The sequence below is a fragment of the Manihot esculenta genome, chromosome 6 (genome assembly GCF_001659605.2).
Source record: "Manihot esculenta cultivar AM560-2 chromosome 6, M.esculenta_v8, whole genome shotgun sequence".
NCBI lineage: Eukaryota > Viridiplantae > Streptophyta > Magnoliopsida > Malpighiales > Euphorbiaceae > Manihot > Manihot esculenta.
This window is the reverse complement of record NC_035166.2, coordinates 1,488,593-1,632,771: the sequence shown is the minus strand read 5'-3', so window position 1 is coordinate 1,632,771 and position 144,179 is coordinate 1,488,593. Positions and strand designations below refer to the sequence as shown.

General features: G+C 31.8%; 11 protein-coding genes, 1 long non-coding RNA gene and 3 other non-coding genes across 22 annotated transcripts; 9 read left to right on the top strand and 6 right to left on the bottom strand.

The window, feature by feature from the left end:
* Positions 1-15,990: 15,990 nt before the first annotated feature.
* On the bottom strand, positions 15,991-18,991 carry LOC122723815. The gene is made up of 3 exons (XM_043957461.1): positions 18,290-18,991; positions 16,271-16,620; positions 15,991-16,078 (listed from the first exon to the last, which is right to left on the bottom strand). The coding sequence occupies exons 1-3, from the start codon at positions 18,989-18,991 to the stop codon at positions 15,991-15,993; spliced, it is 1,140 nt and encodes a 379-aa protein (XP_043813396.1).
* Positions 18,992-22,446: 3,455 nt separating this feature from the next.
* On the top strand, positions 22,447-41,852 carry LOC110617556 (protein LNK1). Of its 2 annotated transcripts, XM_021760423.2 has the most exons (8): positions 22,447-22,621; positions 24,414-24,526; positions 29,479-30,056; positions 30,565-30,916; positions 31,422-32,132; positions 35,206-35,354; positions 41,224-41,359; positions 41,438-41,852. In XM_021760423.2, exons 2-8 carry the CDS (start codon positions 24,503-24,505, stop codon positions 41,546-41,548), a joined length of 2,061 nt encoding a protein of 686 aa, XP_021616115.1. In that variant the 5' UTR covers positions 22,447-22,621; positions 24,414-24,502; the 3' UTR covers positions 41,549-41,852. The 2 variants fall into 2 exon arrangements, with proteins under 2 accessions (XP_021616115.1, XP_043813325.1); XM_043957390.1 differs by lacking the exon at positions 24,414-24,526.
* A 9,411-nt stretch (positions 41,853-51,263) lies between these two features.
* Positions 51,264-51,335, bottom strand: TRNAW-CCA. Its single transcript has one exon. It is a non-coding gene; the product is annotated as a tRNA-Trp (tRNA).
* Positions 51,336-53,054: 1,719 nt separating this feature from the next.
* On the top strand, positions 53,055-53,126 carry TRNAW-CCA. Its single transcript has one exon. It is a non-coding gene; the product is annotated as a tRNA-Trp (tRNA).
* Positions 53,127-54,715: 1,589 nt separating this feature from the next.
* Positions 54,716-54,787, top strand: TRNAW-CCA. The gene has a single exon. It is a non-coding gene; the product is annotated as a tRNA-Trp (tRNA).
* Positions 54,788-57,441: 2,654 nt separating this feature from the next.
* LOC110616587 (endoplasmic reticulum-Golgi intermediate compartment protein 3) lies at positions 57,442-64,628 on the top strand. Its single transcript, XM_021759011.2, has 13 exons — positions 57,442-57,823; positions 60,070-60,143; positions 60,291-60,374; positions 60,520-60,600; positions 61,388-61,468; positions 62,009-62,101; positions 62,574-62,753; positions 62,887-62,954; positions 63,200-63,251; positions 63,400-63,453; positions 63,545-63,634; positions 63,787-63,853; positions 64,016-64,628. Exons 1-13 carry the CDS (start codon positions 57,682-57,684, stop codon positions 64,105-64,107), a joined length of 1,158 nt encoding a protein of 385 aa, XP_021614703.1. The 5' UTR covers positions 57,442-57,681; the 3' UTR covers positions 64,108-64,628.
* Positions 64,629-65,600: 972 nt separating this feature from the next.
* On the bottom strand, positions 65,601-70,045 carry LOC110618098 (5'-3' exoribonuclease). 2 transcript variants are annotated; one of them, XM_021761145.2, is made up of 5 exons: positions 69,493-70,045; positions 68,539-68,663; positions 67,506-67,820; positions 67,238-67,407; positions 65,601-66,121 (listed from the first exon to the last, which is right to left on the bottom strand). In XM_021761145.2, the coding sequence occupies exons 1-5, from the start codon at positions 69,826-69,828 to the stop codon at positions 65,718-65,720; spliced, it is 1,350 nt and encodes a 449-aa protein (XP_021616837.1). In that variant the 5' UTR covers positions 69,829-70,045; the 3' UTR covers positions 65,601-65,717. The 2 variants fall into 2 exon arrangements, with proteins under 2 accessions (XP_021616837.1, XP_021616838.1); XM_021761146.2 differs by having other exon boundaries at positions 67,506-67,817; positions 69,493-70,043.
* Positions 70,046-71,865: 1,820 nt separating this feature from the next.
* LOC110616540 (probable inactive receptor kinase At2g26730) lies at positions 71,866-73,583 on the bottom strand. Its single transcript, XM_021758933.2, has 2 exons — positions 72,785-73,583; positions 71,866-72,682 (listed from the first exon to the last, which is right to left on the bottom strand). Exons 1-2 carry the CDS (start codon positions 73,362-73,364, stop codon positions 72,012-72,014), a joined length of 1,251 nt encoding a protein of 416 aa, XP_021614625.1. The 5' UTR covers positions 73,365-73,583; the 3' UTR covers positions 71,866-72,011.
* Positions 73,584-78,267: 4,684 nt separating this feature from the next.
* On the bottom strand, positions 78,268-80,563 carry LOC110616559 (non-specific lipid transfer protein GPI-anchored 31). Its single transcript, XM_021758959.2, has 3 exons — positions 80,108-80,563; positions 79,950-79,976; positions 78,268-78,664 (listed from the first exon to the last, which is right to left on the bottom strand). The coding sequence occupies exons 1-3, from the start codon at positions 80,547-80,549 to the stop codon at positions 78,495-78,497; spliced, it is 639 nt and encodes a 212-aa protein (XP_021614651.1). The 5' UTR covers positions 80,550-80,563; the 3' UTR covers positions 78,268-78,494.
* Positions 80,564-92,210: 11,647 nt separating this feature from the next.
* Positions 92,211-95,913, bottom strand: LOC110616737. Of its 2 annotated transcripts, none has more exons than XR_002488251.2 (4): positions 95,774-95,913; positions 95,535-95,689; positions 95,235-95,363; positions 92,211-92,496 (listed from the first exon to the last, which is right to left on the bottom strand). It is a non-coding gene; the product is annotated as an uncharacterized LOC110616737 (long non-coding RNA). The 2 variants fall into 2 exon arrangements; XR_002488252.2 differs by having other exon boundaries at positions 95,535-95,700; positions 95,774-95,907.
* A 5,618-nt stretch (positions 95,914-101,531) lies between these two features.
* On the top strand, positions 101,532-103,135 carry LOC110616802. The gene has a single exon (XM_021759293.2). The coding sequence runs from the start codon at positions 101,577-101,579 to the stop codon at positions 102,849-102,851; it is 1,275 nt and encodes a 424-aa protein (XP_021614985.1). The 5' UTR covers positions 101,532-101,576; the 3' UTR covers positions 102,852-103,135.
* Positions 103,136-108,295: 5,160 nt separating this feature from the next.
* On the top strand, positions 108,296-109,849 carry LOC110616836 (60S ribosomal protein L44). Its single transcript, XM_021759333.2, has 4 exons — positions 108,296-108,451; positions 109,141-109,320; positions 109,436-109,510; positions 109,606-109,849. The coding sequence occupies exons 1-4, from the start codon at positions 108,449-108,451 to the stop codon at positions 109,663-109,665; spliced, it is 318 nt and encodes a 105-aa protein (XP_021615025.1). The 5' UTR covers positions 108,296-108,448; the 3' UTR covers positions 109,666-109,849.
* Positions 109,850-114,666: 4,817 nt separating this feature from the next.
* Positions 114,667-118,528, top strand: LOC110617079 (protein SODIUM POTASSIUM ROOT DEFECTIVE 1). The gene is made up of 3 exons (XM_021759682.2): positions 114,667-115,266; positions 116,856-116,931; positions 118,362-118,528. The coding sequence occupies exons 1-3, from the start codon at positions 114,889-114,891 to the stop codon at positions 118,484-118,486; spliced, it is 579 nt and encodes a 192-aa protein (XP_021615374.1). The 5' UTR covers positions 114,667-114,888; the 3' UTR covers positions 118,487-118,528.
* Positions 118,529-121,438: 2,910 nt separating this feature from the next.
* On the top strand, positions 121,439-124,032 carry LOC110616585 (F-box/kelch-repeat protein At1g22040). 2 transcript variants are annotated; one of them, XM_021759007.2, is made up of 2 exons: positions 121,439-121,573; positions 122,195-124,032. In XM_021759007.2, exon 2 carries the CDS (start codon positions 122,276-122,278, stop codon positions 123,707-123,709), a length of 1,434 nt encoding a protein of 477 aa, XP_021614699.1. In that variant the 5' UTR covers positions 121,439-121,573; positions 122,195-122,275; the 3' UTR covers positions 123,710-124,032. The 2 variants fall into 2 exon arrangements, with proteins under 2 accessions (XP_021614699.1, XP_021614700.1); XM_021759008.2 differs by having other exon boundaries at positions 121,447-121,573; positions 122,190-124,032.
* Positions 124,033-137,866: 13,834 nt separating this feature from the next.
* On the top strand, positions 137,867-143,317 carry LOC110617491 (probable apyrase 7). Of its 4 annotated transcripts, none has more exons than XM_021760309.2 (4): positions 137,868-138,121; positions 138,848-140,955; positions 142,087-142,411; positions 142,634-143,317. In XM_021760309.2, the coding sequence occupies exons 2-3, from the start codon at positions 139,011-139,013 to the stop codon at positions 142,386-142,388; spliced, it is 2,247 nt and encodes a 748-aa protein (XP_021616001.1). In that variant the 5' UTR covers positions 137,868-138,121; positions 138,848-139,010; the 3' UTR covers positions 142,389-142,411; positions 142,634-143,317. The 4 variants fall into 4 exon arrangements, with proteins under 4 accessions (XP_021616000.1, XP_021616001.1, XP_021615999.1 ...); XM_021760307.2 differs by having other exon boundaries at positions 142,621-143,317; XM_021760308.2 differs by having other exon boundaries at positions 137,867-138,128; positions 142,087-143,317.
* The last annotated feature ends 862 nt before the right edge of the window (positions 143,318-144,179 follow it).

Below are 144,179 nucleotides of genomic sequence, written 5' to 3'. Positions count from 1 at the left end.
ATAAGGAGCTTAAGATCGGCTCTTACCTCTTGAAGATCGAGAGGGAGACGACCTAAACTTGGAGATCCACGAAATGAGCTCCTGAGTTCCCCAAAGCTCCAAAACTTGGTTTAAATGCTCAAAACTTGCAATGTGAGTTTAAAACTCAAGAAAAATGGAAGAGATTTGGAGGAAGAACACAAGAGTTGCAAAGGGAAGGTCGGAAGCTTGCTGTGGCCGAAAATGAGAGAAAACTCGCCCATTTCGGCTAAGTGCCCCTTTTATAGGTGGCTGGCTAGGCCACGTTCGGGGGCCGAATGCGCTTCCGCATCCATGCAATGTTCGGCGGCCGAACTTGACTTTCGGCGGCCGAAACTGGACTTCTCTAACTCATGCTTTCGGGGGCCTAACGTGCCTCCAAAACGCATGCATGTTCGGCGGCCGAATCTTGACTTTCGGCGGCCGAACCTGAGTTTTCCTCCAAAGACTTTTCATGCAAAAACTCATTTAATTTCATACTTAAAATCATAAAACAAATTAAAACATTTTTATAAAACATGATTCTACCCTTCTAGAGGTCTCCGACATCCGAGATTCCACCGGACGGTAGGAATTCCGGTACCGGAGTCTAGCCAGGTATTACAAATATATCCAAAATTTTGTATTTTTCAGGAGCTTCTCACCAAAAAGATTATTGGTCATGGTACTAAAAGAAAAGAATTATAATATATAGACGATTTTAGTCTAGGACAAGCCAATACTATTCTTGGAAACAACAATATAAGGAAAGACAAATTTGGCTATGGCACTACTGGCTAGGATACTCGTCTTTCTCATCTTTAAAATTTCTTTTTCCCTGGTTATTTTCAAATTCACATGGATCTTCTTTTACTTGTGAAACTTGCATTATAGCTAAAAGTCATCGGGTCCCATATCCTATTAGTTTTAAAAGATGTGAGAAACCTTTCATGATACCTGTATTAGATGGTTTGTTATTTTTATGGATGATTACACTCGTATGACTTGGTTCTATTTGATGAAAAATAAAAATGAAGTCTTTCCTATCTTTTGATCTTTTCATAGTATGATTAAGACTCAATTAATTCTCAACCAATATTCAGATTCTTCGATTTGATAATACTGAATTGAGAAAAAAATTTCAGAACAATGGCTTATATCATGAAATGTCTTACTCTCATACTCCACAACAGAACAATGTTGTGTAAAGAAAGAACAGACACATCTTCGAAACCACTCGAGCTCTCTTACATTCATAAAATAAATCAGACTAAACTCGATCCTTATGCAGTCCAATGCATATCTCTATGGATGTTACCTTTATAGAATCTAAAATGTTTTCCCAAATCTAATTATCATTCTTCTCTTCAGGGGGAGCTATCCAATGAGGAAAAGAATGCATGGAAAAAGTGGCCATTTTTTGGAGCAACAAGTAATAAAGATACAGCTCCTAAAAACAATATCACCGCAAAAGAAAAAGTTGAAGTTGAATCACAAAAGGAAATGAGGACTCAATTAAATCAAAATACCGATGATAGTGCAAATTTGAGTCACCAAGAACAATCCACCAAATATGAACATAGACAGCAGGTGAAATCCACTGAAGAAGGGGCTGTAACACCTGACGAATATGAGGAACAGGTTCAAACCTCTTGTCTTGACAAGACTTCTAATGAAGCTATAGCTATAAATTACCTTTTAGGCACAATCGTGGCAAAACACCAAATCGATACTCCCCAGAGCATGAAGAAAAGAGCACTAAGTACTCTATTGCTAATCATGTTAGTACACAATATCTAGCTCAACCGCTCAAAGCCTTTGTGCAGAAGCTATCCTTGGAACACACTCCAAACACAATATAAGAGGCCTTTGGTGACCTAAAGTGGATGAAAGTAATAAATGAATAAATGAGAGCTTTGGAAAATATGAACACATGGAAGCTAATGCCTCTGTTAGAAGGAAAGAAAGTTGTGGAATGTAAATGGATTTTTTCTATTAAATATAAGGCGGATGGAACGGTAGATCAATACAAAGCATGACGCGTAGCAAAAGGATACACCCAACCTTATGGTATTGACTATATAGAGACATTCTCTCCAGTAGCAAAAGTGAACACAGTCAGGGTGCTAATATCTCTTGCGGCCAACCTGGTGTAACGCCCCGAAAATCCGGACCGCTACCGGCGCTAGGATTCAGGTCGGCTTAAGGCCGCCGGAACCCGTAGCAAGCCTACATACATCCTGTTTACCTGTTTAATCCCATACATGATCAACAAACATACATAAGAATTAAAAACTTTTCTTTTTTCTTCATTCACCAAACTCAACCTGTGCATGCACTATATTCATCATATACATAGACATTAATCCCTCTGTGGGATTTCATCAAAGCCTCAATGGGCAATATATCTCCTGTGTTGAGTTGGTTCATATATACATCATAAAATAAGATCATGTACATACCAAGGGATTAACATATACTATGGTCAAGCACAACTCTATCCTCAATAACATAATTACATAAACATAACTGTTCAAAACTTTACACTACATTCTTATCATTTGTCATGTCCACATATTCTAGCTATTACATACATATGACTTTTCTCTTCTTTTCTTCTCTATCAATCCCGTACCTGCAAACCTGGGGTTAGGGGAGAGGGGTGAGCTAAAAGCCCAGTGAGCAGAAACTAAAAACATTATATTAAAATTCATGTTTTCATGAAATGCATCATATCACAGACAATTCACATCAAGGGTGAACCTGTCACCAATTAGTCCCAACATAGTCTCGTGCCAGGCCGTAGCATGGGGTCCTGGTCTTCCTGTCATAACATACATAAAGTCTCGTGCCAGGCCGTAGCATAGGGTCCTGGTCTTCCTGTCATATCATATATAAAGCCTCGTGCCAGGCCGTAGCATGGGGTCCTGGTCTTCCTGTCATAACATACATAAAGTCTCGTGCCAGGCCGTAGCATGGGGTCCTGGTCTTCCTGTCATAACATACATATAGTCTCGTGGACTAATTGGATCATACAGCATTCACCCACAACCACAAAATAAAATGCAATGCGACATATTCGTGAACTAATGCAATCAGCCTATTACATGTCATCATGATGCATGAAACATGCTCAAAACATTTAATTGCTTGCTTTAGAACATTAAGCTTGTTTCCACTCACCTCTGGCTAGCTCTGACCAGACACTGAAGCAGCTCACTCACTGCTGGGGTCCTCGGTTCCTCGGGTCCGAACCTACACAGGTGGACTCCAATGAGGGACCAAACATATATAAACATAACTCTAATATATCCCCCAAAAACCCCCTAAAACATCATGAAAACATCACAGAAAATATGCATGAAATGGCTGAACAGGGCACCTTCGGCGGCACCTTCGGCGGCCGAAAGTCCTGGACAGAGACGAAACTCAGCTAGGTTCGGCGGCACCTTCGGCGGCCGAAAGTGCCAGACAGAGACGAAAGTCTCTCTTCGGGGGCACCTTCGGCAGCCGAAAGCTGCCTTCACAAGAGGGGTTCGGCGGCCGAAACTCCCTTCGGCTGCCTAACCTGGTTTCTGCCAAACGGCAGAAACTTGGTTCAAATGAACCTCCTGCCTCCCAAAACCATAGATCATGCATATTTCTCAACCAAAACACACATACAAGTTCCTAGGGGTCTCAAACATGCATATACCCCATCTACAACACTTCATTCACACACAATCAAGCTACATTGTTCATAAAGTCATCAAAAACCCATAGGTTCAACATAAACCCTAACATGCATTCTACCCATAGATCTTACTTAAAACTTGTTTAAAACATAAAAAGGGTTCAAGATCGACCCTTACCTCTTGAAGAAACGAGAGGAAAGCGATCCTAGCTTGGAGATGGAGAGATTAAGCTCTTTGAACCTCCAAGCACTCAAAACTTGCTCAAAGCTCACAATTCTTCAAAACAAAGTTATAAACTTGTTAAAACCATGAAAGATTTAGAGGAAACACTCGAGATCGAGGGAGGAACGGTGGAGACTCACCTTGGCCGACAATGGGAGAGAAAAAAGCTCGCCCGTGCGGACCAAAGGGACCCTTTTATAGTGGCTGGCCAGGCCACGTTCGGGGGCCGAATGTGCCTCCGCATCCATGCAATGTTCGGCGGCCGAACATAAGGTTCGGCGGCCGAACCTGCACTTCCCTCACTTAGACTTTCGGGGGCCTAACGTGCCTCCCAAAGTCCATGCATGTTCGGCGGCCGAAAGTGAGTTTCGGCGGCCGAACCTGAGTTTTTCCTTAAAGAATTTTCATGCAAAAATTTATTTAAAATCATACTTAAAACATTAAAATACATGAAAACATTTTATAAAAACATGCTTTTACCCTTCTAGAGGTATCCGACACCCAAATTCCACCGGACGGTAGGAATTCCGATACCGGAGTCTAGCCGGGTATTACATTCTCCCCCCCTTAAGAACATTCGTCCCCGAATGTTCCTCAACTAGTACATGCATAGCGAAACAAACATAACATACACACATATAGCACATGGAACACATCTCAACTAACCTTAGAAGAGGTGGGGGTACTGCTGGAGCATGGACTCCCGGGTCTCCCAAGTGCATTCTTCCAAATTGTGGTGGTTCCAAAGGACTTTCACCATCGGGATTTCCTTGTTCCTCAACTTCCTGATCTGAGTGTCAAGAATCCGCACTGGCTGTTCAACATAAGCGAGATCCTCTTGGATCTCCACATCAGGCTCGCTAAGAACCTTGCCCGGATCTGACACGAACTTCCTCAACATGGAAACATGGAAAACCGGATGGATTCTCTCCATAGAAGCAGGCAAGTCCAGCTTGTACGATACATTCCCAATCCTTTGCAGGACTTCAAAGGGTCCAATGTACCGCGGAGCTAGCTTACCCTTCTTACCAAATCGAACCACCCCTTTCATCGGAGACACCTTGAGCAATACTAGATCCCCCTCCTGAAACTCTACCTGTTTCCTGCGGATGTCTGCATAACTTTTCTGCCTGCTGGTGGCAGTCTTTATCCTTTCTCTGATAATGGGCACCGCCCTGCTGGTGATCTCAACAAGCTCAGGCCCTGCTAAGGACCTCTCTCCAACCTCTTCCCAGCAAACGGGTGACCTGCACTTCCTCCCATACAAAGCTTCATATGGAGCCATCCCTATGCTAGCATGATAGCTGTTATTGTAGGCAAACTCCACCAAAGGTAGATGTTGCTTCCAAGAACCGCCAAAATCTAGCACACACATTCTGAGCATATCTTCTATGGTCTGGATGGTCCTCTCTGACTGTCCGTCTGTCTGTGGATGGAAGGCAGTGCTAAAATCCAACCTAGTACCCATAGCACTCTGCAGACTCCGCCAAAACCTGGAGGTAAACTGGGGCCCTCTATCTGACACTATAGATACCGGGACCCCATGTAGTCTGACAATCTCCTCAACATACACCTGCGCTAATTTATCCACAGAGTAGTTGCTCCTAACTGGAATGAAGTGAGCAGATTTGGTGAGTCTGTCCACAATCACCCATATGGAGTCTAGTCTGTTGGATGTTGCCGGTAATCCCACTACAAAATCCATAGCTATGTTCTCCCATTTCCACTCTGGAATCGGCAGTGGGTTAAGCATTCCAGCCGGCTTCTGATGTTCCAGCTTCACCCTCTGACATATTTCGCAGGCTGACACGAACTGTGCCACTTCCCTCTTCATAGCTGGCCACCAATACACCCTCTTCAGATCTTGATACATCTTGGTGGCTCCAGGGTGAACACTGTATCTTGCATTATGAGCCTCTCTCATAATGTCTCCTTTAAGCCCGATGTCATCTGGTACACATAGTCTGTTCCCATAGCGGAGGATCCCCTTATTATCGAATCTAAACTCACTATCTTTGCCTGACTGAACAGTCCTGGCAATCTTCACTAACTCTGGGTCCTCGTGCTGTTTCTGAGCCACCTGCTCCAGAAACACGGGGGTTACTTTCATCTGTGCAATCAAAGCACCTGTACCAGACAACTCCATCTGTAGACCCTCCTCAATGAGCTTATAAAATTCCTTCACCACCGGTCTCCTCTCTGCCGTGATGTGGGATAGACTGCCAAGTGATTTCCGGCTTAAGGCATCAGCTACTACATTAGCCTTACCCGGATGGTACTGTATCTTACAATCATAGTCACTGAGCAGTTCTACCCATCTCCTCTGCCTCAAGTTCAAATCCCTCTGACTCAAGATGTGCTGCAGGCTCTTATGATCTGTGAAGATCTCACATTTTACCCCATAGAGGTAATGCCTCCACATCTTGAGGGCAAAGATAACTGCTGCCATCTCCAGATCGTGTGTGGGGTAATTCATCTCATGCCTCTTTAGCTGTCTAGAAGCATAAGCGATCACCCTACCATTCTGCATCAACACACAACCCAAGCCTACTCTGGATGCATCACAGAATACTGTGAAGTCCTCATTGCTGGTTGGCAGAGCTAACACTGGTGCTGAAGTCAACCTCTTCTTGAGCTCCTCAAAGCTTTCTTCACATCGATCGGTCCACTCGAACCTCTGATTCTTTCTGGTCAATCTGGTTAAAGGAGCTGCAATTTTGGAGAAGTCCTGTACGAACCTCCTGTAATAACCAGCCAAACCCAAGAAACTTCTGATCTCTGTCACTGAGGTGGGTCTGGGCCAGTTAGTCACAGCCTCTACTTTCTTGGGGTCTACCTCTATTCCATTCTCTGACACTATATGCCCCAAGAATGAGATGCTCCTCAACCAGAACTCACACTTGGAGAACTTGGCGTACAAGCCATGTTCCCTCAAGGTCTGCAGAACTATCCTCAGATGATGGGCATGCTCCTCTGCATTCCTGGAATACACTAGGATATCATCTATGAAGACAATAACGAAGTGATCCAGGTATGGTCTGAATATTCTGTTCATGAGGTCCATGAATGCTGCAGGGGCGTTGGTTAACCCAAACGGCATTACAAGGAACTCATAGTGCCCATATCTGGTCCTGAAGGCCGTCTTTGGCACGTCCTCCTCTCTGATTCTCAACTGATGGTACCCGGATCTCAGATCTATTTTGGAGAAACAACCCGCTCCTGCTAGCTGGTCGAATAGATCGTCGATCCTTGGCAATGGGTACTTATTCTTGATGGTGACTTTGTTCAACTGCCTGTAGTCGATACAAAGCCTGAGGGATCCATCCTTTTTCTTCACGAAGAGTACTGGAGCACCCCAAGGTGAGGTACTCGGTCGGATGAAACCCTTGTCCACCAGTTCTTGCAACTGTTCCTTCAACTCTTTCATCTCGGCTGGTGCCATCCTGTAGGGAGGGATAGAGATCGGTCTGGTACTAGGCATTAACTCAATTTCGAACTCTATCTCCCTAGCAGGTGGTAACCCTGGCAGCTCGTCTGGGAAAACATCTAAGAACTCACTCACCACAGGCACTGAGGCGGGCTCTCTAACATGACTATCCAACTCCCTCACATGAGCTAGAAACCCCTGACATCCCCTCCTAAGCAACCTACGAGCCTGAAGAGCTGAAATTAGACCTCTAGGTGTACCCCTCTTGTCTCCTCTGAAGACGACCTCTGACCCATCCTGACATCTGAACTTAACTACTTTGTCCCTGCAGTCCAAGGTAGCACCATGGGTAGATAGCCAATCCATCCCTAGAATGACGTCAAAGTCTGTCAAATCTAGAACCACAAGGTCGGCGGACAAGCATCTTCCCTCTATAAAAACTGGACTACACTGGCAGACTGACTCTGCAACTGACGGGTCACACTTGGGTCCACTGACCCATAGGGGACACTCTAACCCAGAGACCATCAATCCTATCCTCTGAACGGCTCTCGGTGCAATAAAAGAGTGAGATGCACCCGGGTCCATTAATGCATACACATCAGAACACCCAATGATGAGATTACCTGACACCACGGTGTTGGATGTGTTAGCCTCCTGCTGTGTCATGGTGAAGATCCTGGTTGGAGCTGATGGACCTTCACCTCTGAATCCTGCTGAGGAAGAAGCTGACCCTCTCCCTCTGCCTCTGCCACTGGCCTGTGTAGCAGCTAGAGCTACTGGCTGTGCCACACTTCCTGAAGCTGTCTGCTGTGTCTGTGCCGTAGGAACTGCTTTAGGGCATTGCCATGACATATGCCCCTCTTGCCCACATCTGTAGCAGGTCGTTGTCCCATACCGGCATAAACCCCTGTGTGGCCTACCACACTTCGCACAAGCTGCATTATCTGCCCCAGAACTAGAACCACTGCCAAACCCCAGACTAGACTTGACCTTGTTCCAGAACTTATTCTTCTTACCCTTGGGCTTACCCCATCTCTTACTGCCTGAAGCTGCTGCACTCAAGGTAGAGGGATCTAACCTTCCCCCTCCCGGAGTTTTAGAACCAGAAGCTTGTGCCACTGTCTGTTTGACTGTCCCCTGAACGATGGCACTAGCCTCCATTCTCCTAGCCATGTCTACTATGGCGTGAAAACTCTCTCTATCTGCTGACTGTACCAAGGAGGAATACCTGGGATGGAGCTTCATGATATACCTCCTCGACTTCTTCTGGTCTGTGCTAAGGTCTTGCCCAGCAAAAGGCAGCAACTCCATAAACCTGTCAGTATACTCGTCTACACTCATGTCATCGGTTTGCCTCAACTGCTCGAATTCTATCATCTTCAATTCCCTTGAACTATCAGGGAAAGCCCATCCTGCAAATTCATTAGCGAACTCCTCCCACGATAGGCTATCCACCCTTGGCTTCACATAGTTTTTGAACCACTCACGGGCCTTTTTGCATTTCAAGGTGAAACCAGCCATCTGAATGGCTCTACTATCATCAGCTCCGATCTCCTCTGTGATCATCTTGACCTTCTCCAAATACACGAACGGGTCATCACCTGACTCAAACTGGGGAGCACCCAACTTCATGTAATCTGTCATTTTAGCCTTACTTCCCCCAGATGAGCTAGGCTGAGGTATCTGGGTATCTGGGCATGTAGGTGCTGGTGGTGGTGGAGGTACAGCATCCCCCGGAGTGGGGTTTGCTGGATTTGGATAGTATGGTGGAGGTGGGTACACTGGATACTGTGGATATGGTGGGTAGTATGGTGGGTATGGCATCTGTGTGGAATAAGGGTTAAAACTAGGGTAATCCGATGTACCTCCCATCGAATACCCGGGATTTTGGGTGTAGGGCGGATAGTGAGGTGACTGAACAAATCCCGAGGCCTGAGTGCCTCCTTGGGATTCCCCCATACCCTCTTCTGACATACTGACGCCCAAACTGCCATCCCTCCTTTGATCAACATCCATCTGATCCCCCATATCTTCTGACATACCTCCCTGCACTGTTCCTCTGACTGATCTGCTTCTTCCCAGATCTAAAGACCTTCTAGGGTCTCTCACTGCTCGGTCCCTGTTGGACCTACTTGACATTGCCCTAGGCAATGTTGAAGGACGGGCATCAATGCCCTCGTCCTGAGGTGGTATTCCAGTCAATCGTGCAGATCGACGGGTTCCTCTCATCCTGTTTTCTGAGAAACAGTAAACATCACATAAACATTAGCATTAAATGGTTCATGTCGGCAAGCATGAACCTCACAGCTACATTACACACATAGCATATCATCATGGCATATCATACAATCATAGCAAGACAGGACTCTACATCCTATCCTAGTGGACATGATTTTTGCCTATTGTGCTTGACCTTCTATAACATCTATGAGCCCGACACTCTAGGTCCGACCATATGAACCTAGTGCTCTGATACCACTCTGTAACGCCCCGAAAATCCGGACCGCTACCGGCGCTAGGATTCAGGTCGGCTTAAGGCCGCCGGAACCCGTAGCAAGCCTACATACATCCTGTTTACCTGTTTAATCCCATACATGATCAACAAACATACATAAGAATTAAAAACTTTTCTTTTTTCTTCATTCACCAAACTCAACCTGTGCATGCACTATATTCATCATATACATAGACATTAATCCCTCTGTGGGATTTCATCAAAGCCTCAATGGGCAATATATCTCCTGTGTTGAGTTGGTTCATATATACATCATAAAATAAGATCATGTACATACCAAGGGATTAACATATACTATGGTCAAGCACAACTCTATCCTCAATAACATAATTACATAAACATAACTGTTCAAAACTTTACACTACATTCTTATCATTTGTCATGTCCACATATTCTAGCTATTACATACATATGACTTTTCTCTTCTTTTCTTCTCTATCAATCCCGTACCTGCAAACCTGGGGTTAGGGGAGAGGGGTGAGCTAAAAGCCCAGTGAGCAGAAACTAAAAACATTATATTAAAATTCATGTTTTCATGAAATGCATCATATCACAGACAATTCACATCAAGGGTGAACCTGTCACCAATTAGTCCCAACATAGTCTCGTGCCAGGCCGTAGCATGGGGTCCTGGTCTTCCTGTCATAACATACATAAAGTCTCGTGCCAGGCCGTAGCATAGGGTCCTGGTCTTCCTGTCATATCATATATAAAGCCTCGTGCCAGGCCGTAGCATGGGGTCCTGGTCTTCCTGTCATAACATACATAAAGTCTCGTGCCAGGCCGTAGCATGGGGTCCTGGTCTTCCTGTCATAACATACATATAGTCTCGTGGACTAATTGGATCATACAGCATTCACCCACAACCACAAAATAAAATGCAATGCGACATATTCGTGAACTAATGCAATCAGCCTATTACATGTCATCATGATGCATGAAACATGCTCAAAACATTTAATTGCTTGCTTTAGAACATTAAGCTTGTTTCCACTCACCTCTGGCTAGCTCTGACCAGACACTGAAGCAGCTCACTCACTGCTGGGGTCCTCGGTTCCTCGGGTCCGAACCTACACAGGTGGACTCCAATGAGGGACCAAACATATATAAACATAACTCTAATATATCCCCCAAAAACCCCCTAAAACATCATGAAAACATCACAGAAAATATGCATGAAATGGCTGAACAGGGCACCTTCGGCGGCACCTTCGGCGGCCGAAAGTCCTGGACAGAGACGAAGCTCAGCTAGGTTTGGCGGCACCTTCGGCGGCCGAAAGTGCCAGACAGAGACGAAAGTCTCTCTTCGGGGGCACCTTCGGCAGCCGAAAGCTGCCTTCACAAGAGGGGTTCGGCGGCCGAAACTCCCTTCGGCTGCCGAACCTGGTTTCTGCCAAACGGCAGAAACTTGGTTCAAATGAACCTCCTGCCTCCCAAAACCATAGATCATGCATATTTCTCAACCAAAACACACATACAAGTTCCTAGGGGTCTCAAACATGCATATACCCCATCTACAACACTTCATTCACACACAATCAAGCTACATTGTTCATAAAGTCATCAAAAACCCATAGGTTCAACATAAACCCTAACATGCATTCTACCCATAGATCTTACTTAAAACTTGTTTAAAACATAAAAAGGGTTCAAGATCGACCCTTACCTCTTGAAGAAACGAGAGGAAAGCGATCCTAGCTTGGAGATGGAGAGATTAAGCTCTTTGAACCTCCAAGCACTCAAAACTTGCTCAAAGCTCACAATTCTTCAAAACAAAGTTATAAACTTGTTAAAACCATGAAAGATTTAGAGGAAACACTCGAGATCGAGGGAGGAACGGTGGAGACTCACCTTGGCCGACAATGGGAGAGAAAAAAGCTCGCCCGTGCGGACCAAAGGGACCCTTTTATAGTGGCTGGCCAGGCCACGTTCGGGGGCCGAATGTGCCTCCGCATCCATGCAATGTTCGGCGGCCGAACATAAGGTTCGGCGGCCGAACCTGCACTTCCCTCACTTAGACTTTCGGGGGCCTAACGTGCCTCCCAAAGTCCATGCATGTTCGGCGGCCGAAAGTGAGTTTCGGCGGCCGAACCTGAGTTTTTCCTTAAAGAATTTTCATGCAAAAATTTATTTAAAATCATACTTAAAACATTAAAATACATGAAAACATTTTATAAAAACATGCTTTTACCCTTCTAGAGGTATCCGACACCCAAATTCCACCGGACGGTAGGAATTCCGATACCGGAGTCTAGCCGGGTATTACACCTGGACTGGCCATTACACCAATTTGATGTGAAGATCGCCTTTCTTCACGATGACCTTGAAGAATACATGGACATTCCAGCAGGATTCATTGGCTCAGTTGGATCTGTATGCAAGCTCAAAAAGGCTTTTTATGGCTTAAAACAATCACCAAGATCCTAGTTCGGACGATTTAGCTCAGCCATGAAAAAATATGGGTTCAAACATAGCAATGTTGATCATACATTATTCCTAAAACATTAAAGAGGGACGTTGACAGCCTTAATAATTTATGTTGATGATAAGATAATCACAGGAAATGACAAAGAGGAAATTAGAAACTTGCAGGAGCACTTGGCAACAGAGTTCGAAATGAAGAATTTGGGAGGTCTCAAATATTTTCTAGGTTTAGAAGTAAGTCGATCTAGCCAAGGTATTTTTCTCTCTCAACGGAAGTACATTCTTGATTTGTTAGCAGAAACTAGAATGCTTGAATGTAAACCAGTTGACACCCCTAAACTTCAAAACCATGGATTGAGAGAACATCCTCATCAAATTCTTACAAATAGAGAAAGGTATCTATTTATCTCATACAAGGCCAAATATTGTGTATGCTATAAATCTAGTCAGTCAATTCAAGCATAACCCTGGTGAAAATCACATGAGTGCAGTAACTCCAATCTCGCAATATTTAAAGGCATCTCCAGGAAAATAACTCATGTTCAGAAAACACAATCACCTAAATATATCGTGCTATATAGATGCCGACTAGACTAGGAGTATTACAGGCAGAAAATCTACATCAGGATATTTTATTTTTGTTCGAGGCAATCTAGTCACTTGGAGGAGCAAGAAGAACAAGGTTGTTTCTTTATCTAGTATGGAGGCTGAATTTAGAGGTATGGCAAAGTGATTATATAAACTATTGTGGCTAAAAAAACTACTAACAGAAATTTGTTATTCACCCAACTCAACTATTAACATGTTTTGTGATAACAAATCAGCCATGGAAATTGCACAAAAAATCTTATCCAACATGATCGCACAAAGCACGTAGATCAACATTTTATCAAAGAAAATCTTCAAGCGAGAATAATACATTTCTCATTTATAAGATCAAACATCCTAATTCTCTTGACAAATTGGGTATTGGAGATATCTATGCACCAATTTGAGGGAAGCGTTGACTTGCTTTGATCATAAGATATGATTAAGGGGAGTGTTTATTTGTGATCAAAAGCGTTGGATAGATGAAAGCATGGAGACAAGAACAAATGCCACAAGACGAGTAACTGCCAGGCAAGCTACAAGGCAGGAATCCGCTAAGCACGTTTCCTAATAAATAGGCCAGAAGGTGGAAAGCCACCAGGCATATGACTGGGTGTTAGTCCTGATAAACAGAAGTTTCAATGCCACAAGGCGGGAATCCGCCAGACACGTGACCGGGTGTTATTCTCGATAACTAGAAGTTTCAAGGCCACAAAGCGGAATCTGCCAGGCGAGAATAATACGTTTCTCATTTATAAGATCAAACATCCTAATTCTCTTGATAAATTGGGTATTGGATATATCTATGCACCAATTTGAGGGGAGCGTTGACTTGCTTTGATCATAAGATATGATTAAGGGGAGTGTTTATTTGTGATCAGAAGCATTGGATGGATGAAAGCATGGAGAGAAGAACAAAGGCCACAAGACGAGTAACTGCCAGGCAAGCTACAAGGCAGGAATCTGCTAAGCACGTTTCCTGATAAATAGGCTAGAAGGTGGAAAGCCGCCAGACATATGACTGGGTGTTAGTCCCGATAAATAAAAGTTTTAAGACCACAAGGAGGCAAGGCGGGTATCCACTAGGTACATGACCGAGTGTTAGTCCAGATAAATAAAATTTTCAAGGCCGCTAGACGAAAATCCACTAAGCACATAACGGGGTATTAGTCCCAATAAATAAAAGTTTCAAGGCCATAGGCGGGAATTCGCCAGGCACATGACGAGTGTTAGTTCCGATAAACAAAAATTTCAATGGCACAAGGCAGGAATCTGCAGACACATGACCAGGTATTAGTCCTAATAAACAAAAGTTTCTAATGCATTTCATGCCAGGCCATAAGGAGGGTATCTGTCAAGCCCCTAATCTGGACGTTAGTCACGCTAAACAAGACATTTTATGCTACGGCTACGAGGCAGGTATTTGCCGAGCCAGACAATTGTATGTTAACCCATTTTCTAAGGCATTTTATACCACAACCACAAGACGGGTATCCGCCAGGCCATGCAACCTGTCGTTAATCTCGTTTTTAAGGCATTTTATGCTACAGCAACAAGACGGATATTCGCCGGGCAATGCAACCGGGTGTTAATCCCATTTTTCAAGGTATTTTATGTCACGACAAGGTAGATATCTGTCAAGCCATGCAACCGAGTGTAATTCCATTTTTTAATGCATTTTATTGCATATCCACAAGGCAAGTATCCATTAGATCACACAACTGGGTGTTAACCCCATTTTCTAAAGGTATTTTATGCTATGGTCACTAGGTGGGTGTCTGCTAGGTCACGCAACTGGGTTTTAATCTTGTTTTCTGAGGCATTTTATGCCACAGTCACAAAGCTGGTATCCGCTAGCCCATGCGACCAGGTGTTAAACCTATTTTCTAAGGTATTTTATGCTACGGACACAAGGTGGGTATCTGCCAGGTCATAACCGGGTGTTAACCCCATTTTCTAAAGGCATTTTATGACATGGCCACAATGCAGGTATCCGCCAAGTCACACAACTAGGTATTAGTCCTATATAAAAATTTATAAGGCAGTACTGATCCTAATATACTTGGCGAGAAATAAGGTAATCATCATTTATGACCAGACGAAGCAATGCGAGCATGAAGAGCCAATCCAGATATGCCACGTGTCCAAGATTTTGAAGACAATTGTAACTTTTGAATCTGAAGAATCAAAAACCACCGGAGGACCTCTGATGTGACATAACAATTGCCCAAAATAAGCTATAAGTTGTCACTATAAGACAGTGCCACGTGGAAATGGTCTAACAAGCCGATACGCAGTTCCACCCATGAAAAGAAAAACCCACACTATAGCACCCGGTTCTTCATCAAGACTTGCACTCTCCTGAAGTGGTCGAGTGCTCACATAAAGTTACTGATAGTGGATACAACGCCAACAGATTCTCATTATACTTATAATTACGGAATCCTCTATCAATTAGTCGAAACCAACCAAATTTTCAGAAAATGTGATAATTAACTCTATTTTCTTACGGTATAAAAGTTAATGATCGCTGAGATAAAAATACACAATTCTTACATAACTACTCATAACTACTCTTAAATTCTAAGTAATTTATTACATTCACCCTTTTTTTAATTTACTTACTTGAACGTCGGAATACCTGCCGTAGGCGTCAATCACTTAACTTTCTCTTTTTTATATATTAATCAGTCGCAGTACAGTTTCGTTTCAGTTACATCAATATGTAATATTTTGTATAATATGATTTGTAATAAATATTTATAATATATTTAATATTACATATAATAAATATAAGATATATTTAATTTTAATATAAAATTTAAATTAAAAAATTATATACTTATTAATAATATAAAATTTTAAAAGCTATATTATAATTTGTTATTAACCTTTCTAAATTCAATTTAGTTTTATTAAATATAATTGTAGTGAATTGGAAAATTTTGATTTTATCATTAAGATTTAATCTGTTGAATATAAATATAAATTATAATAAATGTTTAGTTTTTTTTTTTCAATATTTTTATTTTATTATATTAAAAACAAAATAATAATAAAATTTCAAATCGGCACCCATATTTTGTTTGCTTCTACATTTTCAGATTTTTTTATGGTGGGATGTTTGGTATACGTCTATGTCAAAAACTCGCAGCAATAATCAATCCTGTGGCGGAAACTTCTAAGCTTTCAATTCCTTTGTCCGGTGCGGATCCACCCATTACTAAGCTGAAACCATGAAACTAACGAAGACAAAGGGAAAAAAATTTATTGGGAGAAAAAAATTAACACAAATTTATTTAGCTTTTTAATTATAATTTAAAGGTAAATTTAAACCAAAAAATTAAATTTAATATTTTTAAAACTGTTATACATTCTTTTTTAATCATGAAATCAACAATTCTCCAATATCCGTTATACCTAACACATTCTTGAACATGCATAAATAAGAAGAGTGGAGGTTGTAATGCTTTAGTTTGTTTATTTAGAAATGGATAGCAATTCCCTTCGTTATCCAGCTGATGATCAGAATCATCAGGCTCAGACCCAGCCAATCCCCAGACACAGAGTTGATCATGATCATTAATTATTACAAAAAAGCTAACAAATGGACTTCTAGTAATGGCATCAATTGTTATAACAGTCACCTTCCAGATTGCTGTTGCACCACCAGGCGGCTTCTGGCAAGACACTGAATCATCCCCCAGCTCCAGCTCCAGCTCCAGCTCCAACGCAACTGCTGTTGGCCATGTTGCTGGGATCAGTATCCTCTATGATGAAGTTCCTAATATTTATGAGATATTAATCACTGTTAACAGTCAAGCCTTTTTAGCATCTGTAAGTCTCATAATCCTTTTGATTTTTCCAAGTAATGGTAGGCTGAAATTGAAATCTGTTGGGTTTTTGGCCTTGTATTTAGTCGTCATGCTTGTGATTTTATATTTCCTTGTAGTGGCCTGTTCGACAAAGGGTGAAATCTTTAAGAGTCATTGCCTGCTGGTGTCCTCTTATGTTTGGGTTTTTATTCTTCTCCCATTGCTTCTCATTTCTAAATAGTGAAGCAAGAGGACACTGATAAAATTTTATCTGGATTTATCTATTATGAATTTATAAAAAAAAATATTTATTTAAATTTTTCGATATAAAAATTATGTAAAATCTACTCGTTTATCTTGTGAATTTTACATAATTTGTTTAATGTAATTATGAGATATTCATATGAATGGTTAGGTGGTTGGATTCAAATCCGAATTGAATTGAGTAAACTGAAAAATTAAAATTTTAATATTTATAAAAATCAAATCGATTTTTATTAGAAATCGAATCGAATTGGTCTGATTCAGTTCGATTTGATTTAATCAGTTTAAATTTTTAATAAATTTTTTATTTTTTACACTTTATTTTTAATATTTTAAAATTTAATTAAAATATTTTAATTTTAATATAATTTAATTTCTCTATATTATTAAAAATAATATATTATTACTACTAATCAATTCGGTTTGATTTTTTTATTTTTTCTAAATTAAATTGAAATAACTAAAATTTTAAAATTAAAAATTAAACCAAATCGAAATGAATAAAAAATCAAACTGAATTTTCAAATTAATTCAGTACAGTTAATTATTTTAATTTGAACCAAATAGTATTTACTCGGAATACAACCATATTTATACACTTTTGAATTAAAAGAAGAACACTTTTCCACCTAATATAAGATTTGATAATAGGGTTTATGATGACCTAGACTTATATATAAGTTTTTTTTTAAAAAAAAATCTATTTAATTCATATATTGTAAAAAAAAAATTATATTAATTAGTTGCTTAATTTTAAAAAATACATTAAAATATTTTTAATATTTTAAAAAGTCTATTAATAAATATTTTTATTAATTATATCTGTTAAATATTATTAAAAAATTTAATTTAATAAATTTTTATAAAATTAAAAAATTAATTAATAATTTTTTTAAATTAAATAGATTAAATAATAAAATATTTTTTTTGAAATAACAAGAAAACTTCATTAATTCAAAGAGAACAAAGAAACAATATGAGGAGGAGGGATATCAATCCAAACTCATTGATCTGACTCAGAATGAGCCGATATTGCTAGAACATGAGCGACATCATTCGCAGATCTATGAACAAAAACACACTTTGCTTTCTCATAACTAGATAGAAGCAGTTTACAATCTTGAACCAAAAAGCCAAAAGACGATAAATCATCTAACAAAACACAATTAACTGACATCACAAGTACCTGAGCATCCAATTCGAAAAAAACTCGATCCCATCCACACTCTTTAATCCAGCTCAATGCTTCCCGGAATGCTATAGCTTCAGCACACTTTGCATCCATCTGGCTATAAAAAGAGCCTGCTCTAGCAGCCACAAAACTCCCATCATCCTTCCGGATTACACAACCGAAACCTACCGAACCTCGTTGCAAGCTTAAAGAGGCGTCAATATTCGCCTTGATCCAACCGTGTGGCGGAGGAGACCAGATCGGGCGAACCGGGTCGACAATGGTGCTTACTGAGGACACAACCCGGGCTGCTTTCCATTGCTGCAAAAAATTCAGAGCCATGCAAAACACACCACTCGCAGTCTGACCCTGGCCCTTCCATACAACATTGTTCCTATTTTGCCACAAAGCCCATAAGATCATTAGCATAAGGGAGGCATTTTCCACAGAAGTAGAAGAGAAGGCTAAAGAAAACCACTCATTTAAAGAAGATGCAGAAGGCGCAGGCCAACCCAACGGCGAGCTTAACCAGCAGCTGCGGGCAAAAAGGCACTGAATCAGAATATGCAAGACATTCTCAGGGGCTACATGACACAACGGGCATGAAGGATCAACTGGGACTCTCTTGGACTGAAGTGACGAGAGGCAAGGGACAACATTAACTAGAGCCCGCCAGCAGAAATTGAGCACTTTTGGGGGAACTTTAGCTTTCCAGAACCTTTTCCATATCTCGCTCCCTTCCCTATGTTGAAAGCCATCAACCAGGAACCTATATGCACTCTTAATCGAATAGTGACCTTTGGACTCGAATTTCCAGCACCATGTATCAGAACACGATGAAAGACTAAGAGGGATGTTCAAAATACAACTTCTATCTCTTTCGTTGAACATCTGTGCAATTAAACTCTCGTTCCATCTGTGGTTAATTATGAGATCTGAAACAACAACTCTAGCACAGTTCAAAGGAGGGGTTGTGGAAACTAGGGACTCAGGCAGCTCTCTCAACCAGGGTTGCCCCCAGACTGAAACTGACTGACCATTCCCAATCCTCCAGTAAGCCCCAGCTCGAATCAGACCCCGAGTTTCCCATATGTTGTGCCACAAAAAACTAGGGTTACTTCCCAAAGGAGCTTCAAAGAAAGATTGTGTCGAAAAATAGCGGGCCTTAAGGACACGAGCCACTAAGGACTGAGGCCTGTTGATAATGTGTCAGCCCTGCTTCCCAAGCATGGCCAAGTTAAACTTATGAAGAATTTTGAAACCTAGCCCGCCATCAGATTTGTGCTTTGCCATTGCCAACCCAGCCAATGAATACCCCGATTTTGATCCGCCCCCTTACTCCACCAATATCTGCTTGAGACAGTGCCCGATGCTTCTAAGAATTCAGCCTTTTCCACAATCTATCCTTAACAAAACTGAACACTTCCCTCTTATTATTCCCAACATGAGAAGGAAGGCCTAAATAATTTCCAAAATCTGGTTTCTCCTCAACCTGAAGTACTGAGCATACAAAGTCCCGAAGAGCCACAGGAGTGTACCTACTAAAGGAGATAGATGATTTCTGAAGGTTTATCACCTGTCCAGATGCATTTTCATACATGTGAAGGATACGCTTGAGTTCCAAAGCCTCCTGAACACTTGCTATCATGCAGGATCCAATAACGAACAGTGGAGATACAAGAGAACAGCAAAGCAACCCATTGTTGCGCAAAACCCAGCCGAAGAAGCATATCCCGAATGATTAATAATTAAAATTAATAGAAAAATTAATTAATAAATTTTTTAAAATGTAAAAAATATTATAATATATTTTTCATAATTAAAAAGTTAATTAATAAATTTTTCATAATTAAAAATTAAATGATAAAAATTTTTTTCCCTCTTTTTCTATTTAAATCTAGGCACAAAGCCCTTTGAGCAATTGTGAACCATGGTCAACTACACCGAACTTGTACATTACAACCAACAAAGAGGTCCATTTTCGCATCACGTTAACGTTCTGTTGAGAGCTTAATATAGAAGAAAAAGGGCCGAATAAATTTTTTAAGCTCTTCGATTAACTAAATTTTAAATTAATATAATATTATTCTTTTAATAATAAAATATATTTTATAATAAAATTTTATTTTTATAATTTTAAAAATTATTTATTATTTTATACATTTTTAATGTTTATATTAATTAAATTACTAAATTTTTTATATTTTAAATTATAAAAAATAATATTCTATTATATTATCATTATTTATTTAGACTTTAAGTAAAATAGCTTGAATTTCATTGGCTAAAAAAATTAAATTGAACTGACTTAATTTGTATATATAATATTTTAAAAGAATGCAATAATAGTTAATTTTAATTTATTTTAGTTCAGTATTGAAGCTATACATAACTCACCTGTAAAATTAATTTCGATATCTACTCCCCTTAGTCCTGCTGAAAAAATATAATAATTTTTCTGTTTTTTTTTAAATGAGATTTGGAGAGTAAAATCTAAAATTTCTCAAATTTATTGAAATACACTTACTATCAGGTTAAGTCTGTGAGTGTAATAATACTCCAACTTTATTTAAAATTAAAATTTATTAGATAAAAACATTGAATATTTATTATTTTTCACATTTATATTTTAATTTTTAAATTTTAAATATAAAGTTAATTTTTTAAAATTATAATCAATTTTAATCTAAAAAATTTAATTTATATGTCATGCAACAATGAAAAATTATTCTTTGAAAAATTTATTAAATAAAAAAATTATATATTTATATTAATTCATATTTATATTTAAAACTTTAAATTTTAAATAATAAAACTAAATTTTTTTTGGTTTAGTCTCAATTATAACTGAGAATACTAAATTCAATCAGAAAAGTTATTGAAAAAAATTATAATATAGTCCTTAAATTTTTATTTGACTAATAAAATAATTTTTAAAATATATATTTTTATTTTAATAATGTCCTTTTTTATTAATCTCATTATTTATTTTTTGTTTTTATATTGTAGTTTAATAAAAATTTAAAATGTAAAAAAATTATAATATAAAATACATAATATTTTATTTTATTTAATATTACTGATATAAAATACATAATATTTTTTGTATTGAGTCTATATAAATCTGGATTTATAAGAATTTTTCTTACCAAAATACAAATATTACTTTTAATAACTTTTAACATTTAAATAAAAAAAATATAAAAATATATTATATGATTTTATTTTATAGTTTATAATTCAATTTATATTAAAATAATATTTATAATATTGTATTATTACTAAATAGCAACAATAATTTATTTTCTGACACCTTCAAAAAAATATTTATATAATATGTAAAATATAATTATTAATTGAAAAGAAAAAATAAAAAAATAGCGTGATATTACTATTTTTATTTTAAAATATATAATTTAATTTATATTAAATTAATAGATCATAATATAATTTTTATATTAACATGATGTTATTTTATTATTTTAATATAAATTAAAATTTAAAATTTAAAATAAAAAATTGATAAAGTTACATATTTTTTTTTTATATTTTCTCATAAAACAACTATCACATATAATTTATCCAATAAATTTGAAAAAATAATTTATCCAATATATTTTTTAATTAGCCGCAAATCTATCTATGGCATGTGAAGTGTTATTTTAAATTAAAAAAATTATTATTTAATCTATTTATTATAAAAAAAATTATTAATTAATCATTAATTTTAAAAATACATTAAATTTCTTAAATTTATTTAATCAATTTTTTCTATTAATTTTAATAATTAATTATTAAAAAATCTAAAATAATCTTAATATAAAAAATTAATTAATAAAATATTTTAAATTTTAAAAATATTTTAATATATTTTTTAAAATTAAAAATTAAATATCAATTAATTTTTTTATATTACAAAAACTAATCAGTAAATATTTACTGTGTAAAATTATTAAAATAATTAATTAATTTCAAAATCAAATAACTAATTAATTTTTTTATATTTAAAGAGTGAATAATAATTTTTCAATTTAAATTTTATAAAACCATTATTTATTTATATATGTATTTAATCTAAAAAAAAAGTCTAAAGTTGCCAGTGCTGACGCCCTTGCACGAGGCCACGTGCACGCCATAAAATTCCCCAACAAGTGGAAGGGACACGTGTCTATTATATAGAGCCTATGTACGACGTGGACCAATCACATCGAGGAAAGTGATCGGATCTCAACACTCTTTCTCGTCCACGAATTCTGATATCTACGCTTGCTTGTTCTGATCTCTTCTCCACGTGTCACTTTATGCTCGACCCTCTAAAAATACTGGTAAAATAATAAAATAATTAAAAAATTTTTGAGAGGAGAGAGAGAGAGAGGAATCGCTGATTAGGGCAAAGTTACCCTCTGATTTGCTGGTATTTTGCTCTCTGCTGAGACTCTGAAGCTTGATTTTCCGGGAAAATTTGGGATTTTCTAGGGAAGTTTTCAGTTTTTCTTTTGCCATAAAGGTTTTGGATTCCAGGTGAGTTTATAATGTGAGATCCTTGACAGTTGATTATTTGGCTGAAAATTATGTGATTGTAGAGAACTTTTTCCCCTTTTATTTCATTTTTTTCTTTATGCTTGATTGTCTGTTTGGCTGTTGAGAAATCTTATAGAAATGGAGAGGATTTTGAGGTTGAGTGGGAAGAAAAAGGAAATCTGAAAACTTTGGTTACTCTGCTTAGTTGAATAATTGTTTTATGCTCTTAAAATCATGTGCTGTTTGGTTGCTGAGAAATTACTGGAAAGTGGAAACGGAAAGGTTATAGTTCTAGTTTTTAGTTATTTTACATAAAATCTTAGTACTCAAACTGTATGTAGAGCGACTGAGGTGCAGCTTCATTTATTATTGTGCGGTTTCTTTTTCTCCAATTTCTTCTTTGTTTATCTGATCTAGTGCTAGGAACAATGTATTTGTTGTTTTTCTGAAAAAAGGAGATATTTTTCTCATGAAGACGGAGAGTAAGGTATAGAAAACAATTGCTTCAATAGATTCTCATGTTTTTCTTGTTTGGCTTACTTGGAAGTTGGTTCATTTTTATCCTCTCTGATTCTCTGCAGCGAGAAATTGGAATTCTATCTTTGGGAATTAAGAAAAGAGGTTAGATGACGCAGGAAAAGTTGTAGGTTTGGCTATTTAGGATTGGGCATGGGCCTTGAAATTCAAATTCGGATTTTTCTTTACCCAATATGATTTGGAAGCTAAACAGCAGGAGGAACAGTTTTTGAGGTAACAAGTACAGGTCTGGCACAGTGAACACAAGTCATGAACAGTAAAGTAGAAGGGTTTAGAATTCATATCTAAACTAGAAACAATCCTGTTCCTTATATTCTAACATCTATATGGAAACCAGTTAGCTTGCTTGAATTGTACCCACATTACTGCGTTGTTTCTTTGATTCAAATTTAGATCCAGTAGTTGCATCTTTCTTGAACCTAACGAACAACTTGAGCTTGAAGTTGAAAAAAATATTGAAGAAGAACAACCTGACAATTGGGCTGAATGGAAGAAGTACCATAGAAATCTGATTTTGAAGAATCAACCAAAGCTTGCATCGATGAGTCTTTACCTAGCCCATTCTGAAGGAAGAAGCTGATGAATTTACTCAAGCCATGGAAACTTCAATAGAGATTGAAGAATTTGAAGCTCTTCCTAATAATTTGCAGAGCAATTTGACCTTCATTGTGATTGATTTTATAGGTTCAGATGTTTTCATGAATGCAAAGGAAAATGCAAAATTCTTCATTTTCAATTTTGATGATGTCTTTCCGAAAAACAAGATTACGTACTCTCGACACTAGGTTTTTGCTACTTCTGAACTTCAAAACTTGTGGTTGAGTTTTAACCGGGGGAGAATAATGCAGTAGGGGAAGATCAGGATCCTAATACAATTTAGGAATCTTATTATTACAGGAAATCTAGGTTTAATTATTTAGGAAGTTTATTATTTTTAGCTGCCTCTACTACTACTAGTACTATTATTATTATTTTTACCTAGTCTCAGTTATTTAATGTACCTCACTGGTTAGGTTTTCTATCCCAATTTGATTAGGTTTCTAAGCTCTATAAATAGAGCTAATTTTCCTTTTCTCTTGGTAGCTTTTGGATTATGATAATTATTTGAAAATGACTTGTGAGAATTAGTTCTCTTTTACTTAAAAGGATTTGTTCCTTGTTTTCCTTTGTTCTTCCTTGTTCTACCTCATATTTCTTTTGGGTTTTTCTGCCTGAATGCATATAAAGTGACAATATTTCTTATTTCTGCACTCAGAAAGCATAGTTGAGGGCAGGTTTTCCACTTTAGCCATGATAGTTTATCAAAAAACTGTTTGCATTCCCAGTGATGGATAGAAGTTTCTAATGTCAGACTTGCGTATGTATGAGGTAAGAGATTCATTTCATTTTAAGAATTATTTTTTTAATTCAAGTTACTTCCCTTTCTGTCTGCTGTGATGCTATAAAACTTTAATAGATATTTCTCCCTGTTGTTTCAGCATGGGATTCTATTACTATCAACTGTTTATTGCTTTAGCTTAACTGAACAGAATTTTTTTTCATCTCCTTTTCTGGATTTTTTTTTGCCTATTTCTGGTATGTCTTGTCTAGATGGATTACAATACAGCATTGAGTGGAATTCAAAAGTATTAAAAATAATAGAATCTACTAGTTTATTACGAGAGCATGCATTGCTATATTCAAGCACAACATGAATTCTTACTATTAGCTTACTTTGTGTAGTTGAGTATGCAGAGTTTAACAGGAGCAGTGAACTTCGTCTCAAAGTCTCTGGTTTATTTTCTCTTATTAGTTTAGTTTTCTGGAACATCTTTTTTGGTGTGAACTATTGAGTGGTTAAGTGGACAAACTATTTGGGAGAACTCTGAACTGTGCACTTGTTTTGGCTGTCAGATATCTAGTTCTCATCATTTATTTTTTCCTTTTTGAGATAAATGTGATATAATTTTTTTAGATGAGAATTACAAAGTAAAATAATTTGGAATAACTAAGCAATCAAGCTAAAGATTATTTCACTGATTTGTTATTAAGACACTTAAGTTTTTATTATTATGGGTAGGTTCCATTCAAGATAATTGCATCCCTTAATTGTAATCCTTTGATATGAAGGAAAATCTTTAATTGCGAGGTTTTATGCTTTAGAATTTTTTAAGACCTTAGCAATTTAGGTTGGTTGTGAAAATTGAAGGTTGGAGCTACATTTGGTGGGTATGGGTGAAAGTTGAAAGTTGAAACAGCCAAGCTGATTTAACCTTTATAGGGATCAAATCTTTCACAGTTTAAAAGAAAGACTATTATTTTAGTTAGCCTTTTTAGGTTAATTAGATTATCTCTGATAGAAAATTTATTTTAACATCGTGAATAACTAATGTAGTATGACTTTGTGTTAACAATTTAGAAGTTTGTCAATTTTTGAGCTGATTTGATTCACTGAGTTGAGAAAATATTTGGAGTTGTTTTTCATTTGGGTCTGAACTTTTGAGTTGAAGTTCTTTTTGTATCCAACTGGCAGAGTCACTCAATCATAGTTCCTCTATTTTAATTGACCTGGTTAATTTTAGAACTTTATCAGTCTTTAGAGACTCATTATTTAATGTAATCTATTGATTAATGTTTGGACTTAAAGAATCTATGAGAGAGTTATTATTTATTTACTGCACTTGATTTAGGATTTAATTCATCGACATCTTTCTTGATTTAATGACAAGAGTTGTCATTCAAAGATTTATCTAATTTTCATTGTCAAAGATAAAACAATTTTACTTAGTGTTTTTTTTGTTTGTTAGTGGTAAAGTGCTTAATTTCGATGATGAGGCGACGTAATGATTGTTTGAACGGTCACAACAGAATTTGTGCTGGCTGATATGTGCTTTCCTAATATGTTGCTGTGAATTTTAGAATCATGGCTATATTGTTTGAAACATAATGCTGTTGATAAAACATCCAATACTTAAGTGATGGAACAATATGCAATGGATTTTTTGTCCAAAAAACCAAAGAAAGGGGGTGGGTTTAAATCATGGTTGTGTCCGCGGCCACATTTTCAGTTATACGATTGTAGGCATGGATATTGGGAACAGGCTTATGACGACTGAAATATAATTGTAGTTGCTTGTCGCTGCACAAATTCTTTGTAAAAAATTAGTAAAGTCTATGAAATGAATAAATATTTAAATATATAATTAAAAACAAGATATAAAGCCAAACGATAAGCTTAAATATATAAATGAAGATATTAAATTCATCATTCTTATATATATTATTTGTATTAATCAATTCAATATCAACGTAACCATGAATATTATTACCAGCAAAATGAGGATCTATTGATTATCTTGTCTCTGATCCTAGGACTAGGAAAGGAGCTTTGATCATCAGATAACATTGTGGTAGATTGTTTTACATTTTTTTAATTATAGAAAATATATATTTTTTTTATTTATGCATTATCTAATGCAAGTGTTTGAGCAACTAAGCATTTATTTTAAAATTATGTTTTAGATTGCTATTGAATTTATGAAATTAATTCCAAAGGTCTTTCATGATTATTTATTTTATGAAAAATTGTTTTTTTGTCTTTGAGATATAGCATAATTAACGGATTTATCTCTTTTTTTTTATGACCCAACACTTTAGTCCTAATGTTTAATCCTCTCAAAATTAGAGATCCCTCCATTAAAAATCCCGCTATTGAATGGAGAAATGACTAAATTATCCTTATTCTTCTTTCTCTTTACTTTCAATACATTCTCTCTCTATGTTGTTCAAAACCCCATTCACAATCAAAATTGACAATTGAAATCTCAACTTTAATCTCCACAACCTAAATAAATAATTCAACATATTCAAGATTCAAACTCAATAGATCTAATAAAAATCAAAATAGATAAAATCCAAATTATGAAAAATCAAAGCTCAAAAAACTCAATAAAGGTCCTCCTTGTTGCTTGCACCCTTGCTCACTGTCAACCTCCGCTTGGCTTGCCCGTCGATCATCCTTGCCCATAGCTTGCATCACCTGTCGATCGTCCTTGCCTGCTGTCACATCTTCGCTTGCCATCATGCTGCTCGTGTCAATCGTCCTCTTCAACCATGCTTGCTGGCGGCCACTGCTCACTGATTGACATCGCTCTCTACTCCTCTGACTCCTTTAACCAAGCATGAATAATGAAGATGAATTGAGAATGAATTGAGAATTTGAAGAGGATGAATATGATTAGGGTTTTGAGGAGGGTTAAACAGGATTTGGGAATTTGAAGGGTAGAAGTAATTTTTATTATTGCTAAGGGTATTTTTGGAACTATATTTTAATCTCTTTCTTTTTACTAGGTTTAAATCATTAACTTAATAAAATTATTGGATGGAAGGACTTTGGTTTTTGACAGAATTAAACCAAACATCAGGGATTAAAGTGGTGGTCCTAAAAATAGAGGGACAAATCTGTTAATTATACTATATTTCAGAGACTAAAAAGTAATTTTCTCTTTATTTTTCTTAAATTTTTATCACCTAATTAATAAATAGCAAACCATATTTATTTTATTGTTTTAAAAAATTACAGCATTTTTTTAAAAAAATTAATTTACACTTGCCTGTATCCATTAAATTGAATTGTTTATGCATTAGAGGTAATAATTATAGTTAAAAAAGAAAAACCTAAGCATTTAGTTTTTTCTTTTTGAAAGAAACATTAAATATATTAAACAAGAACCAAATCAGGAACAAAGCATCACAAGGGTAGAAGGAGGCCGAAAGCTTCATAATCTGAACTTGATACAAAAACAAGCAACTTCTCTTGCTAGAAGATGAACACATTGATTTGCAGATTTCTTAGCAAAAACAGTAGAGGCATTAGGAACCTCATTAACAAGCGTTTAATATCTTGAATAAGAAGATCAAAATAAGATAAATCATGCTCATTACTAGAAACTGCACGAACAAGCTGCAAACTATCACTTTCAAATATCACTCCATGCAACCATGCAAAATTACCCGATGAAGAGCCTCATGCATTGCCATAGGCGTTTAATTTAAAAGTAAGGTTTGAAACTAACTTACTATCTAATTTATGAATTTTAATTGCAAGAGTTAATTTCATGCTTATTTATTTTTCTCAAATTTTATCTTGCCAAAACCGTAAATTTGCACTTGTGGATATTATTAAAGCCTTTTTCATATTATTCTATATTTATTTATATATTTACCCAAAAAAATGATTTAAAATAGCTAAAATTTAGAAAAAGTAAACAATTGCTCACCTCCTTTCATTTTAAACTACCTTGTCTGTTTGATAATCTATGTGCTTGAGCTCAGAATTTATAGAGAAATGAAGGATTTCCCTTGAGTTGATTATGGAGAAAATTGAGAGGAAATGAGGAGGAGCTAATAAATAAGTGAAGATAATTTTCTGCCCAAAAAAGGTTCTCTCTGCTACCTTTCACATGAAAGATGTAAAAACAGCCGTAGATTCTCAACTGGAAAAGTGGCAATCTTTAAATAACGGTTGATAATGGCCATTACCTTTACTGAACTGCTGTAACAGCCTTAAGGGTTGCAAGTTTAAAATATTTTAAGTAATGGTGATAACAAGCCAAAATTATCAGTCAGCTGTTACTCAAAACCTTTTGTTTTTGTTGTGGGGGGAGGACAAGGAGGGGCAGAATCGTGTGACATGAGTTTTTCTTTTTCCTTCTCTTATTTGTGTTTCTCTGTAAGATCACACCAGCTGCATATATTTAAAAGTTATATTCGCCAACTTTAGGCCCATCTGTATGAAAAGGCAAATTTTCTTTTATCAATGATTTCCAATGGTACTTTTTTGAAATTCTAGCTTAATTATCGGTAAATGCAAGTGAAATCTTCGATATTGCTTTCACAATTAGGTGTTTGGAGTTTGGACATAGAAGTACATAGTTCTTTTGCTCTAGGAATAGTTGCTGTTACTGAGGATTGCTAGGATATCTTTTTATAATCCCCAGTGAATGCAAATATAGCATATTTCCCGAGCTTCATTTGTTCCTTTGTCTCTAACACAAGTCCTCTCATTATATTGGGATTTTTGAGGGATGGTTTCAAACACCTTCCATGCATGTTTTGCTTTTTCTGACTTCCCACTTTAGAATTAAGTTATTTTGTTGCCAATAGTTTACAAGTCATTAAACTGATTAAATTAGTAGATGCCATTCCTAATGTTCTACTGTTATCTGCCTTAAATTGTTTAGTAACTTTCCTGTGCTACAAACATTGAAACTTTCACAACTGCATATTTAAGAAGATATTGACCACCCTTTTGTTAACTAATTTATTGTCTTTTGTTGCAGTTTGAAGATAATGTGTGGGATGCATTTAGAGAGAGCGATGACCATATAGTACCTCATCCTGCTAAGGAATGTGGAGATCAATTTAGAGTTTGCAGTGATATTCATAAGAAACCATGGCACAAAGTAGTTGGCACTGTGAGTGATGCTAGTGATGCTGCTGGATACACTCAGAGAAAAGAAAAAACTAGCTTGCTTACTCTGACCAAGAAAGATAGAATGCTAGATAAGGGTTCATGGTCTCATGCACTGGATGGTGTTTTTCCTGCTTGTAATAGCGGCTCAGTCAAAGAAGTTGCAAGTATAGCGTCTGAAGAAACAAGAGCATCCAATGGTATTTTGAAAGTTGGAAATACTGATTCAGTTGGCAGTGAGTTGTGTTCTGATGATCCTGCCCTGGACGAAAAGAGTGCTGCAGATGATACTGACACATATCTTTTTCCACTCGGTCAAATATCTGAGACAGATAATGATCTTAACTTTTTTGATAATGATCATGAAGACAAAGATGACAGCAATCTATTATACTATGGATGGCCAGACGACATAGGCAATTTTGAGGATGTTGACAGGATGTTTAGGTAGTTAATAATTGCCCCTTTATGTTACAATTTCCTTTTATTTATCCAGTTTAGAAAGCTCTACTTGTTTTAAAATGAGACTTAATACTCCCCTTTTGCCAATCATGCGCACTAAATTTTAAATTTTTCCCAGTAACATTGTTATGTGTCAGTTCGTGTTCGTATCAAGTAAATAGTTTTGTATTTTATTTGAAAGTTTTCACATGCATCATACACCAATAAACATATGTACATATTCTTATTTTCCATCATAAATCAAAGTTATGAAATAACAGAAAACCTAGACCTAGTTATAGAGTTTTGTGATCCTATTACATTCGAATTAGGAATCCTAATTGAATTCTAATTAGGAATGTAATACTAAGTAAACTTCCTAAACAAACTTAAAAACCTGAAGTAATAATAAATCTAATAATAATAAAATTCCTGAATAATAGAACATGTTTATGCGTATATGTTTTTATACATTTGCTTTTAGATTGTAATTTATATTGCTTTCATCCTGCAGAAGCTGTGATTCAACATTTGGTCTGGAGAGTCTCAGTAATGAGGATGACTTGTGCTGGTTTTCGTTATCTCATGCTACAGAAGGATCTCAAGATGCATTGAAGTCGGGTTCTAAGTTTTCTAGTTCTGAGGCAAGTGCATTGAATTACACATCGGACCATCATGATGCTTCTAGGCTAAACAATGTCGATTCCTCAGTCAATGATTCCAATAAGGAAACTCTACTAACAGGTGATAAAATAAGTTCCAATACTGCTGGAGCTACTGACATTTCAGCGTTTGGTCAATTGCAATTCCCAAATAGATCTGTTGCAAACTCCACAAGTAAGGATGAGACAATGCTTCACGAGCAGGTTTGTAAAACCATCATGTTTTCAAATTATTGCTTATATCACCGTTTTGCATTTGTTGGGCTTGAATATTTGATTTGCCTTTAGGAGCTTCCAATGGCCTCGCATAACTTTCACAGGCACTTTGATTTTAATGGTCATTCTAAGTTTTAAGTATTGCTCATTTTCAATTTCAAAATGGCTGCAAATTAAAAAGACTAGAGGATTGGCTCCAAAAAGGGTACATTTTATTGTAGTACTCCGAAGAGAGAAATATATATATATATATATATATATATAGTGTGTGTGTGTGTGTGTGCTTGATAAAGTGTTTGCCTTTCAGTTTGTCCTGACCAATTGATATTTAATACTGATGTGGTATAACTTTTTATGAATGCATGCTATGTAATTTTTTCTGATAACTTCCAAGCTTAAAATGTTAGTAACTTAGTATTAATCTTGAAAGCTTCACTCCTGTAAACTAAGAGTAAATTTGCTATTCTATTGACATGTGGTGTTTGCATGACAGATAAATAGCAATAGAAGTAAGGTAAGGCACCAAAACCACTCAGAAGGAAAGAGAAAAGAACGGGACCTGGATAATGGTGGTTCTTTCCATCATAATGGTAACTTAAAGCAATTTGCAGATGCAAAGTGTTCACTTGGGAATGTGCCCCATCAAGTTCTTTCTCCTCTAGGTGTTCAGCAACATAAACAAAACACAGTTTCAGATTCCTTGAATCACATGCAGACACATTTGTCATATATGCATGTGGACTATGGTCGTCCATCAAATCAAACTTTAGTCTGTCCAAATCAATCAAGAATCAAATCTGAAAGTAATGGCATCCTTTCTCCTCCTCCAAAGGAGACATCATTTGAATCAAACCAAGTGCTTTTTATGGAAAGTTCTCATGGTCCCTCATCAGAGGCTCCCGCTGTAACAACTGAGAAGAGGGAAAGGCTATATTGTAACCAGGATTTAGAAGTCCCATATGCCAGGAATTTGAAAAATCCAAATATTGCAAGTGTGAAATCATTTTATGATTCAGTTCAGAATCAAGCCCGTCAATCCGGATGCGATATTGAAGGTCACAGCGAAATTGGAGGAGTTAGCATTGCAATTGCAGGAGAACTAGATTCTTCAAATGCACAGGAAAGCTCCTGCATGAGCTCTGTGTCGGATGAAATCTCGCTAGAAGCAACTAGTTTTTGCCAGCTTCAACAAGTCATGGAACAGGTACGGTAATTTATACAACTTTGTAAATCACTTAAAAATTGAAAACCATTTTTTAATATTCATAGATACTGCTAGAATTTACAAACATTTGCATGCATGTAAATAAGTTGTATGGTTCCGATAATCTCTTATTTAATGCTATCTTTGGAAAATTCCCATTGTATTTCTTTTACTATCTATTAATTTTTAAAGCACACATGTCTATATTATTTTTAGTTATTTTTTAAAATTTTATAATTGCAACTTTTTAAATTTTTATGATTAGAAAATAGTAATGCTTGTCTTTAGTTACAAATTCAATCTATTTAATCTTAGTTTATTTATGCTAAATGGAAATGTATGCTTTTTTTTTGGGGGGTAGAAAAGAGCGAGAGGGAGAGAAGCGGTATTAAGGCAGGCTTATGAAAACTTGTCAAAATAAGCATTTAGCCTTTAGAAAAAAAGAGAGAAATTTATGATATGAGCATAGGACAAATTTTAAGGCTCTAAACATAATTGCATCAACCATATAAAATTTGACCTTAAAATCATGAAATATTACAAAATTCTCAAGATAATTGTAAAAATATTAAGATGGGATTTTACATTAAAAAAAGTAGTTATGAATAAAATTTCATTTCATTATATCAATTATTATTGTTTATAGGATCAGTTTATTTCTTTTTATTAACTTTTACAATATATTTCCTCTTCATTTGAATATTTATCTTATCCTTTATATTTTATAAATGTTAAACATCATCAGTTTATATTTTTCTTTTACATTTTTTTAGGAGAAATTTCATAAATACCATATTCAGTAAATTGTGCTAACCTAAATTTTTCAGAGGGAAAAACCAACTTTATTCCCTTTAACCTCCTGCTTTCCACATGAGCCTTAAAGAAAAAAGTAGCTCAATCTCCAAGAAAGGGACTGGTGCTTGCAAAAACTTAATGGCTTTGTTTGAGCCAAAGTTGTCTGTAGTGTGTTCTACATATTAATTAATTTTAAACTTTTATTTGGTATTTCTCTAAAAAATTGATTTTGTTATTCTTTAAATTATTATTGACATTAACTGGAGCTTAGAATTTTATTGGTAATAGGATTATTATTAATGTAAATAACATTCAGAATAAAGGATATTTATATCAGTTTGCAAGTTCACCTGCTCATTCATACTTTTGTATGTGTTATATATTATAGATATAATAGGTATACTCGAGAATAATATGTATAAAATAGTGGCTATTAAAAAAGAAAATCCTAATCTATTCTCTTCCCCACCCCTTGCTCTTGCTCGTGCCCCTGCAGCCATCCTACCACAAAAGTGTTTATTAAATTCGGGCTAGACCTAACTCACCCAAAAGCTAGCTCAAGCTCAAAAGGAGGAGTGCTTAAAACCCTTATACACATTATCTCTATCCCAAACTGATGTGGAATTCAATACACCCCTCACGCCTCCACACCTAGGACTATACTGAAGCGTGAAACATTTATGGAAAACATTTACGGAAAGCCCAACATCGATGGGAAGGCACTGATACCATATTAAATTTGGGTTATGTCTAACTCCCCCTAAAAGGTAGCTCAGGAAAGAGTGTGTAAGGCCCTTATAAGGATTAAGGAGCACGTTACCCTGTCCCAAAGTGGGATTCAACAGTGTTCATCCCCTCATAGCTTGCAAAACCATGAGAATTGAAATTTACAAGAACATGAATGTGACTTGATTTGGAAGGTGGGCCCCTCTGGACCTAGAGACCAACTGGTGGCGCTTTGCAATGTCCTGCCCATCATGAAGCTCCTCCTTAGATGTGTTTTTGAAATGCATGTTTTATATGTTTTATAAGATGATGCTTTTTCCGGTTCTTAGGAACGGTTCTTATCATCTGAGTTAGCAATTCTTCTTTTTCCATTTCAGATGTTCAAGTTAGAACCAAATCAATGCTGGCACCCAAAAGGAGTTACTTATAAAAATGTTTGATAAGTATAAGAGCATAAACTTCAAATGAAGTGGTGTAAATTTAGGCTTTTTCAAACCACTTGGCATTTCCCTTAAAATAAACTAACATATACCTGAATTTCAGAAACAACATCAAATTGGGAAAATAAGCAGCAAATGTTCTTGATTTATGTTCATATATGTGACTAATAATTAGGACATATTCCAGTTCACGTTCAAGTATTACATCTACATCTGCATACTCACATGGAAGGGAAAGGAAATTGTTAATATGATGGAACTTTTAGAAAATTATTTTTTATAAAGGAAATAGAATCTTCTTGATTACTGTGTTGCATCCTTCATAAGAGAATTATAATGATATGATTGCTTATGCATATAATCATAACATCCACCATAAATGCAGCATTCAACATTATGGAAAAGGCTTCTTGATAAGGAATTTCTGTTATGAAAAATTTTTTGTGCTTTCAAAATATCCTTTTGTAAGTTTTTGCAATAATCTTTTCTCATTTAAACTCTTCTAACAAAACAAATATTTGCAGTCCACATGCATACTAGGCAGATGAAACTTTATGAATCCTTGTGGAGCAATATTAATAATAGACAGTTTTTTGGAATCATGACTTTTTACCATGAACTATCCATGACAGTGTTGTGTTTAAATTATGGGTTATTTTATATGAACATATACTATATTCTGGATACTGAGTATTGAATACCATCTGTACATCTTCTGTAGTTAATATCACATAATATAAGCTATGCAGTTCATTATGGATGATTACAAAAAGATTTGTTGATTTATTTTATTATGGTGTTGGGGAAAGAGAGAAATAAAAGGAGGAACAAGGGAAAGATAAAATATCTTTTGATAGAACAGACCTTTGACAGAAGAGAGAGATTTTTTCATAGAAAGCCATGTGACATTAAGAAAAAAAGTCAAATTGAGAAGAATCTTAAAAAGATGAACAGAACTTATACATATTGTAGCAAAATGGTTGAGAACTCGATTTTGTAATTTTATTACAGGTTCTACATTGATAAAGTTCTGCTCATTTTGTTATTATCTTTTATTTTTCTATATGTTCATATTAATGGGTTTTTAATGTATGAACTCTTCTTTAATTCAGTTGGATATTAGGACAAAACTGTGCATAAGAGATAGTCTGTATCGCTTGGCAAGGAGTGCTGAACAAAGGCATAATTGTGTGAATGCGGATGTTGGTACAAGAGATGATAGAGACACAAGCTGTCCATTGATGGATCAAGAAACAAACAAGTATGTTCACAATTCTATCTATTTTTTTCCTTTTTTGTTTAATGTTGATTTTGCTATTATCATACCTTGAGTAATTATCCATTTCCTGCGTCTTGCTCAAGAATATGGATAATTTTATGCATTGTTTATTCTTGAACTACCCAGTCATTTAGCATGCCGTGCCATGATTGATAATGCTGGCAGCAATTGTATTTATTATAAAAAGGTCACTAAAATTTGTTAAAGATATGCCCTCACTTGAGTTGATATGCCACACCATATACTTTAATCTCCAAATTTCAATCATTTTTCCTTTTTCATTATTGGGCTCAAATGTTTAGCAGTTGAAATTTATTAATTATCAAGGCCATGGTTATAAATTGCAATCACAATTACAAGTAACGGAACCAAGCCTATAACAACCATAACACGACTATAAAGTTTGCAAGTTTATAAAATGACTAGATACGGGTAAACACAACTAACACTAATAATAAGTGTAGACACTTCAAATATAGATATGATACAGATATGCTACTATATGGTAGGCATAAATATACAAATAAGTTACATCAAAAAATAAAAGAAATTGAAAAAAAAGAAGGAAAATAGCTCAGTTTTTGCAAGAACTAGTGGAAATTAGAGATATTTATAATGATCTAAGCTTAAATGGAGAGACTTGTAGAGAAATTGGGGTGAAATTTTGAGAGAGATAGAAATAGTAAGTTTGGAAGGCTGGGACATGCAGAGAATCAAAAGAAATGAAGAGAGCACGGCTTTTATGTGTTTTGTTGAAGTTGCATTATTAGAGTAACCGTATGTTACCATTAAGTGTTAGGTGGTAATGGTTTTTACCATACAACTTAGAGGATGCCTATAAATAATGGGGTAACAGTTTAATGGCGCCTTGAAAAATTGATAGTCATCATTTAAAACCATATTCAAGGCTATGTTTGGCAGGGCGTAATTAAAGGCATACAAAGTGCAATGGTGTTGTATTTTTCTATTACTTCATTAGGTACTTTAGTTGCATAATAAAAATTTGATGTCTAAGGCATGACCATCACATTATGTTCATGGTTTGTTGGGATCAGACAAGTTGATTTAACTAGGAAACAAACCATCGATCAATCTAGTTTAAATGTAAAATCCTTTTTCTTTTGAAAATTTGGATTGATATGGCACCTTAGTTGATTAATCTCTTTGGTTCAAACCTTAAGTTAGGCCAACTCCTTTGCTAAAATAATAAGCACATATACATTAAATATAGACGACAAACTAAATTAAAGGTTGTTGGAGAGAGGGCTCAAACTTTTAACCTACCAATGAATTTTGAAAATTGTTGCCAATTTGAACTACATAATGCCTATATATATATGTATATGTATTGCGACTACAAAGAAATGAAAGTTTATTCATTTTATGTTCAACTTGTTAAACTTGTTACTCTTGTTACTTGAATAATTAATTTTATTTATTATTTATTTTATTGGTGTAATATAAAATTTTCTCTTATTATGCTATAAAATTTTAATATATCGAAATTATTTTTTTATTGATATAAAGGTTACCCTTATGAAAATTTTATTCTGAATATTTGTTTTATCATATATTATTATTATTGTTTTTGTTATTATTGTTATTGTTATTTAAATTAAAAATTATCAATTAAATATTTGTATTTTAAAATTATTATGTACTAAAAATTAATTATATTTATTTTAATAATTAGTAATAAAAATATATTCATTTACTAATTGTAACAAGACACTATTATTGTTTTTAAGAGTGAATATTTTGTGATACAACATTATTTTATATTTAATATATTTATTAGTATATTGATTGTCCAAATTTGAACCTAGTTAAATTTTAAACTTTTAACCTTTTTGCTTCATCCTTTGTTGAATGTATAATTTGGTCTCTGACCTTTACAAAAAAAAATCAACTGGCACCCTGATTCCTGATAAAGGTCCTTTTGCTCTTGAGAAACCAAGTAGAGCAAAAAGCGTGGTCTCCTCTTGGATTTTCAATGTGCTTCATCTGCAAAAGATCTGTGGCAAGAAATTTAAAAGATATTTGGTGAGAGAAATGGTCCTCTGCTATACCAGTTAAAACAGGAGAAGTAATCTTAGTCAATTTGACACTTATTTGATGTTCTTTTTTACTAGACTTTATAAACTTTGGGATGAGTCGGCATATCTACAATCCTTACTTGTGTGCGAATGTGGAACAACAAAGTTAATTGATGAAATTAACAATGAGGGTAAGCTAATTCAATTTCTGATAGGGCTAAGTGATACATATGATCAGGTTAAGAACCAAATTTTGTTAATGGAGCTATTACCAAGAGTCAATAGGGCATTATTCAATGGTGCTAATAGTTGAGAAACAAAGGAAGTTCCCAGTGGCACTACTAATAAAAATTATTGCCATGACTGTCTTGAATTTCAAAAGGATACAAACACAAGTAACAAATCACAAGACAAGAAAAAAAGAAAACAGATGCGCTCCTATTGCACAGCCAATGGGCTCTCCTAAGATATTTGTTTCAAACTTCATGGGCATCCAAAATGGTTCAAAAGAAAAAGCAAAGCAAAATAGTAATACTGCAGCAAATGTCACAGAGAAGCAAATTGCAATGCCCAAAGAATTGATGCAAGTGACGTGGAATAGTTGCACTTGATCTAGTAGGAAATAATGAAATACATGAAAGGGCATTAGCCAACTATTAATGAAGCAAGTTTTGTGGATTTCACTAGCTTTGCAGGTAATGTACTTGTTAGAATTGATGAGATTCTTCTTAAATTAAGAAGAATATTTCTCCTTAATTTAGGGATTAAGTATCTTCCTATTTCAAGGGATACATCTTTGTGAATTTAACAATCTATATCTTGATAGTTTTCATTATAAGTTTATAACTATAGGTTATGTATCATGTAAGAATATAGATATCGACAACCCTTTGTGGTTTTGCCTCTTCCTAGTTCCTCCTTTTTCTTATCTTCTCTCTTACTAAATACTTTAGAGCACTTAATTACTACTCTTTTAGCAAAAATGATAAAGGATAAAGGCACATGGATGGTAGAACAAGTGGCACATCTCATATGTGTCATGACTTTAGCCTTCTTCACAATCCATACAAACTAAAAAAAATAATTACACTACTAGATGGCTCAACCAAACCTGTCCTGTATAGTGGAGATGTGATTTTAATCCATGCATTACATTTAAAATTAGTCTTTTACGCTCTTAGTTTTAAACATATCCTACTATCATTATGTCCTGCTGGACCTAATGACCGACAAAGTGCTAGCTACTGATGAAATAAAGGCAGGCTTAGACCTATCAAACAATAACACGCATATTGCTTGTATTACAGTATCAAAATGTACCAATGTTTCTCAATTTACTCCTACTTATACTACAGTCGAACCAAGTATATCATGAAACGATTACAACCCTTTAAAGTCTGCAGGACTGTGGTCCTTTCTGCTTCACCTAAACTTTTGACTCCTTTTCATTTTAATTATGATCACATATATTTCATGGCTAATGTACCTACTGCTATTGAGCCAAAATCTTGTCATTGAGCTAAATGGGATATTAAATGGGATAGTAAATGGGTACATGTCATGCAGAATGAATTGGTGGCATCGGAAAAGAATAATGTTTAGTTTCTCACTGAATTGCCAGAAGGTAAGAACTAAGAAGGCAATGGTCAGCAAATGGGTGTACAACGCTAAAGACAAGCTAGTTGGCAACATAGATACACACAGGGATAGGCTGGTTGCAAAAGGATAGAACCAATTGCCTAGAATAGACTACAATGACAGTTTTTTACTTCTTAAGAAAATGAGCCAGGATCACTTACTCTCAAAAGCTAGCTTGATGGAAGAGAAGAGCCTAACACTTTATAAGGGGCACATTATCCTTATTCCAAAACAATGTGAGAATTTAATACATTCCCCTCATGTCAGGGCCAAACACTTAGAGCGTGAAAGACTTGTGGGAGGCCCGATATTGGATGCTCTAATACTAATACCATCTTAAGAAATGAGTTGGGCCTAACTTAGCCTTAAAGATAGCTCAGGAAGGGGGGAAGAGTGCCCAAAACTTTGCAAGGACCAGATTCCCTATCTCAAACCAATATGGGAGTTTAACAACACTTGTGGCTGAAACTGTTTACTGTTAAAATTTTCTTAGCTATTGGAACCAAGTTCCAATGGCCTATTCATAAATTTAATATCGACAATGCTTATTTGCATGGCTACTTTGATGAAGACATCTTTAGGCTACCTTTAGAGGGCTATACTAAAGCATTAAAAGGTCAAGTTTGTAGGCTCACTAGAAGTCTTTAAGATTTTAAATAAGCTGATAGAGAATGGAACAAGGAGCTGATATGAAGTTATAGCAATATAGCTTTCACCAATCTGTCTTTGATCACTACCTTTTGGCCGAAGGAGCTTGGTTCATTTTTTGGTTCTAATAATATATGTTGCTGATATTCTTGCTACTGGGGCTACTGAAACTATTATCTTGGCAATGAAAGAGCTTCTGGACAAGCCATTTACAAGAAAAGATTTTGGTTATGTTAAGTACTTTCTAGGCCTTAAGACTGCAAGATCTCCTTCTAGCATGTTTTAAACCAAAGGAAGTATGTTACTGCTATAATATAGGATGATAGATTACTGATGCTAAACCTGCAACATTTGCACTACTTAAAGTGTTAAAAGTTGGATAATGAAGTTGGGGGGAGTTGTTCCAGGATCTAGATAAATATAGAAGACTCGTTGGAGTTGGACAACACATCTACCTAGGTCTCACCAAGCATGGTATTTACTGTCCTACTCACGTACTTAATCAATTCATGCAAGCCCCTCACAAAACTTGCTGGGATGTTGCCTTGCATATATTGAGATACCACAACGGTTGTCCTTCTAAGAGTCTATTTTATCCTACTCAGAATTATTTCCAGCTCAGGCCTTTGTCATGCAAATTGGCGTCTTCCCCAATGTCCAAGAAGACCATAACGGGATAGTGTTTTCCTGGATTCATCACTCATTTCATGGAAGGCTCGGAAACAGAGCAGTTGGCACATTTTTTTTAGAAGCAGAATACTGCAGCACAGCTACCACGATTTGTGAAATACAGTCCAAAACTGTTTCATGCTCGAGAAAGCTTACCTGTGTTCTTGCGTTGTGACAATAAAGCAATGGAACATATAGCGGCTAATTCTGCATTCCATGAATGCACCAAGCACCTTGTTCACAAAAGCTTTCAAGGGTTTATTTCTATGGTACATGTTTCCTCCCAGAACCAGCTAGCAAATTTATTTCTCCCCAATTTCATGGCCAGCTGTCAAAAATGGGAGTCCTTGAGGTTCTCTCTCCATCTTGCCTGGTGTGGTGTTAAGTTGTGAGGATACAGTAGCTGAATGTGCGATCAAAGAGAAGGGAGGATGGGTGCTGATGGACTAAACAGTGCACATCATTAAAACGAGCAAAACAGTACTTATCATCAAAGAATGTCCTTCCCTCTACTCTCAAACGAAGCCAGGACTATCGAAACTTAGCTGTGCAAAACTGGAGTTTGTTAGTGAAGTTATAATTATATTCTTGTTGATCATAGATTGTAAATAAATTTCTGGAACATCCATTAGTTGTATCTACGTCACTCAATACATCAATGAAAAACACAAAATTGACATTTCAATCAATTAACTCCATAATTTTACGCAATAGAAATACTTGCTTTAGATTTTATGCATTTCTATTTTACAAAGAAATATGAGAAAGGAATGACAATTACATCATTTGTATCTTACTAAACATGGTCCGAGTTCATTTGCCTAGAAACTTCTCTCACTGTGATTATGGGTCTAATGCAGGAGCAATGGATTCCTTGATGTGGAAACGGATACAAATCCCATAGATCGGTCTATAGCACATTTGCTGTTTCACAGGCCCTCAGATCCATCTGCGATGCCCGTAAATGATGGTTTATCTCTAAAGTCTCATGCCATGGTAAGCTTTTTGTCCTTTGTTTATGTTCAATATTTCACAAGAAGCTACTCGTGTTACCTTATGGAATAAAATTGGCAGGTTCAAGGATCTGTAACAAGTACACCTATGATGGCTAAGGAACAAGTTTGCCAGGACGAAACTGCCAGTGCGACAGACAAAAGTTTGTTAATGAGTGGCGAGAAACAGTAAGTGTTAACATGGCTCGCTCACTGTAGAATATGTATAATTTTTTGGATTACAGCACATTATGAGATACAATGGCTTTTCATGTGGCTCCAACATAGATATTATTTCAATTCTATGTTTGGATCTCATCAATTCTCAGATTTTTGTAATCAACCTTGATGTTGCCTTTGTAATGATTAGCTTGATAACATACTCATCTGCTCAACTGTCCTTGTAATGATTAAATTGATAACATACTCATCTGCTCAACTGTCCTTGTAATGATTAACTTGATAACATACTCAATCTGCTCAACTATCATTTTTGCCAGAGATTTTTGTTCTTGCTCTGATCATGTTGAACTATCATTCATTGCTGTTGGGAGTTTATCACAATTGTATACGTCTTTGCCTTCTTTCAGTTTTGATTGGTAACTGCAGAATCTTGGATTAGAACCATCTCCACCCTATCCCTTCCTGTAGGACCCACATTTAGGTCTAGAGGAAATAGAGCTTTTCCAGTCCTGTCCATCGTGTCAAAAGGTATCTCATTTTGCTGTATTTGTTGTATGCTAGGTCACTCACAGTTTCAGATTCCTTGAATCTTTTTGTAAAAAAACTATTAAAATATTTGAAATATTTATTATTTAATTTATATAATTTTAATTATATGTATCATTTAGTTATAGACTATTTTGTTTTTATTATAATTAACAATTTAGTTAACAAATAAATTAAATAATATAAATTTTTTAAAAATCTAAGAACTTTATAGTAATTTTTCTATAAATAAAATCTCAATTCTATTACTATTTTTATTGTAATCACCTTTAATTTATATATCCCTCTCCTTTATTTTTTTATTATTTCATAAAAAAAATTTTAATTTTTAAAATTTTAACTATATATATTCTACTCGATTTTTTTTAAAAAAATATTCAGAAAATAAATTACTAAATCATCATTTAATTATTTATATTTATTGTTAAAATGTGATAGTTATTTTTTGTTATCTCTATATTGAAGTTATATATTTTAGATTGTTTAAATATAGAAAATAAATTTTAAATAAAAAAGACTTTTATGAGTAATAGTTTTATATACTATGACATCTAGCAAAAAATAAATTTTAAATTTAATAGGTAACATTTAAAAAATTAAAGATCTTACATAATAAAATAAATAATATTTTTTATATAATAGTTTAAATTACTTATTATAAAAAAAAATTAAAAACTCGTATTTTATATTTTATATGAAAATATTAATTTTTATAAAAATTTGATGTATATAAATTTTCTTTCGGTATTTTATCTGAATTTGATTTTCAACTTAACCTTTTATATGTATATAAACAATAATTTTTTCTGAAGTTGGTGAAATTTCAAATTTTACTAACAAAATAAAATTGAATTTATTTAACTTTAATTTTTATATCCGTCACTGCGAAAATATGTTTTAGGAGGCAATAGCTATTAAGAATTACACAAAATTACTATTCAATCTTTATAATATAAAAAAAAAAATTTTAATTAATTTTTTAATTTTAAAAAATTTATTTATTATTTTTTATTAATTTTAATCATTAAATATTTTATTATTTAATTTTTATAATATAGTTTTAATAAACTAATTAATTGATTTTTTATATTTCTAAAAAGTCTAAATTTTTTAAAAATTAAGACGAGAGGTAAAATTTAGAGTTCCTTTTATTAGTTAGCCACTGCAAAATAGAAATCTTCTCGACCGTTAAGTGACGGTTAAATTATACTATTTATCTCTCAACTTTAAAGATAATTTTATTTTGAAAAAATTTTTAATTTTAATTTCGTTTTAACAAAATTCACTCTTCCATTGTAATAGTAGGTTTCAAGGTAAAGACAATGAAATTACTCCTCTTTCTTTTTATTTTCTCTATCTTATTTATATAATTAAATTAATAAAATATTATATTACATTATATTTACCTAAAAAATTAATTTTTATTTTTATTTTCAAATTATTAAGATTCACGAAATATTGTAAATGTTCTTAATATTTTAAATAAAATTATTAAAATATTACGTAAATAAATAAATATTATAAAAGTAAGAGAAATAAAAGAAAAATACAAGTAAAGAGAATAAAAAGGTAATTTAGGGTGCGTTGGCTAATGCCGTTAAATATCTGTTTTTTATTTTTTAAAAACTAAAAATAATTTTTAATTTTTGTTAATTATTTCTTAAAATCTGTTTTCATAAAAATACATTTATAAGTTTTTATATAAAAATAAATAATAAAATATATATTTTTTTTAAAATATAACATTTAAAAATAAAATAAGAATACAAATAATTTTATAAAGATTGTACATAAAAATAATAATAAATTACTTTTATAAAGTAAATAAATTATTAATAGATCTCTCTAATATAAAAAATTTTTTTAATTAATTTTTTAATTTTAAAAAATATATTAAAATATTTTTAAAATTTTAATAAATTTATTAATCACACTATTATTTTTAACCGTTAAATATTATAAAAATAAAAATTATTATTTATTCTCTATAATATATAAAATCACAGTAATTAGTCAATTAAATTTTTAAAAAAAATTAAAATATTCTTGAATTTTTTATAAAATATATTGATTAATATCTCCATTTATTAAATATTAAAAAATTTAAAATATTTTCAATAAAAAAATTAATTAGTAAATATATTATAAAATTATATATATATTTTTAATAAAAACGTAAACTTTATTAAATTTCAAGAACGATCAACTCAGAAATACAATCAGGAGATGAGAAAAAGACCTCAACCAGGTTCGGAATACTATGACTAGCTCGAATGAGCGCATGAGTTATTCTATTAGCAGACCTACGAATAAAATTAATAGAAATAAAAATCATTTTCCAGATAAGAGATTTACAATGAAAAACAAGACTACCAAATGATGATAAATCTTAATAATTAGGATCAGTTATACCTTGAACCAAAAGTTGAGCGTCTGACTCCATAATAACTGAGAACCAACCACCATCCTTGAACCAGCTTAAAACTTCTCTAAAAACTATGGTCTCAGCCGTAGAAATATCAAAATTACCAAGAATTTGTTGTTGACGTGCTGTAATAAACTCACCATTCCCTCCCCTTAAGACACAACCCACTCCTATAGCCTGATGGAATAATGCAGTATCAACATTTAGTTTAAAACTTCCAATAGGTAGCTTTTTCCATTGGACGCAAACCGGAACATTAACAACCAACTCCCTACAACTTTTAGCCGCCTTCCAATCTTGAAGAAGAGATTTTGCACGCCTAATCACAACATGAGGTGGACACCTTTTCTACTTTCATACCACAACGTTTCTATTTTCCCATAAAGCCTAAATTACCATAACATGTGTAAAGTAGAAACAGAAACTGAATTGCATATCTGAACAAACCAATCACTAAACGACTGCATGTGGGGGAAGAGCCAACCAGATTCAGTCATCATCCAACAATCACGGGCAAAAGGACAAGTAACCAGAGCATCTATTATCGTTTCACTTTGACTATAGCAAACAGGACAAGACTCACTGACTTGGACATTCCTACGAATTAAATTAACCAAGCATGGAATAGCATTAAGGCAAGCCCACCATACCAGATTCAAAACCTTCGGTGGAGCCCGAATATGCCAGAGTTTTTTCCACATTAATCTAACCGCAACTGAGCAACTCAAATGAGTAGTCTATGTCAAGAATCTATAAGCACTTCGAATCGAGTAGAATCCACGTTTCTCAAATTTCCATACTCAATTATCTGCTTGTCCAGTGATGCTCAAAGGGATAGACAATATATTATGAGCATCAACCTGATTAAATATAGACAGAACCAAATCCATTTTCCAGCATCCCTGTTGAATGAGATCAAAAATCAAAAATACATCACAATCTGTCTGTTGAGGAATAGAAACTTTACCATTCAAATTTAATGGCACCCATGGATCCTCCCAAATCGAAATGCTTCTACCATGTCCAACTCTTTTGAGAGAACCTGATGCAATCATCTTCTTACTCTCTAACAAACTTCTCCACAAGTAGCTTGGATTACTCCCAATCTTCGAATCTAAAAAAGAGCCAAACAAAAAATACTTGGCCTTGAGAGTTCTTGCCACCAGTGAATTATCTCTAGTGAAAATTGCCCATGCGTGCTTCCCTAACATAGATAAATTAAACTCATGCAATTTTTTAAATCCCAACCCACTATCAAACTTCGATTTCGCCATCCGTTCTCAGCTTACCCAATGCATACCTCATTCATGAGTATAACGACCCGGAATCCGGACCGCTACCAGCGCTAGGATCCATATCGGCATAAGGCCGCCGGGATCCGTAGCAAGCCTAACATACAACCTGTACACCTGTTTAATCCCATACATGATCAATACATACATAAAAATTTTGAACTTTTATTTTCATTCATTCACCAAACTCAACCTGTGCATGCACTATTCATAAATATAATCATAAACATTAACCCCTCCTTGGAGTTCTCATCAATGCTCCATTGGGGTGACATAATATGTATTAGGTTTGGTTTACATAAGCATCATTAAAATCATGTACTCAAAGGGATTAACAACATACTAGGGTCAAGCACAATTCTATCCTCAATAACATCATTATATTACATAACTGATTAATACTATTCATTACATGACTATACTAAACATTACATTTCAACATTTATCATGTCCACCACTAGCTATTACATAACCAAGACTTTATTCTAGCTGACCTCCTGATCTACCCTGTACCTGCAAATCTGGGGGTTAAGGGAGAGGGGTGAGCTAAAAAGCCCAGTGAGCAGAATAATAAAACATTATATTAAAAGTTCATGCTTTCATGAAATGCATCACATCACAACAAATCACATCAAGGATGAATTTGTCACCAATAGCCCTCTACATTTCCATTAGTGCCAGAACGTAGAATGGGTCCTGGTCTTTCTCTTACATAACATAACATAACATTCCAAGATGCCAGGGACGTAGAATGGGTCTTCCTGGACTTTCTCTTACATAGTGCCAGAGACGTAGAATGGGTCTTTCTGGACTTCCATACCGTATCATCATCATATCATGACATAACATACGAGGGCTAATGGATCACTCAACATTCATCCACATCAACAACATAATATGCAATGCAACATATTCGTGAATATTAATGCAAACATCCTAACATATCACATGGTATCCATAATGCGTGAATCATGCTAAAATATTCATTATTTACTTTAAAACATAAAGAGTTATTCCACTCACCTCTGGCTAGCTCTGACCAGACACTGGAGCAGCTGACTCACTGCTGGGGTCATCGGTTCCTCGGGTCCGAACCTACACAGGTGGACTCAAATGAGGGACTAAACATACAAGACCATGACTCTAAAATACTCCCCAAAAACCCCCTAAAACACCTCAAAACAATCATAGAAAACATGCAAAGGAGGGCTGCACAGGGCACTTTCGGTGGCAGGTTCGGCGGCCGAAAGGCCCTCCAGAGCCAAAAGTCATGCACCTTTGGCGACACTTTCGGCAGCCGAAGGTTCCCTCCAGAGACGAAACTCATCCATGTTCGGCGGCACCTTCGGAGGCCGAAACTCCCTTCCAGAGCCGAAAGTCCACTTTCGGGGGCAGGGTTCGGCAGCCAAAAGTTGGCCTCCACAGGCAGGTTCGGCGGCCGAAAGTCCCTTCGGCTGCCGAACCTGAGTTCTTCCAAAGGCAGAACTCAGCCTCCACACATGCACAAATGCCTCCCAAACTTCACAACTCAACCAAAACATGCATAAACACATGCAATAGCTCCTAGGGCTTCAAACTATCCTAAACCCCAACTACAACACATCAAACATACATATTCAACATACATTACTCAAAAACTCAACATAAAAACTCATAAACTCAAAATAACCTAAACATGCACTTCTACCCCACAGATCTTCATAAAACTTGTTTAAAACATATAAGGGAGGTCGGATCTAAGCTTACCTCTTGGAGATCGAGAGGACAGACGATCCTAGCTTGGAGATGGGGAGAAATCACCTTTTTGGGTCTCCAAGTTCCAAACTTGCTCTTTTGTTCAAATATCTTCAAAACAAAGGTGAAAACTCGTAAAAATCGTGAAAACTCGTAAAAATCATGAAAACTCGAAGGAAGAAGCTCAAAAACAACAAGGGACGGCGGAGAGCTCACCTTGGCCGAAAATGGGGAGAAAAGTTCACCCGTTTCGGATAAGGGACCCCTTTATAGGTGGCTGGCCAGGCCACTTTCGGGGGCGTAACGTGCCTCCGTATGCATACCATGTTCGGGCGGCCGAACCTGGACTTCCCTCACTTATGCCTTCGGAGGCCTAAAGTACTCCCGAAGCGCATGCACGTTCGGCGGCCGAACCTGAATCTTCCTCCAAGGCTATTTTCATTCAAAACTTAATTTCTTTCTTGCTTAAAACCATAAAATACATTAAAACATTTTATAAAAATATGATTTTACCCTTCTAGAGGTTTTCGACATCCGAGATTCCACCGGACGGTAGGAATTCCGATACCGGAGTCTAGCCGGGTATTACAATGAGAGCTCCCTCTCCCCTACCAAAATCAAGCCATAAGTCGCTGCAATTCATAACAAATTGTTTGCGGCACCAAAAATAAATTCATAGCATATGTTGGAAGTGCCTGGAGAATAGTCTTCCCCGCCCTAGATAGACATCTCTGCTTCCAATAGTTGAGTTTCTGCCACATTCTATCCTTCATAAATCGAAATACCTCACACTTATTAATCCCTATTCGCTTCGGCAAACCCAAATATGCCTCCCAAGTCTTTTTGTTTCATCACCCCCAATATAGAACACACGTCCTGTCACACATCAAGAGGTGTATTATGTGAGAAGCACAAAGAAGACTTGGAATAATTAATTAATTGTCCCGACGCCTCAGCATACCCATCCATAATCTCCTTCACCACACGTGCCTCTCTGCCACTTGCTTGGAAAGTAACTAAACTGTCATCTGAAAAAAATAAATGTGAAATAATAGGAGCTCTTCTCGTAATAGACCATCCTGTAATCAAACCCTGATTTACCTTAGCTGAAATCATACGAGACAAACTGTAATACTCGGTTAGACTCTGGTATCGGAATTCCTACCGTCCGGTGGAATCTCGAATGTCAGAGACCTCTAGAAGGGTAAAATCATGTTTTCATAAAATGTTTTAATGTATTTTATAGTTTTAAGTAAGAAAGAAATGAGTTTTTCCATAAAAATAACCTTGGAGGAAGATTCAGGTTCGGCCACCGAACCTCAAGTTCGGCTGCCGAACATGCATGCGCTTCGGGAGTGCTTTAGGCCCCCGAAGGCATAAGTGAGGGAAGTCCAGGTTCGGCCGCCGAACATGGCATGCATGCGGAGGCACGTTAGGCCCCCGAAAGTGGCCTGGCCAGCCACCTATAAAGGGATCCCTTGTCCGAAACGGACGAGCTTTTCTCCCCATTTTCGGCCAAGGTGAGCTCTCCGCCATCCCTTGTTGATTTTGAGCTTCTTCCTTCGAGTTTTCATGATTTCTTATGAGTTTTGACTTGGTTTGAAGATTTTTGAGCAAAAAAGCAAGTTTTGGAGCTTGGAGACCAAAGGAGCGAGATCTCTCCCATCTCCGAGTTAGATCGCCTCTCCTTTCGATCTTCAAGAGGTAAGAGTAGATCTTTAGCTCATTTTATGTTTTAATCAAGTTCTATGAAGATTTATGGGGTAGAAATGCATGTTTAGGTTATTTTTGAGTTTATGGGTTTATGTTGAATTTTTGGGCAATGTATGATGTTTATGTATGTTTTGATGCCTTATACAATCGACAGCTACAAAGTCATCCTAACCCAAATGAGTCTTTATTTTAGAAATTTTAGAAGACAAACAAAAAGTTACTATTAAAAAAATAAAAGTTGGTCTCCTATCTCTCACATAGAATTCCAACAATTGCAGTGCCCGTGGATTGCCCAACCCACGGCAGTTCCAACTAAGCGTACTCATTTTCTCTAGCGGGTCTGATTAACTAGACCGGTCGATGAAGTTTTCCTTGGATCATTAGACATGCTTGTTGAAGAAGCAAAATCTTGGGCCCCACTTAGTTGATCCTGACCCAAACACTTTCTTTTAGTCTCTAAAACCACAAGTCCATCATTCCCAACAACCTGCACCCCATCAGCATTTAGGACATGCACCCCCTCTTCATCCACTGTACCCGTCACATTATTCCTAATATCAGGCTCTTGATTTTTAAGTAAAGGATTAAAAAATCCACCAATCTCTCTGTGATTCCAGTTGCCATTATCCCCATCATTGGTACTTTATCCATGTGAATTCCTCAGCCAACGTGCACCAATGCTATTTGCATTTCGCCTAGATTGAGCACGTAACTCAGGGCCAAAAGATCGAACTGCTTGTCCGGGAGGAAAATTAATTAGGCAAGAGCATAACCTTTCAGTATGTTCAATCAGCCAACAAATAAAGCAAAAGTTTGGGAGTCTCTCATATTTGAAATGAACCGTAAATCAGTCCCCTATCGATGCTTTCAACCGAAAGTCCTTTTTCAAAGCATTTCTAATATCAAATCTGATGCGAACTCTCACATAAGAATCCCACTTCCAAGAAAAATTGTTGAGGTCAATTAGGACAACTTTTCTCACCTTGCTAGCCACATCCCGCACAATCCTCTCTGATTTAAAGCCAGGCTCAAGATTATGAATCTGGAGCCACAACAGAATAGAAAACAAAGGAACATCCATTGGACTCCGTTGCCCATCCATGCGTTCCAATAAGAGTGGTTGATTATCAAATGTCCATGGACACATCTCTAAAACTCGGTGCACATCAACTTCATAAAAGAGACAAAATATGTAAATACCTCCATTGAGTTCCACCACCTGCATACCCATAATCGGACGCCACAAAGCCGCCATCATCTGAGACATAGCCTTATAATTAATCGTTCGATCAATTACAAAACGATCAACAAAACAAAGACTATAATTCTTCCCCTCAATTAACTCATCCTCTTCATAAACAAAGCCTTCCTCCTCCTCCTCTCTATGCGCACCATCCCCTCCTTCTTCAAATAGGTTCATCATCTCCTCAGAGACAATATCATCATCTATGCGAGCGCTCATGGCGAACAATGCTGGAAAAAAGCCAAGAAAACGGCTAAAAAAAACCTAGAAAGAATAAGGATAAAAAAAATTTTCAAAGCGAGAAAACAAAAAGACAAACTGTTTTTCCTTCTATAAAATTATATATAAAAGATAATAAATCAATCCTCATAGTAAGAAATACAGCTACGATTCTTTTACTCATGTATAATTTAATTTCCATATTTTCATACATTCAAATAATTAATACTTATAGTTTGAATAAATATATAATATATTTATTTATATATATAACAAATTATATATTCCTTATATAAAGAATACAACAACTAATATGTATTTCTTATTATAGGAATTAATTTATTATTTTTTAAACTATAATGACTAATATATAAATTTTATTAAATTATAGTAATTAAATCATTGTTTATTTAAAATTTTTAAGTGGAATTTATTTATAATATTAAAGAGTTGGAGGCGTGAAGCCAAAGAACAGGGACCGCGACATAAATAAAATAAAGTCTGTGGGCTTATTTGAAAAAGAAAGAAAATATTGACAAATGAAAACGGGAATTGAACCCGACGTGAATCGAACACGCAACCTTCTGATCTGGAGTCAGACGCGCTACCATTGCGCCACGGATCCACCTGTTTCTAATTCTTCATTAGATAATTTTACAATAAACTAAAGAGTCTATAAAATAAATATATTTTAAAAAAATAAATAGATAAAAATTTTATACATGAATAATATTTGACGATTAAATAATTATTTATTTTAAATTTTAATTAATGAAAATATATTCAGAAAATAAAAAAAATCTAAAAGAATTAAAATTTAAGAATTTTATTTTATTTTTCTTTTCTATTACTGCTTTTTCATCAAATTTTATTGGTATGGTTATTTTTAGTCTATAAGGAGTCTTGAAGGTTAGATTCAAAAAAAAAAAGAGCCTTGAAGGTTCACTGGTTATTTATTTTACTTTCATAAATTTATTAACTTTTCAATTATATATATTTTAAATATATTAATTTTTATTAAATATTAAAATATATTTTAAATATTCATTTAAAAAATAATATTTAATGAGAAATTATTTTCAAAATGAGATAAAATTAAATAAAATTATAATAATCTATTTATATATTATTATAATGTAAAAAAGTAAGTGGATAATAATTTTAAGATAATAAAAAAATGAATAAAAAAAATTTTCCTCTCTTTTTCTAAATACAAGAGAGGAAAATAAAAAATAAAAAATAAAAAATAAAAATATTTAAACTTTTTTTCTATTTTCCTTTCTTTCTCCTATAAAATATCCAAACAAACTATTAATAATAACTTAAGAGTAAATTTAGATAAAAAATGAAATTTGATATTTTTTTTATTATCAAATAGTAAAATATTTTAATGTATTTTTCAAAATTAAAAATTTAATTAATGAATTTCAGAGATTAAATAATAAAATTTTCTTATGATATTAAAATAAAAAATATATTTTATAAATTAATTGAATGAATATATATTTTGAAAATAAATTTAATAGATGAAAATAAATTTTTAAAATTATTAATGATAATTTAGTAAAAGTTATAAAGAAAAATAATAATTTAATAAAATTTACAATAAGAAATCAATATTTTGTAACTTTTGATTTTTGATTTTTTAATTTAAAAAGCATTGTCTAATAAGTAGTAAAAATAAAAATATATTATGCGACCTATTAAATTTTTTAAATTATAATTATATAAAATTATAGTATAATTTATAATTTTTTTTATTATTTAAATTTATTACGTCAAAAATAATTGATACTCTTCCTTTCATAATTTTTATTATTTTAAAATTATTATCTACTCTTTTTTATAGTATAATAATATATAAATAAATTATTATAATTTTATTTTATTTTCAAAATAATTTCTCATTAAATATTATTTTTAAATGAATATTTAAAATATATTTTAATATCCGTTTCAAAAAAAAATATTTTAATATTTAATAAAAATTAATATATTTAAAATATATATAATTAAAAAGTTAATAAATTTACGAAAGTAAAATAAATAACCAGTGAACCTTCAAGACTCCTTATAGACTAGAAATAACTATACCAATAAAATTTGATGAAACAGCAGTAATAAAAAAGAAAAAATAAAATAAAATCCTTAAATTTTAATTCTATTAGATATTTTTTATTTTCTGAATATATTTTCATTAATGAAAATTTAAAATAAATAATTATTTAATCGTCAAATATTATTAATGTATAAAATTTTTATCTATTTATTTTTTTAAAATATATTTATTTTATATACACTTCAGTTTATTCTGAAATTATCTAATGAAGAATTAGAAACAGGTGGATCCGTGGCGCAATGGTAGCGCGTCTGACTCCAGATCAGAAGGTTGCGTGTTCGATTCACGTCGGGTTCAATTCCCTCTTTTTATTTTTCATATTTTCTTTCTTTTTTCAAATAAGCTCACAGACTTTATATTATTTATGTCGCGGTCCCTGTTCTTTGGCTTCACGCCTCCAACTCTTTAATATTATAAATAAATTCCACTTAAAAATTTTAAATAAACAATGATTTAATTACTATAATTTAATAAAATTTACATATTAGTCATTACAGTTTAAAAAATAATAAATTAATTCCTACATTAAGAAATACATATTAGTTGTTGTATTCTTTATATAAGGAATATATATTTTGTTATATATATAAATAAATATATTATTTATATATTTATTTAAATTATTATTTTTTTTTTATAATATAGAGATTAGATTATAATTATAATTAAAATTAAAATACTTTTAAAATGTATAAAAAAATAAAATAAAATTCATTAAAAAGCTGCAATAGACTAAATCAAATTAAAACGAACTTGATCGATTCGATTCAAATTAATTTTTATTTAAAATTAATTTAATTTAATTTTTTTAAATTATAAAAATTTAATTTTTAATTTATTTAATTCAATTCAATTTTAAATTCAACTCGCGACATTTTGAATCAGACTCCCTACCATCACTTTTGCAGGGCTACTGTAAATATTCGTTGAATATTTCAACATAAGCTGCTAAGCTTTAATGTTTTATGTAATTTATGTCATTTCTTATAGGTTAAATTTAAGAAAAGGAGAGATTCTTTTGGCTCCAAACTTAGTAAAAAAGCGAGTTTCACAACTATACCCTTTAATTTTACTTATAAAAATATCTTCAGATATTATCATTATCAACAAATTTATATTTAAAAAATCTTTTAATTTTTGAATTATTTTTTATTAATTAAATTTTACATACCACCCCGATATAAGGGTTAGTCCATGATAGCGACTCTGATCTAAAGGTTATAGGGTCTCTTCAACGAGCCGACCTGGACTGTCCAGCCTTGAGGTCGGGCCTCTCGTGGGTCTCAGTTCTTTCACACCAAACTTGACCCTGAAACATGACAGAAAAAAAGACGGCAGGCCCAGTCACTTCGCAGCCCTGTCTAAATGCGTGCCGGAAGAAATTAAATGACTGCCTGACGTAAAGAGGACGTTTGACGCTTTCGTACGTATGGATCCATATAATAGAGACATGTGACACTGTAACTGAGAAACCGTTAAGCGTCGTTAATGGACAAAAGAAAAGGAATAAAGGGAACAAAGTACCTTCCCCTCACCTAAGTTTATCCAAACATTATAAATCATATTCTCTTTGAATATCATGTCATCAAATATTATTATTAATTTATTTTTAAAAATAAATTAGAATATCTTTCGTGTAAAGTAACTTTTTAGTTTTTACATGAACTAATGAAAATCATTTTAAAAAAAAGTAATAATGAATATGTTTAATGAAATAAAAAATCATAAACTTTTTAATGAATTTTCAAATTAGAAGAATTAACTGATTAATAAAAACATTACTCTTTTTTTTTTTTTTTTTTGTAATTCAGCAAAAAATCGATTATGAAATTTTCATAAATTGGAAAAAAAATATATATTTAACCCATGAGAGGAGAACATCAGGTGGATCCGTGGCGCAATGGTAGCGCGTCTGACTCCAGATCAGAAGGTTGCGTGTTCGATTCACGTCGGGTTCAATTCCCTCTTTTTAGTTTTTCAATATTTTCTTTCTTTTAGGATTAATGTATTATTTTATTTAAAAAATTATATAAATATATGGATTAATATATAAGTTTTTACTAAATTATATAGATAAAATTTTAATTTATTTAAAATTTTTAATTCTCAACTAAACTTTTAAGTTTCTTTAATTTATTTTTCAAAGTTTTCATAATTTTTAAACAATTTGCACAACTACTAAAAATTGGAAACTTCTTTTTTGTTTTTTAAAAAAAAAACTTCAGGAATATTTGTAATACTTTTTTAAAATTCAGTATTTAAATATTTACGTTTGCTTTTTTTTTTTAAAAAAAAAAAAAAAAAACCCCTTTCTCAACTATTTTCTCCTCCTTTCTCTTTTTTTACATTTTAACCATCTATTTTATAGCAACTGATATTATTTTAAGAGAGTTTCTAAGTTATTCTATTTCGACTCTTAGCCACGAGTTTGTGCGGCTATAAGAGATTTTTAAAAGATATATTTTTGCATCAATGTAATAGAATTTTCTATAATATGGCACCAAATTTCCTAAATAGTTTGTTTGGATGGATGGAAAATCATAAGGAAATAAAAGTAAAAGAGTTAAAATAAGTTTGATATAATGGAGGAAAAAAAATTTATTTGGATAAATTATATTTTAATTTTGAGTTTTAATATAATTAATAGATTGGTAACTATATTTTTAAAATCTAACACTTAAATCTTCATATAATTATTTTATTCAAATTGGAAATTATTCCATCTATAATTTCATTAGTTACATTCTTTTTAATATACGTAAAATTTTATAATGTGTAAATTACACTTTAATCTCTAAATTTTAATATAATTGACAGATCAGTTTTTATATTTTTAAAATTAAATTTTTAAATTTTTTTATATTTAATCCTTCTAACATTATAGTTCTTCCATCCATTATAGAAAGTGCAATTTCTTCTTAAAATACTCTTTATAAATATTTATGATCTATTTAATGGTTATTTGATAACACTTAAAAATAGCTGAAATTATAAGTATTTTATAAAAATTTTAAAATTATAAGTATTGAAATGTTTTAATAAATAAAATTTAAAAAATAAAAAGTGTTAAAAATTAATTAAATGATATATTATAAATAAAAATTAATAAGAGTTTAAGTATTTTTTTAAAATAAAAAATTAAAATATTTAAATTATAATTTTAAAAATACAGATGACGATTCATTAATTATATTAAAATTTAAAAATTCAAGTATAATTTATCTATTAAAAAAATAATAAAAATATTTTTATATTTTTAATAATAAAAATGGATCGACTCTAATTTAGATAGATTGATTATAGAGAAATATACATGTTTCATTTTAAAAATATAAAAATTTATTTATTAATTATCTAAAATTTAAAAATTAAAATATAATTTATTAATTTTATTTTTATTGTTTGAGTTTTAAAAAATTTTATTAATTTATTTTTATTTTAAAATTATTAAATTAAAACCTCACTGTATTTTGGAAACTCAAATTCTTTTAACTTTTTTTATTAAAAAAATCATTATAATCAATTTATTTTAATTTTTATAAATTATATAAATATTCAAAATTATAAAAACTAAATAATATAAACAATTAATGATTTTTTTAATATAATAACTATAAAATTAAATTTTATAAAAATATAAAATAAATAAATTAATTCATAAAATTTTTAAAAATTTAATAGTTATTCAGCCAATAAAAAAAAAAGGGAATTGAATATGAATTTAAACGGAGAATCTCATGAATTATTTTAATGGATATTTGCTTTTTAATTTTTTAAATTATATTAATTTCATTTTCTTAAATATGTTATGTCTAATGTTATTATTAAAATCAAATGATTTATGTAAAGTAAATTATTATTTAATCTTCAAGCTTAAAGCAGCATATTTAATTTGTTTAATAATAAAAAAATAATTGAATTTTTTTATTCTAATTTGAATATAATTAATTCAAAAGACTAAATGATAACTCTTAAATTTAAAAAAAAATAAAAAATTTTATAATTAATTATTTTATTAATTTTAACCGAATATAAAAAACTCTCATTGATAAAAAATATATTAAAAATTTTTTAATTTGTTAAAAATTATTAATTAATTATTTCATACTAAAAATATTTTAAATTATTTTTTAATATTTAATAATTAAAATTAACACATAAATCAATTAATAAACTGGTTAAAATTTTAATAACATTTTAATTTTTTTTTAAATGAAAGAATTAAATTTCTATATAATAGATATACTAAATAATAATTTTTTTCATGAATTTTAAGATTTGTAACCTTTTAATTTAATATAATTTTAAAAAAAGAAATAATATTAATATTAATATTAATATTATTATTAGTTACCACTCATATTATCATTTTTTTTTAGATTTATATTAGGATTCCTTGCTGCTTATAGAATTTTGGTATCATTACATTCTATTTTTAGAAAAATTCCAGAAAAAGTAAAAAAAAAATTCAAAAAATTTATTATTATTATTATTTATTAAGGCAAAATGATTTAAGACAAAAAAAAAAAAAAAAAAAAAAAAAAAAGAGGAAAAAAAAAAGGAAAAAAACGTGACGAGAATAGAAGATTTAGGTGATTTATATGAATGGATTGATAACTGTGTCGGGAGAGGACACCCAATTGGACCCATTGATCAAAAAACCATAAATAAAGGTTTCTCCTTCCTCTTCTCTCCGTCTCTCTTTTGACCCATTATCCGGCAGACCACTCACCGTATTTCTCGTAAGTGCCGCCTCTATTCAGGCCTCTGCTATATAGATTGTTGTTTTGTTTCAAGTTTTTCAAGGAGTTAGCCTTTCTGGGTATTCGTTGATTGGAACTTTTAGCTGAAAATGGAAAGCATGATTCATAAATTAAAGAAGCTCGATGCTTATCCAAAAATCAATGAGGATTTTTATAGGAGGACTTTTTCTGGTGGCCTCATTACCCTCGTCTCTTTTCTTATCATGCTCTTCCTCTTCTTCTCTGAGTTCAGTATGTCTCTCTCTCTTTCTCGTTCTGTTTTTGAATTGCTTCTTACCGTTATATATATATATATATGTATCGGTTGTTGAAGATGATGTCTTTTGAATTTTGATACCCAATAAATTGTGTGCAAAGAATTGAATTGCTATATAGGATGTTTGAGAATTTAGATATTTTCAATGTTAGCATTGGAATTATACATGAGAGATGCTTAGATAGATGCAAATGAGAGAACCCATTTGTTGTTTTATGGGGTTGAATCTATAATTTTTAGAAAAAAAAGGGTTCATTTGTTTGTTTGTTTGTTTTTCTTCTTTCATTGATTGTTTTGTTGGTTCCATGTTTGCCTTCCTGGTGAATTTCCTTGTGGTTTCCAAAGACAAAGCCAAGTTCGGATCAAGAGGCGACAATCCTTTTTTTTTGGATAAAAAGTAGCTCTTTGATCATGTAACCATAATTAGGTTGCAGAGAAAATAAGAGAATATTGGAAAGAGAGAACTAAGCAATCAAAGATCAGCAAAAAGTGTTGAATTTTTGGTTGGACAACCAGGAAAGACTAACAGTAAAAAGCTCTTCTATTCTTAGTTTTCTTTCCCTGTAAAATTGGAAATTCGTATCCCATTTATAGTATAAAATTCTGATGGAAGAAGTTCTTGGACATAAATCCTAATTAAGGCTTAGAGCATAAATATTAATATAATAAGGTCTTGAAAACTAGTTGTGTTCAACTATGTCAATTCTTTTCCTCTATTTAAGGTTTAACTTGAAAAACAAACCAAACATTAAAAATATTTTGATACTACTTCTCTCCATGTTATTTTAGGTCTTCTCTTTCCTTCTCGCTTATTCCATCACTTACTATTCATTTGTATTGAGGCATTTGAATTTTGATGCTCTATGTCGAACACGATCAAACCATCTTAGTTGATTTTTTCTCATTTTATTTCCAATGTGTGCTACATGCAACCTTTAGTCATTTATCTATGGTTATGTATTATCAAAGTAAATTATATTAGATTATTGAAAAAAAAAAACTTCTTTATGCATTTTTTTTCTTTGGAAAATATATTTTAGATTAATTTTAATCATTATTACCTATTGATAAAATATTACTAAAAAAAATTTACCAAATTATAGATTATAAAAAAAAGATTTAACATATTGTTTATTATTGAATACTTTTTTTTAATATTTGCAATAGCATATTGTTATCTAATTATATATCTTAGGTATTTTATATTAAATGATTACAATTATGAAAAATATTTAATATTTTATAAAGTATATAGTTATTTAATTATGAATAATTTAATATAGCATTTGGATGTGGGGACTATTTTGTTGATAAAAAAACTTTGGGACTAAATTATTTCAAATTGAAGAGTGTAACAAAATCAACGATCAATTTAATAGCAGGGATTAATTTTTTAATGGACCTCAAGGACTAAATCTTTTCTCGCAAAAAATGCAAGGATTGATATGTGGTTTAACATACCTTGAGAATAATTTCTATGCATTATGTATTTGAGATTGATTATTTTCTTCTCTAACATCAACCAAAGCTCTTTCCTTGATACTTTTTATCATTTGCTTTTTTTATACCAATGAATACCATTTACAATCCTTTTCTCTCCCCATAATTTCTATTAATCCAATTGCTTATTGTGGTTTTCCTAACCAATCAATGGGAAATCTTCAATATGGATTCTTCTTTGTGAACTTTCGTGTCACGAATTTCTTCGAGCATCTAATGTAGGGATGGCTTTGTGCATCAGTAGACACTTTGTATTTGGATAAATGACATAATGCTTTGTTGATCTTTTCGTTTCTATCCTCATTTTTGTGGATTTTATATTGAAAATATCTCAATTTGATATGCCTGTTTATATTGGTCACGTGGTGATTCTTGGGCAACGCCCAAGTTATCATATTTAAGAGTTTCATCTGCTTTAGATAATGATATTAGATAGAAACTTCTTTATAATGACCACCACAGGTCAGCACCTTTGCTGCCAAAAAAATAAAAAAAGAGAAGGATTTATGGTTGATGATTGGATTTTATCATATCTGGCCTTATTGTTGTAATATTTTATATTCCTTCTCATGTTATGAACTGATCCTGTTGAGTGGTTATTTTATAGCATTCTTTATATTCTATATTATTCTTCCAAAAGATTTAATGAGTTACTGGATATGGTCTCAAATCAATAGTTCTTAAAGTTGTTTTGGGTATTGATGATTGTCTTTCTTTGAAGGATTATACCTGCACACTGTTACCGAGACACAGCTCATAGTGGATACTTCAAGAGGGGAAACTCTAAGGATTAATGTACTCTTCTTTCTTCCTTCCTGTTAATTGATTCAATGCTCCCAAATTTTATATGTAAACGCAGTTTATCCATTGGTATTCTGGAGTTGGTCGCTGTTAATTGATGCTGATATTTCGGTTCATCCTCGTTTTTGTTTGAATGTGCAGTTTGATGTCACTTTTCCTGCCATTCCATGTATATTGCTCAGTCTTGATGCCATGGATATCATGGGGGAGCAGCATTTTGATATAGTATGTACACAAAACATAGCTTCCTGTTGGCCAATTTACATTAGCACATTCTTTGGCTGCTTAGTCAATTCATTTGATTGCTTGACTAGTATTTGTTGAAAGTTGTGTTTGTTTGCTGCTTATAGTTTACCTTTTTCATGTACAGAAACATAATATAACTAAGAAGAGGATTGATGCTAATGGTGATGTAATTGCAGTCAAGCGTGATGGGATTGGTGCACCAAAGGTCAGTTAGAAATGTTTCCCTTTCCCTGTTTGAGCAAGCAATTCTTAGAAATTCAACTGATAACATCCAATTATTTAGATTTAGCTATGATCATGCAGATGCACTCTGTTCCACTTCTTTTGCTGAGCTTATTGTTGTTAAACATAGAAACACCCACACTCGTATGTATAAGTCTCAAATTGGTCAATATGCCTCGCAAAGTAGATGTACTCCTATGGGGTTGAATTTTGACTTATAACTCGGGGAATAAGGTATTAGAAACTGTAGAAGCATATAAATTACCTATTCACTCAACACAGGGATACGTCTATGCTAGCTTTTCTTTAATAAGTTCAATAACATCATTTATAAAAGCTCAAACTATCTATCCATCGTCTCAATTACACCCAAAAGAAGCTTCATTATAAATTTCTCATAATAAGTATATTAGTTATTTTCATTCTTCTATAGACATAACCCGATGTGTACTTCTGTTTTGAGTGTTAGCCTAGTCAATCCTAATTCAATTATTAATCCGTATCAAGTTAGGAATAAAACTACAATAGAAGTGACTCTATATAGGAAATATTCCGCGTTGCTATTGAGGAATATTTCTCCCACCTTAATTAGGAAGAAGTCGCTCCAAATCTTGTTAGGATTATGGGTTAGATCCTTATTTCCACCCAATGTGCAATATATTTCCTCATAGATTTTTGTTTTTTTTCGTGGCCTAATTTTTTGAGTATTTGTTGTGCTTAATTTTCTTTTTACAGCTGTCCTTTTTAATATTTTTCTTTTCCTCGTGTAGATTGAAAATCCTTTGCAAAGGCATGGTGGTAGACTTCAATACAATGAAGTTTATTGTGGCTCTTGTTATGGCGCAGAACTGGTACATCTAATCTCAGGCATCCATTTGTTGCTACATTATTTATGGAAATTTGAAGCATGCAACTTGAAATATATATTAGATAGCATAGTGAATTGCTGATATGATAATAAAATGGCTGGAACCTTAAGTTGCATATTGAAGTCTCACATGATGAACTATGTCTAAAGCTAATTATTGGGCTACTTGCATCCCAAATTATGCTAATAAAAAGAGCTTTTTGCTTGTTTTGGGACATTGATCTTGTAATGAGTATCCTAAATTTGGATTTTTTGATGGTCATGAACAATGTATTTTGTTTGTTGACCTTGCTGGGTAAAAAGCTTAAGCTTTTCATGAGAAAGGCTTGTGCTAAATGTTTGCTCTGTACTTCTTCAACACTCTTTTAATTTAGCTTTCTTTTTGCTTTGCTCTAAATATGCCTCCTGCATTATTCACATCTAACTAATGCTCAATATTGCTTTCATGAGATTGAGTTGAATGATGATATTATATTGTTTATTAATCTCTCTCTCTCTCTCTCTCTGGCTGTTGCTTATGTAGTCTGATCATGATTGTTGCAACTCATGTGACCAAGTTCATGAAGCATACAGGAGAAAAGGGTGGGGAATGGCAGATTTGGATTTGATTGACCAGGTTAGTTTACGAGTAAAATTTCAGTACATCTTGTAGTATTATATATGGTAATTTTTAAGGGGCCACAAAAGCGACTACTTATTATTGTAATTATATACTCCATTCTCTGCTCCAATGTAGCTATGCTAGTATCTTCTTTCAGGATTAACTTAGCAATAATCATTGTTACAATTCTCCATTAGCCCTTTGTCCCAATTATTGTTAATTTGTTATTCTGGACTCTTAGAAGGTTTGGGACCCACACTATGCTGTAAAGGAGTATATTAGAGTTCTCTTATTTTTTGTAGGTCCTAGAGAGTGCCACATTAACAATAGTTTTGATATCCATAAACTGAAATAATGGTTTAAACATTAGAAAGAATCATATATGCTGCAAATTAAATGCATGTCTTCATTGTGAAAATTTTTTGCTATGTTTTAAGGTCATATAGTCTGAGCCTTTCTGAGTTTTTCGTGCCCCTTCCGGTTTCAGTGCCTGCGGGAAGGGTTTTTCGAGAGGGTTGCAGATGAACATGGTGAAGGATGCAACATACATGGATCTCTGGAAGTAAATAAAGTGGCTGGAAATTTTCATTTTGCAACTGGGAAAAGCCTGCATCATTCAAATGTCAAAGTGCATGATTTGCTTTCTGTTAAATCATATAGTTATAATGTAAGACGTTTTTCTGTACCCGAAGTAGTTCAAATATAACTAAAAAGTTCTTTTTGGAATTTTTAAAATTTGATGCAATTGGAATTTTAACATCCACTTTTTGGCCTTTTATGATGCATGAATCATGATCCAGATAAGTCACAGGATCAATATACTAGCTTTTGGCGACTACTTTCCTGGCGTGGTAAATCCTCTGGATGGGTAAGTTATTATTTGTTTTGGCATCTTCATTATAGTAAGCAAAATCTATATTATCTTGTACATGCTTGTACAAGTACTATACGATCTATATACACCAGCAAGTATGCATGTGTTTATACGGGACTCGTATTTTCAACTTTCCTGTATTCCTACAAGCTTCCTTCATACTTGAGAGTTACTGCTAATTGATTTCATCATTGCCTTTATTTGGTACAACTTTGATAAACTTTACGTCAATCTTTTAGGGTACATTGGGAGCATGAAAAGCCAAATGGCATTCATCAATATTTCCTCAAGGTTAGTATATCAAAGCTTTGAGTTTCCGACTCTCAGGTAAAACTGACACTGTTGCAAGTGTGGGCTTTACAAGTCAGCATCTGCAGTGTGAACACCATCAAGTTTTGATGTCGCTGTTGAATGTTTACTAAATATTTTGATTTTGCAGGTAGTTCCGACAATATACACCGATATTAGCGGCCACATTGTTAGTTCAAACCAGGTAGTCACACACCCTAAAGATGACTTTCTATTTTTTTTTATTTTTTTATGGGATCATATGCTAAGAGACACTAGCATTGGTATTTATACAGTACTCTGTAACTGAGCATTTCAAGATATCGAAACCGGGTGAAACTGACAGTGTTGGAGTTTTCTTCCACTATGACTTCTCTCCAATTAAGGTTTGTTTTCTTTGGTTGACATCTAATATGCTTGTTGAATTGAATTCCTTATTTGGAGTTCTTCATGATAGATATACGATTATGGTAAAAATGATTTTGTCGTTCTTTGTTTGGCCGCCTGGTGTCACTTATCATTTGGTTTTATATTGCAGGTGACTTTCAAAGAGGAGCATATTTCATTTTTGCACTTCATGACTAATATTTGTGCAGTCTTTGGAGGTAATCTTTCTTGATAATTCTCCTTGAATCCATGAAAACAATTTTTCTACAATTTAAACTCGAGCATTTTTCGCCAAAGGATTCTCATTCTATTGTTATTTTCAAATTTTTTGTATTGTTCTCTTTTGATTGTTGCAACTAAGAGTTTGTAACTCTTTTCAGGTATTTTCACAATGGCTGGCATAGTTGATTCATTCGTGTATCATAGTAACAGAGCAATAAGGAAAAAACAAGAAATAGGCAAGTACAGATGATGATATTCTTGCTCGACATGTCCGGTCTGGAGGAGGATGGAAATCATTGAAAAACCGTTTCTTCTCAAGAATCGCCGGATCTCTTCACCTGATTCGTTCTTGTTTCTGGTCAGTTTAAAGGTTGTAGGCAGTAGATGTCAGAATATGAACTGATCTCCTGTTCATTCATTCTGCTTCGATGTCCAGTCCGCCTGTTAAATGTCTGTATCTTATTTATTTATTGTTATTTATTTACAAGTAATGTCTGAAAATCTCTCAGAATATCTGAAGTTCTGAGGATATATTTCATAGAAATGGGTTTTTGTGTATAAGCTCCATGGTCACAGTGAAGAGAAGATTCATTGTGAAGATGAAGTTTGGGAGATGGCTAAGTCAAATTTTGAGTAAGCTAACAGTTAACTAGTCAAGTTCTTCTGTGCTTTATTTTCTTCCAGCCCTTCTTGAGCTGTGGTCAGAGCATTTTGAAGTATTGTCTGTATCTTTTTTTAACTATTTCTTTATAAAAATTCATATTTCCTTCATTTGGAATCATAAGGAGTTGTCATGTGAGTTCTATTCAGTTTTTTTTTTTAACAATTTCTTTAGAATGAAAGAATTCAATTCTTTTTTTACAATATTATATAATTTTAAAATATAAATAAATGTGTACTAATAAAAATTCATTTTAAAAGGAATATAAATCATGTATGTTGCAAAAATTCATTTCGATTCTGTTCTTATGAATCTAAACAAAGCATTGAAGTCAGAAAGATTTGTATGCAAACCTCAATCAGTTCAAAGAAAACTACGAGAAAGTTATCAGAACAATACTCTCTCTTAATTTGATCTATAGAGACTTTGATTCAATTAGGGATAAGCAATGAATCATATATTTTCGTATCGGATTATTCAATCAAATTTAATAAGATGATTAAATGAATTTGAATAATTATAATCAATATGGACAAGTTTAAATAGTTGTAATCGAGTTTAAGACGGATTTAGATTTAAAAAATAATTGCGAGTTCGGATTCTGTTTATATAAATTATTAATTTAATATAAAAAATAATTTATTATAATTTTTATATATTTTTATTTAAAAAATAAAATTTAAATATTTTTTAAAAATATTAAATTTTTTAAATAAAAATTATTAATAAAAAATATTTTTATATAAATTATTAATTAAAATATATAAGACTAAATGAATTCAAATTTTATTTAGATAATAATAATCGGATTTAAAACAGATTCTTAGATTTAATTTTTAATCGAGTTCGGAACGGATTCGAATAATAATAATCGAATTTGGAACAGAATTTTTAAATTTAATTTTTAATCGAGTTAGTAATGGATTCAAATATTGTTAATATAAATCGGATTCAGATTATTTAATTTTAGATGCCTAAATTCAATAGAAAACTTGATAGTATTACATTGCATTAAAGTCTGTCAAACATACCTTAAGATTCTGATTTCTAACAGAATCAAACTGAAAGAAATGCTTAAGAGATTCAATGAAAGAAATGCTTAAGAGATTCAATGAAAAAAGTGTAGCTACTCTTGTTAAAGTTTCCAAGTGATAGCACAAACACCAAAAAGAATCAATAAAAAGAAGTATGAAAAACTCTCATGAAGATTGAAGCTCTCCTTGATTAATTGAAATCTGGGAAAGCTTCAGCTTAATGGCATCAAATTCAGAATTTTGTCTCTCTTCATTTGTTAACCACAACGACAGGCAACGATCGATCAAACTCGTGCCATAACTCGAGGGAGAAATTCCCTTTAAAATTTTTGTTCTTCCATACCTTGTTATCCTTTCTAGATTAGCATCAGAGGGCTCCTCAGCATATTTCTCGAGAATGTTCCTTATGGCACTGCACCAGATTGGACGCGCTACCTTAAGGAACTCGTGCAATGCCAGCACTGGGAGATTGACGCTTCCCAGTTCAGACTCACTGTTTCGAACCCGTCCATGAAAATCTGACCCTCCAAGCTTTAGAAGGTCGTATACGTCTGCAAGGTCACTATATACTGTTCGAAGAAATCAAAATCAGTAAGTGTAAGTTAACCTAGATCAATCATACAGTTATGTCCTGTTAAAAACTAAAAGGAAATTTACTACTCAGCTCCTATATTATGGAAAAATTCATTAATTGGTTATTTTATTTTGAAAAATAGTCTATTAATTTGTCTATTCCGTTAATTTTAACGGTTAAGTATTGAAAAAAAGTTTAAAATACCCCATACAGAAGGATTAATTTGTAGACTTTTTACAATCACAAAAACTAAATAATAAAACACTTAACGGAGAGATTAACCAGTAGATTTTTTAAAATGTCAATGATGTTTTAATGTATTTTTCAAAATTGAGAGATCAACTAATGAGTTCCCATAATAAAAAGTCTACCAATTAATCCTTGGTAATAGTGAAATATGATTTCAGAGAATAGTGGTTGATAACAAAAAGTAAAACCTCTGAAAAAGTCTTCACAATGTTGAAATTGGTTTCAACTTGAAATTATAAGAAATTTATTGAATTTACCATAACTCATTAGATTTTGAATTTCAAATTTGGGAAGCACATACTTCATGATGCACATGAAATAGTAGGTTCACCGAAGTTTAACCTACACAAGAACTCATAGATCACATGGTTACATCAGGCATTTCATCAAATATAAGGCAACAATTCTAATTCCAAGTTCATCTGTTCTAATTAACATTTTGATTACTACTGTTTGGTTTGTAAAGGAAAAAAATAACTGAAAACACTGGAGTGGATTTTCTTACAGCTCTCTAAATGCAGGCGTAATCATTCTGTATCTAATACACATCCTATGTAATCCAGTCAACATTTCATATCTAAAGTGGAAGGATGAATTGAGGAACAATTACAATTCACCTCCATCAATGAAATTCAGCTTAGCATACCATGGTGTCACTATTTTTCCCCTTTAACTAATGTTTGCCAATATCAAATGTATTTAAAGTTCAAAAAGATGCATTGTTCAATAAAAATGTTCAAGAAGATATAATGTTAGTCCATAGCATTTAGTATATAAAAACAAATTAAAAAAAAACCTTAAAAAGAAGATAAAGATATGGAAAATGAGAGGAAGGGAGGGTTGAAGTACAGAAACCACATGCCTGCCAGTTTTCCATCGCTTCTATAAACTTCCAATCCATGAAGACCTGCATCTTTCAGTCTTCTGATAACTGCAACAGGATTCTTCAATGCCCATGGATGAGCCAGCACTGCAAGTCCCCCTGTTTGACATATCAGTTGTACTGCTTCCTCTGCAAGAGGCTCACTTCCCCTGATGCAGAACAGACAAAAACTTCCATCTATCAGTTTTCAGTTTCCTAAATAGGAATAAACTAAAATTGGTTAATAACAAAAACACTGGATTGTTACCTGGAATAAGCAGGACCACCATCATATAGATATTTGGCAAAAGCTTGTTTCAGATTCTCAACATGGCCTGCTTCAACCATAGCCTGAGCCACGTGCACTCTACCAGGAGCAACTCCTTTGCCAGCAATCCTGGCAACATGTTCCCACTTAAGAGGCAAGTTGAGTTTGTTAAGTTTCAAGATCATATCTTTTGCACGAAGGTAACGACCATCTCTTATGTTAGCCAATAACTTCTCCAGATCTTCAGAGTTTGCCGGCCCACAGCTACTGTAATATGCAAGAATGTGCACTGGCTCCTCTGCTTCAGTATTTCTGCTTTATAAATCGAAGGACCAAAGTGCAAACATCAGAGGTATGGATAAGTCATGGGGAGAAAAAAAGGAGGGGGATTCTCTGAAATAAGCTCTTTTAGTATCTTTATTAGCTCTCTTCTCCAAGCAATGTGTTCATAAAACATAATTATTCAAATAACGCACATAAACTGTGATGTGAGCTTGAATTTCCTGAATAACACCCAGAATATTTTTTGTAGGTTTACCTATTGGTGCTCTTCTCCTAGCAGTGCGTTCATATGGTTGCAAAACATTGCACATTGAATATGAGGCTATGAGCTTGAAGTTTCCTCAACTCCCAGAACTTTTTTTTTTGGTAGTGTATCCAACTATCCATCCCATACTGCCTCTATTTCATTGTAGTCCATCCATATCAATTATAATCATTTATATGATGAAATTGACATATGGGATGCCATTTCTAGCCTCTCTCTCTCTATATATGTGCGTGTGTGTGTGTGTGTGTGTATGTGTAAAGGTCATCATATAATAATCAAGAAAATGAAATGTAAAAGGAAAATGGAGGTTCGTATAATTTTTAAATTTTTATGCTAGGTAATCTCATCATGGACAAAGACAATCAGTTATGTTGTTCTGTCTGGACTTTAGTTATAAGAAAAATAAAATGATGCTAGAATGAAATTAGTAGCTGATAGCTAGATACGGAACTGCACATAATGATTGCATTAATTAGAGAATACCTAGGAGAATATATACAGCTGATCTCCACACCCGGTATTATCTTGATGCCAAATCTCTGAGCTGCTTCCATAGCTTCAGGAATACCAGCCATTGTGTCATGATCTGTCAAAGCAAGAACTTTCACCTGTTCTGAACAGAGAGTACTGATTAAATCTTAATAAACACAAGAACGTAATAATTGTTGAAGCACCGGCAGATGCATTTAAAGACCAACATTTCCAAAAAAAGGAACCAATCTCGAGAGGGAACCCATCTAAGTCATCCCAACTGTAAATCATTATAACTCCTCTTTTCAGTTTATAAATCAAATTCAACTTCCCATCTTTGTCTTTAAGCCATAGTTATAAGCAGCAACAGCTCCATCTCAAAAAAATTCTCAAGAATATTTTTGTGTCGATGATTAGTCTTTTATATATATAATGCCAACTATTCTAGGTTTTTGAAACAGGGAAACAAGCCAAAAAAAATGTACAACCAAGGGTACTTAAAAAGGCATAAATCCAGCCAAGGGTTTCATTTTCTTGAGTTAAAAAAAGAATCAAGCAAAACCAAATTGAATTAAAAATTGGAAAATTCCACTTAGTTAGATTGTACACATGCTTGAAGATATCTCAAGATACACTTCTTCTCCAACCATATCCAAAACCCTAACATCTATGTTTTCCAAATTACAGAATCATATTTATCAAGTAAAAAAATAATAATTTCAACCATTCAATAAACGTCCCCCAAAATCAAATTATAGAATCAACCCATTTCACTTGTCACTCTAATAGCATTAAATCATTGAATAAATGACTTATCTATAAACTAAAACCCATTTCAGTTGTCCATTCAAAAAAGCAATAAAACAAAACCAGCAGAAACAAAAATCATCCCAGTTCAGCATTTGTATTCACAATAGAAAATTCACAAGGAATAAAAAGAAAAGAAATCAATCCAAAAGTACTCACTCCATTCCCATGAGCTCTTTCCACAAGCTTGGAAGGAAACAAGAACCCATCACTGCATTTGGAATGAGAATGCAAATCAAATATAACCTTCTCTCCTCCTCTGCCCATAGTCTTCTGCACCCCAAAATCATCAACAACACAAGCAGAAGCAGAGGATACTGAAGGAGGAGAAGACTGCTGATCCAAATACACCCATTCAGTGACTGCCTTGAAAGCCAGAGTCTGCTCAGCTGTCATCTTCTTCTTCGAACTTCCACCCTTCTTCTTCTTATTCTTCTTCTTTTTATCTTTTGCTTTCTTTGGGTTCTCTTTGCTTGCAAAAGCATCATCCACCATGGCTTTTCGAGTAGCAGATATCCCAGAAGAAGAAGAAAGCTAACGAGTGATTTTCAGCGGTGGTTTGGGGATTTCTAGGCTAGAACGATACTGAAACAGGGTACAGACGGAGCAAGAAACGTGGATAGATCGGATCAAAACTGTGAAGGGAGCAGAGAGGTGAGTGTCGTTTCTCAATCGGCGAACCTTAAAGGGAGAATTACTACTATATCCCTAAAATTTTAGAAAAGTCACCAGTAAAAATCCACCAGAAGAAGGTTCCTTGAGAAAATAGTGCAATCACTATATGCATTATCATTTTAATTATATCTAGAAATTCATTTTACTTTTAAAGTTTTTTAAAATGTCTTACCATTTTGTATATAAATTAAATAATTAATTATTTTAATATAATGAGAAATAAAAAAATATCAATTAATTTAGATAATATTTTATTTTATAATACTTGATATACTTCTAATTTTTATATATCCGCAGGTGTGTTATGTCGAATTTTTTTATTAAAAAATCCATAAACTTGATATTTTACGTTCATTTTATCAAATACTATTTCGTGATTTAGTTCTTCCCGTATGGTTTCAGTATTGAACCGTAAAATAAAATTTCTTAGAGACTTACCTTTTACTTGGCAAATATTCCACAAGTTAGAAGAAAGTTTGTTAGAAGTATACACATAATAAATTTGAATTTAAATAACATAGCAAACTGTGTAAAGTTTTGGATCAAACCTGAGCTTAGATGTTGGTATTATTTTTTAGCCAAATTTATGAGTGTTAATGAAAACACTCGACATAATACAAAGTCGTTGACATCCAAAAGTTGCATGGTTGTCCAGAAGATTGCCAGGTAGCTTCTGGGATATGTCATCCCGTCATATTTATTTAAGTTAGGCAGTCTGAACCTGGTTAGGAAGGTTTATGTTAAATCTCTTCTGAAAGAGGTAAGACATCATCTAAACCAAAATCTTCCTCTTGTTCCTTATAGTATCTTTGCACGGCCCGTATTAACTTCCAATCGATACCTTTCGGAGCTGCGTCTGACTCATCTTCAGACTTAGCCTTTCATTTAGATCGTCTTTTGTCTGCTTCTATCCGAGCTCTTAGGGTGTCTACAGAGGCTTCCTCCCTTCTTTCAGGAGCCATGTGTGATGCCTCCTCCCGAGTCTTGTATTATCCAATAGTAGCCTGCAACTTTTGGATGTACTGGAACATCTGCTCATTATTTAAATTATTGAGGTCCGCTTCATTGACTATTGATGGCATATTTTTCCCATTATTCGGGTGAAAGAAACGATGACACTCTCGTGGGTGGCGATATTAGCAGCAGCTCGTGAATTTTCGACCATTTTGATAGTGAAAGGAGAGAGATATTCTTTTATGAGAAAAAGAGCAGGAGACCGATCATAATCCAAATGAATAGTAGATTCAAATGATTTTTCAGCAACGGAGCCAAATGATATTGTAGAGATTAGATTGACAACATGAGCGGAATAGAGCTGTGTTGTGATTGATTGGAACATGCAAAAAAGAGAATGTGAGATGGTGGTGGGTTTTCCAACCCTCAAGTCAGAATATTGTAGAAGAGAGCAAATATAATGAATTGCTTGAAACTTTTATGTGAGAGAATAACATACATTTACCTCTGTGATTCTTCTCTTTTATACTATAAGAGGGTAGAGACAATTATAGTATTTTCCGATGAAATAATTCTAAATCCTAGAATGTATTTAAATTTTAATTTCATAATATATAAAAACGAGACCAGTTAAATATTTTTATATATTATGGATTAAATTTTAATAATTTAAATTTAAATAATATATAATTAAATTTAAAATAAATTTAAATTTAAATTTAAAAATAATACCTGTAATAGATTTGAGTTTTATATTTTTCTTACCAATTATTCAAATCTATTTATATAAATAATTAATTTAATACATATTATATTTATAAATTTTTTATAAATTTTATTTAAAAATTAGAATTTAAATATTTTTTTAAAATATTAAATTCACACTTTCATATAAGACTTGACTTTATTAAAGAAAGTTGGCTAAGAGCCATCTACACTACTACATCTTTTATTATTTTTTTCACAATAAAAAAAAAATAAATATGTTAAGAAATTCGAACTCAAGATCTCCCAACAATGATTGGAGTAAACCTATTTTCCAAATTATCTCATCTTTCATCACCCATTATTCCTGATGCACTTGTTGAAAGAGATTCATCAGTTAAAGACTGATCCAAAGACAAATCTTCATCATCTTCAGATTCAACAAGCTTTATATTTTCAACTTCCCTCACCACCTCTGTCATTTCAGGACGATTCTCAGGAGACTTATCACAGCAACGCATAGCAATCTGCAGTAGTTTCAGCATTCCAGGAGTTGAACTTCTCTGCACAGATATCTCAATATCAAATATCTCAGCTGTCCACTCTTCTCTCACAGCTCTATGAACCCAACTGCAAAGATCAACTCCTTTGGTTCCTGGTGGAGCTGTGTGAGCCTGAACTCTCCCTGTCAAGAGTTCTAATATGAGACCCCCATAGCTCCAGACATCTGACTTCTTGTATACCCTTTTGGATGCCTGATATTCTGGAGACTTGTAAGAAGCCAAGCGATTAGCAGCAATGGGAAGTGCTAGCAGTGAAGACATGCCATAGTCTGAAACAAGAACCATGTCGTTGTCGTCGAGGAGAACATTGGTTGATTTGAGGTTGCCGTGTGGGACTATGGTTTGTGATTTGTTTTTCAGATGAAGATATTCAAGGGCTCGTGCCACTCCTCGAGCAACTGATAGTCTTGCTCCCCAACGAAATGGGATCCTGTCCTTGTTGCCTTTTCCTCCTGTATTTTCATTTAAATTAAATTATAGTTAAATATCCACAGTTTTAAAAATTTTTGTAATCAGTCACTCCTTAGAATAGTAAGAAGCAGGACATGACTCACCATGAATGCGATTGAAGAGGTTTCCTTTTTCAGCAAATTTGTACAAAAGCAACTTCTCCTCCTTAGAATAGTAATAAGCAACAAGAGGCAGCAAATTTGGATGCTTCATCTCAGAAATTACACTCAACTGCTTCCTGAATTCTTCATAACTCAATGGTTTCAAATCTCTTAAACGTTTCACAACAATGGCTGATCTTCCTTCCATCATTGCCTTATAACTATTTCCAAATATCCCTTTCCCTAAACCCTCAGCAGAAGCTTTCAGAAGATCATCAAGTTCAAAGCTTGCTGCTTCTTCTTCTTCCATGAATATCAGACCACCACCTTTCTCTTCTCTTACAGCTTCTTCCTTGCTCTGCAACTCTATTCTGTTCATATTCTTTGTCTCCTCCTCCAAGTAGTTGTCGTCGTCGTTGTCGTCGTCGTCAACCACTCCTGACCCTTTTCCTTCTTCTGGGTTATTCTTTTTCAACATTTTCTTGAGCTTTCTTGACTTGTTGAAGTAAAGAATGAAGAGCAAAATCACTGCAAGTAGACCAGCAACGTCAAAAAGCAAGAAGATGGTTGCAAAGTTAGACATGGAAGATCTTGTCTGAAGTTCAGAAAATAATATGCAGACAGTTGAGGACTGTTAGAATGTGAATCAGAAACAAATTTTTGAAGAGTTTGAGTTTCTGGGATTTCACCATAAAGATTGTTGTTAGAGTTAGAGTTTTCAATTTTTATCAAATGAAAATAAACTAGATAAACTCTATGAAGTTGCAGAGATATTCTCATGGAAAATGCTTGTTACAGCTAGTGTTCTTTGTTGATGATAAAAACAAGACAAGTATTAACTGTTTTCTGAAAGTTTCTTTCTTGTTCTGAGAATCCTATGTAGGATATTTGACTTGGTTTTCATTGAAAATTATGTCAAAGCTGATTTCTAATGATTATCTATACAAACCTTGGCTCAAAATTCTTTGGTGTTTAAATTTTTAGCCTTCTGTTTGATTTTTAATGATTATCTATATTATTGGATTTTTTTCTTATCAAAAAATTTAATTAAAAATCGATTCAGTTCGATTTAAACTATTAAATTTCTTTTATCAGAATCGGAGCAATTTGATGAAATCGAAGGGTTTGATTACACTGATAAATCAAATAATTTAAATTCAATTTTCTAAACCAAAACATTCTCCTTAACCGAAATGAAATTTTGCTTTTAATAGAAACTGAACCCACAATCATAATTTCCTTAACGGGTTAAAGTAATTCTTTCAAAATGATAAACTTTTACTTAAAATTTTTACTTAAAATATATATTATACAATGTGTTTTATTAAATTACATTAAAATAAAATAATTATTAAGTAATTAATTGGTACATGAAAAATGTAAGAAATTATAATTTAAATAATTAATATTATTAATAATATATTTTATTAATTAAATTAAATTAAATTATTAGTTTACTTTAATTTTTTTTATTAGAAAGTACATAAAAGTTCATTATTTATATAAATATAATAATATTTATTTTCATTTGTTATTATAAATTTTTAATTTAAAGTAAATATTTTATTTAAAGTTTAAAACTATTTTCTAAAATATTTAAATTTTAAATATAATTAATTTTTTTCATGCATTGCGGGAATTACTTATTTTCTTTGAATAACATATTTAACATGCAATTTTATATTTTTATGTTTTCATAATTATATTGCGATTTTCATTATTGATAAAAATTTTAATTAATTATGGTTTTATTTCAAGAATAATTAATAAAATAAATAAGTTAATTAATTTCTAGATTATTTTTTATTATTTTTAATTAAGGGAGATTTACAATGTAGTCCCTGAGTATTGTCATTATTAACAAGTCAGCCCCTGTATTTTTAGAAACCTATTAAAACGTCCTTATCTTTTCTCTCCGTCAACAAAATAGTCCTTCCATCTATTTTTGCCGTTAAAAATATAGTAAAAGACTAAATTACCCCATTATTTTCTTCCTCCTCCTCCTCCTTCATTTTTTTCTTCATCAATTCTTCCTCCTTCTGCTTCTTCTTTTACTTCTTCTTCTTCTTCTACTTCTTCTTCTTCTTCTTCTTCTTCTTCTTCTTCTTCTTCTTTTGCTTCTTTTTCTTCTTTCTCTTCTTCTTCTTCTCCTTCTTCTCCTTCTTCTTCTTCTTCTTCTTCTTCTTCTTCTTCTTCTTCTTCTCCTTCTTCTTTTTCTTCTTTCTCTTCTTCTCCTTCTCCTTCTTCTTCTTCTTCTTCTTCTTCTTCTTTTTCTTCTTTTTCTTCTTTTTCTTCTTTTTCGGAGGAGGAGGAGGAGGAGAAAAGAAAAGATAGGGACTATTTCGTTGACAAAAAGAAACTATAAGGACGTTTTAATAGATGTGAGAAAAGATAGGGACTATTTTGTTGACAAAAAGAAACGATAATGACGTTTTAATAGATTTCTCAAAATATAGGGAGGGACGATTTCGTTGACGGAAAGAAATAATGAGGAAGGACTATTTCTTTGACGGAAAGAAATGATAAGAACGTTTTAATAGATATGAAAAAAGATAAAAACATTTTAATAGATTTTTGAAAATGTAAGGACTAACTTGTTAATAATAACAATATCCAAGGACTAAATAAAAGATTTTATTTGAGGGTAAAATTGAATTTTAAAAATTTTCTCTCTCCTCCTTTATCTAATTTTAACGGAAAAAAGGACGAAAGGACTATTTCGTTGACGGAAAGAAAACATAAGGACGTTTTAATAGGTTTTTAAAAATATAGGGACTGACTTGTTAATATTAATAATACCCAGAGACTAAATTGTAAATCTCCCTTTAATTAATTGACACACATTAATAAAAACGACAAACAAGATTTATGTGAAAAAATTAAAGAAAATTAACTATTTAGTCTCTGTGGTATGGTAAAACTCATGAAAAATGTATTAAAATATTTCTGATATTTTAAAAAGTATATTAATTACTCTCTCCGTTAATTTTAGTCATTAAATATTTTAAAAATATTTAAAATGTCTTTGATATGGAGCAACTAATTAGTATACTTTTAAAAAATTTAAGAGACTATGATAAATTTTTAAAAATCATTGAGACTAAACAGTAAAATGTTTAACGGGTAAAAGTAATGGAGGGACTAATTAATAAATTTTTTAAAGTGTCAAGGAGAGTTTAATATATTTTTTAAACAGAATGACTACTTAGTGAATTTTTTTGTATTACAGAGACTAAATAATAATTTTTTTAAAAAAATAATGTGTGGGCCCAAGAATAATTTTAAAGTTTCATTATTAAGTTCTTACTCTTCAACTCCGAAAAGTGTTCACTCGATCTATAAGATATTGATGAGTGTCTAGTCGATCCAGGTTCCATCTAACTAATTTTTTTTTTCTCTAGCAATCTCTTCATAGTACTTTATCAATTTGTAAGTCTGAATCATGTCTATCAATACATATCCAATCTATCAAGAGCAGCATGTGACTTTGGAGATATATTCTTTTAGTATCTCTATACTCGATTGGTATGGTTTTGTTAGTCCTTACAGATATCGTCATCCATTGGAAGTTTTTTCAGTGTGGTGAGAGACTTTACTTCTTAATTCTAGTTATAGTGTGAATAGCTCATTTCTTCAGTCATTTATTGTGCTTATGTTGTGGCATGTCTGAAAAAAGAGGAATTCATGTGTTTTTGATAAACTTGCACCTAATTCATTTGCTACATCTGATCATATTTCTAGCGATTTTCGATTTTTACAGTAGAGTGATGTTTTTCTGATTCTTCTCAAGTTAGGGCTCAAGTGTCTCCGATCATTTTTTATTGGTATCTTTCTCCTAGTGATTAGGGGTGAGCATTCGGTCGGTTCGGTTCAAAATCGAACCGAACCGAATAAACCAAAAACCGAAATTTAAGTGTTTATGAAAACTGAACCGAACCGATTTTGGTCAGAAACCGAATCGAACCGAACCGGTTTGATTCGGTTCGGTTTGATCGGTTTCGATTTTTAATAATTTTTTTATTTTTACACTTTATTTTTAATATTTAAAATTTAATTAAAATATTTTAATTTTAATATGATTTAATTTCTATATATTATTGAAAAAATATATTATTATTACTAATCGGTTCGGTTTAGTTTTTTCGGTTTTTTTCTAATCAAAATCGAACCGAACTGAAATAACCGAAATTTTTAAAATTAAAAATCGAACCGAACCGAACCGAAATATATAAAAAATCGAATCAAATTTTTAAATCAATTCGATTCGATCGATTTTTTCGATTTGAACCGAATACTGCTGACCGTGATATCATTAAACTTAACTATGATGTTATTTGGAAGGACTAGTTCTCACTGGTTGCATTGCTATAGTTGCTATAGTTGCACTTGCATATAAAAAAAAAATTCTTACACTTTAAATATATTTTTAAAATAACTTTTTAAAAGTATAATTTTTAAATATATATATATATATAAAATAAAGAAAAAGTATTGATTTTTAAAGATATAAAATATGATCAACAGAGTTTTATAATATCTGAAATTGTAATCGAAATATAATAAACAGGGTTTTATAATATCTAAAATTTTTAAAAATATAAAATATAAAAAATAAAAATATTTTAATAAATTTTTAAAAATAAAAAAATTAACTTATTAATAATGATAATATTTAAAAATTAAATAGTGGCCTGCTTTCTTAGCTGTAATGAAATAATATCCAATAATTCACCTTCATTTAAAGAAAAAAAGTCTTTTTAAAGAAAATAAGAAAAAAAGTTGAGAGAAATTTTGCAAACAATAATTTATACACAGATAATATATATTAAGAAAATTATTTTAAAAATTCATTATTTTGTTATAATACCAAAAAATAAACGAACGAAAAATGACTTTTCAATCAAATTTTCAAAATTTAAAAATAATAAATACGTTACTTTTATTATAAAAAAATTATTACTGTAAATTTTTAAATTGATGAAATTTTTATATTTGAATTCAAAATCGATACCAAAACAGCTTCTTGAAAATAAATAAATAAAATAATTGTGGCCCATAATTTGCTTGACTGTTTCTGAATTGTCTTTTTCCTTTGAAAAAGATAAAAAAATAAAAAAAATCTCCAGTTTCAATGTAGACAAATCTGAAAGCGGCAGAAAAGCACAAACAGCTACTGTCGATTCACATCATGGCAATTATTTTTGGGATAATGTCATTTTTAAATTTGATTTTTTCATTTTTAAGTTAATTTTAAATATTATAAAATTTTAATTTAATTATTTTTTTTACAAAATTCTTATAAAATACATACAAATAAAATATAAATTACTTTATAAAAATTTATTTAAATTTTTTCCTTGCAAAATTACCACAAAGATAAACTTACTCTCGTATTTCAATTTAGTATACTTAAAATTCAATTTGAATCTTTTAAAACCATTTCAAACTCTCCACAAACATCATATCCTAAGCATCACAAATCAAAATAGAAACAAGCATTAACATTATATACCGAAAAGATATTCAACCCACAAAAACAAGTTTTGGCTAAGCCACAATGAATCCATATCTGCTGCACTCACACAAATGCAGAAAAAAAGAGGATCACTACAAGTACTCAAAATACCAAATCCATGCTAAACATCAAATTAGTTCCTCATATGATATATAAACTCCTCTGCGCTCCGGCTCAAAATGGTATCGAATTCACTACTCAAAAACTAGAGAAGGCTGCAAGTACAAAGCCAATGAATAGAGATCCCATTGAGATAGATAACCCATGAGAACTTGAGCTCCCTGAGGATCCTGGAGATGGTGCTGGTGCTTGGACGTTCAATCCGGAGTCCGTAGTAGGTGCAGCAGCGATAGAGGGTGGAGATACACCTAAGACAGCAATTGAGCAATTTGATAAAAGTAATCAACTTGACAAGTGAAAATGACATGTCAAAATGCAAAATTGCAAACATGTAACTATCCTTAACCCCACCCACCCACCCCACAAAACAAAATAGATCAATACAAAAACAAGTGAACTTTTCTCACTTTCCTTTCCACATTCTAGATTTATGAACTGAATCCATTTGAAAACAACCAGCATGCTTGGATACAGCACATAAAGACAGTAAATGTTCAAAAAAAAAAGGACAAATACATTATTAGGCCCCTAAACTTCATATAAAAAGTTGGCAGCTTGACCTTTGACCCTTTTGTTGTTAACTTTTGACAACTAATCTTTACAAAAGTGCAACTGTTTAACTCTTAAAAATTTGAAGTGCATGTAAACCGTGTAAGACTATATAGGAGTTAAATCAAGTGTGTACCAATTGACTTTTTGGGTAAAGATGAGAAGCTAAAAAAAATTATATATCCAACCAAAAGAAAAAAGAAAATTCTCCATCAAGCATGTGGGGTTGGGGAGATGGGGGGTGGGTTTCATCTTCTCCATTTACTCATTATGCTAACTAAATGATAAAGCTAGATAACATATTAAAAGTATTAAGAAAGGCATTATTTCCCTGTCATCTAGCATAACTCACAGATTGAATTGCAATCAGGCACATTACCCATGTGTTCCACTTCATTATATATCAGTGCAGAGGAAAATCACACAAATTCAGTACTTTGATAATTTGGAATATAGATCTTAAACAAAAGCAGAATCAGCATCTTATTTTCATAAGAAATGTGTTTTTGCAAGGTAAAGTAAAAAAAAAAAAAAATTAAAAAAAGAAATTTGCATTTCTATGAGAAGAGAAAATTCAACTAGAAAATTGTTTCAATTTGTTCTTGAATGCCAAATTGAAGAGTATCAGATCCTCAATAGGCCAGAATATACCATAGATTTTCTCTATCTTTTTCATACACACCAACAAAGCATAATTAGCACATTTCAGAGATATCATCACTTGATTGCAACTACAAAAATAAAAACTAAATAAATTAAATTATTAGGGAAAAGGGTGTGAAAGATATCTAATAGATGAGACCAAATCAGAGCAGAGAATGTCTGCTACAAATAAATAAAATAGCCTTCTGGATTGAATGAAGATAGATTGCATGTAATTATTATTAAAATAAAAAACCCAACATAATCAGAAATTAAAAAGAGATTTGAAAAATAAAATAATCAAGATGCAGAGTATTATCAATTAAGAAGATCAGAACATACCAGGCGCACCAGCAGGAGCCAAAGATACTGCAAAAGCAAACACCCAACAAAATCAATCACCACAAAATCAAAATCCCCAAACTCATCCAAGCCAAAAAAAAAAACCCAGAAAGGAAAACAACAGAAAATGAAGAAAAACATAAACAAAAGAGACTCACATCCACAATTAGAGACAGGAGGAGCATGGAGTTTGCATGCATCAGGAAGAGTAAGAGCTTTAGTGACATTCAACACAACACCCAACTGAGAACTACTCTTGAAAGCTTCACAGAGGCACTCTGGATCAGATTTCAACACAGTTTTCAATCCAGAGCAACAAGTACCCTCTGGCTTGGCTGTTGTACTGCCGTTCGAAACATAAGACAAACAGTCTGCCATGTTCAATACCAAGCTGGAGCAGTCGACGGAAGGCGCCGGAGCGGCGGCGCCGCGGTGGGAGGCAGCATGAGTGGCAGAGATGGAGAAGAGGAAGAAAATGCAAAGGATGAGCGAGAAATTCGAAGCCATTTTGAGAGAGAATGAAAGTGAGTTGAGTAGTGAAGAAGTGGGTTTTGATGTTGGAGATAAATAAGGAGAAATAGGCGTTAAAAAGCAGCTCATCGGAGAGAGAGAACAGTGGAAAGCAAGTCGGTGCAATGAAGAGGGGTGGGACACGTGGCATACGGTCCCTGCCCCTTACTTTATTGAGATGTAGTTTTATATTTACTTTTTTATAAAAAAATATATATTATTGAAATTTTATTAATAATAAAATCTCCTTTATTCTATAATTGAAAAATGTTTTAAGTATTTTTTTAAATGTCAATTATTTACAACTTAAATTATTAGAAAATTACAAGAAATTTAAAAAAATGAAAAAAAAACTAAGTTTTATTTATTTAAATATAGTAATAATTTTTTTAATTAATTATATTTTGAAATAGCATTTAACCATTAAGATAAATTAACGATGAGGAAAGATCAATCTCGAAATCTTGAAATCGATAAAAATACAATATAAATAAAAAAACACAAGATAAGAACAAGCCCAAAAAAAACTTAATTAGTATATTGAAAACGAAGTTTCATCTCTATTACTTGATGTAATAACTTTAGACCCTATATCGATATCTTCTAATTTATTAAGGAGTTCTTCAAGTCGTTTTCTTGCCATTTCATTTTATTAATATAAATTTTTTTAGTTAAAAAAATCATTTTCAGAACTAAAATATTTTAAATTTAAATCCAATCAAAGCTATTTATTAAAAAAAAAATCATCTTCATAACTTACATAACCTATCAAAATTACTTTTTATCGAAAACGTTTATGAAAAAGTATTCTCTATATATTAAGAAATAAGCTCTATACTGATAAGTTTATATTTAAAATTTAAATTTTATTTTGATAAGATAAATGTAATATTATCTTAATATCCTCTCAATGTATGTGTGGTGAACAAAGAGATTATTTCGAAATAACTGAATTCCTTATACACAAAGTCCTTTAATAAAGACATTCAAAAAGTTTTCCTTATAACTTTTTCTCTAACAAAGTGAATATTCAATTCAGTATTCTTGGTTCTAGCATTATACCTTGTGCTAATATTATTACATAAAATCAAAGAGGATCTTGCAACGGCACACACAATGCTTGGAGTAAATTTTGAATCCAATGCAACTCAGCGACAGTGCTTGTAATTCCTCGGTATTCTGCTTCGGCACTTGAACGCAAAATCATAGCTTGTTTCTTAGCAGACCATGAAATTAAATTCTTTCTAAAAAACACACAAAAACCAATTGCTGAGTGATGTTTGTCGCGACAACCAGCTCAATCAGCATCTGAATAAGCTAGGAGAGATGTTGTAGACGATTTAAAGCGGAGTATCTGCTTAACCGCCTTAAAATGAACCTCACGAGGAGAATGTATAAACTGACAAACTTGATTTACTGCGAAAGCAATATCTGGCCGTGTGAAGGTTAAGTATTGAAGAGCACCAACTAAACTCCGATAAAGTTTTGGATCATCAATCAATGGACTATTCTCAGTAATAACTGAAGGAGTAAGTATGAGTTTTATAAATTCCAAACCTACTCACACAAGCAAATCCCAACATACTTTGCTTGATACAAAAATAATCCACTCTTGTTCTTAACCAGGTGAATTCCAAGAAAATAGTGCATGGAACCCGCAAATTCAGACTTCAGTTGAGACATAATATGTCATCAATGTACAATAACAAGATAGCAATATTAGAACCTTAGCGCAAAACAAACATTGATGAATCAGCTCTACTACACCAAAATTCCATTACCTTTAGAAAAGCAATAAACCTCCTGAACCAAGCCCTTGGAGCCTATTTTAAATCATATAGTGTCTTAGTCAATTTACAAAAGTAATTCGGATAACTTGGATGAATAAAACCCTTTGGTTGAGTCATATAAACATCTTTCATTAAGAAACCGTGCAAAATTGCTTTTTTAACATCTAATTGATGAATGTGTGAATCATTTGAAGTAGTCAAAGAGAGCACAGTTTGAATTGTAGTTTGAATTATAGTTGGCTTGACAACCGGACTGTATGTTTCATCATAGTCAATTCCAGCAGCTTGAGCAAAACCTTGGGCAACTAGACGAGCTTTATACCGCTCTAAAGTACCATCAAACCTTGATTTCACTCTATAAACCCATCTTGAACCAATTACACTTTTATCAATTGTTCTTGGTACCTTCAAGTTTCATGGGTATAAGTGTATTATACTTCTGAAACATGACTTGGCACCACTCAATATGTTTTTCAGCTTCCTTAAAAGAACATGGTTCGGGTATTATCGAAGAAGTAGAGGTATGAATTGCAGACAAGGAAAGAGGGTATTTGGGTTTACTGTGACCTATTTTAGAACGAGTAAGCATAGGATGGGTATTAGGAATAGGATGAGAAGTAGTATTATCGATATTTTGAGGATCTGGAATGATTTGAAGAGGAATGGGATCTAAAGTATTAGAATGAGAATCGACTATAGGAGAGAGAATTGGAGGAGATACTATTGTAGTAGATAAGGCAGTAACGTTTAGAAAAGAATTAAAAATACAAGAATTAGGGATTGAGCTTCAATTTTGAAGATTGGTAACATGTTGAGGAAAAGGAGGGAGTGTAGTGAACAAATTTGGCTTAGGGTTGGAGTCTTGCAAAATAGATAAAGAAGTATAAGGGAACTCAAATTCATTAAACACAACATGTCTAGAAATATAAACCTTTCTTGTAATAGGTTCATAACAATGGTAAGCCTTATAATTTGTTGAGTAATCTAAGAAAATGCAATGAATTGAACGAGGAGCAAGGAGGCTATTTTGTAACATTTTGTAAGGACAAACTGAAAATAATGTTGGAGTGGGCAAAATATTATAGATATGCACAAAAGTATGGATGCTGTAACAGCCCGGAAACCGAACTGCCACCGGCACTAGGATCCAGATCGACTTAAGGTCGCCGGGACCCGTAGTAAGCCTGTTATCCTGTCTGTATACCTGTGAAAGCCCATACATGATCATACATTTTCTGTAAAAAAAAAACATAAGACTTTTCTTCATTCCAAGGCTTAACCTGTGCATGCACTCTCTCTCTTCTCTACTAATCCCTACTAGAGCTCCTCATGGCTCTAGGCGGATCAAACTCATAATGTTAAGCCTGATTTTGCTCAGAAACATACAACAATAAAGAAACATACATAAACTGATCATGTGACTCCACAAAGGGATTACAATTCTTATAAGTCAAGCACCATTCTATACACTGTACATATACACTATCTCTTTACATTTACATGTCCACACTAGCTATTACACTACTCTGTACTCTTCCTGTACCCTGCTGAGTTCTCTCTGACCTCTGAACCTGCACAACTGGAGTTAGGGGAGAGGGATGAGCTACTATAGCCCAGTGAGTAGAATAGTAATAAAATCACAGGTGTTAAAACATGCTCTCATGGAATGCAACACATAATCACATCACCTCGGCCGGACGGATCAAAACTCCCTCTATCTCATTTGGGGTACCGGAGTACCATGTGCTTGGTCCCCGTAGGGCTGTTCCAGGTCTTTGTGCCTGGTCCCCGTAGGGCTGTTCCAGGTCTTTCCTCTGAGGGCTAATGAATCCTCACGAAGTCCGTGCCGTCTCATAGAAACAATGTACAAGGAGCAGTGCCAAGTACAAGGATTAATGCAATGCGTCATATTCGTGTATACTAATGCACTCACCCTATAGCATATTCATGATGCATGAAGCATGATAAAATATTCAGTTCTCATCTTAAAACATTAAGTTAAGTTCCACTCACCTTTAGTTATCTCTGAACTGACTCTGCAGGTTCTGACACTGGACTCACTGCTGACTTCCCTGATTCCTCTGGTCCGTACCTACACAGGTGGACTCAAATGAGGGACCAAACTCACTCAAGAACCTCGCTAAGAAACTTCCCAAAACCCCTCTAAACAATTCTAAACCCAGCACATAAAACATGCAAAAGAAAGCTGGACAGGGCACTTTCGGCGGCAGGTTCGGCGGCCGAAACCCCACTCCAGAGACGAAACTCATGCATGTTCGGCGGCACCTTCGGCGGCCGAAGGTCTCGTCCAGAGACGAAACTCACACACTTTCGGCGGCCGAACTCCCTCTTTCGGCGGCCGAAAGTCCCTTTCTAAACCGAAAGCCTAGCTTTCGGGGGCAACCTCCGAAAGTCCCTTTCTAAACCGAAAGCCTAGCTTTCGGGGGCAACCTTTGGCAGCCGAAACTGCCTCCACAAGGGGTTCGGCGGCCGAACCTTCCTTCGGCGGCCGAACCTTCCTTCGGCGGCCGAACCTTCCTTCGGCGGCCGAACCTGGTTTTGCCCGAAGGGCAGAACCCTGCTCTGTTTCATGCAAACTTTGCCCAAAAACCTACAAACATGTATAGCAACTACTCCCAACTAGCATATACACATAGAGATGCACAAAGGGGTCTAAACTACCCTAAAACCCCAAACAAACATAGCACATAACACTTAAACATGCTTGAACACCACAAATCACCAAAAACCTCACCTAAACCTAAACATGCCTACTACCCACACAAACTTCATAAAACCTTTCAAAATCATCAAAGAAGCTCAGGATCTTCACTTACCTCTTAAACAACTTGAGGATGAAGGATCCTAACGTGGAGATATGAAGAAAAGCTCTTCCAAAGCTCCAATCTTCAAAACGTGGTTCTTTTGCTCAAAACCTTCAAAAGTCACCAAAACTCTTAAAACTCTTGAAAGATTTGATGAAAATCATGGAAAACATGAAAGTCAACGTGGGAGAGGCTGGAACTCACCTCTGGCTGCAAGTGGAGGAGAAATAACCTCCTTCCACCGACCCTTGGCCCTTTTATAGGTGGCTGGCCAGACCACCTTCGGCAGCCGAACGTGAAGCCGAAACCATGCAATGTTCGGCGGCCGAAAGTGACCTTCGGCGGCCGAACCGTTGCATTTCTCCCTTGTTGCTTTTCTTTCAAAACTCAATGCTTTTAACACTTCACAACATGAAAATAAGGGAAAATACCTTAGAAAACATATGTATTACCCTTCTCGAGGGTTCCGACACCCAAGATTCCACCGGACTACAGGAATGCCGATGCCGGACTCGAGCCGGGTATTACAGATGCCCTCAACCCAAAACTCATTAGGTAACTTTGATTGAACCAGCAAAATGCGAACCATAATAACAAGGGTACAGTTCAATCTTTCAGCAACTCCGTTTTGTTGTTGAGTATTGGGACAATATTACTGTAACTTAATACCTTTTTTGGAAGCAAAATTCTGAAAATCTTTTCTTGTATACTGACCACCAACATCACATTGCAAAGTTTTAACCGAGTAATTAAACTGATTGATAACAAAATTATAAAATTTCTCAAAATTATAAAAAAAATCTCACTCTTTTGTTTAAGTGGAAACAATCACATAAAATCAGGTCGTCAATCTAATCATTAAGTGACATCATATTGTCAGCTCATCAGGTCATTTGGTTATCGATTTGGCCATCTGGTGATATTAGGTCGGCTACTAGATCAGTCATCAGGACATCAGGCCAATCTCAAGTCGTCAAGCCATCTGGTTGTTCATTAGATAAGCAAGTCGTCTCATTTGGTCGTCTGATCATCCGCCAAATTGGCGAATCATCTCGTCTGGTCATTTAGTCATTCACCTCTAATAGTTTGCTAGGTCGTTTTGTCTAATTCTTTCCTTTTATATCGTCTTACCCGCTCATATCTTTCTATATTTTCTAATAAAATTTATGAAATTATTGACTTAATTTAATAATAAAAAAATTATTTAAAAATGAATGTGAAAATTAAATTGTTATTAATATAATTTTTATTTCTGATAAAAAATTATTGAGAAAATAAAAAAATTTTCAGGTTGACATAATTTTTGAAATTTGAACAATTGAAATATTTTGATAAGCTAGAAGATTCTACAAGGGAAACTAGAAAACAATGGCATGTGATCATCAAATGAGGTGATGATGGGAAGTGGCAAATAAACCAAGGACCACTCACTTTCACTTTTTCATTTATACTCTTTAGAGAAAATAAAATTCGTGGACAAGGAAAAAAAAATTCATCTTCCTCTTTTATTTTTTTTAAATTTTATTTATGACTTAATAAATATTTAAATTTAAAAAATATATATATTTTCAAAAATATAAATTCAAAAAAGGGCAAACAAAATCAAAAAAGAGATTCAAATATTTTATTTTTTTAATAAGAAAAAAGAATACGAAGATGATGAAGAGATCACATGAAATGGTTAATTTGACTTGATTTGACAAGCTTTTGGATTTGAAATTTCAAAAAGTAAAAGAGTTTTTTTTTTTCTTTTCTACCCTAAACCAGCGGCGAAAAAGCCTAATCTGCAAATGATTATGAGTCTATGACAACTCCTTTTAGCATCTTCTTCTTCTTGTTTTTCTTTTTCTACACCTTTAGAGGCATGCATGAATTGGCCCTAAATATTTATCAGTTAAAAAAAAGTGAAAAATAAATAAAACAGAACAGGAAAAAATATAAATTAAAAATAAGGTGATTGAAATTCAAAATAAAATTTATATTTTTTTTTAGATTTTCTGCTATTTTAAATTTTATTTCATCAAAATTCAAGTAATTTTAAATATTTAAATTTTTTTTTATTTTTATATGTTAAAAGACCGGTCACATCGATCTCTGAAAATAAAATTTAACTCATTCACATTTTATATATTAAAACACATCAGTTTAATTATTTTTTATTTCTATCTTTCGGCCATAACATATTTTTACTACCATCACAGGTAAAAAGAAAGAAAGAGGAGTTATATTTTTAAACATAAAAGATATTATGCAAAGAAAAATATTTTTTATTAAGTTTGACCAATCATTTATTTTTTAACTAACATAAAAATAAATTGAAAGATAAAAGAATTTAAGTGTTTAGTTTAAAAAAAATATAAAAATTGATATGTTAATTATTATATAACTCAAAAATTAAAATGTAATTTATTTAAATTTAAAAGATTTGTTTAATTTTTATACCTAGATTGAAAAAAAACTTTAAAGGCTTATTTAAAGCCAAATTTTAAAAAATTAAATAGTTAATTTATAATTTAATTATTATAAAGTTTTTTCCCATGTTAAATTGAATTTTGAATGAATTAATAATGGCAGTAATGGGAGAAGACACAAATCATTAATTTTAGTCAAAATGTGAACAATAGGTAATTATAAGGATCTAAAAGTTGCATGTTTGGTGCATTAATTGGGGATGCATGTTTGGTGCTTTAATTGGGGATACATTATGTTGAGGATTCAGTCGGTTTAATTTAAAATTAAATCAAATCGAATAAAATAAAAATTAAAATTTTAATATTTATAAAAATCGAATCGAATTAATTTTGATAAAAAATTGAATCAAATTCAATTGATTCGATTCGATTACATTCAGTTCAATTTGATCGGTTTTAATTTTTAATAAATTTTTTATTTTTTATACTTTATTTTTAATATTTTAAAATTTAATTTTAATATTATCTAATTTTTTTATATTATTAAAAATAATATATTATTATTTATAATCGATTCAGTTTGATTTTTTCGGTTTTTTTAATTAAAATCGAATTGAATTGAGATAATTAAAATTTTTAAAATTAAAAATTGAATCGAATCGAAATAAATAAAAAATTAAATTAAAATTTTAAATTAATTTTTTCAATTTAATACTGTTGACGTTAAATGCAATGCTGTTTGCTTTTAATTATTTTTTTATAATTAATTTTTAGATATTTTATTTTATTTATTTATTTATTGAGGTTTTGGCAATGATGGAAGAGAGAGAGATGTAAGCTTTTATTGAGTTTGTGGCATACCAGCTATGATTCCACATGCTGATTCACCATGTTCTCTAGTGGGACCCCTTTCCCATTCTAAAAGTTTGCTTTCTTTAGGTGGAAACTATTTCTTTTTTAAAAAATAAAGTAATATAACGGTAACCTTTCTCTCTTAATCTGTAATTTTAATTTCAATTTTTAAAAATATTTTTAAAATTTAAAAGAAAATATTTTTTTATAATAAATTTGTTTAGTATGAATTCGAATTATTTGAATATGTAATTTTTAGATAATGAATTATTCAGCCAGAGAAAAAAAAATTGACATATAAAATATTAAAAATTAACTTATAATTGAAGTTTTTTTTATTTTTAATAGATAAATTTTAACTATTTTTTAATAAATATATTCTATATTTTAACCAGTAATTTATTTTTACTATATGGTTATTAACAACATTAATTTTTATAATTATAAAAAAAAATACAAAACTCAAGTTTTTTATTAGTAAAAGAAAATATTATTATTTAATCTTTATATTATAAAAAAATTTATTAGTAAATTTTTAATTTTAAAAATATATTAAAATATTATTAATATTTAAAATAATTTATTATTTTTAATCTTTAAATATTTTAAAAAAATAAAAAATTCTCCTCATACTTTAATATTAATTACACTAATAGAATAAATTAAATTTAAAAGTTAATAGATAAATAATTAAAGAATTATAGAAATTATTTTTTAATTAACCTTTCAATTATTTTTAGCTTTTAAATATTTAAAAAATTAAAAATTCTCGTTATATTTTAATATTGATTACATCAATAGGGTAAATTGAATTTAAAAAGTTAATAGATAAATAATTAAAGAATTGTAGAAATTAGGTTTAGCAGAAAAATAATTTGTATTTAAAAAATATTTTTTATAGAAAATATTTTTTTAAAAAATTATTTTTATTATTTAATTTTAATTTAAAAAATAAAATATATAAACAAATGTATATATAGATTTATTATTTTTTTTACCATTAATTTTATTTTTACTTAAAATAAAGAGAGATGGGAGATTGTGATACTAAACATAATTAAAAATAATTAATTTTATTAAACTATAAAAACTAAATAATAATTTTTCTTATTAACATCATATCTAAGCATATGTACTTTCAACATCATCTAATACTAGTGATGTTCACAATCTCCTCTTGAAAAGTATAGTATTTCAAAATTTCTAATTTAAGAATTAATTTTGCTGCAATGTCTCAAATTTATGATTTAGAAAATAAATTAAATTTTATAATTATTAAATTAAAGTACGAAAGTCCTTCAAGATGCAAGACCTAAATCTCAGCTATTAAATATTTTAATTTTCTTTTACTTTATAAAATAAATTTTCACAAAATAATATAAAATTTCAATTTATTTTAAAATAAAATAATTAAATTTTTTCATATTAAAAAAATTAATTGAGTTAATTTTTTGCAAAATTCTTAATTATGAAAAGAGGGTATAAGAATATTTTAGTAAAAAATAGAAATTCGATGAGCCTTTATTTATAATTGATATTTCTCGGTCCACTAAATCAAATTAAATTTTATTTACATCCGCAGTAAAAACTAGTGTATTATGTGTATATAATATACAGGAGTGATAATATTCGATTTAAATTAAAAAAATTAATTAAATTAAATTAATTTAAAATTTTGATTTAATTTTTTATTTATTTATATTCGATTTAATTTTTAATTTTAAAAAATTTCAGTTATTTCAGTTTAATTTGATTTTGATTATAAAAAATACAAAAAATCGAATCGAACCGATTAGTAATAATATTATATTATTTTCAATAATGCAGAGAGATTAGATCATATTAAAATTAAAATATTTTAATTAAATTTTAAAATACTAAAATAAGTGTAAAAATAAAAAATTTATTAAAAATTTAAATTAATAAAATCAAATTGAATTTAATTGAATTAGACCGATTCGGTTCAATTTAGTTTATAACCAAAATCAATTCGGTTCGATTTTCATAAAAATCAAAATATTAATTTTCAGTTTATTCAATTCAATTCATTTTTGAACCAAACTGACTAAATGCTAACCCATAATAATATATACTTATATAATTTAAAATTAAATATTTATAATATAATATAATATAATATAACAATATAAATATATTGCACCCAATAATTATAATTAAGACCATAAATCACATACTTAACCAAATACAACTAATTTTATGTAAAAAGAACTCTATCATCAATCAAATACCGAGTTTCATCTCAAACTTCATGTCACATTCAAAAAGTAATTTACATTAACAAAAATAAATGAGTTTCATAAATCATAAGAGCACTCGTTGGTGGTTAAGATTTTCTCTCTCTTTCTTTTAAAGAGGCGGTTACTTTAATTTATTAGTTTTTTTAAGAGTTACTGTCAGGGTTGAGTACTATTTAATTTAAATTAAAAAATTTAATTGAATTAATTTAATTTAATAATATAATTTAATTTATATAATAAATTGATTTTATTCAATTTTAATTTTTAAAATTTTTAATTTAATCGATTCGATTCAATTTTAAAAAATAAAATTTTGATAGAATCGAATGGATCATATATATAGTTTTGAAGCTAAAATCAAACATAACCTTCAAATTGTATCTTGATGGTAATAACTTTTTTATGGATTAAATTCTGGTGTCCACAATGAGTTTTTTTTTTTTTATTCTAACTTTAAATTCTAACCATTCATTTTTAATAAATCTAGACCGTTAAATTATATATATATATTTATCATTTTAGAATAAAAATCCTAGCCCTTCGGAGTAGCAACTATAGATGACCCACATCGCCGACGTCACAGCTACAAGCAACCTCCATGTTGCTGCTCCAGGCGACCTCTCACGTTGCAGCATCACGATAATAGAAGACCTAACCTGTATAATATCCAGGTTTCACTGATATTTGGAGCATGTAGACCAATTTTTTAATGCGCACAGGACCTTATTAGAATCATAATTGTACATGTGATAGGATTGACAACAGACTTAACATATGCAATGAATAAAAACTAAGCAGCTTAATATTTATTAACTGTCTGTCCGCTATTAAAAAATCACCTAACATATCTATCTACCACAACACTTCACCGTCCTATACGAGAGAACCAGAATATACATATTTCTAAACCAACCACGTTAAAAGACAGGTTTTATACAAAAAACTCACAGTCTCTCCTTCAAACCTCGACCATTGATATAAGGAACTCTATCTCTCCTTTAATAAAAAGATGTCAACCCTATTAACTCTCATTCCACCCAATTATATTCAAACTCTCATTCCACCCAATTATATTCATTAACTTTCCGTGACTCAAGCTTTATACTCTAATATTTTTTGTTTACCCCGATCGCACTTTTTGTGACTTGAAGTGATGCCGGTGATATCTTCCTCCTGCACTCAATAAGGAGTTAGCCATTTTTGGGTCCAGCGATGAGATCATTACCCCTCCTCTAATTATATTTCTGTCGATTCCCTTGTGTTGCTGAGTGCAATTGTGAGAAATTTGGTGTTGCAAGCTTTTCGTGTTATCAATTGTATTTACCTTTATGGCAGGACCAAATTATTTACAAAAGTAAATGTCAGCCAATTAAAAAATTGTTAGGCTGAAACTGAAGAGGTTTTTACTAATTTACCCAAAAAAAAAACTTACAAGGGGAAAAGCAGCTATCTTGGCAAACATAAGGAGAACTTAATTTCTGGAAGTTCAATATGAAGTATATTAAGGATCAAAAGGAAATATCGAATATAATTTCATAGCTCAGGCATATAGGTCAATTGGCAATTCATGAAAGTAAATCTATTGCAAAAGGAGTAAAGATCAGACACTCGAACAAAACAGAAAACCCATATTTAAAACAAAAAAGGAAAATATCACTAAGGATCCAAGGTACATGAAAAGAAATTAATATGCAACTAACGTTACAATATAAATCTTGCTAAGATCAAAAGAAGCAAGTTCATATTCATAACCTAAATCAAAACTTGTCAATAAAATTGGTCTATAATTGCAAAATATAAAAGCAGCCTATCCTGAAGATACCACCCTACACCTTAATAGCATGCTTTCTCATGGGAAAGTACATTTCTCTCTTCTTCTCACGTTCAGTCTTTCATGATTGCTGCACAACAACAGATTAAAATCTTATCTAAGAAGCAAATTCATACATGACAAGAAAAATAATGTGCCACAACCCACAAACAACTGAAATCAAATACAACTTCACACATAATGTTGTCACCAGGGGGTCCAGCAAGGTAAATATAGAGGTTCCAAATGGGAAAGAATGAAAAAAAATTAAGAATTGCATATCGCAATAGTATTTGAAGTAAAACTTTGACTAGAGAAAATGCACAAAACAAGCCACAAAGAAACAAAAGAAGAGTTTGGAGGCCAGAAAAGTGTTTTTCGATAAAAAGCACCATTAGACCGCTGCTGAAAAACGCAGTGTGGAAAAAGTTTTTTTATATCAAATGACTAAATTATGTCAAAAATAATTTTAAATTATTTTTTAATTATCTTCTAAATAGGATTTTTAAGATCGTGTTTTTCTCAACAACTGTAATGCCGAATAGGCTCAGTATACATGTGATCATAAGCCAGAAAACAAACACTCCTTGCAAAAGTAGTAAGCAATCTCATGGTGCACACCAGCAGAAATAGACCAGCTCATGGGATATCAGCAAGACTAGATATATGCAAGAAATCAAGAATGTTCATCAACTCCTTTTCACAAATGAAAAATCCAAATGAACATTTTCCTCAACAATTTTCCTGTATTTGTGATATATCCATGCACAATGTCTACTCTACAGTTCTAGAGTTGTTATACATCTTGCAGTTGTTTCAGATTCCACAATAAGACAGTGTAGAAATTTAGGTTAACATCATCTTGCTTTCAAACTTTATTGCCATTTAGGTTCTTTTTATTTTGTAGAAATTAACTTAGTACATGAAATATGTTTTCAAAAAAATTATTATCCAAAAAGTAATTTATTTTACATTATTTGATTCTAATATTAAAAAAAATGTCCATAAGATTTTGGTAAAAAATTCAATGGTGCAAGTAAAATGTTTAAGTATAGAAAATGAAGTAAAATTTTTAAGTATAGAAAACGATGTAGTTTTTCTGTTCAAAAGAGAATCAATTAAAAATAATTCAAAGAAAATATTTTTCTCTGATTAAATTTTTAAGTGCTCCATACACCACCATGTGAAAAATATTTTTCTAAGAACAGGTGAATAATGTAAAACCTTTAAAGTTTGTCTATATTCATCATTGTGTCTGTGTGTACAATTTTATTGTATTTCTATCTTGGAGACTTGGGCCACTTGGGAGTAGTATCAGTGGTATTGAGAGTACTCCTCCACATCAGTGTTAAGATTATTATAGTTGTAATAGTATAAATAGTGAATTGAGTTGTAAATAGAATATCAATCAAATAATACAATCATTTTATCTCTCACTCAATTCTCTTTCTCTCTCTCTCTCCTTCTCCCTCTCGATCTCTCTTCTTCTTCCTTCTTCCTCTTCTCTATTCTGCCTTCCTTTTATACCTCTCCCCTTTCTTCTATTTCCTTCCCCTTTCCTCTATTTCTTGATCGAGTTAGGCAGAGTCCTAACATCAGATAATACTAAACAGTCTTTGGAAGAGGATTGAATTGGTGCTAAACGGGGTAATGCAGGTACTCCTCTACACAGGATAATACTACACGGGACAGTCGAATTGATATTGATTGAAACTGCAAGATTTCAAATTAAGATAAAGATGTTTGGCATATATTTATTATCCATGGTGAAATAGTTAAACGCTTAAACACACAGCTAAATCTGTTTAACTTGTTAAGACATTACAATACTATCCAAAATGAAGTAGAAAAAATGCAGGAAAATAAACAAATGTGATCCAATAACATTGGAGCACATCTCCACGAAGAAAAAAAGATGGCTCAAGCAGAGAGGATTTTGCTATACGCACAGATAAAATCCTGGAAACTATAATATTAGTTCCCAAGAAGAACTATGTGCGACATTTAAACAACTCTACTTTTCAAAGATTAACCCAAAATCTCAGACGCCAATTGCCACACAAAGAGGAGGATTTCATAGTGTACAAACCCTAAATTGAATCGGCCTCTATTGAATAGCCAGTTAAAACACTCAAAGAGGAGGATTTCATCGTGTATAAACCCTAAATTGAACTGGCCTCCATTGAACAGCCAGTTATATAGAGAATTTTGGGTGACCCAAATGACAATACAGTCTTTGTTTCTTTAGGGCAAAAGAGAAACAACAAGTCGTCTTCCAAAAGCTATTTAGCATACCCAAATGAATACCAACAAACTATAAAGACTTCACATAGTTCACATTATGCTTATGCATATATGTACATAAATATAGATTTCAGATAAATAAAAAAAAATATTATATCGACTTTACTTTGAATATTAATATTAAAATATCATTTTAAGACTTCATTTTTTTCATAGAAAACATTTTGTTCAAAAAAATATTTTTCACATGTTTTGGTGTTTGGACTACTTTGGAGCACTTACAACTTTTATCAAAGAAAATATTTTCCTTAAATTACTTTTAACTGATCTTATATGATGAAAAAAGAAAAACATCATTTCTATACTTCAAAAATTTTATTTATAACAGGTTGACATTTTTTTATTTTAATATTAGAATCAAATAGTGTAAAATAAATTAATTTTTGGATAATATATTTTATTGAAAATATATTTCATGTTCAAGTTAATTTCTACAAAATAAAAAGAACCTAGATAACAATAAAGTTTGAAAGAAAGATGATGTAAACCTTAGCTATTATAGCAACCTAAATAACATAAAACTACCTGGTGCTTAGTAAGTCTCCTGCTTATAGCTCTGGTCTTCTTAGGACGCAGAACACGGGTTAAGAACTTCTTGTTCTTGTATGCTTCTGCAAGTGCAGCCTTCTGCTTCCGGGAAATCACTGCCAAGACCTGAGCAATAGACAATCAAACAACCATAAGCATAAAAAATTCAACAAAATAAATACTGTTACATAATTTTATTTTATTTTTTTTAAAAAAAAGGCAAAATCTATCCTACAAAAGCCTAAAAATCCTTAATTACAAGGGCAAATTAAGATTACGAAAAAGAATCAATTGCACCTAAAGACAGAGAGACTACATCTTGGAGAGCTTGTTAGGGTCACCACCAGTGACCTTGGCGACGCGAAGCTCTGGAATCTCAGCCTTAAGATCCTTTAACTGATTGAAGAGCTCAGTCTTCGTCTTCTGTCTCAGCTCATGGACCTTGATTCTCGCTGCAATACAGCTTAAGATAACACATTTCAATATCTCAAAAGAGAAATTTATTTCCAGATTTCAGAGGATTCAATTCATCTTACCCATTCTTTCCCCAGCGAGGCTGACTGCCCTATCATCTCTGAGCCATATGAAACCCTAGGAGAGAGAAGTTAGAGAAAATTACATGAAGCTTTTGGGCATTTTGTGTAGGTCGGGTTGGGCCAAGTTGCAGTGCTACAAGACTTTCTTTCAAATAACTCTACTTGTTTATATATTGTTAATTAATTAATTAATAATTTATATAAAAATATTTTTATTAAAATATAAATTTTAAAATATAGTTTTTTTAATTATTTATTTTTATTTTACTAATTAATTAATTGTATAAACGAGACCTAATACATAAAATTAAAGTTCAACATAAATATTATTTTATAAATGTAAAATTATCCTAACTTAATTCTTTTATTTATTAATTCATTTAATATAATTTGATCGAATTCAACGTCTAAAAATATTCAAATCTATGATTTCCCACATACTCCTAATTAATTCATTCTAATTTTTGGCATCTAAATTAAATTTTAAAGTTCATATCAATTTAAAATATTTAGCCTTATTTATTCTTAAATTCTATCAAATTAAAGTTTTCATATAATTTAAATAAAAATTTATTAAAAAATTAAATTTATTATTAAAAATTAAAATTTTACTTTTATATGATATCGTTACCTTGCAAAAGATTTGATATTCGATTTTTTTTTAAAAAAGGACAAATTAAAAGATAGGAATTTAATTTTCTTAACATATCGCTCGACTGAAAATTAAATTTTTTTATATAAATTAAATTAATTTTTTTAATTATTCTCCTTATTTAAATAAAAAATATAAATTACAATTATAATAACGATTATAAATAAAATACACATACCGTAAGTCGTAAAAAAAAATAGTAAATTCTAAAAGAGCAACCAGTAATTCTTGTCTATGTAATGTGCATACACCTTGCTCATGATATACACCTTGCTCATCAATTATATTATTATATCTCGAGATGAGCAGTAATTCTTGTCTATGTAATGTGCATACACCTTGCTCATGATATACACCTTGCTCATCAATTATATTATTATATCTCGAGATGAGCAGTATTCGATTCAAATTAAAAAAATTAATTGAATTGAATTGACTTAAAAATTTAGTTCAGTTTTTTATATATTTCGGTTTGGTTTAATTTTTAATTTCAAAAATTTTAGTTATTTCGGTTCGGTTCGATTTTAATCAGCAAAAACTGAAATAATCGAACCGAATCGATTAGTGATAATAATATATTTTTTCAATAATATAAAGAAATTAAATCATATTAAGAATAAAATATTTTAATTAAATTTTAAAATATTAGAAATAAAGTATAAAAAATAAAAAAATTATTAAAAATTAAAATTGGTCAAACCGAATCGAACCGAATCAAATAGGTTCAGTTCGATTCAATTTCTGACCAAAATCGATTCGGTTTGATTTTCATTTCACCCCTAATTATACCTACCGGCAAAAAAAGAAGTATCATTATATCACTGGCATATGGTTTTGTTGCAATGATTTTCTCTTCTTCATGACTTTGCTTCTGAAGTATATGGTGATAATAATAATAATAATTGAGTTATATCATAATTAATCGATCGATTCTTATATTTTTAAAATCGAACACTTAAATTTTTCTATAATTAGTTCGTTCAAATTAAATGTCTCTTCATCTATTTTTACTGTTGAAAATGTAAAAATATCGTTATTACTCTTTTTTAAATTGATAAACTAACGCGAGTTCTTGAATTTTAACATAATTAATGGATCGATATCAGTATGTTTAAAATCGTACACTTAAATTTCTCTATGATCGTACTGTCCTGACAAATTATAATTTAAACATTTTGATCATTTATTTTTTGTTTGAGAGAACACTTAAATTCCCATTAATTTTTATCTATAATATCTCATTTAACTAATTTTTATACTTTGTGTTATTTAATTTTCATTCATTAAAATATTTATATATTTATAATTTCAAAACTTTCAAAAAATACTTATAATTTCAGTTATTTTTAAGTGGTACCAAATAACTATTAAGTAAATTGTAAACTTTTATAAAGAGTATTTTATAAAAAAAGAAAAAATTTGATCATCCACTAGGTTTAAACTAATGTTTAAAATGGATGAAAGAGCTGTAATTTTAGACGAATTTAAATATTTAATTTTAAAAGTACAAGTAAGGGTTAAATAAATTAAGATGCTCTTTGACATTCAAAAATTGACTTATATAAAAATTTAATTTGACTTAATTTATTTTCTAAATTAATTTTTAGATTTATTTATTTGAAGTTGCAAATACTCTTCAACATTAAAGAGTTTGTTTGTTTATATATATTTACACTCCAAATAATTTTAGTGAAAAAGTATTGAGCCATCATAAATTTTGAAATTTCTTATAACAAATTTGAAATATTTAATAAAGTATAATTAAAATAATTTTGCAATCTCAATCCGTAGATTGCATGAATATTCTATAACATGTTTAGATCAATTTAAATTAAAAAAATTATTTTTTAGTCCCTGAAGTTTAACGTAATTAACACTTCTATCTCTCTATTTTGGCGACCCAACACTTAAGTCCCTCACTTTTTTTTCTGTCCAAATTCGTAGTCCTTCCATCCAAAATAGCCGTTTGGGACACATGAATTGACAAAATTAACCCTCGCTAAAAATTCCGCTATTTCAAAATCACAAAACCCAAACCCAAATGTCTCTTTTTCTTCCTACCCTTTCTGCAACTTCTTCTTCTTCTTCTTCTTCTTCCTACCCTTTCTGCAACTGGAGAAAGTATGAAAGAGAAAAAAAAAAAAGGGATTTCACATCGAGAGAATGGTATTTTTGAAAAAAATTATCACCTCTCACCTTTGACTCTTTGACCAAACGGTTTAAATGGACGGAAGGACTACAAATTTGGACGGAAAAGAAAGTGAGAGACTTAAGTGTTGGGTCGCCAAAATAGAGGGACAGAAATATTAATTACGTTAAATCTCAGGGACTAAAAAGTAATTTTTCCATTTAAATTTAAAGAGAATATTTTTTGAGTGTGAAAAAAATATAGGATGAGTTTAATTTTAAAATTTATATATTATGTATGCTTGATTTATAATGGTGAAATTACACAATAATTTAAATTTTGTTAATATATTTCAATGTTTTTATTGTCCATAGGTCATATTAATTACTACATTTTTGTCACACGTTTTCAAAATTTGGGATGTTACAAACTTTTTTTTTAATAAAATTTATGGGTATATATATATATATATATATAAGATTTATTTATAGGTTCACGACTTAATTTGTAAATATGTTTATTTGATTAAAATTATTTAGTTTTGAATATATTATTTTTAAATTATAACATTTTAAAATTATAAATTAATTAAATTGCTCTTGAGTTGTTTAAGACTTGGTTAAATAAAAAGTCAACTCGTCTTGTCTCATATGCTAAATAAACTAAGTTAAACTTATTGAGATTCAGTTAGAAAGCTTAAACTTGAAAATTTCTTGATAAATTAAATTTGAATTCTTATAAATTTGACTCGACACAACTCATTAAAACGTCGAAAAGATTGACGGTTAGAGCTCCAACAACATTTGAGATTAAAGGGATAGGTGACCAAAGGCAAAGCGGCCAGCTATGGAACTTTGGAAATGACTGTTCTTACGGTCTAAAATTGATTGCACATTTTCATAGATCGAATGATTTTGAATATGACTATATCTATAGGTTTGGAGCCCAAAACATTATAAAAAAAAGCTAACCAAGTAGATAAAGTCAGTGTTGGGTTTCAATTAGATTGAATGCAGTGGAAAAAATAGAAAAATAAAATTTTTCTTTAACATGAATCACGTTTAAACGAATAAAATAATAATAATTAAAGAGAAAATAAATACGTTTTATTTTCACTACAGCAAAATATGAGATCGTTCGTCTTTGTTGGATTCTCACAAATTACAAACCGTCCAAGTGTCTGGTTTCTAACGATATTTATACAGAATAACAATAAAAAAAAACCTTAGAACGATTCTAAAAAATTAAGAAAGTGAGAGGTTTTGAGTGTTAATTTTCTATCTTTTCTATAAATTTTGGAGGCTCTCAAGAGTTTCTGCGAAGAATAGGCACAGATTCCCATAACATGCCTTCTCATACTTAAATTTTAGAGTTTCAATATAATAATATTTATTTATTTTACTAATTAAATAAATAAATTACAACTATATTTTATAACTTTAATAAGCAAGTTATATAAATTTTAGATAATTTTAGTTAAATCCTTACTTAATTAACTAGATATCAAAAGCGTAATTCTTTAACTAGATATCAAAAGCGTAATTCTTTCAAATTATAATTTTATTCAATGTCAATTTATATGCAATCAAATCCTACTTGATTTAACTTCTCCTTTTATTTTATGATGCAATTCTTTATATGTGTGATTCATTACGTTCCAAATATATTGACAACAAATATAATTAATTAATTAATTAATTTTAAAGTTAACAATATTATTTACCAACATACCAAGATTATTCAAATATTCAGAATACTAAAAGTTGTCTGTGTAATTAATATCTTTCATCATAAATATTTTGATATAAATATTTTGATTTAACATTTGATACATGAAACGTGTCAGCAATATTATCATATTAGTGATTAACCTATTTAATGAAATTTAAATTTTATTTGTTAATTTTATTGATTTAAAATTTCATTTCACCTTATGCAAAAATTTTATAATTAATACTAGCAAAGGACAAATAAAATATTTTCTAATTTAATCTAGAGTAATAAATCATATTTCAATTACATAAATACTTTCATATAATTCTTAATATATATAATTTATCCCTATTTGTTACTCATGAATCAAGTGACGTATATAATTAATCTAACACATAAAAGTTTATATATAATATTATTTATTGATTTCAAATTAAAAAATTACTTATACAATCATCACTTGAGTAATTCATAAATACATGTTATTTTCTATATGAATTTCTCATGCGAATCAGTTCAGTGTATTTATTCATAAAATAAATACCTATTTCATAAAATAAATATTTATATATTAATTTTAGATATTTCACATATCTTAATTTATGAGATTAATTATTTTCTTTAACAATTTTAATTATTGTCCAATCACTATAAAAATATCAACTAAAAATATTTAAAAATATTAATTAAATATAATAAAAATCTCACTATTATAATCACATTATATTTTTTTACAGTAATATAATTTTATAAATTTTATTTTTATTTAAAATTTAATAAAATTAACGTTAAAATAAGTAATTATTTTTATAAAATTATATTTAAATATTTAAAATATACAAATAATATTCAATTACAGGACAGACCGACCACAATGTGTTATGAATGATAAGATCTAGCAAAACTGCCATCAAATCAAGCGTCTCTCGCCCCTATTATAGGGAGACAAAATCATTTTTTAAATAAAGAAAAATAGATAAATTTTCTCTGTAGGAAAGAATTAGAGAGAGAAAATTCGGCTTAGAAATTCATAAACTTCTTTTTGCAATGGCAAATAAGTTCTATGTTTCGTCCAAAAGGAAAAGGTAATATCAATGCTAGAAGATTTGATATTATTAATGTATTAATAATTTTTTGTATAAGTTAAAAATACTTCAAATTATATTTTTTTATTATTTTAAACTCCATTTTTGCCGGCTAAACTTTAAACGACACTCGGCATTCGCGTACGACAATCCAAAACGCTATTTATATGCGTCTCTTGTCCAAAATCACAAGAAAACAGTCATCAACCGTCAATCTCTTCTGTCATGGAGTTGAACAAACTCAACCCCCACAACTACTCTCCTTCTTCCTCCTCCTCCTCCTCCACCCCACACCCTAAGGCGGCCGGCGACCCAATGCAGTCCTGGTGGGAATCCGTCTCGAAAGCTCGCGCTCGCATCCTCTCCCTTTCCTCTATTCTCCCCTCTGATCCCCCCTCTTCCTTCTCCCTCTCTTCCCTTGCTGACTCCGAACGGCCTGCACTTTCCTTCCTCTCTTCTTTCGACGCTTATGAACTTCTCTCCTCTGCTCTTTCTTGTCCTTCCTCTGGTTCTGGCTCTGATCCTCTGTGTCAATGGCTTTACAATACCTATCTTTCTTCTGATCCTCATCTTCGTCTTATTGTCCTTTCGTTTCTTCCTCTGCTTTTGGGGTTGTATCTTTCTCGGATCCACTCCTCAGACTCTGCTTCCGCTCCTTCTCTTGCCGGTTTTGAGGCTGTTCTTCTTGCCATATACTCGTCGGAGGCGAAATCTCGCGGCGGTAAGCAGGTTCTCATACAAATTCCTGATCTTTCACAGCCTTCGCTTTATCATACCCCTCGGAACAAGCAAAATCCACATGGTTTTGATGATTCTCGACCGTCTCTTGCCGTTTTGGCGCCGCCGCTGGAGCCGCAGATTGCTGTGAAGTCTACAAAGCGACCGGTTATTGTTGGCGTCGCACTTGATTGTTACTTCAAGCAGATCTCGCAAATGCCTAGTTGGTCTAAGGTTGAATTGTGTAAATATGCTAGTGCGTGGGCTGGGCAGGATTGTGCGTGCAGTGACAAATTAGATGGTGATAAAGAAGTTGAAATTCGAAATGGAAATGAAACTAATGGTGGATATTTTTTGGAGGGGAGGAGCTTAAGTAATGGTTCTGACGATAATGGGCATGGAGTTGATGATGTTGTGAAGGAAATGGAGAAATTGAGTGTGGAAAAAATTGGCACAGAGGATTCAAGGCAAAAGGGTGTGAGGATTCCACTACCTTGGGAGATTTTGCAGCCTTTATTGAGGATTATAGGACATTGTTTGTTGGGGCCTTTGAATTCCCAAGATGTTAAGGATGCTGCATCTATGGCTGTTAGGCGGTTGTATGCAAGGGGGTCTCATGACTTAGCTCCACAGGCCATATTGGCCACACGGAGTCTCATTCTGCTTGATAAGAGAGCCAGGGAAGCTGCAAAGGCCACAGCAGTAACAGCTGTTAATGCTTCTTCCGATGGTAACACACCCAGTAAAGCTAAGAAACCAGAAATGCTTTTGGTGTCAAAGTGAGGGATTTGCTTGGCAGGTAATGAATATTCTATGGCCAATCTCTATTAGCTGTATCCAAGTCTGCTGTATCAGATGTACAAAGTGATTAATTGTATTTATGCATTATAGCTATTGCTTGTAATCTTGTGATTGACCGTTAGTTCACCTTTTTCTTTTGATTTTGTTGGAGTTGCTTATTTATAGGAGTTGATTTATCCTTCGAGCTGGTTTTGAACAGTATAATGAGAAAAAGAATACCATTTTTATTCATTCTATCACAGTATTGTGTTATGAGAGTTGAGTTATATGAATTTTACCACTGACATATTCTGTTGGAAGAGTATATATCTGACATTTGTATTTCCTGAAGAGTTCCTAAGGATCGTGTTCTACATTTTGCCTTGAAGATTTTTCTCTCAACATCTAACTTGTGTACTTGTGCTCAGCCGCATTGGCCTTATACTGTTACACCAAAAATCAGTCTGACCTGTTATATTTAAGCTTTAGAGGCTTATTTCAGTTATTGACTTCTCTGATAAAATACTTGTGCTTTAGAATCTAAAATTGCCTTTTGTATTGCTGAATGAAATACCTCGGCTGTGGTAAACTGAAAATATCAGGAAAGAAAATATCTTCTCCAATATGATTTCAAACTTTTATTTTTTTATTTTTTTGATAATTGGTTTTTCAATAACTAATTAGGTCACCTGTTTAAAATAGTATATGGAAACTTGCCACTCTTCAACTTTCATCCCTAAAGAAATGAGAAACTATTCTCAAATTGATTCTCAATATCAATTATCAAGGTGTTGATTATAAAAGTCTAAAATACTTGACATAGATATTCATAGTAGAATTGCTAAACCTCCTCCTACTCCTACCACTAGGATTTGGAATTCCAATATAAGAAAATACTAAACCAACATGTGGAGTCCCCAAAATAAACCAACGCTTATTTGGAATCCCAGACAAACTCATTCTTCCTGAATACAATAAAAATTACTTTCTAAATTTATTCCTAATAATAGATAGTCTTGAAATCTCCAGAAGACAATTCTTCACCGTATATATATATATATAAAATAAAATATGTTGTGACTTACAGATATGGTTAAAAAGTTAATTCACTCGTTGGTATCTGGTACTCGAGTCTTGAGCATTAATGCCATGCAAGTATGCTTTAGTTATTTTCAGAATTCCAGTTGTGGCTACTATCATCATATTTTTTGCTAGCAAAAGCTAATAGCTAAGGCAAGGATAGCAGCCAACCGACTCTCCGTAACTGGCTAGTGCTCTAAACTCTTTTTTCTTTGAATTTCCTGCCTATCTATGCTAACTCTACTAACTGACTGAACAGGTTAAGCCCCATATGGCATAGATAAGGCAGGAAATTCAGAATTAATCCTAAACCTTGAAGATGTTAACTCCTAGAAAAACTAAAGGGAATATATGATTCTAAGACGATAATGACTCTTATTAAGATTCCAAAATAAAAATAAAGACACCTAAAGCGATGCGTACTTTTTTTGCACAGCTCTAAAATTACAAAACTGCCCCTGCTTCCTAAAACTTTTCTAATTCCTGCTTAAAAATGTTAGAAAAGAGGTCTATTAAGGACTAGTGAATTTCCCTACTAAACTTCTCATCTCCAAACAATGCATCTTTTAGACCATAATTCTTAAGTTTCTTGAATACATAAATTGGAATTTCTTGAGTTTCTTGTTTGCATCATTTTTCCATGCTTGGAGAAAACTTGACCTCGAATTTTGAAATGCTTTAATAGCAAAAACAAAAATAACTTGAAGTCCCATTTCAATGGCTTGGTAGTTTATACCAGTAAAAACATTTGAAAGCTCCCGTTGGAATTGTTTATGAACTTCTTTCCAATTGAAGAGGTGTATGTATGTATTATCTCTCCCTTTGCTTCTCATCATTTTGACTTAAGGTCAACCAAGAAAAAGTGAGTTACCTGCATAGGAACCATATTACAAAGTAATTAAACACCCAAAGTTAAAAATAAAAAGGTAATGATGATTGGAATAGTGGAGTTATTAATTCAAACCATCTTGTGTAGTTATGATGTGGGGTGGGTTGGTTGAAAACTTGAGGTATTCAACTAGGATGCTGATACCACATTCCCCTGTCTATGATAAGTTCCTTTACTTGAGTCCCATGATGAACCAAAGTTTGAAATAATGAATTGTGTGCCAGTCCTCCTCTTTCACTTTTAGGGTTGCTAAAATATGTCTCACAATAAAGAAGAGAGTAGAATCAACACCTTCATCTATCAGATCACCTCCTGCATAATCTCTACAATAACTTGATGTCTTCATCATCTTCATGTGATGATTCATCATTTTTTATGTGGTAACTCCTAAAGTAAATTATTTTATTGTTGAACCACAAAAAGCCTAAAAAAACTTTAGCATTAGTAATCAATATATAAAGAAGGCTTTTGATTGGTGAAATGGCTAAATGACTGAAAACATCTGCATTGGTGTCATAAGTTGCATCAGAACCTCTTTTTCAGCTTATCTCCATGTCTTGAACCCAACTTTTTATTAATAGTTTGGTTCAAGTATGGCTCGACTTCAAGGGCCACTTGAAATCACTAGTGCAGAGAAACATTTCTGTGGTTTCAACGCATCAAAATGTAATAAAAATATTACAGAAAGTATTCTTATAATTATACTGGACAAGATTTAATCCTTGAAAATTATCAAGAATGAAGAGTCAGTTAATGTCTTCTTGTCAAAATATATTCTTTACCAAGAAAAGTGGGTAAGAATTTAAAAAGCATATACATGTGGGAGTTATTTCAAAAAATGAGGTCTCAGTTGATCCTCATTTATATGAATGTGTCCGCCACTACTTGGGATGCATGCTCTGCGTTGTATGTCCATTATCTAAGCAATTCTTTCGTAATATCAGTCCTTAGTCTAGACTTAAATTTAGCTAATCCCCATGTAGCATCTTTCACAATTAGACTTTGGATCTCTGCTCATCAAACTGGTTCATTGATTCAGCCGCAAATTCACTTTGCTTTCCCATTTCAAATTCAATACTTTTTTGTGCATTTGTGAAGATAAATGTGTGGCATGTACTGCACTTGTAGGTAACATTTCACTACACACTTATTAATTGGTGGTTACCTCAATCTTCTCATGTCATGTTCAACACCATATTTCAGCTAATATAATAAGCTTCATCTTAGCAAACCCTAATATTCTCCCATGTTATACCAAACAAAGTAAGATTCCAAAGAAATGAAGCCAATTGCAGAATAAAGATCTATCCTACTTTCAAATAGGGACTCTCTTGACTTTCTTAGGGATGTGTCCAAGGTTTCATGGATACATTTGGATTATGAGTTATAGTTGGATCATTATTTTCTGGATTTTACAATGTGGTTATTCCTGCTTTCAAGTGGAGAACAGCTGGTCAATTGGCATTGCCTTCAGATCTGAATGCTCACTCTTCCTAGTTGTAGTAAGAGAATTACTTATGTTTAAAGCACATCCTGCACGAAGATGGCCTCATGACCTGCACTTTAGAAATAAGTTTATGTTTGGTATATATGTTCATGTCTATTGTCAATATAATTAAATTGTTCAGGAGAAATTTTTGTATACACTCGGTTCACCAGACTACAGTCATAAAACTTTCATGCAAGATTTTTCTCAAGCATGTGGTGCTAGGGGTGAGTATTTGGTCGGTTCGGTTCAAAATCGAACCGAATAAATCGAAAATTGAAATTTTAGTGTTTATGAAAATCGAACCGAATCGATTTTGGTCAGAAATCGAATCGAACCGAACCGATCTGATTCGATTCGGTTTAATCGGTTTCGATTTTTAATAATGTTTTTATTTTTTACACTATTTTTAATATTTTAAATTTTAATTAAAATATTTTAATTTTAATATGATTTAATTTTTCTATATTATTAAAAAAATATTATTATTACTAATCGGTTCGATTCGATTTTTTAGATTTTTTTCTGATCAAAATCGAACTGAACTGAAATAATCAAAATTTTTGAAATTAAAAATCGAATCGAACCGAAATATATAAAAAAACGAATTAAATTTTCAAATTAGTTCGGTTCGGTCAATTTTTTCAATTTGAAACGAGTGAAAGTTAAGTCAGCCTTTTATCATGGTTACAACTTGTAATTATTGTTGCATATGACATTACTCCTTGATATTAGAAAAGGTGTATTTTAGAATTTTCTTTATTATTTAATTGTAATTAAAAAAAGTTAATATATATATATATATATATATATATATATATATAATTAAGCAATATTAATAAAATTATTAAAATTTAGAAAATTATTTTTATTTTTGAAAGGCTTAAGTTGATTTTTGGAAAACAATTTAATTTTTATTTTGATAAAAAAGATTTTTTTATTTATCAATTTTATAAGTATTTTAAATATTATATACTATAAAAAATATTTTCTTAAAAATATTCATGGAAAACAAATGGATAATTTTATTTTTTTTTTCAATTATTTTAAGTGATATGTAAATTAATGTTTATCAAATTAAAAAATTATTTTAAATGTGCAACTCTTGTAATATAGTTAATCAAATTATATTTTATTAATAAAATTCAACTGTACAATATCAAATAGTATTAATATAAAGAGAAAAAATATAAAAAAAATATTTTATACTTTCATTATTTTTATTTCAAAATATATAATTAAATTTATATTAAAATAGTATTTATAATATCATATTGTTAATAAATAGTAATAATTTTTTAATGCACTTAAAATTTATTGATATAATAATTAAAATATAATAATTAATTAAAAAATAAAAATATAAAAAAATCTATTATCACTTATTTTTATTTTAAAATTTGTAATTTAATTTATATTAAATTAATATTATATAATTTTTAAATTAATATTTTTATTTAAAAATTTTGATTTTTCACTAATGATTCTCTAACAAATTTAATAAATATTTTAAAAAGAATCCACTTATTAAATTATATATCAAGAAATACAATATTTAATAAATATTAAAATCATAAATTGTCACTTATTTAGAAATAAAAACTCTAAAATGATAGATAAAAAACAGAGGGAGTAATTTTTTAAAAAATTATTATTATTAAATATAAATAAAATTAATTTTAATTTTTTATCCTATGTATTTAAAAAATAATTTTTTGCCGCTATTTATCTTTTGATATTTAAAACAGTAAAAAATTAATTAATACAAAATATTTTTTTGATAAAAAAATAACTTTTACCTTTTCAAAAAATGTTACTTTTTCCAATCATAAAAATCTTTTTTGTTACATAAGTTTATAAATTTTTTTATTTTAAATTACAATTAAAAATAAAAATAATTTATTTTCTTGTAAAATATTTCTTATCAAAAAATATTTTGTAAATATAACTTATTTTCTATAAAGAAGGTAACAAAACGGCCCAAAAAAGAAGAGACAGCCCAAGCTCAAATCAAGAGCGTAACCCTAACTGATCCCCCCAGGTACGGTGCTATAAAAGCTTAGCCTTGCCCTAACAATGGAATTTTAACTGCCTCCTCTTCTCCTCTCCTGTGGAACAACCAGGGTTTTGTAGAGCCTAACCACGATGGTATGCCAATCTTCATTTTCTCTCTACTTCAGTTTCTACTATCTTCATATTTTCTGTTTGGATGTGTTGAAATTACATATTAATTTTGTGATTGCATCTACTTCTGTGCCTTTTTTAATGCTCATCTGGGTTTTGCTTCCGACCCATTAATGGATTCTGGTATTCGAGTGCATATTCTTTTGGGTTTTCTTTTCTTTTGGGGTTAATGGGTTGATGTTGATAAAGAAAGTTCGATATGAAATGGATGCTTGCATTCGGAGTAAACATTGTATGTGTTTTTGCCATCAAGGGAAGGGAAGGTTAGTGTTTTGAGAAGCTATGGTATGAGCGGAAGTGTTTAAAGTGATTGCTGATATCTGGCAATTGCTATTGTGTGATTAGAGCTGCGTTGGATGATGGATCTAGCAACTTGTCAGCAATTCTTTTAGGGATTCTTTTAAAAAAATTTCTTTAAACGTTATACTGAAGAAAATTGCAAATTATTGTTTGTATTGGTCAAATGGTATGTAAGGTGGTTTTTTCAGTGTTTGCTCTGTACTGAAGAATTATGTTTTGCCAAATTGAAATTTCACAGTCTTGCATTCTATTCAGATGTAAGCTTTGTCAGAAAATAGAAAAACAAGTTTTAAATCATGTGTGAAGATATTGAATTTAGGTTAGCTTTTCTGATGATCACTTTTGTTTTGTAGGTGAACGTTCCCAAGACAAAGAAAACATATTGTAAGAGCAAGGAATGCCGAAAGCACACTTTGCATAAGGTCACACAATACAAGAAAGGTAAAGATAGCCTTGCTGCACAAGGTAAAAGGCGTTATGATCGTAAGCAGTCGGGTTATGGAGGGCAGACAAAACCTGTTTTCCACAAGAAGGTATAGTTTAACAAACTTTTCTCTTGTTTGAACATGATTGATCTTCATGTCAGAAAAGCCAAGTAATAGCGATTGGATCAGACTTGATCATTAAATAGTGTGTTTTTCTTAACAGGCCAAAACTACTAAGAAGATTGTTCTGAGGTTGCAATGTCAAGGTTGCAAGCATGTGTCTCAGCATCCAATTAAGGTTTGCCCCCGAGTAACTTTTTTCCTTGCCCTTTGCTTTGGTCATTCATTTCGCCTTTTTGTTTAACATTCATCTATTGCTTATTGTTTATGCAGAGATGCAAGCATTTTGAGATTGGTGGAGATAAGAAGGGGAAGGGTACTTCTCTGTTCTAAATGCTATTTTATGGTTATGTTTTGGTTGTGATTCACTGTTCAGACATTTAAGCTAAGGCAAAATCTAGAATTTTTCTTCACTTCATTTTGTGTGGTTAAAGTGCTGTCACGCTACTTCATTATGGTTGTTTACAATAACCAATTGTCTTCTAATTAGAATTAGTGAGCTATTTTGATTGAGCTATGAATGATTCCATCCTACTTGAATGAGACATGTTTGAAGTATTTCTTCTGACTGAGCACATGGTTGAAGTAAGCTCTTATATATTAACATACAAATCTGATAAATTTCTGGGCATATTTGTTCTCTTTTTGGTACAAACTAATCAATTTCTTATTGGTAATTAGAACTAGCTTGAGCCAGTGAAGCCCATGTGATGAAAGTTAAACATCGTTATCCTAGGATTTGACACCCACCATGCCAGAATAGACGGCAAGCGAATCACCCATGGCTTGAAACCTCCAGACCAGAACATGCTCGGAAAGCATAAAAGACAACCCAAACAACTAACAAGGACATGTAAAAACACATAGTTAAAGTCCAAACTCGGCGGAGACCACCCCAAAAAAATCTGATATCTGTATCCATTGAATTAAAGGGCTCAAGACATCCAAGCTGAAAGCCTCATGCACAAGGAGGAGACTCGAGAGAGTTCATAGTCTATCAAAAGCCAGTAGAAGCATGGGTCCTTGAGCATAGCAGTACATTCCCTAAAATATCATCGTCTAACGAGTAAACCCTCTTAAATTGCCAAAATATCAAGCTTCCAAATTAAAAATAAATAAAAAAACAAGAAAACACAAAGCCAGTACTGATCAGTAAAAGAAATCCTTGTTTCTTGCAGCCTTGTTTCTTGCAGCTTTGTTTCTGACAAAACCAGCAATGGCCAATTAGTTGCTGGCTAATAGACAACTTAATTTACAAAGTTTGTAATAATATAACCTGAATTGGCAGCTGTTCAAAAGGAAAGAACAAAGAAACGTACCATCCTGTTTGGAATATATATTACAATCTACAATAAAATAAGAGACCAACGGATTAAACTAATTCAAATAATTTTTTAAATTTACTTTCCATCTAATATGAATTTTTTTTTAATAATATTTTTGAATGCGTCAAACGTACAAAAGTAAAGAAAATATTTTTAAAAAAATTATTCTTTAAAACACATGAGGCTTAATTTGACAATTTTTATTGTTAATTATTTTTTATTATGTTAATTAATTATTTTAAATAAATTGAATAAATTATATTTTAATTTCTAAGTTATAGCGTAATTAAAATCAAACATTTAAATCTCAAAGTTTTAAATTTATCCAATTGAAAGTCTTTTCCTTCAATCTAATACAAAATAACAAAAATACTCATCTCCATTCTGTTTTTCTCCATTATATAACTATGACTTACAACCACCATAAACTCTTATCTTCAACCGGCAAATTATTAACATCTCTATTTGCAAAACTCAATCATGCAAATGTGGATTGGCAATAAATTCAATCATGCAACATTATTTTCAAAACCTCATCTTTTGAAAGCTAATCTTTGTGGCTTAATAAAGAGGAAGTGAAATGGAGATTTGGAAATAATAAAGTGCTTCAAAATCCTATTATTGATCACATTTCTCCAACTCCAATTTCTAATGCAATTGCATGCAAATCGATTAGTTAAATTCCTAGATCTTTTGTTTATATTTGCTTATAAGGTTATACAATAAAAGTAGGTGGAGGTGGGTTTATAATAGCTTAAGGAAGGAAACAACCGTAACCATGCTAATGGGTTTGTTTACAAAGGCTACAAATTCATGGGCAAGGCACTGCCCAATTCACCATTCTATATGGGATGGCTATGGAGAGAGCATTGTGGGGTGATATTTTGTAAGTGGTTCTTTTTAAAAGCCATAGATCTTAAGAGATAGAATTCTTAATATTTTATTAATTTCTAGAGAATTTTTTTGACTGGTTATGCTGTGGAAAAATTAGTTGTTGAAGATGATGAGGGCTTTCATCATTAAAAACCAGATCACTTGGTAAGGAGAGAGGAAGGGGTATTACTGATAGTGAAATGATTTTTCTCTCTTTTTATCGTATTTAAATACTTGAATAGCGGATTTTATAGATGAAGAATTTTTTATTTGAATGGAATTGTGTTCGATTCTAAAAATAGAAAAATTAATGCATTAATTACACTAAAATTTAAAATTAAAATATAATTTAGTCTTCAATTTGAAAAGGAAATGAACAAATAGTTTTTTTTTTTTTTTTGAAGTGGGCCATATTTTCTCATTGAGGTTGTGTACTAATAGAAAATAAATCAATAAATAAGAAAATGACATTATGAATTGATCTACAAAATGTTTGTTGTGGAGTGCCAATCATATGAAACTTCCCCAATCGCTATATGATGAGTTATGGGTTTCCTTCATGCATTCTTCAATTTAAAGGCCAGATTTCTTTTTTCTTTTTTTTTTTAAAAAAAATATATATATATTTTTTCAATTTTTACTAGAATTTTGACCATCAGATATTTTTAAATATCTTATCCAATTAAACTCTATCAAAATGGTTTTGGCAACTTTAGATCAAGTTCAAGTTTTATATAATATAAATATTTTAAATAAGATAAAAATTTATACATTTTTATATATTTTAATTTAAAATAAAATAATAAGAACATTAAAATTGTAAAACAAAAAATAATTAATTTTGAAAAATATAAAATTAAATTAATTTAGTTATTATTCGAATAACAATAATTTAGTTTGTGATGAATTCATATGATAAATTTTACTTAAATTTAAAATAATATAGATATTCAAAATAATAGTCAAATTTGAATTCTAGTTAAAATAATTTAATAAAAGAATTTTTTCTTAAAAAAGAATATTTTTTAATTTTAAGATATAATATAATTTTTTTACAGATTTTTTTAAAATAACTTTTTTAAAATTCCCACGTCACTTTTATTTCAAACCAATGTCGGATTAAACGGTAAGAAGAGAGTTTAGAGGTGGGGGGTGGTCCCATGGATGAAGAAGCATGGGAAAGCCATTTATGGTAAAGATGAAGTGGTGAGAGGTTCACGTGGTAGGCCTGGCTGGCTGAGTAGTCACCTTCTCAGTCTACTCATGGACTTATCATTTGAAGCCACTGGAATGGGCTTTCATTTCTTTTTTTACAGTTTCTACACTTTTCTTCTTTCCTTTCAAAAAAAAAAAAATATTTAAATTATAATTTATTAAATATTTAATTTTATAAAAATTATAATGATTAAATATAAATAAACTATATAATTGATAATTTATAAAAAAAATAATTTTAACTTATTACTATATATTAACAGATTTGCTCAAACTGTTAAAACAAAGTAAATTATTTATATATTTGAAAACTGTTAATTTTGTTTTTAATTAGCAACCGTGTATTTTTGAGATATTTGATTTCATTTTGCTTTAAGTTTTTTTTAAATATTAAATATAAAATTATGTTATTATAATAAAAAAATCATAAAATTGATTTTTCTAATTTTAAAAATTCGTTTTAAAAAAAATTCTCAAAATTAAACAAAATAAAAACAAATAATATCAAACAACATTTTATAGTATTTTATTTTAAAGTAAACAATGAAAATGAATTTAAAGCATTCAAAAAGTGCAAAAGAGATTAAATAAATTTAAGAAATTAAGAGATATATATATATATAGGCAGTCGGTTTGATTTAAAATTGAATCGAACTAAATAAATTAAAAATTAAAATTTTAGTATTTATAAAAATCAAACCGAATCGATATTGATCAAAAATCAAATCGAATCGAATCGATCTGATTTGATAGTTTAAATTTTTAATAAATTTTTTATTTTTTATTATTTTAAAATTTAATTAAAATATTTTAATTTTGATATAATTTAATTTCTATATTATTAAAAATAATATACTATTATCACTAATCAATTCAGTTTGATTTTTTTAATTTTTTTATTAAAATCGAATTAAATTAAATTAAAAATTTTAAAATTAAAAATTGAATAAAATTAAAATAAATAAAATATCAAATTAAAATTTTAAATTAATTTAATTTACCCATTTTTTTATTTATATCGAATACTCTTCCGCTAAATAAAAAGTTATGAATTGGGACCTAAGTAATAGGAAATGTCAATTTCAAGAATTAAAAACCTCGGTGGTGTGACTGTGAGCATGTGATAATGAGAGAAGATAAGAGGGAATTTTTTTTTTTATAAAAAAAAAAAAAGAAAAACTATAGAATTGACAAGAGAATAAAGTCTGAGTCTTTCAGAAATAAGCAGTGTTAGCAGTAGCAGTTTAAACTCATTAATTTATTGTACTGCTTCTGCCACTTTAACTCAGTTTCCCCATTCTTTTTCACTTTCCTCTTAATTATCTTCATCCATATCCTATTTTCAATCCATGTAGAATTTTGTAGATTTTACTCCTGCAAATTCAACTTCTCAAATCACCTTCATGTTTTCTATGATCCCATTAGAAATTATGTGTTAAGTTTTAATTATGAAATAGTAATTAATTTTGACCGTTTGAATTTTGATGTTATGAGATCAGAGGAAATAAAGTTTTCATCAAACGAGTTAGGCTTCTTTCTAATAGGTGGGCTCTCGATCCATCCGACCTATTTTAGGCGCGGATTGAATAGAATATTAATGAGTTTTAATCCTGTCTCGACTTCAGGTTCAGTGGTTATCAAATTTGAATATTTCTCATCACATATTTGATGAATCTTAGAATAAATAGGAAGAAAAATTTAAACTCAATTTTTTTTCTCTTTCTAAATTATATAAATAGAGGAAGAAGAATCAAATTACCCTTTATTGAGAAAAGCTCTATAAAAATTGTATATCAACTGTTAATATATGATTTTTGACTGTAAGAACTAACTGCAACTGCAAAGTAAATAAGGTTTATAGTAAAAATAAAATCAAAAGGCAACTTTAGGACAAAGAAGTCAGTTTCTCAACATTAAGCAGGGAAAAAGACAGGAAGTTGAAGGCATTCAAAACATAGGCAGAGAGAAAGAAAAAGAGAGTAAATTAAGAAGGAAAGGGTTAGCTCAGTCATAAATATAGCATGCAAGAAGATACCCTTTTATTAACCCTCTTAAGATCTCCATCCAATTCCCACAAAAAATCATCATTTCTACAATTACCTTTTCTCTGAGACACAATATCAAACACCTGGTGTTTTCAGCCATGAGCACCAAGAAATCTAGCAGGAAGATGAGGGGCTTCATGTGCCAATCTACAGCAGCAACTGCAGTTTGCAAAGTGGGTGATCCTCGCTCGGTGATCATACCAAGAAGGCCTGAAAAATCCCTCAAGCAGCTGCTTGATAATTCTTCTTCATCATCAACAACATCAAGATTATTAATGAAGAAGAATCGTGATAATGGTGTTAAGTACTCTAGACTTGTGGATTCTCCAATGAAGCTTATTCCACCTGCAGCTACTAACAGAAACAGATCACTTCTGATTTCTTCCATCAAGAAATTAGACATTAATGATAATAATAACAGCCAAGAAAACAGACCAAAGCAACCTTCACTGGCTTCATCTGATCAAGTTTTCCAGGTTTGATACTTAACTTTCTCAACCCTTTTGGCCTTTTCTTTTCAAGTCATTATATATTTTGACTGTTCCATTGGTAGATCAAGGATTTCCCTTGTTTCCCACTCTTTTGATTTAGTTGAAGCCTGCAAATCTCTTGGTTTTTGTGTGAATAATCCAATAAAATTTGGTTTTTTGTTTCCCATTTATTCATGATCATGGGAATAATCTTCATTAGGTAAAACTGTTATGAACTTTGACACTATCATTATTAACATAAACTAGATATATGTAATGTAGATCTTTTATTAAAACAATAAATACACTAGAACCTAACACCTAACCAGGTGTTGAATTCGAATACTAGATATAAAATATTTTTTTTTTATGAAACTAATAATTAATTAATAAATTTTTTTATATTATAGAAATTAAATAATAAAATATTTAATAATTAAAATTAATAAAATACCTGAAATTTTATAAATATTTTAGTATATTTTTTTTAAAATTAAAAAATTAATTAATAATTTTTTTTTTTTTATATTAGATGACAGATATGAAGATGCATGAAAAGGGAATATTTGGCAAGCATGTTTGCTTGATACATCACATGATAGCATGAGAAAAAAGACATTATTATTATTATTATTATTATTATTATAATTTTGTGTGTGTGATGTTGGATAGTATTATCCAAAAATTAATTATAAAGAAATAATTGATATATTCGGTCAATAAGTTAAGAAAAAAAATTGAAAGGGGAGATGATGTGTTGTTAGGACCGAGTACTATTCGGTTTAAATTGAAAAAATTGATTGAAAAAATTGATTGAATTAAATTTATTTAAAAATTTAGTTTGATTTTTTATTTATTTTATTTTCATTCGATTTAATTTTTAATTTTAAAAATTTCAATTATTTTGATTTGATTCGATTTTAATCAGAAAAAATGAAAAAAGTTGAACCGAATCAATTAATGATAATAGTATATTATTTTCAATAATATAGAGAGATTAAATTATATTAAAATTAAAATATTCTAATTAAATTTTAAAATATTAAAAATAAAATGTAAAAAAAAAATTTATTAAAAATTCAAATCGAATCAAATCGATTCAGTTCGATTCGATTTGTAACTAAAATCAATTATGTTCTATTTTTATAAATACTAAAATTTTGATTTTATTCGGTTCGGTTATGAACCGAAGTAACCGTACACCCCCTAAGGTTGATGTCTCCTTAGCAATTAGGGAATATAAATGTTCTGGACATTATCTCAACAACCATGCATTTACAAGTATATGCTGCCAAATTTAGCTTTTATATCTACAAATGGGAATCAACCCATAATGAAAATTTAATAATTAAATATAGTTGAGAAATTTAAAATAATAATTCAATAAAATATTTTAATTCAACATTAAAATAAAATTTTCATTTCCTCATATTTATATGTTTTGTTTAAATTTATTATTCTAATTAATTAATGAACATATATTCATCAAATTTGAATATCCCCATCCAAATATATTACTAGAAAAATTTTAATTTAAATATTTTACGAAAAATAACATATCTTGTATGATTTTTTTTTTCTTTTTCTTTTTGTAGAAAGTTGTGATGCGAGTTTCTCTTCATTGTCAAGGTTGTGCCGGCAAAGTGAAAAAACATCTATCCAAAATGGAAGGTGAAATCATTCTCTTTCTCATTATATATAGCTTTTTATAGGACAAAATTTTTTAAATAAATTCTTAAGAAATTATATATAATTTTAATTTTTTAAAATTAAAAAAATTATTTTATTTTATATCAAATAAAAGAATTGCTAGAAAAAATCTATTAAATCAAATTCTTATTAAATTCTTGATTCTAAAATTTTAAATAAAAAATAGGCTTTGATAAAATTTAACTCTCTCTAAAATTAGCTAAAAAAGGAGGAGTCTTAAAAAGGCACATTACTCATATCTCGAACTATGGGGTGAGCAGTATTCAGTTAAAATTGAAAAAATCGATCGAACCGAATTAATTTGAAAATTCGGTTCAGTTTTTTATTCATTTCGGTTCGATTCGATTTTTAATTTCAAAAATTTCGGTTATTTCGGTTTGGTTCAGTTTTGATAAGAAAAAAAATCAAAAAATCAAACCAAACCGATTTAGTAATAATAATATGTTATTTTCAATAATATAGAGAAATTAAATTATATTAGTATTAAAATATTTTAATTAAATTTTAAAATATTAAAAATAAAGTATAAAAAATAAAAAAAATATTAAAAATTGAAACCGATCAAATCGAACCAAATCGAATCAGACCGGTTCAATTTGATTCAATTTTTGATTAAAATCGATTCGGTTCGATTTTTATAAATACTAACATTTCGATTTTCGATTTATTCAATTCAGTTCAATTTTGAACTGAACTAAACCGACCGAATACTCACCCCTATCTCAAATTGACATGTGATTCAACACACTTTTCACATTTAAAATTATATGAGAACGTGACATATTTATAAAAAAATTAAAAATTAATTTTTTTAAATGAATTATATCTGATTTAAATTTAACATAATATTATAATCTTTTTATCGATATTTATTTTTTTATCAATATATTATGCACTAATATATAATCGACTAGTATTGAGTGCTGAGAGGTAGGTTGAATTCTACATCAATTTATGATAAAGGTACTGTATTGTTCAGATTCAGACACATTTTTTCAGTGTAAGTTAAGTCATTGGTTGAATTTTTACTTTGGAAGTCGATGAAAATGGGCTCAACTAACTTCATTTGGCAGGACATAAAATTTAATGCTGCCTAAACAAAACGGCAAGTAGTTTATGCCCCACAATATTTAATGTTATCAATTTTATAGTTTCTACCATATTTGGTGGGACTTTACACTATGAAAAAAATTATTATAAAAAAATAATTATTACACATAATCCATTACATTTTGATTAATGTAATGATCACAATATTTTTTTATATATTTTTTTCTAAATATTTTGTGGTTTGATTTTGATGTGTGATTAAATATCGATATATTAATATTAGTAATTTTGTTATTATTTTTTAAAAAAATTTAACAAGAAATTTGTGTGTTTATGTGTAGGAGTAACATCATTCAGCATTGATCTAGAGACAAAGAGGGTGACTGTGATGGGTCATGTGTCACCTGTGGGTGTACTTGAGAGCATTTCAAAGGTGAAACCAGCTGAGTTTTGGCCTTGCTCTTGAATTATTAATTACTCTTAATTAATTAAGCTCATCTTCATCTCCTACCTCCTTCCAATTAATTAATTAATTAATTTCCTTTGCTTTAATTAATTAGGTAAATTGTTCAACCCAGAATAAAAATTTATTTCAACTGTATTATGTGGATATTAGTTGTTATTAATTATTTTTCTTTTAAAAAGGAAAAAAAATATCATAATAATAATTTTTTTTTTCAGTACCATGCGGATATTAATTTGAATGGGTTTTAGATTGAGATTTTTCAGATGTGTGGTTCATGAGCCAGTTTCATTTCATATCAAACAAACAAACACTCCAACGTTTCTTTCCTCAGTTACCGAAACTGATCAAATCCCATTTCTTTCCTCAGAATATCAAACAAACAAAAATTACAAAATTCAAATCCCAAATACCAAATTCAATCATAAATTTCACCCAAATACAGTTTCTCAGTATTTCAATCTCATAAAATAACACAATTTAAATAAAAACTCTCCAACATTTAAATTCCAAATCAAACATAAAAGGCCTGTATTTCAATCTAAAAAATAACCTAATTAAATTATAAAAAATACCAAAAATCAATCCGATAAAAATTACCAGTTGAAATCCCAAAAATTTGCAGATTGAATTGAATGTACGGTAAATCTCCAGCTGAATAAGTTGAATCAATGAGCATCGGCAGCGAAATGATCCATCGATTATTGCGAATGAGTAATCGAGCTAATCTTTGCTTCCAAGAGTGAGAAAATGGACAGAGCCAGTGTAGTTGGGTTAGGATTGAAGGTGTTTGGAAGGGAGTGATGGAGCCGCTTTGTCTTCTTTGTTATGAGAAGATGGTGGAAATGTAGTAGAACAATTTGGTTCTAATGGAGGGGTAAAGGGAAAGAGAAAACACACACATAAAAAAATAAACTGGAAGGAGAAGATAATTTTATACTAAGTTCCCAGGAGTGATTGTAAAGCCCCATAAAAATTTTAAGCTAAGAGAGGAAAAATTACAAGAGAGGACGATTTTTTATTTTTAATTTTTTCTCTATCATTTGGTTAATTTTTTTAATAAAAAATAGATTGAAGGTGGGTAAAAGAATTAAATTATTAATGAATATAAAAAATAAAAATAATTTAATAAATTTTTAAAAATATAAAAATTAATTTATAAATAACAGTAATATTTAGATATTACATCATAAATCACTCTGAATTATAAGATACAAAGTTTGAATTTATAATATAATAATTATAAGATAGTAAAGTGAAATATTAATATATGTATTAATTAATTTTAAAATAAATATTTTATTTTATTATAAATTTTATTTTTATATCTTTTATATTTATTTAATTATTAAAAATTGTATAATTAATTTATTTTTGAATAGAAAATAAAAATTAAAACTATTATATTTAAATTTAAAAGAGCGAAAACTTACACCATGATTAATGATATAATAAAAAAAATCAACACTCTTTATTTTACTATTCGCGAAAAATTTGAATTAAATGTGATTTTATTTTATGTTAATACTTATGTTTTATTAATGATATCTTTATATTTTTTTATAATATTAATAAGGGAAAATTACTTTGTAGTCCCTGAGGTTTAACGTAATTAACACTTCTGTCCCTCTATTTTGGCGACCCAACACTTAAGTCCCTCACTTTCTTTTCTGTCCAACTTCGTAGTCCTTCCGTCCAAAATAGCCGTTTGGGACACGTGAATTGACAAAATTAACCTTCTTCTTCTTCTTCTTCTTCTGCAACTGGAGAGAGAAAGCATGAAAGAGAAAAAAAAAAAAAAGGAATTTCACATTAAGAGAAGGGTATTTCTGGAAAAAATTATCACCTCTCACTTTTGACTCTTTGACCAAACGATTTAAATGGACGGAAGGACTACGAATTTGGACGGAAGAGAAAGTGAGGGACTTAAGTGTTGGGTCGCTAAAATAGAGGGACAAAAGTGTTAATTACGTTAAACCTCAGGGACTAAAAAGTAAATTTTCCTATTAATAACTATTTAAAAATTATTCCATATAAAAAATATAATATATATATAAATATAAAAAAATTAGGAGTACATATAATAAATAATTATTCTTAATTGGTAAATTTATATTTTATATATTGTACTATTATAATTTTAATTTTAAATTTGTCATAATTGTTTTTTAATATGGAAAAATAAAATATATTTTCTTTACTAAATTCATTATGTATTTTTAAAATGGAAATTGGAAAATTATGTACAATTGTAAAAAATGAAAAAAGAATAAAGGATTTATACTATTATTAATTACAGTATTTTGTATACATTTATAATTTAAATTACGCGAATTTTTAATATATATATATATTTTTTAAGTAAAGTCAAATGTTGGATTTTTATAGAAAAATAGTGCATTTTATTTTTTTATGGGAATAATTTTTTTTATAAATATTTGATTTAATTGAATTTTTTAATAATTTTTTTATTTAAAATAAATAATTATTTTTTTAATTTAAAATTTTTTATTTATAAAAAATTAAAATTACACATAATTTTATAAAAATTATTTTTCTTATAAAGTGAATCTGTAAAATAAAAGGTTAATAAATCAATTTTATTTAAATAAAATTTAATCTCAATTTAACAGTTCAAAATATTTACCATCGATACAAACAAAAGATAATATTTTTTTTACTATATTTGATATATAAAATTAAAATATAATTCGTATTTTTTCACCGTTGATTTTTTTAAAAAAAAATCAAATTTATCACCTTAAATAAAAATTAATTATAAAATTATATTTTGAATATGCAAAATATTTTATTAAATAATCATACGAACCATTCATTTTAGCCTAGGGTTTAACTGACGTGGAATGGTGAGGTGGCAAGTTGCATACGCTAATGCTGTCCTATTTTTTAATTAATTTAATAAATAAATAAATAAATGTTTTCAAAACAAACAAAAAAGTTTTTAAAAAAAAATAGGTATTTGGTTGTTCACGCCGATATGCCTTGATTGTAATTGAAATTTGAAAGTGCGATTCCTTAACATCGATTTTCTTCAATCTTACACTTCAAGGATTTGCTATGAATTCAAAGGTATTGTATCCATTTCTTGATTTCTTCTTCATCTTCTGCTTTGATCCCTGTTAAGTGTACAACAGAGTAAGTGTTACATTGTGCTTTTCTTGGGGAGATTTTCCCTGCAACCAATCAGGAGCCTAGATTCAGTGGGCAGCTTCTTCTTCTTCTTCTTCTTTTTAAAATTTTCTTTATTCTTATGGAATTCTCTGTTTTTTTAATGGTTTCTGGATTGTGGCTGAGTTTTGAATTAATAATTCATTTGCTGGTGTCAGACGGTCAGCGTGTTTGAGGTTTTCTATTGTGCCTTTTCTATTCACTGCATAATTTAGGATAGCTTGATTATTTTTTTTCTTGTCCTAATTTTGTGTATGTTGGTAATTGGGTACTTTATGAAATTAGAAATTTTCCTTTTTTATTGCCCGCTATATTATAGTTGGGATAATTTTTTTTCTTGTCCGTAATTTGGGAAAGGCTTTGAATTGCAGAAGAATTTCTGTTTGGTTGCAGTGAAAACTGCTAAATAGTGTGAATGGGTATTTATGTGCCGTTCTTTAGAAGCACTTTGGAAATTTGTGCATTGACTTGGCAAATAGTAAAAAAATACTGATAGCTTTTCTTCTTGTTTTATAAGCTCAGATGTGATTATGTGAAGAAGGCTTGAGTGAAGACTTCAAGAGATACAAGCTGGAATCATCTTTATTGATCTGAGAGTTATCAATGGGCGCTATATTGAGTGTAAATAAATCAAGGAGTGTAGCTAGTGAGATTTTTGAAGTATCACAGAGTGAAACTTGCAAGAGACAGAAGTTGTCACCAATTTCTTGTGAGGGAAGTCCGAGATTGATTCCCAGTCTTCCTGATGAGATATCAATTCAGATCCTTGCCAGACTTCCTAGGATTTGTTACTTGAAAATGAAATTAGTTTCTCGGGCTTGGAAAGCAGCCATTGTAAGTGCTGAACTGTTCAGTGTGAGAAAAGAACTTGGATCAACTGAGGAGTGGCTCTATATATTAATGAAAGTTGAAGATGAAAAATTTTTATGGTATGCCTTGGATCCATTGTCCCGAAGATGGCAAAGGTTGCCTACAATGCCTGGTGTTTCATTTGAAGATGAGTCCAGGAAGGGTTTGGCTGCACTTCGAATGTGGAATGTGGTGGGCTCGAGTATCAAAATTGCAGATACTGTAAGGGGTTGGCTTGGAAAGAAGGGGACACTGGACCCGTTACCTTTTCATGGCAGTGCTGTTGGAGCTATTAATGGCTCCCTCTATGTGTTAGGCGGACTTTCTAAAGCTTCAGCCATGAGATGTGTGTGGCAGTATAATCCAATACTAAATGCTTGGAGTGAGATGAGTCCAATGTCCATAGGTAGAGCCTTTTGTAAGACAGGAATCTTAAACAACAAGCTTTATGCTGTTGGAGGAGTTACTAAAGGCCGTGGTGGACTGACCTCTCTCCAGTCTGCTGAGGTGTTTGATCCTCGTACTGGTGTGTGGTCTGGAATTCCAAGCATGCCTTTTTCCAAGGCTCAGGTGCTGCCTACTGCTTTTCTAGCAGATTTGCTCAAGCCCATTGCAACAGGGATGACGTCATACAGAGGAAGGTTATTTGTGACGCAGAGCTTATATTGCTGGCCCTTTTTTGTTGATGTTGGAGGAGAGGTTTATGATGCAGAGTCGAATTCATGGGATGATATGCCAACTGGCATGGGTGAGGGTTGGCCAGTAAAGCAGGCTGGAACAAAACTGAGTGTTACAGTCGAAGGTGAGCTGTATGCACTTGAACCAACTAGTTCCATTGACAGTGCTAGAGTCAAGGTGTATGATTACCAAAACGATACCTGGAAAGTTTTGCTTGGAGATATTCCTATTAGTGACACTAGTAATTCAGAATCTTCCTATTTACTTGCTGGCTTACTTGGAGAGCTACATGTAATAACTAAAGATGCCAACAACAATATAACAGTTCTACAAGTGGATGTACGGAGTCATTTAGCTTCCTCCTCATCATCTTCACCATTTCCTTTTGATGACTCCTTCAAGGAGGAGGGTGAGTCTGCAGCAAAACCAGAAGCATGTCTTTGGAGGGTGATTGCCACTAGAAATGGCAGCTCTGCTGATCTGGTTAGTTGCCAGACCCTTGATCTTTAGTTCTGTTTGTATGTTCTGTAATTGATTGTTATGATGTATTTGTTGATTATTCTTATTATTATAAAGAGGCACTACTTGAAATGAAAAAGAGAGAAAGAAGTATTGGAAATCTATGATGTGATACAGAGCTGAATGATGAAAACAGATCCACATAAGTGGGCCAACTAGTTTGGGATCACTTAGTTTTGTGTTGTTGTTGATATGACATGATTCATGATATATAGGCACGTCAAAACAATTCATGTCCTTTTGTGGGATTCCCCTTGTTTGGAATAAATCATTTGTAAGAAAAGAATTCAATTGAATTCTTATACAATTATCCATTTTTTTTCTATTTCTTTTAACATGATTTTTTTAAAAGTCCAAAAGAATTGAACTTTTTGTTTTCAAACATGAGAACTACTAAAAAAAAGCAATTAATTGATTGAGTTCCTGCAAATTTATTAATGCCAAATAGGGGGTAAAAGAAAAAATAAATAATCAAGGGGGGAATTTTTCAACCCTTGCTCCTTGCATATTAATTGTTGAATGAATCTATTTTATTGTTGCTTATTTGAATGAACTAATGTTAAATTACTCACCAAAAAGGATGGGGGCATATTATACTTCTGCATTTTAGTATAAGATCATATTAGCAGCTAATATATGATGCTTGATCTAGGTTTACAAATGGTTCTTACTTAGTCAGAACCTGGATGCTAGGGATAGTTGAAACATTAAAACTGTGGAGTCACCTCTCAGTTTTCACATTTATTGCTGATTTTCATCTGGGAATTCCTGGAGTTTTACTGGTGAAGCTCACATTCACCGAGAATTTGTTGATGTGAAAAAAATATTCATATTCATCTCATGCTATGTTTATGGTTTGATGCTAAATTGAGGTCATCGCCTGAGGCATCTTCAACCTGCACATAAAACTGACCACATTTGAAAATCAGAAAACCAATTTCAAGTTCCTGAACTTCTGAGCTTTGTCTATTGAGGCTTTACTCTTCAATTGTATGCTGTTGAACCTAACAATCCTCACTATTGCCTGGTGTTGGTTAAAGGTAGTTAAAAGGTGAGTTACTTTAGGGCATAAACAGAAGTTAATGAATGTTAAATATTTACATCTACTAACCTCCAAAGTCTTATTTTTCTTAACCTTTGATTTGGGGTTAAGAGTTGAATATACATGCTTTGAAATTTTTACATCCTTATTTTGAAGTTAATTAAGCTTCTTTTATATCGCATTTCATACTCTTAGGCTACGTTTTGTAAACGGTAATAAGATGTAATGCAATCAAATTTTCTATTGAATTTCATTAGAAATTTTGAGTATATTACATTTTGGTCTACCAAACATAGCATTATATTATCTCTATTAATTTTTCATTGCATTGGTTTAAAACTCTCATGCAAGCATTAGGCAAAATTCTTATCTACACTTGATATATTACACAAACGAATAAACGAGTGCCAAGTATGGATGAGGGTGTGACAATTAGAGTACTTGGCAATCATTCATTGGTGAAGTGTAAAGTAATTCGTGTTACTTGAAACTTATCTATTGATTCTGTCTGGTCCAACAACTTCTAGTTTTTAGACATTATATAATTGAACCTACAAGGTTTTCAACTTAAAGACATGGAGAACTTACCAAAGATGGATGAAAATAAAAACAAAACAATGAGAAATTTGTTGATTTACAAAACATTTAACTCTTTTTTCTTTTTTTCGCATGATTATTTTAAAAACAGAATTTTGTAAAATAAAGAGAAATAAAATGAGAATGGACTATTTCGTTAATGGAAAATATAAGAATATTTTAATAGATTTTTAAAAATGTAGAACTGACTCATTAATAATAACAATATTCAGGTATTAAATTGTAAATATCTCTAATTTTTATTATTATTTTTATTGTTTCAAAATTATTTTTTAATTTTTTTAGATTATAAAATTATTATAATTCTATTTAATTTTATTTTATTTTTAAAATAATTTCTCATTAATTATTATTTTTTTAAATGAGTATTATAAATAATTTGATATTATTTGAGATGTGTATAATTAAAAAATTAATAAAATTTTTTTTATATGTATAAGAAAGTAAAGTGATAAAAATTAAAGGATGTAAAGTATTTAATATTTATTTAATATATTTCAATGTAATTATACACAAAGAAATTATAGAATAAATTTCATTATATTTATTTTTATTAATTTTTTTTATTTAAAAAAGCTATTTTCAATTCCAAACAAATACTAAGCATAACTACGACTTTCTTTTTAAAATATACTACATGATAATCATGTATTGTTTAGGAATAAAACGATTTGTTTTATTTAAATAAATATAGAAAGTTTTTATTTGTCATAAAAAATTGAAATATATTTATAAATATGATCATCCTCCTGCTCTATTTGTTAGATCTGGTTTTCTTCTTACTTCATTATATGGGTCCCTCAATACTTGATTTAAAGAAGAAATCTGCAAAATGAAAGAAAATGGCCAGGGATCTATGGGGATGTCCCGGTGGAGACCCTCTGACGTTCAAGTCAAATTTTATGGTCTAGAGTGGCGTGGATAGACAAGAATTGCAAAGAGAAGAATAAAGAAAAATGGAGTTCAGGAAGAAGAAGGAAGAAGAGACTGGCCCCCTTCTGTCTACCTGTGATGTATATCTGTCTCTTTGCCACAGTGCTAGCTGTCTCTGTCATCTAGCTCCGTACGTACGGATATGTCAGACACCTGCTCCATGCGTAGCGGCCATTTAATTCTCCCAGTACTAAGCCAGTCTGCTGGATATGTGGGCCGGATATCTCTTCTTCTACGGGGCCCATTATCGAGCATAACGCAAGGGGACTGGCCCAAGGGAGGTCCGACCTCAAGGCTGGATAATCAAGCTCCAATCCTCATGGCCGAATGATCCAGGCCGAGTTGTTGAAGCAACATCTTATGCTTTGAGTAAGGGCTGTTGTTACGGATTTTGCCTTATATCAGACTGAGGAAATCCATCAGTCATCATATATCATAATGTACTATATGCTTTTTTTTCATAGATTAGAATAGTTTTGCCGACTTGAACTCTTAAGAGTTGTTGTCATTTAATCTAGACAGGGCAGCATATTATTATTAAATATTTATTTTTTAAATATAATATTTTTTTCATTTCATAATTTTAATCCATTTTATTTTTTTATACATATTAAAAAAACAAATTTTTATTAACTTTTCCATTATATTATCTTAAAAATATTAAATTTTATTAAACATTAAAAAATATTTGAAAAATTTTCTTAAAATAAGATAAAATTAAATAAATTTATAATAATCAATTTAAATATTAAATTGAGTATTTTATATTTTATTTTAATATTTACTATGTACTTATAACTAATAAAAAAGTTATATAATATTATTTATATGTTTTGATTGAAATAATTGTTTATATTTTTAAAAAAATAAAATGACGTATGCAAATGTTAATTCTAAAATTTTCATAATATATAAATTTTTTAAAAAAAATTAAATGGATAGATTCCTTTAAAATTCCATTTGGATCATAAAAGAGACTTTTATTCATTTATGTAAACCTTAATTCAAAAATTTTATAATTCTTTTTACATTATAAATTTATAAATGTACGTGTAATCTATATGTAATTAAATCTATTTGTAATCTATTTATAATTAAATGAATATATATAACTTTTTAAATATATATTTAATTCGTTTATAAAATTAGATAAATATAAATAAATTCATAAATAAACATATAGTTTATTTATCAAATTAAATGATTGTAAAAAAATTTATAAATAGACATAATTTTTTTTTAAAAAAATTAAATAAATAGAAATAGATTCATAAATAAATATAAAATTAAAAAAATACATGTCATTTCCATTTGTAAAATTATAATAGTTACAAATAGATTTGTATCTATTTGTAAATTTTCATTTGTAATTTGTAAATTCTGTTTTTAAAATTAAAATTAAATTTCTTTTTATTTTCTCATTATTTTTAATTAAAATAATAATTAAATTAAATTAAAATATTAATTTAATAGAAATTAAAGTAAAAAAATAAAAAAACCATAAAAATTAAATTAATAGTGGATAAAATTAAAATTTATTTAATATTTAATAGTGAAATTTATAAATCAACTTTTAATCTGTTTGTAAAATTAAATTAATATAAATAAATTTAAAATAAATATATAATTTATTTATAAAATTAAAAAAAATCAAACAGGTTTATCACCAAATATATGATCCATTTAAAAAATTAAATATAAATTATTTATATAATTAAATGTACACAGAAAATTTTTCAAATATAATACGTTTATAAAATTAAATAAATATAAATAAATTTATAAATGTACCTATAATCTATTTATAAAATTAAGCTGAGATAGATAATTTCTTAAATTCTTAAATGTAAATTTATAAAATTAAATAGATATAAATAAATTTATAAAAAAATGTATAATTTATTTGTAAAATCAATTGAATACAAATGAATTTGCTAATAGATATTTTATTTATTTATAAAATTAAATGACTTTTAAATGGATATGTCATTTATTTATAAAATTAAATAAATATAAATAAATTTATAAATAAATATATAATTCATTTAAAAATATAAAAGAAGATAAACTGTCTGTTTATAAAATTGAAAGAATACAGACGAGTTTTTAAATATATATATAATCTGTTTATAAAATTAAATCAATATAAAAAAATATTTAATCTCTTTGTAAAATTAAATAATTATAAGTGAATATATTATTAGTTTATAAAATTAAATTAATATAAATAAATTTGTAAATGACTTTAAAATTCTATTTGTAAAGAAAATATTTTTTTAATATTTATTTATAAAATCTTTATAATTACAAATAAATTTATATCCACTTATAAATTTTATTTATATTTTATTACATTCTTATAGCTTTCCATTGTAATTATAAAATATACTTTCAAATCTAGTTAATTAAAATTTAGGATAAATTAATTTTATGTGTCTGAATAATATAAAATTAATATATACATCTCTTTATTTTTAAAAATAAATAATTTAATTTTTTATTTTACTTTTATAAAACTCAAAAAAATATTATTTTATAGATAAATTTCAATCTTATGCAGTGAAAATATAAAAACTAAAATACATAAATTAAAAAGAGCATGAAACAAAAAGAAAATAAAAAATTTACATTAATTCACATTTATATTTAAAATTTTAAATTTTAAATAATAAAACCAAAAACTTTCAATTGTGTGATAATTAAATTGAATTTTTAAAATTAATAATAAATCATAGTATAATCTCTAAAATTTTATTTAATTAATAAAATAAATATTTTTATTTTAATAATTTTTAATTAATCTCATTATTTACCTTTTATTTTCACTTTAATATAATAATATTAAATTAAATAATTATACATAAATTTTTATTTTATTTTATTTTATATTTTTACTTTTTGTTAATATATATATAATTTATGTATTATTAATACAACATAACAATCGTACAAAATAAGTTCTGAACTGTCATTGCAGAATAGGTCCATATGACAAAAATCTTATAAATGAGTAATGTAATCCTATCCGAAAAAAGGAAGACCCGAATACCTTAACACCAGATTCATTATCAAGACTCGTCTTCTATTGAATAGGGCGAGTCTAAGTATAAAATTACCGTTATCAGATATAGTCCAGCTATCTCTATTATGCCAATAATCATGGGATTACCGACCTATTAGTTGGCGATATTCCTTATCACTCAGCCGACCACATCATCGCCGGATTATCAGAAAATATTATATTTATCTCCATCTTTTTACAGAATAAAAAGAGAAGGATCATAAAGACAAAGGTATGCAATTCTTATACTACTCAAGTTCTAAGCAATTCATTACATTCGCTCTATTCTCTACTAACTTGAGTGCCGGAGTGGCTATCGTGGGCACCCACCATCTCAGTTCTCTTTCTTGCAGGTCTAGCCAACCACAGCACAATGCTGTTTTTCAGTAGCATCATTTGGTTCCATTACCGGAAATTATTCATTGAATTCTCTTTATTCATGTGGATTACAACTGGTCTCCTACTCTATTTCTCGTAGGAAGATATCTCTCTTCTCTATCTCTTGAAATGGACAGCGTCACACATGTCATTGTAGGAGGACCTAATAAGGGCAAAGAAAAAAATAAGTGTGTAGCAAAAGATATCCTACCAGTTGAATAAAAACCATGGATCAAGTAGGAGATAAGACTTCTCTATCTCTTGAAATGGACAGAGTCACACATGTCATTGTAGGAGGACCTAATAAGGGCAAAGAAAAAAAATAAGTGCGTAGCAAAAGATATCCTACCAGTTGAATAAAAACCATGGATCAAGTAGGAGATAAGGTTCGGTCAAAAAGATCTGCTAGTCATCAAGATTCTCATAAATAGGTACGAAGTGAGACGAGTATTGATAGATACAGGTAGTTCTATTAACCTTCTCATCTTGAATATTTTTAACGAGTTAGACTTGGATAAAAACAGTCTTGTCAGAGTTTCCTATCCATTAGTAGGATTACGAGATAAGACTATGACAGTGCTGAGCACCATCAACCTCCCCCTCATACTGGATGATGAAAAATATAGACGAGAGTTGTATACAAAGTTTGTGGTGGTAGATATCCTATTTGCATACAATGTGATACTTGGCCACCCAATTCTAAATTGCCACGGTATTATTATTAACATGGGTGCTATGTGTCTTAAGCTACTAGCTCTAGGAGGAACAGCCGTGGTCCGAGACAATCCGAGGTTCGCCAAAGAATGTTACGGATACCCAATAAAAAGTCTCAGAAAAGTAACAATGTCCATCAACTTACTAGAAAAGCCAGAATCTCATATAAATCCAAAGCCAGCAGACCCGATAGAGGAGGTTCAGCTAGGTAAGGAATAAAAAATACGGTTTGGTACTGCGTTAATCGGTAAAATAAAGACTTATTTAATAAAGCTACTAAAAAGCCACAATACTACTTTTGCTTGGTCTCTAAAAGATATAACAACGGTAGATACGACTCTCATCACTTATAAGTTATTTATTAAAAAAATCGTCATGCTGGTCCAACAAAAGAAAAGAAGATTTTCGGAGAGGTAGCAAGTGATTAAAGAAGAAGTTGACAAGCTTTTGAGTGTAGGATTAATAAAGAAAGTCTAATATCTCACATGGCTCGCCAATGTGGTCCTAGTGAAAAAAGCTAATGGGAAGTGAATAATGTGCATGGATTTTACTGACTTAAATAATAAATGTCTAAAAGATCATTACCCATTGTCATCTATCTACAAGTTAGTAGACTCAACCTCGGGTCACGCAATGGTTTCCTTTCTTGATGCCATTTCAGGTTACCACAAAATCATGATGGACACTAAGGATGCAGAGAAGACTGCATTCATAACAAATCAAGGAGTTTTTTGCTAAAAAGTGATGTCGTTTGGATTTAAAAATGCAGGGGAGACTTACCAAAGACTAGTATCAGACATTTTTAAAGATATGGTGGGATCGACAATTGAAGTGTACATGGATGACATGGTGGTAAAAAGCTGATCTTTAGAAGACCATCTAGAAGATGTCTGAAAAGTCTTTGACGTACTGGACAAGATGGGTATGAAGCTGAACCCAGAAAAATGCACCTTCAGAGTAAAAGCAGGGAAGTTTCTGGGGTATATAATCTTAGAAAGTGGCATAAAAGCAAACCTTGAGAAGATCAGCGCTATCCAAAACATGAAAGCACCAAAAATCATAGGTTGAACGGGTGAGTCACTGCCTTGGATCGGTTCATATCATGCTCAGCCAGAAGATGTCTCCCGTTCTTCAAAACCTTAAAAGGCAAAGGTAAGTTTGTATGGGGGAAAGAATGTGCAGAGACATTTGAGAGTCTATCTTTTTATCATCTCCTCCATTGCTAAACTCACTTGTCAAAGATGAAGTTTTATTTTTATACTTGTTTGTGACACATGAAACAGTTTACTTGGTACTCGTTTGTGAGAATAATGGAGAACAAAACCTAGTATATTACACCAGTCAAGTCCTGAAGAGGGTAGAGCTAAATTATCATCCTCTTAAAAAGTTGGTGTTTGCAGTCCTAATGTCAGCCACAAGGCTACGACCATACTTCGAGTCACACACCATAGAAGTCAGAACAGATTATCATCTACAAAATGTTATAGATAGGCCGGAGCTGTCAGGGCAACTATCCACCTAGGCAGTAATATTGTCGGCCTTTGATATTAGGTATGTTCCTAGAAAGGCTATGAAAGCGCAGACAGTAGCTGATTTTGTCGCAGAAATGACTCTGCCGATAAAGCCTTTAGAGTCCACGAAATCAATCATAGAGGAGTGGAAGGTTTGGGCAGATGGAGCTTGCGGGCCGAGGGATCCGGACTCGAGATCCTGTTGTAGTCTCAAACCAGTATAAAGTTTTGGTATGCGGCAAAACTCACCTTCAATGCCACCAACAATGTGGCCGAATATGAGGCTGTAATAATGGCATTGAGAATCATCAAGGAATCATGTATATAAAAGTGTAATATTTTTAGCGACTCACAATTGATTGTTAATTAGTGTAAGGGACAATTTAAAGTCTGAGAATTGAGTTTTATCAAATACGAGAAAAAGATATGGTCCCTAATGGAGAGGATCAAAGACGTACAGAGCAGTTGTGAACTTTGTCAGGTAGCAAGAGGTGACAATGAAGATGCAAATTGTCTAGCCAAAATGGCGATGACACCTAACTCAACCATTTTAATTCAAGGAACTACACACTCCAGCAACGGATGTGGAGGATTCTTTTCCCATAGAGAAGGGGAAATCATGGATGATACCAGTGTACAAATTTTTGACACAACACGAGCTTCCAGCCGATGAGTTATCGGTCAAACAGGTAATAAGAAAATCCTCTAAATATGCACTAGTTTATAGTTGGTTGTATAGGAGATCCTCAACACAATCATGGCTACGTTGTGTTACGGAGGAGGAAGGCCAGGAAATCTTAAAGGATATACATGAAGGGGATTGCAGGAGCCATGAAAGAGCCCGAACAATTATCCAAAAAGTATTCAGACAAGAGTATTACTGGTTGATGATAATGCAAGATGCGAAGTTGCTAGTCCAGAAGTGTCGAAGATGTCAAGTACATGCAAGCATCCTAAGAGCCCCGGGAGAGATATAAGAAGCAATTGGAAACTCCTGGCCTTTCTTTTAGTGGGAGATAGGCATCCTTGGCCCGTTCCCAAAGGCAACAAGATTTAGGAAGTTCGTAATTGTGGTAGTAGATCATTTTAGCAAGTGGATCGAAGTTGAGGCAATGCAGTCCATCACTACCCAACAAGTGATCTCCTTTGTCAACAAAAACCACTCGGTTTGAGATTCTAAAGGTAGTGATCACCGATAACAAAACTCAGTTTGCAAGCTCCAAGTTTAAAAACTTCTATAGGAAATGAGAGATTAACTTGAGGTTTAGCTCAGCCTATCGTCCCCATACCAATGGAATGACCGAGATAACAAATAGGACCATTCTACAAGGACTAAAGAAAAGGCTCGACCAAGCCAAGGGCAGCTGGCCTGAGGATTTACCTCATGTACTATGGGCATACAGGACAATCCCGAGGACAACCATAAGAGAAATGTCTTTTTTCCTCGTGTATGGAGCCGAGGCAATCATACCCGTAGAAATCCAAGTAAGTAGCTTTAAGGGAGAACACCCTGAAATTTCGTAAAATCCTGAAGAAATGCAATTCAATTTGGACCAAGCCGAATTCTTACAAGAAAAGACTGCAATCAGAATGGCGGTTTATAGAAATAAAATGTCCAGAATATTCAATAATTAGGTCAGGTCGCATATTTTTAATATAGGGGATCTAATCCTTAAAAGAACATATGTGACAAGTGGTACTAACAAGTCTGCTAAGTTGAGTGAGAATTAAAAAGTACCGTTTAAGATCTCGAAGATTATTCGCCCAGAGTCCTATAAGCTGGCCAAGCTAGATGGTTAAGTCATGCCCTATTTTTGAAATATCTGTAATTTGAGAAAATTTTATCAATAACAAGTTAACGAGGTATTGTTTCATATGTTGTGTTCTTCAGTGACAATAAATGATGTGATTGCATTTCTCAAAAAGAATTAACAGGACAAAAAGAGGCCACAAGGCGAGTTCCGCCAAGCCAGATCATAAGGGGTTTCGCTAGACCATCATCTGGGCGTTGGTCCCATTAAACAAGGTCATAAGGCGGGTTCCGCCAGGCCAGATCACAAGGCGGGTTTCGCTAGACCATCATCTGGGCGTTGGTCCCACTAAAGAAGGCCATAAGACAGGTTTTATCAGGCCAAGTCATAAGGCAGGTTTCGCTAGACCACCATCTGGGCGTTGGTCCCACTAAACTAAACCACAAGGCGGGTTTCGCCAAGCCAAGACAAAAGATGGGTTCTGTCAAGTCACGATCCAGATGTTAGTCTCGCAAAACAAAGCATCTTAGGAAATGCTATAGGGCGAGCAATCGACAGGTGAATCTATGGGTACCAATCCCCAAAAGATAAAGGTGTCAATCAAAGATTAATATTGATGAGGCGAGTCATGACCAAGTCTTAAGATGCGTGACTAGGTGTAAGTTCCATATTGCAAATTTTTCCAAGGCGTTTCATGATTAGAAGACGGGAGTCTGCCAGACCACATGCCTAGGGAAGAAGGAGGACTTTAGTTTAGTCCTCGCAAGTCTCTACTTGACCTCATCATCTGGGAAGTGTAATACCCGGCTAGATTCCGGCATCAGAATCCCTACCTTCCGGTGGAATCTCCGTTAGAATCTGAAATTTCTGAAGATACCAGAGTCTTCTAGGGGGGTAAAATGTGTTTCTAAAATGTTTTCACATGATTTTATGGTTTTTAAGTGGAAAAGGAGTTTTGAAAAGAAAAGGCCAAGGAGGAAGGACCCAGGTTCGGCCGCCGAACATGGGGCTGTTTCGGAAGCAGGTTTGGCTTCCGAAGGTGTTCTGCTCAGCCACCTATAAAAGGCTCCCAGATAAGAAATAGGCGAGTTTTCTCTCCCCATTTCGGTCATAAGTGAGTTCATGCCTCCTTTGGTTGATTTCATGTCTTTCCTTCAATCTCCCAAGGTTTTTATACGTTTTATGGCTATTTTGAAGAGTTTTAAAGCTTGGATCAAGGTTTGAGAGCTTGGAGACTTTTGGAGCTTGGGTTCTCCATATCTCTAGCTTTGGGTCGCACCAACCCTCGATCTCCAAGAGGTAAGTATAGATCATTGCTTTCCTTTATATTTTAATAAAGTTTTAAGTAAGTTTAAGGAAGTTTTAATGCTTGAGTATGGGTAGATATGCATGTTAAGGTTTATGTGGATTTTCTGCCCAATGTAGGTTTATGTGATGTTTGTGTTGGGGTTTAAGTTAGTTTATGCCCCTTTATGCATGTGGGAGTGTGTTTGCATGTTTGGGAGAGAGCATGTGAGGTTTTGGGTGGTTTGGAGGTTGGTTTTGCTTGTGACGGATTCGAACCTGCATGGAAGGCAGCTTTGGCCGCCTAACGTGCCCCCGAAGGCCAGGACTTTCGGATCTGTGAGAGGCTTCGGCCACCGAACCTGCTGCCGAAGGTGCTTGACTTTCGGCTCTAGAAGGACTTTCGGCCGCCGAAAGTGCCCCCGAACCTGCATGGCTTTCGGCTCTGGAAGAGACTTTCGGCCGCCGAAAGTGCCGAAAGTGCTCTGTCCAGCCCTTTCTTGGGTGTTTCTTATGCATGTTTTGAGGATGTTTTAGGGGTTTTCGGGGAGTTGTTTATGAGTTGTTTAGAATGTGTTTGGCACCTCATTCGAGTCCACCTGTGTAGGATCGGATCCGAGGGACCGAGGAGGCCAGCAGTGTTAGCTGTTGCAGAGTCAGTCCAGCGTCTACCAGAGGTGAGTAGAACTAACTCAAATGTTTTAAGCATGTTTCACGCATCATGAATACAATGTATATGTAGTAGGTTGCTTGCACTAGAAATCACGAATGTGCTGCATTGCATAATTTATTGTTGATGTGGATGGACCAAGGCGACCCCAATAGCCCGAACCATGTATGTTAATGAAGTCCTGAGGAGCCCCACCGAGGGCCGGGCATAATGAAGTCTTGAGGAGCTCGAAGGACCGGCATAATGAAGTCCTGAGGAGCCCGAAGGGCCGGGCACCATGATATGTTACAGACAGAGGGAGTTTTGGTGGTCATGTCCATCCGTAATATGAAATGTTTGTGCTGTGACGCATTCCATGATAGCATATGATTTACTATTGTTTTTCATGTTCTGCTCACTGGGCTTTTTAGCTCACCCCTCTCCCCTAAACCCCAGGTTTGCAGGTCAGAGGTAGTCCAGGAAGACGTCAAGGGTAAAGGTTATGTTTATGTAATAGAGTAGTGTTTTAGTGTGGACATGTAATGTAAATTGATATAATGTATTGTAAGATAATGTAATGTAATGTAACGTAAAGTAGAGTTATGTGATGGATTAGTATTGTGCTTGGCCCTAAGACTTGGTTAGTCCCTTTTAATACATGATGTATGTTATGATTTAGTATTGAGTTGAGTTTGAACCAAACTTGTGGCATGTGATGTTTACCACGCTAGAGTATTTGATGAGGACCCTAGTGGAGGTTTTATGTTTATAGTCTGATGCATGCACATGTTAGGTTTTGGTTCATCAGATGTGACCCGTGCTTGATGTATGTTATGTTTACCCAGCTAGAGCGTTTGATGAGGGCTCTAGTAAGGGGTTCTTTATGTTTCCAGTTATGTTGCATACAGGTCAGACTCAGGATATACATCAGATGTTTAAGTTTTTATGTTAATGTTTTGATCATGTATGGGATTTGACCAGGTGATAGGAGGTATGTTAGGCTTGCTACGGGTCCCGGCGGCCTTAAGCCGATCTGGATCCTAGCGCCGGTAGTGGTCCGATTTCCGGATCGTTACAGAAAGGCATCGTCTGTCCAAGTAAAACTTTATGAAGAGGACTATTTCTCCAACTGCCTTCCTGATCTGGTCCTCAGAATTGATCTTATGCAATCCGCCCCCTCCCAAACTGAAAAGACAAACTGTCACCTTCGAATCTGAAGAATCGAAGACCATCAAGGGGACATCTGATGCTACATAATAATCGCCCAAAGTAATTCATAAGTTGTCACCGCAGAACAGGCCCACGTGACAATGATCTAATAAATGGATAACGCGGCTCTACCTTAGAAAAAGAAGACCTGGACACCTTAACACCTGGTTCATCATCAAGATTCACCTTCTCCTAAATAGAGCGAGTCTCGACACAAAGTTACCGTTATCAAGCACATTCTAGCGTATCTCCATTACGTTGTAATTGCAGAATCATCGACCTATTAGTTGGCAATATTCCTTATCACTCAGTCGGCCACATCATCGCCAGATTATTAAGAAATATTATATTTATCTCCATCTTCTTATAGTATATAAAAAAAGAATCACAAAGGCAAATGCATTTAATTCTTACACTACTTAAGTTCCAAGCAATTCATTACATTCACTTTGTTCTCCAATATGCTAACTTGAGAATCAAAATAACCGTTGTGGGTATCCACCACCTCATATTCTCTTTTTTACGGGTCTAACTAATTATAATATAATTTTATTTTTCAACCGCATTAATTACTATTTTATTTTATTTAATATTATTGATATAAAAAAAATTTTGCATACGCAAATGATATGCCTATAATATGTAATGTGTTAAATAAAAACATTTAATAAAATATTTTAATATATAAATAAAATATTTTAATAAATATTTATTACATGTTATATTATTTATTATTTGTATATAATAAAATATAAAGTATATTTATTTTTAATATAAAATTTAAATTAATAAAAGATTATATATGTATTAATAAAAAATTTTAAGCATTTTATTATAATATAGTATTTTATTATCGGATTTTAAAATTTTGAATATAAATATTTTTTTTACTCGACAGGAATATAAATTAACGTTAATGATTAATATATTTTTTTTATTCAGTAAATTTAAAAAAAAAAGCATAAAAACCATGACACAACGCTTAATTTTCAAATCAACTGATTGTGAAATGCGAGTACACCACTAATGAATACTTAAATGTAAATCAACTGAAAAAGTTGAGATCTTTACTGTTCTCATCTCCCCCTCCCCTCCTTTCTCTCCCTCTCCTTTTCTCTCCCTCTCAGTAACATTCCGATACATAAACCTCTCCACCACCGACGACAGCGACGATGCAGAGGTGGCAGGAGATCGGCTGTTCAGGTTCTCCAATTCAACCTCCGTTTCACCTTCTCCGGTATTGAATGCTGTAACCGACGCCATCCCTTATCCTTGTAAGTTGTAAGGACAGATCAAACACAAATTTTTGTCATATTATGATTTTTGAATGGGAAACTTCTAAATGGAATTTTGATTAATTCTTCATGTATTTCTATTTTCTGGTTTTGTATGAATTTTTTGGTGTTTGGTAGGATTTTCTTCTTCTCTATTTTTTTTAAAAAAAAAAAAAAAGCTTTGTGAGATTGCTTTTGTGTGGGTTTTCCAATTTCTTCAATGGTTTCGGAAGCGAACTTTTGGGTGTCATCCTGATCTAAGCTTGGTTGGAAAAAAAAATGTAACTAGATTTTGAAGCAATTAAATCTTCTTATTGAGTGATACTCATGATATTAGTATCACTAAAAAAAAAAGAAAAGAGAAAAGAAACACCACAGGCGCTGAAGTGTAAATGCATACATAATATTGTTATACTTCTCCATGACTTCAGTAGAATGCATACATAATATTGTTATACTTTTCCATGATTTCAGTAGGTCTTAGTGTTATGCATGCATAATATTGTTATACTTTATTCCTGATTTCAGACCATGTTAATAACATTTATTTCCTTAATTTTGCTGCTGCTTTTTTGGCCACAAAACATGTAAAAAGGCACCCTTTTTTTCCAAGACTTTTACTGTTCATCTCTTGATTCATCTGTGTATATTTTGATCATGTTTCTTAGACTTTGATTGTTTATTTGCACCTTTCGTTTCTTTATTTGACTGCTGTATATTTTACAGCTACTCAGCTCCATCAAATCCTTGGCATTCAAGTTTGAGGTTAAGGGGAGGAACAGAGTTATTAAGCAGCTAGATCGCTAGCCTGCGATGAATCGATTTCCTTATACAATTAATTGTTTCTTCAAAACTGGTGTTTGGTAGAATATCAGATACATTTTCTGCCATGACAAGCCATTTTTCAGCCTCCAAGCCTTCTGCTGTTCCATATAGGTCAGTAGGATTGTCACCATCTCCAGCAGAAACGACTGATCATGGCTTTGATTTTGCCACCTCCAGCAACAAAAATAATTTGCGTCTTTCTTCATCTCTTCAAGATTTCTCATTGTATCGACGACTTGATGTAGACGAAGATGATTATAGCATTGGGATTGATAGGAAGCCTTATTTGTTGCAAAGAGAAAATGCTGGGTCAAGCTTTTCAAAGGAGAAAGCATTGCCTGGTAGAACCCCAATTTTACGGAGAAAGTGGGTGCGGTTGGTCATGATTCTTTTGTGCCTGCTGCTGCTTGGTTTCCTAACTTATCTAATTACATCATATATTCTTTCTTATTGGGCTCAAGGAACTTCCAAGTTCTATGTTGTTCTTGATTGTGGAAGTACTGGAACTCGAGTTTACGTATATCAGGCATCAATTGAGCACAACAGAGATGGAAGTCTTCCTATTGCTCTTAAATCACTAACAGAAGGTCTTTCTAGAAAGTCAAGTGGACGTGCCTATGACCGAATGGAAACTGAGCCTGGACTACATTTGTTGGTACATAATACATCTGGTTTGAAGGCTGCAATAAATCCACTAGTTCAGTGGGCTGCAAAGCAAATCCCTGAGCATGCTCATAAGACTACCTCCCTTTTCCTTTATGCTACAGCTGGGGTTCGCAGGCTGCCAACTGCTGATTCAAAATGGCTTCTAGACAAGGCATGGTCCATACTAAAGGAATCACCCTTCTTATGCCAAAGAGCATGGGTCAAAGTTATCAGTGGAATGGATGAAGCTTACTATGGATGGATAGCCCTTAATTATCAAACAGGTACGTTGGGGAACAGCCCCAAGAGAGCAACATTTGGTGCACTTGACATGGGTGGCTCATCATTACAGGTGACATTTGAGAGCCAAAAACCTGGGCATAATGTGACTGACTTAAATCTTAGGATCGGAGCTGCTAATCATCACCTCACCGCCTATTCCCTTGCGGGCTATGGTTTAAATGATGCATTTGACAGGTCTGTTGTCCATATCTTAAGAGGGCTCCCTAGTGCAGATTTAGCAAGTGGGAACTTAGAAATTAAGCACCCTTGTCTGCAAACTGGCTATAAGGAGCAATACATCTGTTCTCATTGTGCTTCTGATCAACAAAATAGTTTGAGCCCTGTTGTTGTAGGAAGAAATTCAGGCAAGGGAGTCAAGTCTGGAGTTCCCATTCAGCTTATTGGTGCTCCAAATTGGGAAGAATGTCGTGCACTGGCCAAAGTTGCCGTCAATTTGTCTGAATGGTCTAATCAAAATGCAGCTATTGATTGTGATGTGCAACCTTGTGCTCTGCCTGATATTTTTCCACGCCCTTATGGTCGGTTCTATGGAATGTCTGGCTTTTTTGTTGTTTATCGGTTTTTTAACCTGACTTCAGAAGCTGCTCTTGAAGATGTGTTGGAGAAAGGTCAAGAATTTTGTGAGAAGACCTGGGAAGTTGCAAGGAAAAGCGTTCCTCCACAGCCATTTATTGAACAATACTGCTTTAGGGCACCATACATAGTGTCATTGTTGAGAGAGGGTTTACATATCACAGATAACCAAGTTGTTATTGGTTCTGGAAGTATTACGTGGACACTTGGGGTTGCACTTTTTGAAGCTGGGAATGCATTATCACCCAGACAGAGGCTTCCTAGTTATCAAATATTTCAAATGAAGATACATCCGATATTTCTCACTGCCGCTTTGGTTATTTCATTGATTTTGCTGGTTTGTGCAATATCATGTCTTGGCAATGGGATGCCAAGAATTTTTCGGAGGCCATATCTTCCAATTTTTAGGCATAATAATGCATCTGCTACAACAGTACTTAGTATCCCTTCACCATTCCGGTTCCAGCGATGGAGTCCTATTAGTTCTGGTGAGCTCTGTGGTTTCTTTGATTCAATTTTAATTTTGGGATGTCATGTCAGTAAATAGTACTTCATATTTGGTGCAGTATTTGATATCCATCACCTGTTGCACATGCATGGCTCACTCTAATTACTCTCTTTTTTTAGGTAGAATAATTTTGTGCTTAATTACTAAGTTTCCTTTCTTCCATGGGGGAATCTACTTTTAGAATATGAGATACACCAAATCGTCACATGTGCAGTCCAATCCAGTGCATTAGAATTGCTTCTCACAATCTTATCAATGTAATACAATGTTTATTTGACTATAATCCATAACTAAGCTTGCAATAGCTATCACCTTAGTAAACTTGTGAGGAAACAAGAAGTAGTCCCAGCTTCTGTTCAGTTATGTCTTCTTTTTGTTATGGGATAATATTGAACACTTTTTTTAAGGAATATGAGGCAATAAGTAGAAACTCAATATTTGCTGTCTTTTTAAAATCTAATTATTAGATGTAGAAGTAGATCCTTTTCCCATATTTTTGAAAGGAAATGATTGTTGAATTTCCATTTCAAAGATGCGGAGTTTTGTTATTTCTGCTGGAACACAGCATATATTTTAAGGCGAGGGAAAATTTTGGAGTTATCCCACCTTTATTTAATTTATGAGGTTTCAGTGGAACTGCTAATCACTGGGACTGCATCATTGATCTATTAGTCAGATGCATGTTTGAAGAGTCAAGTGAATGGAAAAATCACAGAATTTTGAAACATATGAAACAGACGAGCAATACCTTGTCTAAGAACTCAAGTGGTTCTCCAAAAACATAGACTAAAAATTAAAATATGTTACAATAAAATGAATTAGTTTCCAAGAGTTTGAGGCAAGTCTTTAAAATTTTGTTAAGCTATAGTTGGCACCTAAGATTCCATACCCCTCTCACTATCTGTGGACTTTCTTTTGTCATTTGTAGGACCGTCAAAATCATCAAAGATAATCTTTTTGTAGGTGAATCTGTTACATGTTACACTCTATATATTATCATTTTACTTGTAAGACTTCTTAGTAGGCCTTATTCCATCTGCTTTCTATGATCATCTTCTTGTGTTCTGTTCCCTGGTTCAATCTTTGAATGATATGTCAACTTTGCATTCAGGGGATGGAAGAGCAAAGATGCCGCTTAGTCCAACAATTGCTGGGAGCCAACAAAGACCATTTGGGTTGGGACATGGTCTAGGCAGTAGTGGCATTCAGCTTATGGAATCATCTTTACACCCATCAAATGGTGGTGTGTCGCATAGTTATTCCTCAGATAGCTTAGGACAGATGATTGACAGTAATGGCATCGGTTCGTTCTGGTCTCCCCACAGAGGTCAGATGCGCCTCCAGAGCAGGAAATCACAATCTCGAGAAGACCTTAGTTCTTCTTTGGCTGAGGCGCACATGGTGAAGGTTTAAGGAATAAACTTCCTGAAGTTATGGTACAGTGGCTTCTTCCTTTTGTAGATTATATTTTTCAGATATGATTTAAATATCTTACCGATGAGAAAAAGAAAAAGTAGAGAGAGAGAGAGAGAGAGGAGATGGGGTGGGGTTGGCTGGACTTGAAAATCTTTTTAACTATAACTAGGCATTCTTTGTAATGATCAATTTGTTGAGAATATAGTGCCCTTGAATGAAATATTTCCAGATGGTGTCTTCAGGAGAAGAGCCTGAATTTGTCACATACTTGGAACAATATACTTCTGCTGACAGCAACTAAGAGAGATTTCCGCGAAGATAGAGAAATCATGTACAGTGGAGGCCAAATTGATCATCTTTAAACTTGCACCAGCCGGCGGATCTCTGTGACTGATAGGTAGATGAGGAAATTTATCAGCATAACTGGTTCTGGTGGGTCCAGTTTTGATTTTGATTTTTCATACAATAAAAATATCATTAAAGAAATCAAAATGCACATTATATTTTTCTTGATCTTAAATGTATTTCCATCCAATGTACAATAGATATATTCCCAGTTATTACAGGTCTATCCCATTGCAGTGTTATTAGCTGGTCTCATCATTGATTTGCTTAGCAGGGATTTTGCGACTCGATCCTACCTCCTTCACTGGTTAAGATATCATCGGTCACGAGGTATTATTCCCTGTTGATTTGTGTATCTGGATGACCATTGTTTTTATACAAAACATGAGAAGCTTAGATCCATAATTCTTGACTCTGTTACATAGCAGTTTGACTCTATTACGGACTTTTTTTCTTCTTTCCCATTTCTTCTTTGGATCTCACTCATTGCGAATGGTTAGAGAACTGATTGACTATATGGGGTTTCATGGAAGTTAATAGTTTGATATTATATGCATGCCCTAGATTTATACTTGTTGAAAGTTAGGATTTGAAGCTTTGTATTTGCACATTACCATCAGAAGAGAACACAGGTTGTTTTGGCAAATTAGATTATTAATTTTGGCAAGTTACTATTCCTAGTGCAACAAAGTGGTTCTTTTTATTTAAAAAGGAAAAGTTATTATTTAGTTCGTGGATTATAGAAAAATTTATTAATTAATCTTTCGATTTTAAAAATACATTAATACACTTTTAAAAAATTTATTAATTAGTCTCTTGTTAATTTTGGTTTTCGTAAAAATTTTTTTGACTAATTAATAGATTTTTTATAAAATTAAAAATCAACTAATCAACACATTTAACGGCTAAAATTAAATGTCAATTAAAGAAGTATATGTTTTTTTTTTTTTCGAAAGGAGATAATTCATTAATCAATGAGGTATACCAAATGAAGGATTGCAAGTAAAGAAAATATCAAACCAGGATTTAGAAGATATACTATGAGTTGCCTCTTTACCAGATCTTTTAACAAACATAAACTGTACTTCAGCAAAAAACAGCTAACCATGGAGCAAATTTCTTCAATCAGCACAGAAATTTCTGGAGGAGGATTTCTATTCTTAATAGCTTGAATAACAGAGATGGAATTTCCTTCAACCCAAACTCGATTGAAGCCTCTATCTTTTACAAGAAGAACAACCTCTCTACAAGCCCAGGCTTCTGGTACTAAGGGGTCAGAAATACTTGGCAATACTTTGATTGACCAGCAAATAGTCCTGCCATAATGATCTCGAGCCACAGTCGCTGAACATTAAAGCATTCTGGTAGCAGCACGACCAAATTTCTCAATAGCTTCTTCATTGAAAGGAGGGATGAAAAAATGTTGCCAGCAATCCATCATTG

Excerpts from the sequence above, each read along its gene's own strand:
- LOC110616585 (XM_021759007.2), top strand. The coding sequence starts at position 122,276 with ATGGGCGCTATATTGAGTGTAAATAAATCAAGGAGTGTAGCTAGTGAG.
- LOC110616587 (XM_021759011.2), top strand. The coding sequence starts at position 57,682 with ATGGAAAGCATGATTCATAAATTAAAGAAGCTCGATGCTTATCCAAAA. Across the intron at positions 62,754-62,886 it reads TTAAATCATATAGTTATAAT|ATAAGTCACAGGATCAATAT; the intron begins GTAAGACGTTTT and ends ATCATGATCCAG. Across the intron at positions 63,635-63,786 it reads ATGACTTCTCTCCAATTAAG|GTGACTTTCAAAGAGGAGCA; the intron begins GTTTGTTTTCTT and ends TTTATATTGCAG.
- LOC110616836 (XM_021759333.2), top strand. Across the intron at positions 109,321-109,435 it reads AACCTGTTTTCCACAAGAAG|GCCAAAACTACTAAGAAGAT; the intron begins GTATAGTTTAAC and ends TTTTCTTAACAG. Across the intron at positions 109,511-109,605 it reads TGTCTCAGCATCCAATTAAG|AGATGCAAGCATTTTGAGAT; the intron begins GTTTGCCCCCGA and ends TTGTTTATGCAG.
- LOC110618098 (XM_021761145.2), bottom strand. The coding sequence starts at position 69,828 with ATGGTGGATGATGCTTTTGCAAGCAAAGAGAACCCAAAGAAAGCAAAA. Across the intron at positions 68,664-69,492 it reads AAAGAGCTCATGGGAATGGA|GTGAAAGTTCTTGCTTTGAC; the intron begins GTGAGTACTTTT and ends TGTTCAGAACAG. Across the intron at positions 67,821-68,538 it reads AGCTGTATATATTCTCCTAG|CAGAAATACTGAAGCAGAGG; the intron begins GTATTCTCTAAT and ends CGATTTATAAAG.
- LOC110616802 (XM_021759293.2), top strand. The coding sequence starts at position 101,577 with ATGGAGTTGAACAAACTCAACCCCCACAACTACTCTCCTTCTTCCTCC.
- LOC110616559 (XM_021758959.2), bottom strand. The coding sequence starts at position 80,549 with ATGAGCTGCTTTTTAACGCCTATTTCTCCTTATTTATCTCCAACATCA. Across the intron at positions 79,977-80,107 it reads TCCTGTCTCTAATTGTGGAT|TATCTTTGGCTCCTGCTGGT; the intron begins GTGAGTCTCTTT and ends TTGCTTTTGCAG. Across the intron at positions 78,665-79,949 it reads GGCTCCTGCTGGTGCGCCTG|GTGTATCTCCACCCTCTATC; the intron begins GTATGTTCTGAT and ends TTGCTGTCTTAG.
- LOC110617079 (XM_021759682.2), top strand. The coding sequence starts at position 114,889 with ATGAGCACCAAGAAATCTAGCAGGAAGATGAGGGGCTTCATGTGCCAA. Across the intron at positions 115,267-116,855 it reads CATCTGATCAAGTTTTCCAG|AAAGTTGTGATGCGAGTTTC; the intron begins GTTTGATACTTA and ends TTCTTTTTGTAG. Across the intron at positions 116,932-118,361 it reads ACATCTATCCAAAATGGAAG|GAGTAACATCATTCAGCATT; the intron begins GTGAAATCATTC and ends GTTTATGTGTAG.
- LOC110616540 (XM_021758933.2), bottom strand. The coding sequence starts at position 73,364 with ATGTCTAACTTTGCAACCATCTTCTTGCTTTTTGACGTTGCTGGTCTA. Across the intron at positions 72,683-72,784 it reads CCTCTTCAATCGCATTCATG|GAGGAAAAGGCAACAAGGAC; the intron begins GTGAGTCATGTC and ends ATGAAAATACAG.
- LOC122723815 (XM_043957461.1), bottom strand. The coding sequence starts at position 18,991 with ATGTTCAACGAAAGAGATAGAAGTTGTATTTTGAACATCCCTCTTAGT. Across the intron at positions 16,621-18,289 it reads TAAGCTTGCAACGAGGTTCG|AGGATACTGATCCCAGCAAC; the intron begins GTAGGTTTCGGT and ends ACTTCATCATAG. Across the intron at positions 16,079-16,270 it reads CATGTTCAAGAATGTGTTAG|CTTAGTAATGGGTGGATCCG; the intron begins GTATAACGGATA and ends TCATGGTTTCAG.
- LOC110617556 (XM_021760423.2), top strand. The coding sequence starts at position 24,503 with ATGTCAGACTTGCGTATGTATGAG. Across the intron at positions 32,133-35,205 it reads TTCAACAAGTCATGGAACAG|TTGGATATTAGGACAAAACT; the intron begins GTACGGTAATTT and ends TCTTTAATTCAG. Across the intron at positions 41,360-41,437 it reads CTCTAAAGTCTCATGCCATG|GTTCAAGGATCTGTAACAAG; the intron begins GTAAGCTTTTTG and ends TAAAATTGGCAG.
- LOC110617491 (XM_021760308.2), top strand. The coding sequence starts at position 139,011 with ATGACAAGCCATTTTTCAGCCTCCAAGCCTTCTGCTGTTCCATATAGG. Across the intron at positions 140,956-142,086 it reads ATGGAGTCCTATTAGTTCTG|GGGATGGAAGAGCAAAGATG; the intron begins GTGAGCTCTGTG and ends CTTTGCATTCAG.